Source organism: Rhopilema esculentum, chromosome 15 (assembly GCF_057945365.1).
Source record: "Rhopilema esculentum isolate cy_ngs chromosome 15, ASM5794536v1, whole genome shotgun sequence".
Lineage (NCBI taxonomy): Eukaryota > Metazoa > Cnidaria > Scyphozoa > Rhizostomeae > Rhizostomatidae > Rhopilema > Rhopilema esculentum.
This window is the reverse complement of record NC_142829.1, coordinates 3968666-4090945: the sequence shown is the minus strand read 5'-3', so window position 1 is coordinate 4090945 and position 122280 is coordinate 3968666. Positions and strand designations below refer to the sequence as shown.

General features: G+C 36.9%; 3 protein-coding genes and 1 non-coding gene across 6 annotated transcripts; 3 read left to right on the top strand and 1 right to left on the bottom strand.

The window, feature by feature from the left end:
- Nucleotides 1–10747: 10747 nt before the first annotated feature.
- On the top strand, nucleotides 10748–31703 carry LOC135685748 (AT-rich interactive domain-containing protein 1B). 2 transcript variants are annotated; one of them, XM_065201803.2, is made up of 11 exons: nucleotides 10749–12241; nucleotides 16577–16813; nucleotides 19709–19793; nucleotides 20482–21039; nucleotides 21556–21714; nucleotides 22119–22288; nucleotides 22909–22956; nucleotides 25028–25109; nucleotides 25674–25768; nucleotides 26283–27303; nucleotides 28201–31703. In XM_065201803.2, the coding sequence occupies exons 1-11, from the start codon at nucleotides 11768–11770 to the stop codon at nucleotides 30465–30467; spliced, it is 5196 nt and encodes a 1731-aa protein (XP_065057875.2). In that variant the 5' UTR covers nucleotides 10749–11767; the 3' UTR covers nucleotides 30468–31703. The 2 variants fall into 2 exon arrangements, with proteins under 2 accessions (XP_065057877.2, XP_065057875.2); XM_065201805.2 differs by lacking the exon at nucleotides 16577–16813 and having other exon boundaries at nucleotides 10748–12241.
- A 2904-nt stretch (nucleotides 31704–34607) lies between these two features.
- On the top strand, nucleotides 34608–117099 carry LOC135685746 (dynein axonemal heavy chain 5). 2 transcript variants are annotated; one of them, XM_065201800.2, is made up of 82 exons: nucleotides 34608–34726; nucleotides 35962–36694; nucleotides 37449–37619; nucleotides 37756–37960; nucleotides 38867–39275; nucleotides 39988–40290; nucleotides 40614–40864; nucleotides 41343–41395; nucleotides 41650–41770; nucleotides 45388–45516; nucleotides 46120–46292; nucleotides 46672–46756; nucleotides 47453–47644; nucleotides 48317–48550; nucleotides 49360–49679; nucleotides 50625–50884; nucleotides 51552–51844; nucleotides 53188–53363; nucleotides 53891–53981; nucleotides 54630–54695; nucleotides 55625–55837; nucleotides 56193–56254; nucleotides 56804–56855; nucleotides 57221–57352; nucleotides 57852–57961; nucleotides 58335–58431; nucleotides 59020–59217; nucleotides 59836–59901; nucleotides 60234–60326; nucleotides 60816–60923; nucleotides 61690–61781; nucleotides 62120–62213; nucleotides 63009–63260; nucleotides 64343–64477; nucleotides 64992–65051; nucleotides 67556–67720; nucleotides 68950–69076; nucleotides 69366–69790; nucleotides 70298–70521; nucleotides 78042–78327; nucleotides 78553–78748; nucleotides 78999–79336; nucleotides 79901–80367; nucleotides 81128–81492; nucleotides 81989–82248; nucleotides 83066–83467; nucleotides 84383–84663; nucleotides 85149–85335; nucleotides 85844–85951; nucleotides 86382–86521; nucleotides 86859–86990; nucleotides 87586–87888; nucleotides 88485–88884; nucleotides 89893–90160; nucleotides 91134–91181; nucleotides 91426–91680; nucleotides 97172–97392; nucleotides 97856–98034; nucleotides 98572–98700; nucleotides 99155–99263; nucleotides 99762–99941; nucleotides 100817–100972; nucleotides 101541–101578; nucleotides 102140–102311; nucleotides 102413–102558; nucleotides 102697–102882; nucleotides 103519–103801; nucleotides 103970–104106; nucleotides 104963–105061; nucleotides 105634–105769; nucleotides 106419–106502; nucleotides 107047–107235; nucleotides 107693–107887; nucleotides 108469–108606; nucleotides 109377–109488; nucleotides 110136–110266; nucleotides 110723–111019; nucleotides 112558–112674; nucleotides 113069–113278; nucleotides 113741–113815; nucleotides 114483–114569; nucleotides 116043–117099. In XM_065201800.2, the coding sequence occupies exons 2-82, from the start codon at nucleotides 36003–36005 to the stop codon at nucleotides 116367–116369; spliced, it is 15498 nt and encodes a 5165-aa protein (XP_065057872.2). In that variant the 5' UTR covers nucleotides 34608–34726; nucleotides 35962–36002; the 3' UTR covers nucleotides 116370–117099. The 2 variants fall into 2 exon arrangements, with proteins under 2 accessions (XP_065057872.2, XP_065057873.2); XM_065201801.2 differs by lacking the exon at nucleotides 91134–91181.
- On the top strand, nucleotides 76741–76813 carry Trnak-cuu (transfer RNA lysine (anticodon CUU)). Its single transcript has one exon. It is a non-coding gene; the product is annotated as a tRNA-Lys (tRNA).
- A 151-nt stretch (nucleotides 117100–117250) lies between the features above and the next one.
- On the bottom strand, nucleotides 117251–121724 carry LOC135685747 (uncharacterized). The gene is made up of 3 exons (XM_065201802.2): nucleotides 121422–121724; nucleotides 120488–121180; nucleotides 117251–118734 (listed from the first exon to the last, which is right to left on the bottom strand). Exons 1-3 carry the CDS (start codon nucleotides 121477–121479, stop codon nucleotides 118427–118429), a joined length of 1059 nt encoding a protein of 352 aa, XP_065057874.2. The 5' UTR covers nucleotides 121480–121724; the 3' UTR covers nucleotides 117251–118426.
- Between the last annotated feature and the right edge of the window lie 556 nt (nucleotides 121725–122280).

Sequence of the window (122280 nt, the reverse complement as noted above, 5' to 3'; positions counted from 1 at the left end):
TGTGTGTATAATGTGTGTATGGCTAGCAATAGAGTGCCAACACGTCATGTTTAGAATGATTTTCTCCACAAATTAAAGCTACAGTTTTTGTCAAAAGTACTTGGAACACCCAGCAATTTGCGCTGTGTTTTTATACTTTTCAATTTTTTCCCGGATACTCCTATTTCCGCACCCATTCCCCCAAACAATGTTGATAATTTAGAAAAATAACATAGAAGTCGCAGAAAAAAGCTTATTTCCAAATCCCCTACATTGTTTTGTAGTAAACCAACATTGATCAAAGGGGAGAAGGGGAATGGCTTAATTTGCCCTTGGAAACTGATGTTAGTGTACCAAGACTTTTGGCAAGGATCGTATCTAAATTTCAATGACAACGTTGATGCTAACGAACAGTGTATCACTCTTTACCATAGAGATACTATCTCTATGCTCTTTACAAACAGAGCAAATAGGATTTTCAGAACAATAGGATTTTTAAGGAGTTGTCATGTTTCTTTAAAGTGAGAGGACTTTAGCTAAAGGCGCAAAAGATTATTGTGGAGGATATGCCTTTCAGATGCATACATTGGGGCAAGGAACAAGGGGTTCAAAAGCCGCGAAACTAGGCAGAAATCATCAAAAAGCCGCACTCAGTAATGGGAAAAGTGCAATGACGCGGTCAGGATGGCAATACGTGCCGTGATAACATATGCCAGACTCCACGGTTATAAGGAAAGGAAAACATTGCTAAAAGCATCTCATTCTGTTACATAGAATAACCTGTTGCGTTGGTCCAAATATTATTCAACGTCTATTGATCGTATTTTTCGTGCAAACGCTTCTACATGCTAAAAAACCGTAAACCGTTGCCAATTTACACTGAAAGAGGCAAGACGCTTCTTATGCCGAAGCCGTAATCTGCAGAAAACCTATTGCCAAATCCGTAGGCATATAATCAGCATATAAAAAAGGGTCAAAGCTGTGAAGCCCCCTACATTAATTCGATATTTGTTATTCCCTTATTCTTAAACCTCCACCTGTTTCTTCATAAGATTCCTTAGTATGTCTGAATTCTTAGTAATGGCAAACTACAAATGTATTTTTAACCTTAAAATTATATAACCTTAGATCAGCTAGAACTCTTGATTTTCCTGAGAGCGGTTTCTTAGCAGCATATGGGAACCACTTCCAATCACTGCTGTGACGTTTCCAGTGTCCGTGGGAAATTCTCCTGGAACTCTCGTTCAAATCGGATACTTCCTGGGACGAGTCTACGCTTCGAGCTCAGTATATTTAATAATGCTCTTTAATAAAATTACATTGATATTCTCTAGCCTTTAGATGTTGTAAAGTTCTTAAAGTTTTACTCAAAATTTACCCAGGTTCAAGTTTGCCAAATTAGTCAGAACACTTCCTTAAAGTACAGTAAAATGACTGATAATTGACTGATATTTTCTAACGCAAGTACAGTTGAAGTTGGCGAAATGACCCGACTTTGCGAATGTCCGACTCATCCGTTGTACGACTTTTAACTTTAATAAGGTAGGAAAATCTAATGGGAGTTAAAAATCAGTCCGACTTAGAGAAAGTCTGATCAAACGGGATTTAACTGTAATCAATTTTTACAGTTTTGCTTATATTGAAGTCAGCGAGCATAAATATTCACAAAAACGTAAAAGACGACCAGATACACAAATTACCTGTCATTTTTCTTAGCTTAACATTGCTTAGAAACAATTTGCTATAGCCATTAATATAGAGATCAAACTTTTTTCTATTTCAAAAGTAGCAAGTTATTGATTTTATAGTAAAAAATACATTAAAGCGTACAGTATTTAAAGGAACCTAATATCATTAGCGTTATGACTAACCAAAAGACTATACCAAAGGATATTTATGATTATGATATAATTTGCCTATGCTTTCTAAGGAACCAATGTTTCTATTATCCCTAAGGACTTGTCCTAATTTCTGAATCACTTCGGCCCTCCCGAGTCGCTGCGAGGGGGCAATATTTTCTGTAATTTTGAAACTTGCGACAGGGTAACTTTTCCTGCTACGAATATTTTGTAGCTACGAAAACTTTAACACCCACTTCCGCATTTTCATTTAAAAACATCACTCCGAGTTTTAAAAGTGCATTTTCATATTAGTGAAAACCAATCCTTCATCTGTTGCTTGATACAAGTCACACAAGATATTTTTGTCTCGAATGATAGAAAAGATTTATACAATTCCACAAATTGAGAGATTTTAATCAAGAGTTTGTACACTTCTTAATTTTGGTTTCAAATTAAACTTTTTGGTAAAATGGGTATTTTCAAAGAATTATAAACTTCTAAACTACACACCAACACAGTCAGAGGAATGCAGGCTCAGTTAAGATGAATGTGCAGAACGCATGCTAGGATTAAGCATCTGGGGCTAGTTCAGCGTACAAGTGCCTAGAGGGCGACAGCCCCTCATGTCCCTGTTTTTTCAAGGTGTTTCTTTTAAGAAAATAATGTTCATTTTACTGGTGACAGAGTTGCTGACGATCAATGTTGACAATATACAATACTCCAAGGAAATACAACAAAACACTAAAGTAAGTACCAGGAATTCCCCATTTTTTTCATTGAAAATGGGCCTAAGATGATAAGTTCCTGTGACATCAAACACCTACTGCTACCATGTTCATGGCCTTTTTCTTATAATCTCAAAAGCTCACCGTGAATGCATTTCTAATAAGAAATAAAATTGTTAGTGACAGAATTCAGGACATAATTTCAAATTTTTTAAACACATTGAAAACTTTATTGCTAGACAAGGAACAGGGTCTATAATGATAATGATAATTTATTTATTTAAAGTTGGCAAGATAATTATAGCTATTCCGTCAAGGAATGAGACTCTTTTCTTTCTAGAGGCAACGAATGCCATAGTTTGTGGCAAGTGTACCTGATTGTCTCTATGCCATACGCATTTGTGCGTGGAATTCGTACTGACAGATTGTCTCTACATCTCGGACTATATGAGAATTTCTTCTCCACGAAGATTTCATCCATGAATTTAGGATTGAGTTGTGTTTGGTCCTATGAATTTATCAGATTATGCTTGGCCTACCTTCGTAAAATACGTATACTGGAAGCAAGTCAGAGTTGGAGAGAACTTTTCTAAATACCACTCACACGCGCATATGACTATGTGTACACCCCCCGACTTTCAGAGAACTCGTCGGTAGAATTAAATTTTTAACAAAATATTAATGTAACAAGAATTTCTGTCGGTAGAATATGGTTTGGAAAATTTTACACATATCATCGAGACATTGTAACACTTTGATGCACAGGACAGGACGGCTCTAAATTGCAGCTGGTGACAGACTTGTAATCATTAATTTTCATTAAAAAGTATGACATCAAATACATAGATTTTTCGACATATGTGAATACTTCAGCTGAAAAATCAGGTCAACTTTCACTTTTGCTAGAACTTCTATTATTTTAAGTGGTTCTTGATCAGGGCCGTATTGCATAATTTTTTGCACTCCGCCTTGTCTTTGAACAGCTATAAAGCGAGATACCAGCTGTTTCCTTATAAGTTTTCCAACTCGGTGGGCGTGATAGATAATGGGCGTGATAGAAGCAAAGACTGCCTGGAGATTTTGTGAAGAATGAGAACTTGCACACCCTTGAAAAATCCTGACATTTTCAATATCCAGATACTTCTAAAATATTCTGAGAAAATCCGGATCCAGAAAAATGTCTGACTGCTGCAGAATTGCCAAAGAAAGAGGGCGGTTATCAAGGGTGTAACTAGCAAGTTAGGGGTCTGGAGCACAGACTGGATGTAACGTGCAACCAGGATCACACCCCATTTTGATGCAAATATTGTAAATTATTTCTTCAAAGCCCTTCTCAACAAAGCCCCTTCTCCTATTAGCCCCCCTTTTTGAAGAAAAATATAAAAAGCTCCCTCTCTTTATTTAGCCCTCTCTCTCAGAATTTGAATGTTGCGAAATAGAAGTAAGCTTGATAAAAATCAGAAATTCACTCATTGAACATTTTTAATAATCCTGAAGCCCAACACAGAAGATTTCACCTCGTTTTTTACCGAAAGTTTGAACCCATTTTATTGTTCGTATGCGTGCTTGGGTGAAAAAAATGTTGGTCAGCTCAACCAGACCTGAGGGTTCTGGGTACCACAGCCTCCCAAAAGTTGCCCCAGAGGAATTTTTGTATCGCAAAAGTTACAGGTCTGAAAACGCACCACAATGTCAGTGTTGGAGACGCCAGTGTTGGAGAAAAAACAAAACTTATTAAAAATTGGGGTGGTAACATGAAGTCAGCTCCTTGATAAACCGCCCTCAAGAACATCTTTCAATCCAAAAGTTACATAGGAAAGAATCATTTTGGCTGGGGTGGGGCTGACATGATAGTAGGCAACAACAATTTCATAACTTACTAAGAGTTAGGGTGAGCTCATCAAGCCAAGCACACATATTTGCTCACAAGATGATATGGTCTGCCACAGAGGGAAATCCTCGGGGGGGGGGGGGGTACCTTAACATGTTTGAAGGTAGGGGACGTGTCATTGTTTAGGGGTGCCTTTTTTCTGAAAAGTGTGGAATTATCGGTATCAGCTTTTGAAATTTGTGCGGAACTATGGGTACCATTTGAAGAAACATGCAGAATTATGGGTACCATTTTGGGGAAATATTGCAAAATTATTAGGAGAAAGATTTAGCATTAACAGAACGAATGTCCAGTTAGAAATAAAAGTAAGAAATATGTGTAATATTGAGATTTTGGGGCATAGGACATGCAAAAATTTTTTTGTGCATTAAAAAATTGATTTGCTCTGCAGAATTATGGGTATAGCTTTCATCATGTTTGCGGAACTATGAGTCACATTTTATCAGACATTTGCGGAATTATGGGTCCAAAGTCTTAACCAAAATGGCACGTCCTCGTCCAAAATTAGGCATAGTTTACCCCCCGAGGGGAAAACACAAACTTTAATTATTTTTCTCAACGTGAATGAAATGATTAAATGGAAAACGAACATAAGATAAACACAAATTTAAGAGAAATATTTCTGCTAAGTGTTACTCTTCATTGTCACTTTGATCTTCTTTGCTATTGGTTTAGTCACCCACGCTTTCTTCATTCTCAGAATCACTATTCTGGTCACTTTCTTCCTAATTCTGCACAACCGCAATACTTCTAGAAGCAACATTGCCTTGATAACATGAAAGGTGTCATCACCAGGAGTCAGTCTCTCGTGTTTTCGCAACTCTTGTTCAGTGGAGGTCAACCATCTTCTAGCAATAAAAGCAGTCATGTTGACCAAGTTATGTCTGCAGTTTTGTTGACCTTTTCCACCAACACAGATCGACATGAGGACAAGCACAAACATTCATTCTTTTTACTTCTGTTATGTCTGCATCATCCCGTCATGGCTTGTTCTTATCCAAGAAAATTTGTAGGCATGCCTCATTGATGTTATTTAGTTTGGACTGTCCATATATGGCACAAGCAAATTTTTCTATGGATTGGACCAGTGGTGTCGCCACGGAGTAGGCCGGGGTTTCCGTTGAAAAGCCTTTTACGGGGGGGGGGGAGGGGCGGCTTGTCAGGTGGGCTGATCACATCGATTTTGATTTTCGCACTTGTAAAAAGCCACCATTACGAAAAAAGCTGCTTGAGAAAGTTGCTTGCTCAAAGGTAGAAAAAATATAAACTACGTTACTAAATTGCGAAATAAATAAAAAATGCCAAAAACCTTTCCAAGAGTTAGAAGGGCGTGGCCGAGAAAATTTGTTTTCGTCCACCCCAGTTTTTTGAGCTGGCGACGCAACTGACTGGATTACACTATCTGTTATCCCGTCTGCAGAACTCAACTTGCAGAATGTTTGCCGGGTATTTTTCCTTTTTTTGAAAGCTTAAAAGATCTTATTTTTCCTTTCCTGTGTAAAGCAGCCGTGTAATCACACTCAGTGAATGCATGATATGCAAGTACAGCCGTGGAAAGGGAACGTCTCAGACTGGTATAAAGTTGATCAACAATAACGCATTTCAAGGTGTTGTTGGACAGCTGCCCCAGTTCTAACCAAATGTGTACTGCTTGGTTATGTTCATCTCATACTTTGTCCCGATTGCCATTACCAAGCAGTCTGTGTCTACAGTGCGCGCAACAACATTTGCTGGGCCACGTATCGCACCAATATCAGTGAAAATTCTCTCATCAGCTTCGTCTCTTTTTGTATTAAGGTGTTCAATCTCTGTTCTTTCAGCATTTTCTTCAATGACAGCGTATCGATAGCAATTGTCTCCATAATTGGCATAAAGAACTTTTTGACTAAGTATCGCGGCAAACCTATGATTATCCCAAAACGATGTCAGAAATTGAATCAGTGCCCCCTCAACGATGTCAGAAATTGAATCAATGTTTCTCTCAAATTTCAAATCTTTCTCGCTGTGCAAGGCATTCTTTCAAAAACTTTTTGCGACCTGCTTCTCCGTTCTCTTTGACGAACAGTAGAAAATTTTGCGAGCATTCCCTTGCAGCTTTTCCAGTGCCAATGTTGTACAGATGATGCAGGTTTAGGTTTGGTTCAAAAGGATTCAGTGTCTGTTGTCTTTCTTGATTCTCTATTGTTTCATGCCAAGGATGACGTCTTCAATAGCTTTCATACAAAGAGAATCAAAACCTTTGATATCACTATGTCCTCAAGAAATGAGACTGAGTCCAACGTTGCCATCCTGAATCGAATTTGTCATTGATGCAATTCCTGTTTTCTGACAAGCAGCAACACATTGATCGTTTGCTCAAAGGTTTTCTCAATTTGACTTCTTGAAAAAGGTTTCCCAGTGAGTTTGATGTCAAACATTTCTTTCATGAAGTCCTGATTAGTGGCGGTACCAGCAACTGAGAGTGGGAGGGTAATGGGCGTGGCGTGTGAGATGACGCCCCTTTTCCTTGTTTCAATGATTTGTACCATGCTAACTATCCTAAGGAAATATGATCTACCCCTACCTAGCGCTTTATAATCCGTTTTTCGAAGAAATATGTAGACCATATTTTGACAAAAGAAAGGGGGGTGATTAACCCTCATACCTTCCTTGGCGTTGCCACTGGTCCTGACACACTTCTGGGTGGGTTTCTGGGCGACTGAAGTCGTGGTACGAATGGATTATCTCAACGTATGAACATCAAAATTGTGCACTCCTATGTAACTTTTGGGGTGAAAAATATTCTTAAAGGAAACCACTTCAATTTTTGTTATTTTCTCCAACATTGGTGTTTCCGTTCAGTGTGGTACATTTTCAGACCTGTAGCTTTTAAAATAAAAAAATCTATTTTGGGGCATTTTTTGAGAGGCTGTGGTACCCAGAACCCCTAGGATTGGTTGAGCTGACCAACATTTTTTCACCCAAGCACGGATACAAAGTAATAAAATGGGGTCAAACCTGTAAAAATGGGATGAAATCTGTTGTGGTTGGCTCCAGTACTTTAAGTATTTCTCAAAAATTCAAAAACTCTGGTACCTTGAGTATGTAATCTTCCTCTGTACTGAAAAGTGCTGAAATGTTCTCCTGGCTTAAAGTTAAAACAGCAACATTTTAGTTGTTCTGATGTCAACCACTGCATGCTATGTGGCTGACGTGCTCATGATCGCATGCGAAGCCGAACGGATAGAATCTCTCTGATCAATCTTTTTTTCAAAAAAGCATGGAAATGAAGATCAATATTCGTAATATTTTATTTGGACAATAGAAGATTCTTAGTGCCAGATATATTTTCAGTTGTTGTATAATTTTGCTTGTGATCAAAGTTGAAAACTGCACCAACCAAAAAAATATTTGGCGCGAGTTTAAGATTGCGCAAAATAAAGAATTATTTCAACTTCAAACATACAAGAGATAAGCCTTGATTGAAATTTATACATACTGGAAAAAGGGCTCATCAACCCCCTTCTGTAAGTTTTAGAACTAGGGTGAAGGCCCCTTATCCCCAGTGGCGTACCGGAGGCATCTGGGACCCGAAGAAAAAACACTAAGACTTGGCCCCTATTTTGGGCCTGCAGAAAATCCCATCAAACGCTGAAGAGCATGTCAAACATAAAAGGAAAATATGAAATGAAGAAATGTTTCTAAGATGAAGAAGTATAGAAATTTCTAAAGTAATTTCATTTTCGGCCCCTTGAACGAAGCTTGGATTGGCAGGGTATATTTTAACTGATAGCCAATTTGTGCCGCAATAAATCGTTATTGTGCAATGATAAACTCAGTATTTGAGTTTGTTCAGTATCTATAAGCTATCGAGATTTTTCATAATCCAGTTTGTTCGATGAGTGTGGTCATGAAAATTTTCAAAAGAAGGGAACCAAAATTTTCAACAATTTTGAATACACTCTTTTTTTATAAGAACCAGCAGTAAATTTAAGTTCAGGCTGACTGTTCCTAATTTTTTCGAAAATCTGAGGCTGGATTGTTCTTAACTTGAGCACAATTTTTAGCGATGTGAGGGTGTAAGCAGTGCTATTGCTAGCTTTTTCGCCTTAATTTGCTGACAAATTTGAATATTCACCGAAAAAGCACCCACACATCGCTAAAAATCCTCGATTTTGAGAGAAAACGTTGTTCAAAATTGCATTTTGCAGAAGCTCAGCCTCAGCTTGTTCTTAATCGTCGTTTCTAAAAGACTGAACACTCCAAGAACAGGCTGAACACCCCAAGAACACCCCAAGAACACCCTAAGAACAAGCCATTAAGCCGCTGAACACCCTTTAAAACATATCAAAATCGGCATGTCATTCGAAAAATAATTTGATCAATCAATCAAAATTAATTTTGGGGCGGGAAAGGACCTGATAAGTCTAATGCTGTTGGTGTTGTTACAACCAACTGATGTTTTGCGCGCCAGAAGTGTGAACGGGGGTTTGTACACGCGGAGCAAATTCGAGTTTGACTCCCTTTGTGCATTGGAGTCAAACTTCCATTGGAGGAAAAACTTCATCTTGCAGGTTAGCTACAGTTTCTATATCAGTCCATGTAACTAATAATTTTTACAATATATACTTGCCTAGGAAGGTAAGAGGAACCGCAACACCCACAAAAACAAACAGTTTTCCGATAAAAGCGCTTAAAACTGTGCCTTAACCGACGACTAAGCAAAAGCTTGGGGGCGTTTGCCCCAAAACCAACGCAATTTCTGCCACATACATACCGTAAATCCTCGAGTTAGCCCCCATGGGTGCTTATTCATTTTTGATATTTTTTGTATGGGGGCTTATTCCAGGTGGGTTCTTCGACTTATACGAGGGGAGGGGCTTATAAAATTATTGACGACATTAAGAAGATATTATTAAAAGATTTCGTTTATTTTAGTAGTAATTTTTTATGCGCATTTAATCAATTATTACCAAAAGTATGAATTTTTGCGGTACTTAAGAAAAAGCGCCAAAGGCAACCTTAGATGGCAAAAACCAGCAAACTGAGGGGTCCGATTCGAGCATTAACGGCAGCAGTGGGGGCTTATTAATAATTTGTAGTTCTAGGGTGGGGGCCAATTCGAGGATTTAGTGAGATTATCATGACCCCATTCGAGCACGGGCCCCAAAAATGTGCCCCTCCTAAGCCCTCTTTTAAGTCGCAAACTGTGGTCCTGCTGCTACCCTCTAACAAGTCCAACACTGTGCATTTTCTGTTTCATTTGTCAAAAAATTCCTTATAAAAAACCTCTCCAGCCTGCGAGTGCACCCGCTGGAGACGTCAAGAGAGGAGCTGTGTCTCGTTCTGCTTGCACTGGTAAACTAGTAACTAGCTAGCGTGCACTAGCATAGCGTGACCATTTGGGCAAATTAGCGGACGGGAAGAACAATTGTTTGGAAGACAATAGGTAGTCAAGTGACATGTCGTATTTTTACATTGTCACAGGATGTGAAAGATTTTCAAAACAACGGGAATTTGCTTGAATGCACAAAGGGAGTCAAACTCGAATTTGCTCCGCGTGTACAAACCCCCGTTCACACTTCTGGCGCGCAAAACATCAGTTGGTTGTAACAACACCAACAGCATTAGACTTATCAGGTCCTTTCCCGCCCCAAAATTAATTTTGATTGATTGATCAAATTATTTTTCGAATGACATGCCGATTTTGATATGTTTTAAAGGGTGTTCAGCGGCTTAATGGCTTGTTCTTAGGGTGTTCTTGGGGTGTTCTTGGGGTGTTCAGCCTGTTCTTGGAGTGTTCAGTCTTTTAGAAACGACGGTTCTTAATTTGTTCTTAACTTTTGACCAGTTTTGAGGCTCATGTTCTTATAAAATTGTTCTTATAAAGAAAGAGTGTATATGCAGTGATAAAAATTCCTTGAAATAAACTCTGTGGATTGGTAAATTCGGAAGTTTGTTTGTGTGAGGAAATTTTTTTCTTGCAACTAAAATTATTAAGCAATCAAAACTTTCTGAGAAATGAAATTCTTTTGAAATTTTAGCTTCTTTCCTTTATCGATATTTTATTACGAACCAAAAGGCTTCCTTGATCTCACCCTAGGCTCCTGAATTTGATGACAACACGCAGCATCGCAGCTGTGACCCGCGAAGATATCGGAAATCGCTTATCAAAACTTCATCTCGATTGGCTTATTTCAACCAATCAGGACTCTTCAAGGGTCAGCTGAACACTCAATTGTGTGTTGGCCTCGGAGCACATGTAAACTGTTGTGCATATGCAAATGAGGACGGAAAATACTCCCATTACTCGCCGCAAGTTGCAATAAATCGGGGAATGTCCGTAACAATAAAATTTTATCAGTAGGTCGTTTTTGGTGTAGAATGAATGATAAGTTGGATTTTTTCCTTTGAACCATTTATCATTGTCCGGTAATTCGAATCTAAAGAGAGAGACTCCTGTCTTTTCATCCTTTGCGCATATGCAAATGATTGCAAGATCTTCTAGCTTTATGAATTCACTGCCTTTATTTTGTGGTTTATGAGGGATTATAATCGGCGAAACTGTTCTTACGATAATTGAACAACAGAAAAAGTTCAGATAGGAGTCAGGCGCTGGTGACCCTAAAGGGTCGCAGTGAAATATTGCTGCTTGGACTTAGTTTTATTGAGAGTAAGGTCGCTATTCCACCGTGTTGTCGAATGTAGAGAGCGGAAGTGCAGTTGGCGTGTTTTACGGCCTAAAGACAAGTGTTGAAAATCCGGGGGACCCGTGCATGACACGGAAGAATTGTTATTATTCTTAAACTAAGATATCTTGTTAAAAAAATAGGAAAAAAATAATTCGTAGTTATTTAATGATTGTATAATGCCTTATGAAAAAGACCTTGGGTGACAGGCTGTTTGAAACTGGGCTTCTAGAGCAGTGTTTCGCTGTTAAAGCCAACGTTACGGTTCGTGTCACCCGTATCTTCGAAGTGAATCATTAATAGGCATAGCAGCCGAAGGGCCTGGTTCGAGTCAATTTAGTTTTGCATTACAACGGAGAGCTCCATCTTGGATTTGAAGCCAACCTTCGGAAAATTGATAATAAACACGGATAGCAGTCCTTCGTCAGTACCAAATGTGGCTTTTTAAAGTCTCAAGTCCTTTTAAAACTATTAAACAGTATCCTTGACTGCATCTGTGGTATATTTCACCTGTAAAGAGTTGATTGTTGAGCGGAATTCGTTGTGTGGTGAGGACACGAAGAGTTTGCTTTGTTATGGCGATCTGTATTTAGCTGTTGGAATATGGACAAAAATTGCACGCCAGCGCTGCAAATTATGACCGAATGATGCTTAAATTGAGGAATGGAACCAAACAGTCCTTTCCAAATGCAGTTCTATGATCAAGGGCATGGAAATTCAAACGGCTTTCTTCCAAGTTACTCACAAAGTCCGGGCATGTCATCCCCGAACAACAACCTACCTAGTCAAACACCTCCATTCGGTTATCGGGGAATGGAGAACGGAATGTCACGTTTCATGCCCGAGCCGTTTGAAACACAGAACTTTCCTCAACATGCAAACCAATATTATCAGCAGCAACAGAATTTAAGACGCAATGATGCGAACTTTAATTATAAGAACCAACTCGGTTCTCAAGGCTATCCAAACCAGCAAGGAAACTTCGTTGGCAATCGTGAAAACTTCTCAGGTAGCAATTACAATTCGTTTGCACCGTCAAGTATGAAGGGAAGGATGCCATCTGACAGCGATATGTTTGCAAGTTCTGCTCAAAATTTCTCTCAAGGAAGGCAGAGTTTTACGAACAGTGTGTCGAGGGTAAGTTCATGTGTCTTCACTATCACCGGTAAACCGCGCGAACCATCTAAAGGCGACCACATTGTCGGGCGTTTAACCGAAATATTGGATGGTTTCCATTTTTTACACACATGTGATAGGGAAAAGAGTATTTTTATTTGGTTCGTTGCAAACTAGAAACGAATAGAAACGCTATTAATGATGGTTTCTTCCTATGAACAAAGCGCTCGTTTTCGTCTGATCATTCAAAGTTTTGGCCGTCAATAAGGTTGTTTTTAGCGAGATTCTGTTCTGTTTTGCCATGATATGAGGGACACACAGCATTCAGAGTATTTATATTCAACACAGCCCGTTCAGTGCTGAAAAGTCAGCTGCAAATGTTTTAACGAAGTAACACATTGCTTAGGCCAGGAGTTCTTAGGCCAATAATTTTGCTGTCGAGCACGTTTAGAATTTGCTTTGCACCCGCGCAGCTATTGATTTCCGACGCTTATTGTAGCTAGCCGAGCCGTCTTGTTTTAGCACAGAAGTATTTTTACATGAATGAAAAAAACTTTACAGCTAGCTCTTTTCAAAATAATGTTAGTCAGTTATGGTGGCTTGTTGCTATCATGTGCTTATTTTGGCAGGGCTTCCTCCCAGCTCAACAGTGAATGTGACGCGGTAGGTTAGGCCAATATCGCGTGTTTAATTTTGTTTCCAGTCACTTTCTACTACTTGAGTTTTCTTCTGTTTGTTGATATCATTTCGAATGAAAAATAGAATAAACAGTTATTTTTTTTATTTTCTGTCTTTTTATATTTTTAATAAAATGAAATCATTTGCGTTCAAATCTGAGTTTGACCGTTAGCTCCTCAAACGAAATAACAAATGCAACCGAATCGATTTCAAGTGCAGTTGTGTAAAGAACTTTTGTAATTTTTCTTTTATGATTTAAAAAAATACTATTTATGAAATATGAATATTTTCAGGGAAAGGGAATGAATTATCCGATATTCCACCAGGAAATATCCAGTGTTTCTGTTTGAAATGATACAATAGATACAATTTTCGCTCCTCCACAGATAAGGCTATTGTTAACAGTTTTCCTTGATTAGCTACTTTCCATTTTGTTTTGGTAGTTTTCCTTTAACTTCAAAGCAAACATAAGATCTGGGAAGGAGGATATTTAGACATATCAAATCAGAGTATTGTTTTATACATAAGTCCAACTGATTTTCGTTTTTGTGCTTTTATTTCTCCACTTTTGAATTAGAGCAATTATTTATTTTATGCCCAAAAATGAAGAAATTTCAAAAGGGTTGTTACAGCTTCTACTAGTTTTGTCAGTTTAATTCTCTTTTAATTGTCATAATAAAGTTATGTTTATTGTTGTTTGGTGGTCTTTCCTTTTTGTTCTGAAGTAGAATGTTAATCTTATATAAAACTATGTTAATTCTATTAGCCAGCCACAAATGTGTCACGTTAAAGCTTGTTTTACTCAATTTTCTGTTTTTGGATCAGTTTATCGGAAAATTTTGGAAAGAGTTTAGGTACTTTTTCATTTTACTCGGTTTTTAAGCTTCATAGGCTGCCTTGTCTTTTGAAGATTTTCTTTAATCTCTTGTGACACTTGACCTCTGGTCTCATGTTTCTTGGAATTATAACCTCTTGTTGATTTATTTATCAATGAATACATTGTTTTTTGTGAACAACAGGTGCAAATAGATTAAGTATGCCTAAAGTATTTTCTATTGTCTGTTAACAGGGAAGTAGGTCTAGCCATTGAATTGAGAGGGCAACAATGCATTCTTTTGTGTATTTTATTTACTTCAACCAGACTTGTGAATAAGTAGCTTGTTGAGTCTTTGTAAGCCTCAAAGATGAAAATATGTAAGAACTAAATTTCTATTAACCTTTGTCTATATTATCAGTGGTTATCTGTAACAATGCATTTTTTGCCCTTGAAAGATGAATATTTTCTAACATATATATTCATTTATTAGTTATTTTAACATTAATATATAAGATATTAGTCATTTCATTTTCATTATCCTATTTTTATTTACTATGGGCTTTGAAGGTAATTTAGTGAATTTTTCATTTTCTTAGATGTAACTGTAATGTAATTTTTGTGCCAGCCACAAGAAAGGACAACTAAAAATTCCAATGTCAATTTCAATTTTACAGGGAGATTTGATTTAAAAAGTTAATTGGCTTTTGTTTTACTGATTGAATGTCAGCTAGCGAAGGGTTTTGAAATAAAATATCAGGCAAAGAAGCCAGGTTTTCCTTATCAGGTTTCAAGTAAATATTTCAATGAAGTGAATTTTGAATCAAACTTATTCACTCATCTTGGCCCCGTATTATGTTTTTATTGTTTATGTTCTGTTTTCATGTTTTTTCATTTGCTCAGCCTGTTAGATTTGTATTTTTTGCTAGTAATGTGTAATCCTAGTGCAGTAGAATTTCAAGACAAAGTGGTACTTTCAGTGGTACTTTTGGTGTGAGGATGGCTCATCTTCAGCATTATTCTTTAAGAATGTAAACCCTGGTAGTACCACTTGTCACATAAATATATATGATTTAAAATGTGACTTTTAATTGGCTTTAGTTTTTTATTTGAATTTTATGCAGAGAACTAGCAGTTAAAAATAACTCTAATCAGAAGCAGACTAGATGTTATCAGATGGTCATGTGTTTGTCTGGAATGGGACTCCTTCAAATCAATGTTTGTCTTTCCTCTAAGAAAGACTCTGTGGTGCAGGAAATAAGCTAAAAATGTAACCATTTCTTTATATAGATGGCATTGATACAAAACATGTTCAATGCTAAAATTTTCAAGGAGTAGACTTTTTTATTTCAAATCAATGAGTTGAAATAACACACTTTATTTTTGTTTTTGTCTATTTTGAAATGTATTTTCAGCATGATTTTACAAGTAAATGAAGCAATGTAAAGAATTAATTTATTCTTTAGTAATGTACTTGTTTGCAATTAAGTTTTAAAACCTTTGAGTGACACAAAAAATCAATAGGTTTGAGCCATTGTAGTCATCCAGAGTGTAGGTTTACTGCTGTTTCATGTTTCAAATAGATAAATACATTATTTGTAATCAGTGGATCAAGTTTTAAAGGTCTGGGTTATAGACACAGGAATTGAAAATGTATTCGCTGAAAAATACTGTTTCTAAATATTATGATTTTTGCTAATAGAAACCAAGGTCACACTATTTTGATTAGCATAATCATATGGAAAACTAAAAATTCCTAAAACATGTTTCAGTTTTATGAGTCATCTCATCGATTATGGTTTCCATGTATACATTCTGTTCCCAATAATTTCATACAAATCAACTTGTATTCCAAAAAGGAAATGTAGGTATAGAGTTGTCAAGTGATGACGTCACAAAAATCTATTTTTTGAATTTTTTTCCCATAACCTGAAAAAGTATTGAGAAATACCTCTAAATATTCAAAGTCAGTTAAAGGTATTACAAATTGGCTGATATATGTCCAGATGAGCACAAGTTCTGGCCCCATCAAACTTCTGAAATTTGGTCTCAGTTTATAACTTTATGAACTGAGCCAAAATAATAGTATTCCATTAGTGAATTTTAAATCTTCTATTTACCATAGCTCACCCATTTTTTGACAAATTTAACTGATTTTGCATACATGGAAGTATTTTATTAATAGTGTTCTTTCATGTTATGTGGTCAAAATTCGAAAATTCTAAAAGTAGTTTTTTGTGACGTCACACTTGAGAACTCTATTGTAGCAAATCAGTAACACCACAACGTGACGAGAATGAACAAGAACAAAGACTCATAAATCAGTAATGGCTAATATTTTGCCCCGGCATACTGGGCTTCATCAAAGCAAAAGTGATTCAGATTTTATTCAAAGTCTTTTGCCCTCATGAAGCCCTGTATGCCGGGAAAAAATTAGCCCTTACTGATTTATGAGTCTTTGTTGTTGTTAATTCTTGTCATGATGCAGTGTTACTTATATACTACATTTTATCAATTTTTTGCCGCAAGATGTCCATCAGGGTCCGACTTGTATGTATATTTCATCATCATCATCATAATCAACATAACCATCCTCCTGACAAATCCTTTTTATAAACAAGGAACCCATCCTCTTTATGAATAAGGAACCCATGCGCTTATTAAATACTTTGGGGGCACTAATAAAAGAGGGTGCTAATTTGAGGATTTGCAGTATTTGTTGTAACTCTTTAGTGAAACGTTGAATAGAGAGTGGTTATGTGAATATAAAAAACAAAATATTTGCAGCTAGTCACCATCAAATTGCATTGCTTTATAGCTATTTAAAGCTATTTGCTAAAGAATTGATTCTCGCATTCAAATAGGATCATTTTGGTAATCAAATGCCGATGGGTATGATGGAGGGAGGAATGTCTCAGCAAAGTCCAATCGGCCCACATATGGCCAATCAGACATCAGAATTCCCACCACAGTATCAGCAATTTCAGAATCGACAAGAATTTAGTAATAATCAGTACTTTGGTCCAGATGCTGGATTCAGAAGTAATGGAATGAGACCTGAAGGCTTCAATCATCCCTTATCACAGTCAGCTAGTCCACAGGTAAAAATAAAAGCCGTTTTACAGGATAAAAGTTCTTTGCTTTTTGAGAACTCGGGTCAAAATCACTTTCTCAAATATTGTCAGTGCTTTTTATTGTAGACAGAAGTCGTCTTAATTTATCTGACATTTTGTGATAAACTATCGTTTTAAAAACTGAAAATTTTTCAAAGTCAAAAATTGTATCATTAGAGAAAGATGGCTGTTAATTTTATGTCTGATGTGAAAAACATCCTTCATATTTTTATGACTATAAATAAGGTAATGATTTGTTAAAAAACCAAATGTCACGTAAAGATTATTATAGCTTTTATCCAGAAATTAATTGTAACAAAACATGCAAAATAACACATCTTTTACCTTTCTCGAGAAATTAAATGCACAATTGTTAATTAGCACTTCTAATGGGCTTTGTTTATTGTGGTTTGTATTTTCAATAATACACAAAATGTGAACAATAGTTGTTGGCGAATTTGTTTTGCAAGAGTGATCAAGTTATCACTTTTTTGTTAATTCTGCTTGAAGTTTTGAGAATTAAATTGCAAGGCTTTGGTTATACATCTGTTAGAGTATCCACCCAAAACTGAGGCAGGGTTAGGGTCATAAAGACCAGTTTACCCCTCCCATGCAGACACTTTCATTAAATTTTATTTTTTGGATGTTGTATTGATACCCACTTAAAGATAGTGATGTTGTTTGAAATGTGCTTACATATAAATTAATTGGATTCTCAAAAGTATTCTCAGCACTTTGTTTGCTAATGCCCATTTAACTGGCATTCTTTCTCTTTCCTAGTGTGATATCTCAAGTTCAAATCTGCCAGTTAATACTTTTCTTGCAAACAAGGTGTAACAAGTTAACTAGCAAGTAACAGCTATTCAATTATTGGAAAAATCAATTTTTCAATAAAAACCAAGCCTCATACACCAATTCCATCTACTTTTTGGAAATTACTCCCAACTTCAGTAAAAAACTTTTTTGAGCTCAAGTAAAGATCAACATGCCATTTATCTGGATGTTGTTTTTCCTATTGTGTGTGTTTTTACTATAGTTTTTAAGATGATAGAAAGTTTGATAACAGATTTGAGCGAAAAGGAGCTGATCATGAAATCCCTTGAAGAATTTTCAACCTGACATTTTCAATAAATTTCGCATGTAATTGCATCATGGTGACTTGAATATAGACTGAAAGAACAGTCTGTAATCTGAATCTAAAGTCAAAATTAATTGCAGAAGTGTACAAAAGTATTTCAAAAACGATTTCATAATTGAATAGGTGTGATCTGCCTTCTTCTGTTTTTCTCTGCTTCTTTTCTATATTTATTATACAGTTCTTTGCAATAATGTATTGTGTTGTATAATGATATTATAAGTAGTATGAATTGTGTGGGACTTTTAGGGATTATGTGGGACTTTTAGGGATTGTGTGGGACTTTTATGGATTGTGTGGGACAGATTCAAGATTTTAAATGTTTAGTATTTTAGGTTTAAGGTTAAGTATGTTTTCATAGATTTAAGGGAATTTGTTCCAGGTTTATGCATAAAATAGCCTTTGCAAAAAAATAGCCAATAGCTAAAGAGGGATTGCTTAGAAACATTGTTTATGCTGTACCAAAGCCATTTTTAATCATTTTAAAAACTGAAGAAAACTTTTTTGACGAATTTGACAAACTGCAAGGCATAAGCTAAATATGACCTGTCTCCCACAACACACAATTCTTCTTTTTTTATTCTCTTATACTATTACCAGACTAAGGAATGTACATGTTTATTTTGCTTGTTGATCAAAAATGGTGATTCAGATTTCTATTCAAAGTCTGGTCCTACTTTTACTTTGATTCTGTAACAGAATTTTTTAATTTTTATATTTTAAGTCTGCAAGAGTTGTTTTAGTCATGATTTGGCTACTTATAACTTGTCATTGTTGCATTTTAATGTTTCTTGACATGTATGAAAGTTTCATTGATTGTTCTTATTATTATTATTTTCACTGAAAATCTTTTGTCTCTTGGCTGTAATAGTTGTTTGAAAGCCTTGCACCAGGAAGATTAGCTTCCGTGCAAACAGTCACTCTGCTAAGTTTGTTTTAAATTTGCCAGCATTGCCACCAGCGGTATTAAGTATTTGACTGAGGTTTTGACCCACTTTGTTTATGCTGTTTGCACTGTGCTAACACAATCAAAATGGCAATTTCCCAATCTGCATTAAATTCTGAAGATCCATTTTCTCCAGCATAAATCAACACACAGTTCTGTGTTATTGACAGTCCTTTTAGAAACTCAAACATATGCATTTGTTGTTACAGTGGAATGTCTGTTTAGCTTATCAATGCTGTATTGGTTCATATAGTTCATTGATCATTCAAATTGTCACAATCAATGCAATATTGTATTTTAAATTTCTGGTTATATTGAATATCATAAATTGTATTGAGCTTATTCCAAATCATTGATCAAGTACAAGAAAACTGAGTCAGTTTATTTAACGCAAAGTGGTAATTTTTAAGTTTTGGTACACTTGAACGTATGAATTAAGTTAGATTTGACAGTTAGAAAGAGTGATGAATGTTCTATCGGTTTTAAATTAAAACATAGCTTTTAAGTTCAATGAACTTTCAATCAACCTTTAAAATGCAGTTTTGATTTGCAGTTTCTGAAACATCAAAGACATACTGCATATTTTCCTTTGGGCGACTCAATTCAAGTAATATTTGATCTATTTGTTTGTTGTGATTAAGTTTGAAGTATTTATTAGTATGTAAATGAATGTTTTTATTAATTAACTGGAGTTAGATATTGGTTGAATTTATTTTTATTTGTTAACAAATAACCCTCATAAGCATTTTTTTTATTTAAGTAAGTTATATTTTTTATATCAATCTGTTCATTTTCTATTTAGACACCAACTCAAGGTCCAGTTGATCAACGACAGACAAGTATGTACAGCCCTGTTGGACCAGGTTTTCCTGTCAACCAAGCAAAAAGTGAGTGTCTTTTGAATACTACAACATAAAGTCTGTCACTTTCCAGTAGATTTTGTCTAATGCATAGCACAGAAGAAGCAAATAATAGATTTAATAGATTTATTTATAGATTTATTTAAGTGTTTAGAGTGTAAATAATAGATTTATTTATATTATGTTTTGTCGTATTTTATAAATTCTTACTTTACTTTTACATACTAAGCTATTCCAATTTTCTTTTATGAAATGTAATATAATAGACACAGTAATTAGGTACTGTGATTGCAGAAAGTTAAAGAACTACTTTTGAGTTTGCTATTGAGTTGCTATTTAGTGTTTGGCGTTTGACTGCACTAGTCTTGTAGTTAATGACTGTTTTGTTCTCTAACCCTGTTGAAAAAGCCCAGCCTGTAACATTTTTCAAGAGACAGGCAAAACCATAGGTTGAACTGTGTTTGTGTATGCTTCACACTTTGATTTGTGGAGAAGGACAGTTAAAAGTTGCCACTCAGAGTTTCTCACTTAAAGTTGTGATTGCTTGATAGTTTCATCAAAAATGCAACTTGGTATTGCATCTTAAAACCGTTTTTTACACATGATAGCCTTTAACACCCTGCCTATACAACATTAAACTATACATAACAGATGATTTGGGAATTATTTTCATAAATATGAATTATATTCAAATAGAAGATGTTTTGCATTCCAGGTATGAACAATACAGTACAAATCCCAACAGAAAACCAAAGACAGGCTGCAATTATTGCAGCAGCAGCTGCAGTGCGAGCAGCAGCAGCAAGCAGTCGTCCTGGGCGAGATTTCCCCCCTGGCACTGGCTACCCAAATGCCTACCAGTATGGGCCTAGAGGATTTGTATCACCTGATGTAATGGGATCCCCCTTCAATAACACAGGCAATGGTATTCAATCACCACAGGGCAAAGACTTTCCATCAGCATCACCACTAGGTCCAAATTTGCCGCGACAAACAGCTAATTTTGCAGATTCTCCAATGAGTCAAGGACGAGCCAGTGCTAATTCAAACAGGTTTTCTCCAAGCGTTGAACAGACCGCCTTTGGAAGTCCGGGGTTTGGAAACCAGGCAAAGGTGCAAAATGCATCTCCAGGAGTCATGAAGAAATCTCCTCAAAGTGAAGGTGCAAAGTCAAGTGTATCCCCAGCCAGCTCCGCAAGTAACGGTGGGGAAGTTAGCATTAAACAGGAACCGAGTGCTCTTGAAAATTGTTCTGCAGCACAAAACGAAAAAAGTGAGTTGAATCTCTGTGTGGTATCATGATATGTTATGTAAATGATAGGGGATGCTCTATTCACCAGGATAAAAAAGCCAGAGTATTTCATCTATGTTTGCAGTGGTCTTTTTTCGTTTATGGCTATGGCAAAATGGGTCCTGGCTGACAGCTTAACCTTTTCTAAGAGCATTTTGATAAAATATTCGATGCTTGAGGCTTTCACCTCCAGAAACCAAATTACTATAAATAATCTTTTTCGTCTTCATCAAAACAACTAGCTTGTCAATGCTTGGATTCTTAAGGAAGAGCTTTGAAGTAACAAATAGAGAAAAAACATGAAATGATGTTGGTGAATCAGTTTGCCCATAAGACCTTAATTCTGTTTGAATGTGACAAACCAAGTAATGTTTTGGGATCATCGTAGGTTTGACTACAAATTAAAGATCCAAAGAACTATAGATCGAGTAAGATTGTGATGATAGCATGATACTTTATGTTAACTGTAATTTAACTTTGTTTATATCTCCTACGTAGACAATGGTGAAAACGAAATTGATGAAGATTCAGTAAATGATGCCGAAGAACTAATGGGTGCTGCGAAGGAAAAACCTATCATTGAAGAGAATCCCAGTGTTAAAAAAGAAGCTGACCCAGATGATTCGAAAACTGCTGCGAACGAGCAAGCTGTAGATGGTAAGCAAAGAGTTTTGTGATGTCATTTATGATGTCATTTAAATCTCTCCGTATTACTGTTTTGTGGTAGTCAATACCAGGATTCATTACATGATTGCTACTTATATCTTGCAACTTATACTTAAACGGATTGTTACTAGTACCTAAAAGATATGTACATCAATACATTTTTCCTCACTCGAAATTTAAAATATCTCCCTGTTGCACGTTTTCCAGCACGCATGCCTTTCATTTTTGTGAATACTCATAAAACGTTGTTGACGCTAGTTAAAGACCAGTTAAGTAACAAAATTCGATAATTTTTGCTGTATTGAAACAACCTTTACTGCCCGATAGTCTGAAGCATGTCTTAAAAACGATGAAGAATTCCATTGTTGAAAACAGCCATCCTTTTGCTTTTCTAGAAAAACCGCAGGACGAGCCGGACAAGAACCTTCTCGCTGCCCCGTCTACCAAGTCATCCGCCCCGCCAACCCCCTTGTCTGGGATATCTGGTGTTTCACCAGCCTCGTCTCCGTTTCCTGAAGACCTCGATAGCATCAGTCCTTCGTGGCCAAACACACCCACATCACCGGTACGATCAAATGATTTTTTAAAGTGACTCAGCCATTGGAAAAACAATCTTTGCCTCTAATGACCTCAATATTTCCAGTCAAAAAGCAGTTTATTTGAGCGATATTTTAAAGATAAAGAGGATAATGATGCTCTTTTTTAGCTACAGTTGCGTAATCTGTAGATGAGTAGACTTCAAAGCCAGGCTCTTTATTGTCGTTAAGGACCTACCCAACTGCCCCAAACCTGCTTACAGTCCTTATCTGCCAAAATTGACATCAGACTCTTACTAATCTATGACATCATGGCTTATTGATCCTGCCTTACTATCAGCGCCCAGTAAACGTAGCAATCACCTGGTCAGCTACTGCAGGGAAGCCAGTCAAAGCAAAAAGTACCACACACAAACCCAGCCTTATTTCCCTTGCTTTCTAGAGAGGGTTGTCAAATCTTGAGAAAAATGTCTGGATGAGTAATGAACACATTTTTATGGACTTTGTTTACTTTTTCCTCGTCTGATTTTGTGTTGCTCTTGCAAGTGCCAACCGTAGCTTGCTAAACAACAGATGCAAAAACATTATCGAGAAAGCAGCAGAACCAATTTGATTTCCATCAAGTATGATCTGATTTTTTTTTATTTAGACAACAAAGAGACTGCTGCAATCAAGGTCGCCTGCCAGATTCGATCAGGTATGTATCTCCCACGCATTTCTAATTTTCATTTCTAATTAATGGCCTGCAAGATCCTATCTCCTTAGCACCATTGCCAGTATAAAATCTTTGATACAGCGAAGAAGAGTTTCATTCTCTTTATGTTCCTAAGAACGAATTAATCGTCGATGGCGACCAGGTCACGTCTTTTGACAAAAATTCACGAAATCACTTTTGAATCAGAATCGAAGGTGTCACTTCGAATGTTTTAAACGAATCTTCAAAGGTGCAAGATTTCGGTAGGAAATCCTTATCATTTCCACGCAAGATATTATTACAAAAAAGTTCAGCAGTTTTTTACAATTGCTGTTTGCTTTGTTTATCGTGGCGGCTGTCTTCGGCTTTCCAGCTTTCTACCATAAAATAGCTGATAAAAACATGTCATTGTTCCTTGTCATTGCTGTTGGATTTGATGATGTTTTGAAAATGGGTATCTTGATGCAATTTTCATTAAGCGATAATTTTAGTGCATGTTAAGAATCATCAATGTATAAAATAAAGTCGAGGAATTTTTTTACGATCTAGTGTAATTTAAGTTAAGTTTAAGTTTGAGTTTAATTGACAATCGTAAAAATCGTGAAATATGTAGAATTTAGAGGAATCTTTTGCTAACGGCCGTGAGGGCAAAATCCTGTTTGGAGTTTACTTGTGGGTTTCTTTGCCAAAGTACCTTGACTTAACATTAATTGGTAACATTTCTTCACCCTGTTAAAAGCAGTAGGCCCCCATTGTTTTCAAAATCTCTTTTCATGGCCACGATATTCATGCATCGTTGATTGAATGCACAAATAAACAATCAGAATGAAGAACCACAATAGCGTAATTTGCCTGAGCATCACGAAGGGGACAGACTGCCTTTAATAACGTTAGAATTTTGTTTGAATACCAATTCATCGCGAGAATTACAAAATTTATCTTAGAATCCACCAAGAAGCTATGTTTTGATTTGAATGAAAATAACTGTTTACCAGTCTGTCCGAAAGTGCTGGATGCCGTATAGACAGCGTGGGACATTTTTCTGATGAATAGAACAAGACTGCTCTAAGTTGCTACTCTGAGTTTCACGCTATTAGATTATCAGGTCTTCTGCCGCATGATGTTTAAACGCGATGTCGCCTCGTACCGCGCGGCGGATTGACTGTGGTCATATTGATTTTGTCCAGTGCTAAAAGATTTGGATCTTTCAAATATGCCGCTTCTCTAAGATAGATTTTTATGCCTATGATTGATAGATTCTCTTTATTGTAATCCCTGCTTTAAAGCGGAAAACAATTTGGTAATTAACGGCTAATCAATGTTTACAGCTGCGATTTTCTCCTGGATTTCCTAGAAATCAACCCGTCTTCTCACTGATAAACCAGATGGAATTAAGTATCCCAGGAATTTAACAGGATGTCTTTGTCTCACGCGACAATGCGTTAAATATTTAATATGATATTTTGACAAAGCGTTTCTTTCCTGTTGAAACGTTTCGATTTTCGCTTCAATATTTTATGATATATATAATTGCCCGCGGGTATTTATGATATAGACAATAGCCCCCGGGATTTATGATATAGACAATAGCCCGCGGGTGTTTATGATATAGACAATAGCCCGCTGGTATTTAATTTCGATTAGCTAAAGTGGATCAGTGCTACGGACACCTGTGAAGACATTAAAAAAACATTAAAACATGTTTAAAAAACAGTGTAAAACAAGATAAAAGTTTATATAACTATTAAGGCTTGAATTTGCTTATGAATATTGATAAATCTTAAAATTAAAAAGTATATATTCTTAAAAGTAAATTAAGATTTGTAGCCGGGCTCAAAGTTCGCCAAAAGTATGTTTTTTTCATTTTTTCGCAGGCTTTTCACATTTTTTTAAAGATTACCTATTAAAAACGGGCCTTATTTTCTTATTTAATTAACTGACCTTGTGTGAGTTCTGGGCAAAATTTCAAATTTATGTATAAATATTTTGTTTTCCAATGCGATTGTACTAAATATTAAACCTTTTCTCCGTCCTTACATAAGCTAGCATGACACGCTTTTTTGAATTGCCTTAGCTCTCAAAGCTGTATGATTTGTCAGAAGACGAAGAAAGGCGGAACTTCCTCGACAAGTACCTGGCATTTATGAGTGTCAATGGTGAGTCAGTTTCCCACTTATATCAATTGATGTGTGTGAACGAACGGTTCAGTTGTGTGTCTATTTGAATGTCATTTTTAGTTTCCTGGTTCTATTTATAGACCAACAACCATGATCTCGTCAGGGGGGGGGGGGGGGGAGCTCATCAGCAAAAGGCCACACGTTTCGCGTTTAATTTTAGATGCAGTTTGTGTCCAAACTCAGTTAGTTGTGGCAGGAGCTGAAATTTGGAAAATTGCTAGATAAAACGAAGTTTTTAGTGCTTTTTCCGGTATAATTTGTCATTTGTCAAAGTTTTCGCGGGTGAATTCGCTAACTTCTAGAGATTCGCCCCACTCTTTGTCGTGGGCATTCGAAATCGCAAATCTACTTATCTTTTTCGTAGTTTTTTTATATTTAATTAAATGCCCTTTACAAATATGTATCTATTTTTGCTCCAGACAACAGTCATATTGTTTTCGCGACAATGTTTTCTAAGGTCTATATTAGTCTATTTACTTTGTGCTAGAGCTTATGACAGTAAATCTTTATCTAATATATTTACTAATAATTTTTTCGTCAAAGGAACACCTGTGACGAAAGTCCCCATTGTCTGTAAACAACCGCTTGATCTTTATCGACTGTTTCGAGCTGTTCTCACAAGAGGAGGGCTTCAAGAGGTGAGATGTTTCATCCTATTGTCTAATGCGTACTTCTGACAACGTCCCTGGAATGTTTTCAGTTGGTTGTTGCCTATTGTTTGGTTGATATAATAAATTTTGTCAGCCATCAAAGAAAATGGTTCCATTAACACACGCGTACAATTCAGACAAGGTGATATTCCCTAGGCAGTGTATGCTTTGGTCACAATGACAACCCACCTGCTCATCCCTATAAAAGAGGAAAATTTTTGAGCAGACAAATTTGTTTTATGTACAATGTATGCCTGGTTTAGAGTGTCAGTTGTAATAGCATTAGTGACATAGAAAATTAATCTTTTTTGCGTAAAACCGCCTTCATCTATGTTAAAAAACTGAATTAGCTAACGATTTTCTAAATATATTATGTAGATTCACGGATTACAGATAAAGTTTTATTTAGCTTTCTGCCACTCTTAAATAACTGCTGTAAATACCCAAACGTTAGTGCAAGCTATTGCAAACCAAATGACGTTAATTTGTTGTGTCTAATCAGGTCATGAAAAGGAAGCAGTTCAGAGAAGTCTTGAAATCGATGGATTTGACATCAACAAGTGCTTCACTCGCCTATACTGTGAAGAACCAGTACACAAAATACTTACTGCAGTTCGAAAACAAAACTAGAGACTCTTTTCTGCGGGCATGGCAGAAGGAGGGCGCTAGCAAGCCCCCAGAAAAGCCAGTACCAACCATCGCTTTGGATGATACGCTACCTTCAGCTGCGAAGGAGCTTAGTCATGCATCACAGCAGATGAACAAGATGCAGTCTATGCCGTCATCTGGCATGGCGCAGGATTCTGGTTTGAGAGATTGGCAGATGCCTGTCCCAGATGGTGCCAATCAGAACCCGTATCAAGTAAACAACCAGATGCAAATGGCCATGAGTCAAAACAACCCCATGAGCAGTGCCATGAGCAGTAATCAAACTAGGCCAGTTTATCCTGGCAGAACGTCGTACGGTAATAACCCGGATGTGGGTTCTGGATACCAAATGAACTCCTTTATGCGCTTCCAACGACCAAACTTTCAGCGTGGCCAAGCCCAAGGCTTTGGTGGCCAGTCGTTTCCTGGTGGAATGCCACAGAACCCCATGCAGAACCCTCTATCGCCTTCATGGCCAAGAAATTTCCAGCAAAGGCCAGTGTCAGGACCCCCGGAGCTGTTTCCTGAAGGCCTCCAGAGAGCTCCTTGGAGTCAGCAGCAACAGGGGGCAATGAACAGAGCACAGCATCCACAAGCATTCATAAGCAAAGAACAACGATTAGCAAATAAGATGAAAGGATACCAAAGCAGTCTGAAAGACCAGAATTCTCCTTGGCCCACTAACAAAGGCCCAAACATCCCCCTGAAACCAAAGCGATCTTCTACCCCAGTGACTAGTGACCATGCCAACCAATCCCAGAAGTCATCGCTTCACCCTGCACTGAAACGAGAGCCACTTGTGTTTCCTCCTGATTCAGTAGAAAACACCAAGCCAGTTCTTAATAAACGACACAAGCTCACATCAAAGGAACTTGGTAAGCTCTTTCTTCTGCTTGTTTTTTTTCATTGAATTTGCTTCCGCTTAAAAACCTGTGATTTTCTGTAATATGCTGTACCGGCTCCTATGCTTTTATATAGTGGTTTCTCTATATTTTAAGTGCACAATTGAGTAAAAATCAGTTTAGGGGTCGCTCTTAATCTGCAGTTTCTTTTATGCAGTTTTTTACTTTATGATGTTCTTACTCTTGTCCAAGCATGACATGACAAAATTACCAGGGAATCTTTTGGGAAGGATTTCATTTGCGTTTGCCTATCTATGTAGGGCTACAATGAAAATATAACTATTTCAGATTGCCAAGGTCAAAAGTTCGTGCCCCCCCCCCACACTCCTTATTCCAACCCCCTGTTCCATCGTCGAAGACGTTAAGTTAAAACATAATTTCGCTTCAAAAAAGGTCGATTCGCTCCCCCGTTTTTTAAAACCTGTTTATTTAAATTTGGGTCTTGACTATGAGCCCTCCCCCTCCCTCTTGACCAGTCTATTTTTGACCCCAGAGTATTTTTGTGCATATCGTGTGCACAAATGCTGAAAAAATCTTGTATATATGTATATATGTATTTATACTTAATTATTTCTCATGTTAGATATATTTATATGTATTCTTATTTTTTTGGTTTTTAAACAATTTTACTTTGTAATAGGCTTGAATTAGCTTTTATTTTGTAGCTTTTTTTACGCCTACTTTAAATAAACAGATAATAATAATAATAATAATGATAATGATAATAATTATTATTATTACCACAGAGGCTGTTTAAAACATTCAGCGCCTGTGCTTTCCAAGACATGCGTTCATTTAATATTTATGCAACTAAAACTATTGAATCTCAATAAGAATTTTGTACTTGATGATTTCTATAATCTTGATTAGGTCCTGTTGAGGCTTGGCGGATCATGATGTCGCTTAAATCAGGGCTGCTTGCCGAGTGCACTTGGGCCATCGACACCCTAAACATTCTCCTACATGATGATAAAACGATATCATATTTTCATTTACCACAACTTCCTGGTCTGTTAGACACGTTGATGGACCATTTTCGTCGTTGCTGCATGGACGCGTTCCACGTTTTAAAAGACGTCGAGGCGGCCATGCAATTCGAAAAGGAACTGACAAATTCACTTCCAGAAGAGGACGAAGAAGTCCCGAACAAAAAACGGACTAGAAAGGAAACGCTGAACGAACTATGGGTCGGTGTTGTCAAGCATGCAAAGTCGAGTTACTCTGCCACTGTTGCTTCGTATAGCGTCTGCGAAGGAGAAGAGGACGTGTGTGATCTAACAGAGGCTATTTGGAAATCGGGAGGGGGTGATGACACTTCACATATACAGCTGTCACTACGGCCTAAGTTAAACGACCTAAGAACGTTTCAAAACAAAGTCACGGGATCTCTAGATAGAGAAGATGTTACGGCGAAGGAGATTCCACTACAAGAAGAAGTAAAAACACCAGACTGCGATGTTAACGAGGTTGCATCACAAGAGAACCTCTGTGAAGGCATTTGCGATTCTCCAATGAATGAAAAGGAGAATGTTGAGATCACGGAAGAATTACCAAAAAATAACGTAAACGAAAATCATAGCAAGGAAAAAAGTGACGACAGTGCGTTTGATAAGAAATTTAATCACGTGCAGCCATTTTCTAAGAAAGCAACAATCGTAAATTCAGACGATAAGGTACTTAGCAAGGATCGTGAAGAAATCGTGAACGAGAAAGCGGAAATTAAGGTGAATGACGTCACGAGTGCAGCTACTGACAGCTTACAATCACCTGACACAAAGAAGGCTGTCGACGAAACCTCGAAATCTGCATCGGAATCAACTCAAGCGGCTGAGTCTTCCGAAGATGAGAAACTAAATGGCGGTAAGGTGAAAAATTGCCTGTTGGACGGAGAAAAGCTTTTTGATAACTCAGAGTTGAAGATGTCAGGCAATTTAGCAGCTTTTGAAAGTTTCAAAGCTATGGAGTTCTTAGAGAAAGGTCTTTTGCAGCCTAAGCCGTTATTAGATACTACTGTCGAAGAGCTTTGCGGTGTGCTGGAGTTAGATACAGACTATACAAAGCAATACTTAGACACATCAAAGGAGTTTATAGGGTACTTGAAATGTCGTTTGACTGCAGAGAACCGTGGCAGAGTACCGAGTCAAGAGGCTTTCGCTCCTGAGAACTCTCCGTTTTGTTTACGAGGCGATAGCGATGAATCGATATTTGGTCGTCTTGTAGCCGTATCAAACATTTTCAGGTCACTGTCGTTTGTTTCAGGTAATGATAACGATCTAGCAAATCATCCTGGCTTGTTGCTGCTAATGGGCAAGCTCTTGCTTTTCAAACACGAGCACCCTGTCACTGATCACTCGGAGTTTCGACTCACTCAGGAGGATTCTGACATGGGTACGGCTGAAGCCCAACAGGATAGATATAGCGAGCTCTGTTTGGAAGGCCTAAAAGCTGTTCGTGAAAACATTCTTGTCATCTTAGCAAATGTCGCTGGACAAATGGACCTGTCTCGATACCCAGAACACATCATTCTTCCCCTTCTTGATGGCCTTCTACATTGGGTTGTGTGCCAGTCTTCAGAGGCACGCGATCCAATGCCCACTGCACCTAGCAAATACGCACTGTCACCGAAGCGACTGGCCCTTGAGACCCTGGCAAAGCTGAGTATCACTGATAACAATGTTGATCTGATACTAGCAACACCTCCAGCAAGTCGTCTAAAACTGTTGTTCAAAGAGCTAGTCAAGGCTATTGGTATTAAGTCGTCAGTGCCTGTAAGGGAATTCGCAGTTGTCGTTTTAGACAATTTATCGCACGGGGATAACATCATACCGACCATTGTCGAACAAAAATCGTGCATAGGGAATGTTCTTTTGTTTTTAGAAGAGGCAGAGAAAAATACCTCTTCATATGTGTCGGGCGGTGGCGTCGTGCAACCAGGACTGAGTGCGGAAGACGTTTGTGGTACCAGTGTGAACATGTTACGGAGAGCGGCGGATATTCTTCTCTGCTTGGCTCGCGGCATTATAGACAGATCCCCATTTTTACCATACGTTCACAGAATACTATCCCTAGCCACTTCACAAATGATGGACACCAGTGTGCTGAAGATTTTATCAGAAATTATGTACGAACTAAGGTAGAAGATATCCAGAGAAACTTATCTTTTCTAATGCCATTCTAGGTGACAGAGCGGACTTAGATCCACGTTCCCGCCCTTACGCGGCTTTTAGCTTAACTTGCCTGTGCCCAGTTTTAAACGAGTCCTCGCTTTGAAAACCCCCTCGTTTCGATGTAAGCTTATTGATGTCATGTTTGGTTTGCTGTAATCAGTGGGTTGCTTATAAAAAGAGAGGCAAAAACGTGTATTCTTATTTTGGTAGGCAGGGAGGCTTGCATGTGCTAGTATTAAGATTTTTAATCGCTTCAGGCAGTGAAAACAAAACCAGGAGAGGAAATTACCAATTTGAATGTTTATAGGCCTATGACAAGTGATTCGTGATACATACCCATCGCAAACGATTGTTTGCGATGGGCTACAATATTTTTTGCTTTCTTACAAAGCAGAATGTTTTTGACATTTGTGGTAAACATTTTCTGAGGCTTATTTACGAATTCAGAGGGGTCATCAGCGTTTCCTAAGACAGATAATTTAGTATATCAATCAAACATTAAATTGTGCAACCAATTTGCTATTTTAGTTATTATCAATTACTTTCTAATTAGATATTATTCGCAGTCTTTGTAAAGGAGAAAGAAACGCTTTGTGATAGTTAATTTATTTTCAATAATGCTTCTTATCGATTTGTCCATTTGGTAAAAACCGAAATTTTGATTCTAAGCAATCTTGGTTAGGATAGTGTGTTAGGTGGATTGAAATAAGATGTTCCACCCTTTTCCCGCAAAGCCAGTCAATTTATTTGTGGAACCCCAGGCTGTTTGTAAACATCTTGCATTTTCGTTATTCAATTTTACGAACTAGATTAAATTTTTACTGGTTTTGTTGTTAGGGATTTTGTTTCGGTATTTGGGCTTACTGTTATTTTGGACCAGTTGAGACAATTCCAAGCATTTACCAAGAATTATTATGAAGTTGAATATTATGAGAAAATCTTTGGCTTTGGGTAATAGGTTAAGTGTAACTCGGCACTTTATCGCAGTGGTCCCTTTATCGGTAATAGATCGAGCTCAGCTGTCTTTAGGAACGCTGTTTAAATGGCCTCTTGTGGGAACATGCAACCTCAACCTAAGTCGTGTGGGATATTGTGAGAAAGTACACAGCCTGTAGTTCATGTCACATTCTATATATAAATAAATATATATGTTGTGGTCGTCATGTTGTTAGCCCCATTTTCTATAAATGTAAACGGAATTTATTACATGCTTCACTTTTTTTTCTTAACTCTTTAAGTTTTCTGTCAATAAGTTATCAATGCAGCTTTGCATACCACAATCGGCACTCCAAATTTCGTACTGAAAATGAAGCAGGGAATCAAATTTCCTATAATTATTCGATTAAAATACATACAAAATCGGACTTGATGTTTTCCACCATTTAATTTCCTGGTTGCCTTTTTGATTAAGCTAGCAAAGCTGTGAATGAATTCACACAGAGTTAGGTACCTTTCATCAGTCAGTGTTTTACTACTACGCCATGATAATGTTGTTTGTTCCGTTAAGTAAGATAACTCTGTGAGGTAGGATAAACGTTGAAGTCTCCTTTACATCAACATCATAGCTGTCTGCGGCTTTGCTTGTTACGTAAATTTTAACTAATATTTTGCAATTTTGGCTTCTTTGCATAAGAAATACAAATGGTTTTATAAATATAGCTCAAATGATTGTAAAAATAGAAGTTGTTTTTCAGGAGTTAATCTATCAGTGTTACAATGATTTGCATTTCTGTTAGCTCTGGTAATGTAATGAAACTGGAGAAGTGAACATTTCTAGAAGGAACTGTTGAATTTCTAGAAGGAACTAGAGAGACAAAACGGCAAAAATGAAGAGCAGGGGGGGGGGGGCCGGGAACTGAACACCGGGGAAATCTTTTGGGAATATGCCTCCTTAAAAACTTTCTATTGAGAGCACACAGGTCCAATGAGTTCGTTTCGGAACCAAATTAAGTTCAAATTGGGACCGTTCAACTCAGAAACACGGCAAAAGGTTTTTTTTGATCAATCGAATGTATTTTCAAATTTTTCGTGTGAAGAAAGCGTCTGTTGTAGTAGATATTTTTGGCTTCATATTAATTTTTAATAAAGCAGGCAAGAAAAGGAATAATCAGTTAGGTAGTATCAAAGAACTCTCAGCAGTAATAATCTTTACGGAAAGTAATTGAAGCTGTCAATAGTCTACAGACTAGGTCCCAGTCCTTAGCTTTGAGAAACATCATGGGAAAATAAAAGCTTACCTTGCATGAAGTCTGAAAGGGGGGTGTGGGGCAAGTGGGCAAATTTCCCAAGGGTCTAGGGGGCCGCATAAAGTGATGAATTCCATTTAAAGGATGGAATTAATCAAACGCAGCAAAAGTATGCTGAAAAATAGAAAAAGTTTAAAACGATTGCATGAAACGACTGCAAGAATTATTCTAAAATGCGTTTTGAGCTAATCTGAAAGGCGTGGTCCCGAAAAGTTGCTCGCTTGCAGCGGACCCTTTCTCTTGGTTTTTCCCCAAAGCCTCTAGGAACATTTCGGCGGCCCTAACTAGTTAACTCATTATCAAATGATGGAACTTCACCCCTTTCGCCCCTTTCGCCCCTTTCGCCCCTTTCGCCCCTTTCGCCACCTGTCCTCTTCTAATTGTACAGGAATTCTTGTTCTCTCGTGAACTCTTATTTTTTAGCTACACTACAGCCAATGTATTTTGGAATTGGAAGTGTTACTTCACACTTCTACACTGGCTATAGCAAAGACTGAGATACAGCTTTTTGTTTTCGGGGGGGGGGGGGGGCAGCCCTGATAAATAAGTGTAACAACAGCCATATGTATTTTAAAAAATAAAATTATTTCAGCGTATGCTATTTATGTTTTTTGAGGGCCCCCTGAAAGATATAGTGTTTACTCTTTTTTCAACCTACGTTAATTACTTGTGCCCCCTTGTGGAATTCCTACTCCTTACCAGTGATGTGCCTAGACAGCTTTGTTTGGGGGGGGGAGGGGGAGCGTTAAGAAAAAAAGTGACCAACTTTAATTTTTTGAGCGATTATTTCTCCATAGAAAATTTATTAACAATGAAATAGATGATAATATACACACTTAATGATAACAAGTAAGAGCAAATGATGGCATGAAAGTATAAGGAAATTAAGTTTAGGGAACTTATATTCCTGGAGTTCGCGTTTTTGGGTGACTCCATGAGCATCTTTTTGCAAAAAGCCATTTTTAAGGAAATCTGCAAAAATCAATTGCAGCTTTCTTTTCAGCTCCTCATAACAATAATTTCAGCTTGTAACATGTCAAGGGAAAATATGACTGGAAGGCCGCCGAGAGGTTTCAGAGGATCTGTGGCAAAACGGAACAAAGACGGTGCCCCTGCGAGCAGAGCTTTGCCAACACACCCTTCAGATCATATTAGCTTAAAATGCATCTCAGAAAACTTCTTGCAGTTATTTCTTGCAGTCATTCTTATAACCGTTAGCTTGCTCCTTATAGCAAGTTATTTGCAATACACTTTATTGTACGAACCAGTGAATTCGAGTTCAGGTTGATTGTTTTTTCAAAAATATGAAGGTGGATTGTTCTTAATTTGATCTTAAATTAATAGGTTGTAAGCAGTGCGATTGCTAGCGTTTTCGCTCAAGGGAGGTGTTCAGGCCTTATTTGCTAACGAAGTGAGTGAGACGTTGAATATTCAAAGGAAAAGAACCCACATATGGCTAAAGGTTCTCGTTTTTTAGATAAAACGTTGTTCACAATTGCATTTTACAGTAGCTCAGCCTCAGCTTGTTCTTAATTTGTTTTCAACTTTTGACCAATTGGAGGCTCGTGTTCTTATAAAATTGTTTTTATAAAAAAGTGTATTACAAAAAAGAAAGTTGACTATGACCAACCATGACTAATAAAATGAATGAATTATAGGTTGAAATTTGGTCATTTGGAAATTTGGCTTCCTATTTAATGCTAAGGTTCCCGCTGCGTGACCGACTTTCTTGAAGTCTGCAGAGATTGGGGGCGTGACACCCCCACGCCCCCCAATTGGCACATCCCTGCTCCTTATAATAATTTTCTACATGTACAGTACATATGTATATGTACCTTCATGTACCTAGTAGGTTATTTCGTCTCCACCATTTCATAAACTGCTCTTTTCGTCGCTATGCCAACGGCATGAAACTTGAAAGGTCAACCAATGAATGCAAAGGATGATTTTAAAGATGGCGCAAAATGAGCAACTGAGTGCAAGGTATGATGAAAGCTTTATTAATTCCTTTTGTTGACAAAGAGTTTAGAAATAGAGGTTCCCGGGAATATATGCCTTTTTCGTAAATGAATGCCAACCCGAATGTATCGGGGTGCATATATTTCCTTTATGAAACACCGAGTCCAATAGTTAGGTTGTCCTCTTAGGCCAAAATAATATCTTGGCCAGCTAAAACAGAGTTTGACCCAGCAAGGTAAAATTTAGTCTTAAACTTAATACCGTGTATAAAAGCAAGATTTAATGCAAATAATAGATCGAATATATTATATTATGTCCCTATTCGCCAAGTTTTCTGTCAAAGGACCATCTTTTTTAACGTCCCGCCAAAACCATCGCCTTGTTTTTTGTGACAATGATTGTCACAAATGGTATCGCGAAAGTATGCAGAATAATTTTTAGATTTTCGAAGCTATTAATGAATTTTATAGATATGTTTCAATTTTGTCACGATGTGTGTCTTGGCTAAATGTGTAGCTTAAACTGTATAAATGTTCAACAGAGAGTCAAATCATTAAATAAATTCTTGTTTACATTTTCATATCTTTTGTTTCAAAAGCTACGTGTTCAAACTTCAACTGTAGCTTTAAAGTAACCTTGAAAAATTAGAAGGATTGTGCAATGTCATTAAATCTTTACTTAATAGAAGAAGGAAGACAAAGAAATTTTAAAATCATTTTCTGCCAAAGTTTGTGGAGTTTGTTGTATTGTGATTTTGTTTTTAAACCTTTGAACACATGTCGAGGCTTTGTAAGCTGCCTTGGATTTGCTAAATATGTTTGCATGATGCTAAGTTTTGAATAGTTTTGAATAATGCTAGGTCAAAAGTTTTGAATTAGGCTAGGGATGCAGCTGAAGTTTGTTATCATAATTGTTGGAAAGAAGCATATCAAGGTTTGTTAACTCTTAAAACACAGTATGTCATAAATGCTTCACAATCATTAATCACTGCAGGAAGCATATTTCATGAAATCTTACATTTAGTTGCAAACAATTGGTGTATAATGGTTTTGTAGATGTGCTATCTCCTGTTCATCAACTACTGACTTAACAAATTTGATTTGTGTTTTCAGTTGTAAGTGAATTTGGTATTTTGGTTTTCATGTTTCCAGCAGTTTCTTTAAGTAATTCAGGCACATCTCTTAAATGTATTCAGAATAAATTATTAAGCAGCCACTGTCCATGTCAGGTAATCAGATTAATCTATATTTTTGTTTTAGCCCAACTTTAAAGTCCACAGCTTTATGAAACATTGATTAGAATGGATGAAAGACATTGGTGGATAGCCACTAAGCTACAGCAGACTTTCAAATCAGATCAACTGAACACCTCATATGCAAACTTTGTTGAAGACTTCCTTGCAGATCAGGATATAGTTGAGAACATAAATGAGTTCATCAGCTCCTCTGGCAGCAACAAGCTGATTTTCTATTGTCAGAAACCAAATGAAAATGACCAAGAAGAGAACCACATAGATGCAAAGATTACTGTTGCAACATCAGCCCTAAAGCTTAAAGACTTGGTCTTAGATAATTCAGTTTGTGTTGTCCTAATAAGAACAAATATTGGTCTTGAAATAGAACCAAATGCAGTGGAGAAAGAAATATTTGCTCTAGAGTTGAAGCAAAATACAATTTCTTCATTTTCAAATCTTTTGTCCAGTGCATTTTTGCCCTTCTTTCGTGCTCAGTCAGATTGGGGTGAATGCTATGAACATGATGTTGTTGAATTTCTCATGCAAGTGGACAAGTACTCTTCTACATTACAAGAGTATGCTGCTATTGTTACAGTTCCCCACCATCTCCTCAAGAGACCTAACATGCATACTGTCAACGAGCTTAAACAGAGTAGATTGTTAACTCTTAACCCTGCTCTTATAAATGAATACGAGTCACTGGTTCAAGAATGGATTCATACTATTGAAACACTGTTGTCAGAAACTCTCGATGAAAGGTATGATCATTATAAAGCTGTCCTTCTGAGTCCTTCATTTGTATGGATCGTTTGATGTTGTTGGTCAGCATCAGTTTTTTTAGAAATAGTGGTACGCCCTTTGCCATTCTTGCCCATTTGACATGCATTATTTCGTTTCAATTAGAAGAGGCAAAGCAACAAGGATGTCAGCACTAGGGGGCACTAGGAGCACATGCCCCTTTTCTAAGAAGTGCTTTCTTCATGACATTTGGAAAAGTGCCCTTTTTTCTGAGACAGTGCCTGTGGAGTGCCTTGACAATCAACTTGTACTTTTTGTCGAATTCATTTACTAAACCACTAGGGGCTAAAAAATATGCAACAATTTTTGCAGATTTTAGTGATTAACCATCTGATTGGGTATGTAGTGTATCAAGCATGAAATTCTTGAGTTTTATCGAATCTTTTCAGTAGAAGAATCTCCTGATAGGTTTGCTGTATTGTGTATCATTTTATTGATCGAGGCATCAATTATAGCATGGGCATAGCTACTGGGGGTGGGGCAAATTCTCAGGAATAAAAAGTTTGGGCATTGGAAAAGTTTTTATTTCTGAATATAAAACTTAAGATCACATATGAATAACTTAAATATAGAATAATTATATTTGTTTATATGTATATATTTGTTTATATATAAATTTTTTAACCCCCCTTCCCCCCCACCAATACATGAGGTATCAATATGCTTCTGAATTTTATTTATCTAAGAAAGGTTAAATTTTGATATCATTTACAGACCTGATGTGTTCAGTGGACCCTTGTCTGAACTGGAAATATGGCAAAGAAGACAGAAGATGTTGCTAAGTGTTGCAGACCAGTTAAAGAACAAAGAATGCAAAACTGTCATTGGCATTCTCATAACTGCAAAATCTAGGGTATTGAAGAAATGGAAAATAGTTGATGCAGGGTCAGTTTAGTTTTAATTTTCTTTTTGCAATTTAAGGGCCTATTGATGAAAGTATTTGGTTTTTAATGTGCAAGGGAAAGGGGACGATGACAAAGATTCTAAATCACCTTTTATCTGTTTACTATTTTTATTTCAGGTTAACTGATGCAATAAATGAGACAAAAGACAAAGTGAAATACCTTGAATCCTTGAGACGATATTTTGATCAGCTTTATGAAGACAATTCACCATCACATATAGCCAATAATGTTATACCATCTATCACAGCGGCTATTCGACAAATGGACAACATTTCAAAGTTTTATGCCAGATCTGGCTACCTTGGAATCGTTTTTGCCAAGGTATGCATCACATGAAACTCATACTTTCTAACACTTCTTTTCAACAGTGTCAGCTATTGTTATTCACTTGGTCATAAATTTATTGAAATATGTTGACCTAAAGATTTTTCCTGCTAGATGAAATATCAAACAAACACACAGTTTTTTGAGAGTTTCAAGTAACTTTTCATGTTTTTCCTTTTTTCATTTTGGGCGTCTATAATACTTTAGTGTAGCTTAAACTGGCAGTTTTAGGTCGTTTATACATAGAAGGCTATTGCAAACTTTTGGTTACGTAAAGGCAGTTTTCAAAATCACAGGATTACATCACAAAAATACGTTACCAAAAATATTACCCCTCTCCTAACCAATCCTGCCGAAAAGTGGGGGGGGGGGGCACATCCCCCAACTCACCCCCCATGGCGCCGCTACTGCTTGAGGGATCTCTGTTGTTTGGAGGTCGTTTCTACAAGTGTTTGACCTCGGAAATAAGTGTTTTGCTTAAGATGATTTGCCCATTTAGAATTGTGCGTTAATGAGAGATGACCCAAATTGAGGTCGCACGGCAGGATTCCGAAAAAATTGATGAAATGTCATTTTTCTTCTTTCTTTCAAATTGATTTCAAATTGGTTATTTCTTCGTATTGATTCCACGATCTCATCCGCACTAGTTTGAGATTGCAGCTTCAAAGCTACCCCTGCTGCCGTTTGTTTGGGTATATATTTCCGTTTTTTGTCACTCTTTTTACCAACTAAAAGGTTAAGTGTGAATTGGCAGAAAAGTTTTACGATGATAAGATGTTAGACTGCAATAATAGATATTGGTATTTAAGAAGACCGCCATGACCGCTGAAAATCGTATGACTTGACAGTAGTTTGATGACAAGGCAGCTTGCATTGATGCTTGCTTTTTGACCATATTTTCAGATAACAAACCAATTAGTGATGAGTTGCAGACGTGCAATTAATTCTTATCTCAAGCGGTTTACCCAACAAGATGCTGCCGTTTCTGTTTGGAATGCAGTAGAAAGCGACATAGCAAATCCCAGCCACTCAGCTTTGGAATCCTCCATTAAATCCAAGAAGGGAACAGCCCAAGAAGGTTCAGCTAGCTGGGATTTCATCACAACGTTACGATCTTGTTTGCAACTTCATAAACAATATCGTGACCAGATAAGACACTTGAAGGATTCCCTTGGTGGTTCACATGCTCTACAGCATATCCCTGCATTGTCTTTCGGGAATACAATGAAGAAATATGCATCACCTAGTCTTGGTAACATAAGCACTGCTTCAAGCAAAGTAAATGCATCGAATATCTCGCCACCTTTATTGCGTAAGTTAGAGTTCATTAAATCGATAGATCTTTCCGCTCATCAGATTCATTAAGCTCTGGATGTTAACAGAGCCCAAATTATGGTAGCTGCACTATAAGGGACCGTAAGAAAGACCAAAAATTTAAGTCCCATGCCCAAAACTATATTATAACCCTATTAAACGCCTAATTATAACCAATAGGTAAATTAACCATAAATAAATATAGATAATTGTAAATAAATATTTCATCTTGTAATTGAATAGTAATTTTTATTTTTATTTTAGTAGGTATCAGTTAGCTAGCTACACATATATTAAACGCCTACTTTAAAGAAATTGATAATAATAATAATGATAATAACCAGGTGGAGAACGAGAATGGCTTGAGCTATTTTCTCTCAACATAAACGGTGTGTTAGGATGGCTTTTTGTGTTGACCAATCGAAGTTTTCGCATGCTTGAAGTGTACAAGAGTAAAAAACCCATTATATCCACATAAATCTGGTTTCTTTCTTTTTTAGGCTTTATAGGACGTGTTATGCCATTTTCCGTGCAGCCTTTAAAACGTTTTATGTCTAAATGAGATATTGCGAACTTTTAACTTAGGTTATAAACTCTCAGAAGAAAGGTTCTGTAAGAAATAATGATTTAAATGCGTTTAAGGTGAAAGAGTATGATATTAATATTGTAAACTAAAACTAAACTAAATTAATCTATTATTTTGATTGTAGCTTCTGAGAGAGGTCGAATTGGAACAGCATCAGTTGCATCGGGTATTCTCACTGGTATTGCCTTTACCGACGAAGAGGCAATAATTGGATACTTCGATCTCTTTGCGCATCGTGTACATAATCTTATTGATATTGTTGACACTGTAAAACAGTTTTCACAACTTCAAGTTACCGCCGGTGGGCTGCCGATACTCAGCCCAAAACAACGCCAGATAAAAGGAGAAAATGGCACTACCAGTGCACCAGGCAAACCGGAAAAGTCAGATCTATTTGATGAAGCTCCGATTGTTTTTGATAGCGAAGGTAAGGGGGAGGGAAGGGTCCGGTGAATTTTTTTAATATGCTTATTCTGATTTGAATAGCTCAGCAACGAAGCTTAATGCTGAGGATGGCTTTTCTATTGAAACTTTTGAATTCCCTTTATAGTAATAAAATGATAAACATTTTTTTCAAAATTGGCGTTACATTCCCTGCCAAAATTCTTGGAGCACTAGCGTTAGTTTTCGAAGGCGAATTAAGCCACCCCCACTTCCTCTAGGATCAATGTTGATTTACTATAGGAAAAAGAAATAAGTTATTGAATACTTTTTTTTAATTTTGTTATTAATAGAATTTTTTTTACGAAGATGTTGACGATACCTTATTGAGTGAGGATGAATCGGGAATTCAAGAGTCAAACGACTCCCAGCCTGTGGAAAGTGTTTCAAAGATGCTTGCACAATACGTGGGAGGACTCAAGGAACTTTTAAAGAACAACCTGAAAGCAGACAATTGCCTGACAATTGATGGAAAAGGGAAAAACCAATTTGAAACCCTATATGCAGATTTCATTGTGAAAGTGGAAGTCATCGAGAAATTCATCATTAACTATATTACGGTTTGTATTGTATTGTTTTAAGCTACCTTACGGTAGTAAAGCTAATGTATGATCCAGTGTTCTTTTCAAAATGACCCAGCCTCTTTTTGAAGATCTGGATTTCAGTCAAAAAAGGGGCGTTCACAACCAATACCTCCCCTGTCTACAGCCATGCCTACAACAAGGAAATATTTGATGTCATATTATTTTTTGCCTACAGAGCTTTTAGGTCATAATTATGTGAGAAATTTCGATATTGACATCTTATAATTAAGCCTTCCATATTTTGAAATTTGTAAGGGTTGAAAACGATTGTTAGAGTAAGTTTAATATTTTGGTGTCCTTTGTGAATTTTTGATTAGAATACTAAAGAAATTTCTACAGGAACTAAAAAGCTATACTATCCCAGTTGATGTTTTGCTAACTATCATAATAATTAACCATCGTTATGTTGAAAGTGTTATGCAATAATGTAGATTATTTTGTATTTTCTTTGTAGGATGTCTTTAACATGAAATGGAAAACACAAAAAGCACTTGATATTTTGAAAAGGTATGCTAAGTGCAACTTTTTATAATGATTTGTAAAATTATCTAGGGTAATTAAATTTCTTCATTTCAATTAAATAGAATTGTCTTGATTGCTTAAAGTTGTGTTCGAAAGCAGAATTTACATGTCAATGCTTTTCTACGGAGACTGTAAGTTGTCTTGCTGTTTCAGAACTTTTAGCAAAGCCAAAATGTGGTGCAAAGCCTATTCCATGTAAATTTTAATATGTTATTCCTGATATTGTCTGTCTTTTATAGCTTCAAACCAGTGATATCACGTTTAGGCCTTCGTCCTATCCTCTCTGAGAAGTATATCGAAGCTTTTATTGGATACGAAAAGGACCTTGATGAAGTGAAGGATACATACGAGCAGTTTAAGGTTAGTGGAACAGTTTATGTGTTTATGTTCCAGTACTGACTGTTGGCAATAATACAACGTTGGAGCAGCAATAGCTTTCCTAAGATTAACTGTTAGGGATAATGCAATGTAGCCAATCTACGTCCAGTGAAATTCTGAGCCATTTGGAAACCTGCAGATTGCCAGAATTTCACATAGGGTAGCAGGATCGATATTCTGGTCACACAGCCATTTGACTACTTATGGACGACTTATTGATACAGGTAAGTGAATGTATCTTATTTTGAGCGTGTTGAGCCTTGCTTTTCAGGTTTCCTTTTTCAACACTGGTCATTTTTACCAAGAGTAGAATCAGTGGTGAAGTTAATTGTAGGAGGGGTGCAGATTCCCAGATTCGCTGAAGCTACAAAAATGGCGTTCCTAGGGTGGGACTGTTGCCAGTAATGAAACGTAGCCAAACTACGTTCATTGAAATTTTGAGCCATTTGAGAATGCACAGACCATTTTAGGCACAAATGAAGTGCATTCAATGGATGATTTTCTGTGTCGCTATTTATATATCTTAGAAGCTTCGGAGCAATATATAATTAACTTAGAACATAGGCATTTTATTGGATTTGCCGACAAACCAAATGTAAAGGGGGTTGGGGGAATGCGGACCTACTTTAGCTACGCCCCTGGGTAGGATTATGTACAGACAAGTGTTCAGGGTAACTGAAGGCAGACCAAGATACAGGGTATGGTGAAATTTATTATGTATTCGCCCATTTAATATTTGATTAGCGAATTTGGCAGTTTCCTATGTTCAAAAACTAATGGAGCATCAATTACCTGGTTTCTGATGTACATACTGATGACAGCGAAGATCATCATTGTGATGAGGTAAATCCGGTGAAAAGACCCACTCTGATTAAACGCCCATCTTGAATAGACACCCTTGTAAAGTAGTTTTGAACTGAATAAACGGTATTTTCTGCATACTCTCCTGCCCTTGAAGGAAAGTCCCAAACTGCTGAACCTACAAGCTGCTGAACTCTTTATGGAATTTATGATCCATAAGGTGTTGCCGTTCTCACTCAGCTACGTGTAGGCCTCAGTAAACTAAATTCACAAAAATTCAGTCATAACTTTCGGGACACAGTCAATCCTATGTGCCTAGTTAACGACGGAATTGAGGATACCGAACACTTCTTGCTGTATTGCCATGCATATGATGATCAAAGGTGTGATCTCCTTGGTGCGATAAACATTACAACTAAATAGCATTTCAAACCTGTCAAGTCAAACCCTTGTGCGTATTATGTTGTATGGTGACAAAAGATTTTCACATAATGAGAGTAAAAAATTTTTGGAATCAACGCTAAAATTCATCAATACATCAGAACGTTTCTTGTAGCACCAGAAAATAGCACAATAGTTTAACTTATCTAGCATTTCATTCTTCTCGATCTATCTTTAAGCATTAAATTTATAGTAATGTAGAAACAGCTTTATCTTCTTTTCAAGTTGTAGCCTCTTTGTCTTTTGATCGAACCATCTATTTGTACCATCTTAAAAGATTTTGGTATAGCCTTTGGTGCTACTGTATTGTTTTTTGTTAAGGTCAATGGGTAGCCATGCCTGTCATGGTCCCATTTGCATCGTCTTTGTAATCTTGTTCTTGTAAAATGTACTTTTTTAGACGCCATATAAAAAAACCTTCAAGCTGCCAAACGACCGTCTCTTTTGAATGACCAGTGACTGGAATTTTTACCATTAAGTCTTTGCGATGCTGAAATTCAAAATTATGCTAGAAGGCTGTGTTAACTATGCTTCATGCTCAAAGTATAAAAAATATTACAAATATGCAGTAGTAAACGCATCTTTTATGTAATTGGGAAAGTTATTATTGAAAAGATCTTTGCTCCAAACTTTTTTGATGAATTTTAAGTCTTGGGTCCAGCTGTATATGCAGAGCCTTGGCTCAGGGTTTGATTACCGTGTATGAATCCACATCAAAGGATCCGTTAAAAATTCTCTTTTTATTCGGAACTATAATATGAAACAGAGAGCTATCTCTAACATTGTAGTAGAATTTACTAGCCTCCATCTTGCTTTCGATGTGTAGTGTTTAAAAGAGACTCGTTAAGCATGTCTACACAGGCATTTCAAGACGGTCTTTTTTCAATCTTGTGGAAAGGATGTGGGCAATTTCTAGCAGCCCACAAATGAAACCACCAAGATAATACATAGTCTCCCATTCTTCCCCTTTTCTCTTAGCTTAATTGCCCTTTTTATTATCGTCGCAACCATCCAATGCTTTCGAAAGCCGTCTATAACCTAAATAGGAATTCAAATCTAGACCAGATCTAGTATTTTACCCACTAAGCACAAAAATGAGGAAACGTTAGTGTGGATTAGGCAAAGCCTGCGTCCGACCAGTGTTTGTCTGACTGCCTTGTAGAAGCTTTTCATCCTCGATGAGAACGGTATCTACTTAGCTTAATGCCTCATCTCGACGTTTTAGTGCCAACTAGGTAGTTTAGTGTTTGATGTTTGTCACCAATAACAATAACGGATATTCAATGTAGAAACAATGGTTCTTTAAAGAAATGCTGGAATTGTGAGAACTGTGAGAAGCATTTATCGACCGTTCTAACTCAGGTATTTGTGAATTTGGAGAGTCGGCAGATCGTAGGGAGGGAGGGGTTGGCTTGACTTTCGGGAGACACTAACAGGGCATTCAGTATGCCCTTCTCAGAATTGCTTATACCCTGATACCCTGAATAGAAACTTTCAAATCAACGTGTTCTTCAAAGACGTTAAGCTAAAGCCTGTTCTAACATTGCAATGGAATGTTCTCTATTAAATATAGGTACTCTTTTCGCTTTTACTTGTTTTTATTCAACAGATGATTGCAAAAAGTATTCTCATATACCCCCAATGTTACCATGTTCGTGGCTGCCAGCGCTGCAAGATAGATCTGTTTATAGATTGATATAATGCAAATACGCAAAGCAAATCTCTTGCTCGTTTAAAGGAGGTGTATTTTGCCTACCCAGCGAATACTTGGCGATTTAAAATTTTGCTCAGTTATCCAAGATAATAGAATTGAGATGATAAGACTCCGATATTGTGGAAAGTCTTACAATATTTTTCAACGATTATTCTGCATCAGGATTTTCGTTTATAGACATTGGCGTCAAAATTAAAACTTTTTGCTATAAGCTTGGGTTGAGGAAGATATTATTGCTCCAGGGGCGGAAGTCTGTGTCCATACATCGGGAAATTTCTGGCGCCATCTTCCAACCGTATGCTCTTCCTAAATTTAAGGGCATGTGTCGTGAACATTGGCTAATGCAATGCAATGATCTTTTTTGTTTAGTACAAATTGTTAATGCGATGTATGCCCTTTAAATCATAAAGGGGCTTTTTTGTTTCCTTTTCTTAAAAACGGTGCATATTCCTTTATTTATTGATTCTGTTTAATGGCAAAATTATTGTATTCTTAGTCCTAGATATTAGTGTTCATAAAGGGTCGAAAGCCTCTAACTGAAATTAGAGTCAGGCCTGTTATAAAGATTATTTTGAAGGGGACTTCCTTATTAATTGGAAATATTTTGTAATGAAATTTTCATACGAACTGTTTTGTTTGTTAGGAAAATCCGCAGATTGCCAGAAATTCACCTAGGGTAGCAGGATCGATATTCTGGTCACGCAGCCTTCTTCGAAGAATTGAAGAGCCAATGAAAGTTTTTAAAGACGTCAAATTTGTTTCAGCATTAAAGGTTTCTGATTCTTTTATTTATACCCATTCTACTGTCTTCAGCTTTTCTCCAATGGCTGTCGTAATCGGTTGCATTTGGAATTGTGTTCAGTTGAGGATGGAAGAATGTGGGTCCACCTCCTTTTGAACGCCAAAAAAGCCCTCTTTTAGAAATATTTTCGCCATTGATGAGGGGGGGGGGGGGGCGTCCGCTGGAAACTATTAAAGTAAAGGGGCTAGACAGCTGAAGTCGCCTCTCTCACTGCTGGTCTATTGATTGTGTGGCCCTTTTAAAATAGGCTAAGGTTATTTTCTATAATGTAGATATTTTGGGACTTTATTGTTGATTTATTGTAGCATCAAAATTCCAATTTGATTATAGTTTTGAAAAAACAATGAATTTTGAATAGGTTTTGCTTTATAATTTATAATTCATCATTGAATAGAATTTGAAAAGGTTCAAATTTTTTTAGAACATTAACTTTATCAAATATAAATATGCGTCGATCGCTTAATAGGAAGAAAAAATGCCATCTGACGTAGAGTATTTAGGTTTAGAAAGAAGAGTAAGAGGTAATGTAGCTATAATCGCCACTATTACTTGACATTCTTCTTCATTTGATAGGATTTCACCCGCGTGGTGAAGTATTACAATCGCTTGGCTGCAGTTTTGGTAAAATTCGAAGAACTGCTCTTGATTTCTTGGAAATCGCAAATCGATGCAGTTAAAGTCGGTCTGAAAGCGTCGCTCCTGCGACTCAATGAAGACAAAAAGGTCGAAGTCAACGTCGAGAAAAGGTCTCTCTATACAAAAGAATACTATTTCTTGTAAATAAAGGCAAACTTCGTTTAGAAACCATTGGTTTGAGCACATGCTAGCTGAGATATCTATATGCACATCTATCTATTTTAATCAAAGTTCTCAAAGCAAGCTGCTTTCACGGGCACTACGCTTTTAGAAGAAACAATACCGAAGCTTATTTTCTTACATTTGGTTCATTAATTAATAGACAGTAACCAAAGACTTTGTACCAATTTTACGCTTAATAATGTCCCTAAATCTGGCCTACATTGGCCAGTGGACGCTTTTTTAACTGGTTCTATACATCTTCAGAATTTTTTTTGCCTGATCATTCCAAAGCATGCCAGTTTTTAATCAAATGATTTTCCTTCTTAGCGTACTTGAAGTGATGAACGAAGTGAAGTGGATGAAAAGATTGAACTTATCAATTCCCAATTCTGCAACTGAAATTTCTCTGCAGGTACTAGCACGGAATGAATTTACCTTTAATAAATCTTTTCTTCTAGATTTAGCCTACATTTCGTTATTGTAAGTTAGAGCAGAAAGTACAACACGAATTAATACCTATTTGCAAACCGTAAATCCTTGAATAGGCTCCACCTTTGAATAGGCCCTTCCTCTTTTGATAAGCTCCCACCCTAAAGTAATTTTTGCGAAACATACCCCCTCGAATGAGCACCCATTGTATTGCCTTGACAACAATAGGTTTATCTTTAAACATTTGTATAAGCATACCTAATATATATTCAATTTTAAACATACTGATCCGCCTCAAATAGAAGACAAATATTTACCCTGGTTATACTTTTGGCTGTTGCTAAATGAGCCCCCATCTTCGAATAAGCCCTCCCCCTCGAATATAATAAGCTCACACCCAAAAATATATTTTGCAACGATGTTTTTTTAACATTTTCATATCAACTCTCCTGAATGCTACTATATCTGCTTCCCATCCCCTGGAATATATGGATTACTTAGGCAAATATCACGAGAGTGTCTCAAAAATGCCCTTTTGCCACCTTCATGGACCTTGAAAATTGACTTAAAAAATTTGGTATTAACTGTGTTGGACAGTATGTTCCAGATCTTTTTGCTATTTATTAATGATGCATAATTTTGCAGTTCCAACACATAACTTATCTTTTACCTTTTCCAGGAAGCTCGATTCAAAAATTATTACCACAAGCTTCACTGGATAATGCAGCTTTATAATGAAGTGTGCGAAAATGTCCCAGTTCCCTTACGAAAACTGATGACTCCGCTGACGGAATCCATTTTGTACTATTTACAACCTGGTTTGTCCACTCTCACATGGAGTTCACTCAACATCGATGCATATCTTCACCAGGTTTGCATCAGTTTCCTTTTTACTGTCAGAAAACCTCCTTTTATCAACAGGGAACTTCAGTTTTACCCATTGGAAACGCCCATGACCAAACTTTTGGTTACGCAAAAGCAGTCATAGAATTACACCACAAAGAATACGTTGCCAACTTATAACCCCCTCCTATCTTTCTCATCAAATTTTAACGAAAGGAAAAATTGTTCTTGCCGTGAAGAGGGTAGACGCCCCCCCCCAAGCGTAAAACTTAAACGATGGAAAAAAGTAACATGATCGGAAGAGAAATGGTTGAGATGTAAATAGGAGCTAAGGTGACAAATGGCATATCAAAATAGGTTTTGGTTCCCACTGTTTGAAGTGGCCATTATATGGGCTTTTACATTAATAGACTGAAATATTTGTCCAACCGTTTTTCTGGAAGTTGATTACGATTTGTTGTTGAAAAGGTTATTTATCAAGTTTATCAAGAGAAAGAAAAGGTTATTCATCCCCTTTCAAATGCTACAAATCAAACTTAATTGGAGAACTTTGTATTATTTCTGTCATATTCGTGTCCTTTTCTTTCTCAGTTCTTTGCATGTACTTCACAGTCATTTCACGCTAACTTTTTTATCGACCCACTCTGTGTTTTAAAAGATCATAGCATTTCGATTCTATGCTTTTTGCATCTCCTTACAGTGCCATGTGGTGATACAAAAATTGCAAAAGACAGTTGATAAAGTGCGCAAGTTAGTAAAAGAAGGCCTTGCTGATAACATAGAAAAGATTAAGCAGCTGAGCTTTTTTGACGAGAGCAAAGCAGTATCAAGAACTTGGACTACTAATGAGTTTGTTAATGAGCAAAAAGAATTTTCCGCCATTGTATCAAAGAGATTGTCAAAAACGATCTCGGGAATGGAGACAGCACTACAGGTAAACTGTTGGAATTGTTATTCAAATATTTTATAAAAATAATGATTATCACTGTTTTTAAATCAAGATATTGCGTACTAATTATCTACACCATTTGCTCATTGTAAATGGTTAAGTGGCTTAGAAATGGTATTATCGAGTTGTTGATTTCATGCTATGACGTCATACAAATATTTGACGTCATGCTGTGACGTCATCGAAATTATCATTGTGTGCAGATGTAGCTATTCCTAACCTTTCTAACTCGTACTACTAACTACTAACTCACAGAACCTAACCAATTTTACCCCGTCACTCTTAGTCGATGAAAACCGATCATTAAACATATCTAAACAAGAAGAGTTGATAGAAAAGAAGATTTTATATTAGTATTTTAATGTAAGGTCTTTGGTTATTGATGTATTAATTTCCTGCAGAAAAATCTGCTACAAATCATAATCACTATTTGACTTTCCAATAAACAAAAAATGTCTTTTATCTCGCAAAGCTTTGCCGAAATGAATGCTTGTGGACCCCATTAGTTGAGAAACAAAATTTATTCGTTGAACAAGTGCAGGATACAGTCAGTCATCAGGAAAGATGACTGTGGAAATCGGTAAATTTATCTCTTGCAAGGTTTTCAAGACTCCGATAAAGACTTACATGACACCAATTGTATGCAAACAAACCCATGCCATTTAATATACAACACCTACACCACTTTTTTGTAATATTTACATTTGCTTTCAATTGCCGCTGTTTAGCCTGGCTCAAAGCTTGAAGATGTGCTCAAAGATTTACTATTTTGAAATATTACCATTCCACCCTAGCAAATTACATCTGTAATAGTGCAGCAAATGCTTTCTTCATCAACGCAAACCCCTCCTGCAACACCAGGGCTTCTCTACTCGACGTCAACCCCAACCAGGCTCTTGCAATCTGAATCCAGAACATCTTCTTCAGATCCCTATGGCCTGCATAGAGGTAGCAGAAATCCAGTCTCGCCACCGTCAGGAATCCTTGATGACGCAAAAGTAGCCGAAGTTAAGGTGCATTATTGCAGCCAAGTCTACGAAGCAGTTGTAATTGCAATCAATGAATCACTGATGGCACTCAACCGAAACCTTGATTGGATGAATATAGGAAAGAGGTAGGCAGTAATCTTCAGTAGCCATTTCCACCAAACATACAGTGTTAGATTGAATGGCTGGTCAAGATGGCCAAACTCCTGGGTGATCATGTGACAAGATAAAGTTGTTTTGATGTCGCTTTTTGTTTATACTCTGTGCTTTTTGTGAAAAGTAGATCTTGTTAAATTTAGTTTTAATCTTTAATCATCGATGAGGTTACTGTTGATGAACTGAATTAGGTAAGGTGCAATAGCCCCAGTTTTATTACCCTCTGATGCAGTTATGCTGTCTTCACTGTTGTATGAAAATCATCCTGCGAAATGTCACATCTATTTCTAGCTGGGTACAGACTACCTAGAATCTGTTGCATTGTTTTTTTGACTATCAATTTTGACAGCTTGCCAAAAATATAACTGTGAATCTTGATTGCCTTCGAGATTTTAAGTCCAAACTCTAATTCACCAAAAACTAAGAAATTGCCACCAATTCATAATTGTGTTTGTTTAGGTAAGAATTCAGTCAACATATGAGCTTACTTATAGAATAATCAAACGTTGCAAATCTGATGTCAAAAAGAACCTTTTTTCCATGAGTCACTCTAGGTCGCTTAAATTTGTTGCCAACATCTAAAGTTGAAAATAATGACTTATCCAAGGTTTGCTTGTGCAATACTTTATGAAAAGGTGTTAACATGGAGGTGTTAACCAGCAACCCCTTACTTTTTTTTTCCCTTGTATTTCAACTCATCCAAGTTTTGTCAAACGGCTATACATGCAGTGGCCAATCGTATTTCATCTGCGGAGCCCTGAATAGTGAGGTTGCTGATTAACCTATGTAAATGTTAATGTGAAGTAGAACTTATAGCTTTCACATTATTGAATACAACAACAAATAGAGTTGTTCCCTAGTAGACATAGACACAGGAGATAATCTGTCTTAATTCGTACACCGTTTAATTTTGTTAGCAACTTTCATGGAAAAAGGGAACCAGCAAAGACTGAAATAAACTTTGATGTCCAGATCGAGTTTTTGCTACCAGACATGTGCGTCAAGCCATCTCTTTCGGACGTCCAAGGAGCTATCAAGATGGTAGCTGACGATATTGTAGATATCGGCAAAAACGTGCATTGGTGGGCAAAAGATACCAGCAAGACTTTCTATTCATCAATATTAGCAGAGAAGAGCATTAAAATGTCATTAGAAAAAGTATCCGGCATCATAATGGGTAAGTTGGTTGGCAGCCTCTTTCTGTCAGGACTGATTATTGGTTCTGTACTATCTGTAGGTGTCTGAATAGAAGAGTTTAAGTGATAAACCGGAACCATATTTGTCACGTAGTATCACCATGTGATGTAAACAAATTTTTAAATGGGTTGATGCTTCAATTTGTAAAACAAATGACCTGGATAGTTTTCTTTACCAACTGACGTTTTCGGTTTTGAGTTTTTTGTTATAAAGCTTAGGGATTTTTAGGCCGCTAATTTAGTCTCAGAAACAAGTCATTTTGAATTTATAAGGACACTATTTTATATTGGTAAACGGGCATAATGCATTGAAATCAATGCTTTTTGCAATTGCCTGTGCTCCAGCCCCCAAACTTCAAGTATTTAAGTATAAGCTAGTGTTCTCGGGAATTTTCGTTTTCTGCTCTACTAACCTCTCCCCTTAAGAATATCAAAAAGATACTGAATGCTTTGAACACGGCTTTTATGTGAATCTTCTTTATGTGAAGTTTTCTTGATCGTCAAAAATCATCCATTTTATAACCCGTGAAAGTAAAAATCAACTTTGAAGAGTATGTCAATACTTAGCATTTCTAAAAGCAGCTACAGGTGCATGCTAGCTTGCATTCGTCAACAGAATGTTTTATGTATTTATCAATCTATTCCTAGGCTTGCAAAATACATTAGACGGTGTTCTTATGAGCTTCAAGCGATTTGATTTCCTTTGGCAAGATGATCTACAAGTCCTTTTCAAAGCGTTCTCGGATGCAAGTCCAGGACTACCGGCGTTTCACAGGGAAGTGGAGCGCCTGCAAAAAATCGAAAGAGATCTAGTGTCCACACCAGATAACCTAGAGCTAGGGCCTCTCGTTCTGAGTACTATCCCTATTAAAGATTGCTTGTACGGATTTGCTATTGCGTGGAAAATCTGCTATGCTCAACCTATACATGAGAGTGCCAAGGTATGATAATTTGCTATTTAACCGTATAGTTTAGCCGCTAGTTTTGGTACCTAAATCACTATCTAGACATATTTCAAGCTATGACAAGAAGAGGCTATACCAAGCATGATAGAAAGTGTCAAATGAGACTGTCCTGATGAAACGCAAAGACAATAGTTATCGACTAATGTTTTGACATTCACAAAATTCTCTTTTTGCCTTTCTCGGCCTTCGCTGCTAATTGCGCTTAGTGTCTTAAAAGCTTTAATAAATATAGGTGCGAATGTTTTTAATTTGAGCATTACATTAAGTACCAAAAGATTCGGTGCCAAAAATGAAATACTTTCTGCAAGCTATTTCTATCTTCAACATAAAATTATCTGGAACGCAATCATGAAAGTTAAAACAATCGAATATTTTGATGCTAGACAAATAAATGAAACTTAAGTGTAGGCAAGAATGTCTTAAACTCTTATTCGGAGGACTTCCTTTTCATTTAATTTTATAACCCATGGCGGAAAATTTATTGGAAGCTTTTACGGTTCGCCAATCGTAACGAGGGGATTAGAAATTCTGATCGATTCTGAGTTTAAAATTGAGGTTATAACTAAAAGCACTGAAAAACTGAAAGAAATAATTGAGTGAAATTATGAATTACCAATATAAGCATCATTTCAACCCATAGAGAACCCAAATTTCTTGAATGTAGAGAGCGAAAGAGAAGAAAGTGAAGATGAGCTGGATATCTTTTTTGTTGATGAAAAAGGAGAGTTAGAAACTGAAAATTGATATGTCCTGGATGTATAGCAATGCTAAAAAATATCAAGGAAAAATTGTTTTATTTATTTTGAAAATCGATTGGTGGATAACGAGATTTTTCTAGCGTTTGAACATTTCTTTAAGAAAAAATTTCGGTAAGAAAAAATTCGGTGGGATTAATTTTCAGTTGCCCTGACTCACCGAAAATAAATCCCACCGAAATATTTGGTACTTAATGTATCATAGAAATTACCTTTGTACGACTTGATCTCTTCTCCGAGTATAACAGCTCTACTGGGGTTTAGCAAATCGATGTACTTAGATACAGAAGCCGAAACAAGTTCTTTTGAATAAAGAAGAGACCAACTAGCTCCAATTATGCACAGATTGAACTGATCAAACATTCTCTTTCCTCGAAGTTCATCTCAGTTTTACATTTGGGTATAAAATTGGGTCCACTTTTTGCAGCATTTGAGATTTCATTCTCTCAGGAAAATTTTCATTCGATATGTTCTTAAATTTTAACTTATGTTTAAAATTCCCAGTTGCCATCTTTCTCATCTACATCTAGTAGTTTGTTTAACATTTTTCCCTCAAAATTTCAGATCGAATTAAAGAAGATAGTGGACAAAAGAGAGTCATTTCGCAGTCAGTTGACATCAGAAATCTCTTCTCTTGATCAACTGAACAAAGTTCTGAATCTTCTTCAAGAGCTGTATGATTTGGAAAACACTATCGATGATTTGTACTTGCCTGTTGAAACAACATACAAAAAGCTATTGTAAGTTAGTTTATATTTGTTACTTTTGTTTCATAGACTACTCCCAAAAGTGGCAGCCTAGTTTTTATGTAGTGGGTTTCATTTATCTTTTGAAGCGTATTGCTACTTCTAAGTAATGACGGAATTTGCCCCTCGTCCATTCATTGTCTAGCTAGCTATCCCCATTCATTCATTGTGTGGCTAAATATATATCGTAAACTCATGAAGCTTGAAAAATATGCGATAAAAAAATATGGTTTGTTGTGTAGAGCATGAAACATCAGCAAACCTACCAATACCGTTCTGCATTTAGGGCATTGAGCACTTTATGACAAAATGGTATAACAGTTATTTTTGTAATAAGAAATATACACTTATTATCCATCTAGATTTAATATTGCTCAGAATTAATATTTCAAAGGGATTTTTCTAACATTATATTTAGAGTCTCGGTGGTATTACTAAAGCATGTTGTAGTATTATGTGAACTTTTTTAGTAGAAGTTTCATTACATGATTTTTCTAAATGGCATTATGTTGCTTTTTCAGAGAGTATGACGTAAAAATTGCAAGAGATGAAGTGCAGGAAGTGAACGGCCTTCGGGAAAAGTGGTCAGAGCTTTTGTCATTTGCATCCGAGGTAAAGTGACTTAGCTTTTTTTTCTTAAGGTAGTTTTTTCTTAAGACTGTCGCAGTTATTTGAATAAATAAGCAGATTTACAAGATGCATCTATTTTTTATACATTCCATTAAAAATTACAATATATGCTACAAGCTAGACTGCTAACAATAGCTGCCATACACAATACGGGGAACTATACCCCGGGGAGCAAAAGAACTATCCAGGGGCCGTTACATAAGTTAAAACTACAATTGACTGTGCCAAACCACATACCACGAGAATTTTTGCGATCGAAAATTTTTTTTGCATCTATTTTATGTGTATCCCAACTATACTGATAGGTATTTCAGCAATGGTGCAATCCTCATTACATTTAGGTGTACTTGATTGATTTAAATAAGTCTGTCGAAGCATCGCCTGTTACATCCCAAAATCATGATGAATTGAAACATTATGAAACATCTCAAGAAACAGTTGGTGCAAACATGTGACCACTTTTCTCTCTTCTGTTGTTTTTTAAAAGGCAGTTGTTCAATGTAATCTTGGTGATGACATACATTTTGCATGACTTGGGTCACGGAAAGATAATAATGAGTTTTATTTATATTTTTACAGCTTCTAATCTGAATATTTATTTACTCCTGCACATGTCATTTGCATATTTAGATAAGATGGCAGCTGCTCCAGAAGAAAAGGACGGTTTTTGAGCAAGAACTTGATAAACAAGTAAAAGTAAGCATGATTAAATCGTATTTTTATCAATTGCTTGCTCTAATTTTCGTCGAAGAAAGTATTTATTCTGTTAACTGCAAACAATAATTATTTAGCTATTAATAAACTTTCAACCCATCTTCTTTGTACATTTATTTCAGAAAAGAAGGTTTATGTTAACTGCAGTTAAAATATTGCCACAGCAGTTACGAAAATGTGAACATATTCTTCATTTCGAGCTGTATCAGTTCATGCTTCAATTCAGTCTTTCAATTCAGTCATACGGTCTTGCTAACCAGGAGACAGCCACGATAAAGAGATATATTCCAATCTGTTGCTCTACTAACGACCAACAAGCAATTATTCGACTTTTAGAGAAATTCGAATGACTCGGTTGATGAGTTATCGAAGATAATTGACGCAGATTAAGTGCATAAAAATGACAGATTTTCCCTCTCTCTGAATTAGCATAAAGTTGCTTCTCTGTGTATACGAATGCATAGATTTATAAATAGAGATTTCATTAAAGCGTCGAGCATAAAATGTTGAAACATGTAAATCTAGTCAGATCAAAACAAAGTTCTGCTTGTCTTCAAATATCATTGCTTGTACGTATTAAGACTTTCAAAGTCCAATCAAACATGTGCTTATTTAAGTATCCTACATTCTGTGCCGAATTTTTTTCTGCAATTATCTCTGCCTTTTTTCCTTCGATATTCCTTATATGACTCTCTTTTTTATCTTTCTTAATATCTTGTTTTTAAATGCACTTATTTTTAAATCTTAATGTCAGACAATATGGTTTTCATGCCGACATTTACCTTTAATTTAGGCTGGTTATAATTCGAATTTTATTCTTAAGTTATATATTTGTTCATATTTTGTAGCCAAATGTTTTTATCAATCACAGGTCTCCAGCTGTCTTATAACGATTATAAATTCCCTTGTAGACATTTGTCGTTGAGGTGATTCAGTTCAGAAACAGCTTTGACTCGCAAGGCCCTGGCGTTCCTGGTGTTATTCCATCAGAAGCAGTTAGACGTTTAAAGCTATTCCATGACAAATTCCGTCAACTGGACTACAGGAGGAAAGTTTTGGATGCCGTTCAGATTATATTTGGAATAGCACCTACCCCGTTTCCAGAGCTCAACAGAACTGGGGAGGTAAGATCGTCACTTTGGGAATCAAGCTAAACTTGAAAACGCTTGCAATCTTGTTCAAGCCGTCAAGTTAGTTGTATCGACAATAAGAGTTTCTTTGCTATATTGGTTTATGTACTGAAGACTTAAATAAAAGATTTATAATATTGGGTTTAGAAAAGTTCATATTACAGTATTTATTTAAAGTGAAGGCTAAGGAGTTATTGCCACGGCTTTGCCCTTTTTCATGCGTTAATCATAGACGTATATGCGTAACATATACTAAAATGGAAGTTTCTTACACCAACACATTTCAAAATTGTATCCTCAATTACTGCAATAAAACATGTCTTTAAAGATTAAATATTGTGCTTTTCAGGAACTTGAAATGCTTGAAATGTTGTACGGGCTTTACCAGAAATTTATAAACTTTGATCAAAGGTAAGGAGAAAATCTTTTTCATGAAACTTGCCTTTAGATCATTATGACCTAAAATTGGTTACTAGTCTATTTCTTGTAAGTTTTCATCTCATGTCAGAGTTTTAAAATTGATATGATTGGAAACCAGTCATAGTTTTAGTAAATTCTACATTCTTTCAGATTTTTTAAGAAGAGAGTTAGCAAGTTTTTGATATCTTAATAACGAAGCTAAAAGTTTTGTTAAACCTTTCACAAGGGTCGGTTATCAAAATGAGCTACATGAAGGAGTTTTCATAACTACCAATTTTCTGGGAAGAGCCTGGAGAAAATAGAATAATTAGAAATCTGTTAACTCTAAGTTTTATCTCAGATTTTGGGATAGTTAGAGGGTCATGGTAGCCAACCTTCTGATAGAAGATGGTACCTGATGATGATGTTAATTCTAAACCCTATGTAAAGTGTGATAAGAAAGCGTATTAATTTGTGTGTATTACATCGGATTGCCTGAATTCTATAACATAATGATTTATTTTTCTGTGAATCTAAAGCGACTTTCACTTTATTGTTTAGTTTTCGCGAGCAGCTATGGGCTGAAGCAGACCTTCTCAAAGCAAATCAAGAGGTACTTTACATACATGATATTTTTGGTCATAAATCTAATAACTTAGTTTACATTAGCTCTTCTTAATATCGAACCATATTTTGAATATCATGGCAAAATAATATTTGAATAGATTTGTATTGTCAGTATAGTGGTGTATCTAACATGTAGCTTACGCTTTGGATGATAGAACGGTTCTAAGTTGCAACTCCAAGTTTCACGCTAATTATGGTTACGAGACATATGTTCAATACATCAAAGTTTGTACAGCTCTGCCTATACGGCATCGTACCTATCTGACCAAAGGGTAAAAAGTATAACACATCCACTGTATGTATAAAGCGCTATTTATCTTCAAATGCATTCTATGATCGCAATTTATCTAGGTCAACACATATTGGAAAGACTGCACGAATCTGCCATCAGCGATTAGAAGCTGGACTGCTTACAAGGAAATGAGAGATGCAATAAGAAGTTACATTGATGTCTTTCCTCTTTTAAATAAGCTCGCTTCAAGGGTATGATTGCTAGTGTTTTCTGTTCTTTTTAATATAATGTATGCACAGAGGTATGTTAAGCCTGGAATGTTATAGAAGAAAATCAAAAAGAAAATCAAATTATCCCACCACAACAAAAGAACATTTTTGGTCTGGATAGAATATTGAAAAAATACGAAAGAAGATAATCACATGTATAACGATTAACCTCTTAAACTGTTAATACAGCACTTTGAGCATGCTCTGATAGTTGCGTTGTTTTTAGCATTAAGGCAGATAGAACCAATATCCCATCTTAGCCACCCATTGAAAAATAAAAATTCTATTTCATATGTAGAATTAACACCAGCGCTTCTCCTTGGCCGTATAATACACATTTCTTCTAAAGCCTATGTATTAGGATTTATTTCTTTGCAAACATTGACGTGAATTTAATCTTTAGAAAATGATCATCGGTTTCAAATCATTTTTGAGATATTTCCTGCACACTTAGATTCGTATCATACCTAACCTTTTACAGGAGATCAGAAACAGGCACTGGCTTGAAGTGATGGCGGTTACGGGAACATCATTTCAGCTGGAAGCAAATGTTTTCAAGTTGATGCATTTGCTGGATTCACAGCTTGCTAAGTACGTCTATTGGGGAATGTAGTTGACATTATCATTCATACAGGAATTCTAAATTGGTTAATATTTTAGAGTAAACATATATTTTGTCTCCTTTCATGGTATGTTAAAGTTGGCAAAGACTAGAAAAAAGCCGGGTCCTTCTGATTAATTGTAACAACATAATTACGTAATTCAACTATTTGCAATTCATTAAGAGTCTGTGTGGCCAATTTTATTGATTGGCCAATTTTTAATTGACAGGTAGAAACATTGAAACAACTATACAAATAATTAACCGAGGCTAGGCCCGTTCTGAACCATAGCCTGTCCATCAAACTTCCTTGGGGGCATATTGTCGCTATATATACATTGCTTAAAATTCTCTTTTGACTAGACATAAAGAGGAGATTGAAGAAATTGTGCAGAATGCAGGCAAAGAGCTTGATCTGGAAATCAGAATTAGAGCTATTGAGGAAGAATGGACAGAGCAGGTTTGCTGCCATAGATAATTTCAATCTTGCTTATTTTACTACTTCAATGATTTGGTTATTTTGTATAATTTCAAAATCTTTCCAAAGAAGGATGCTTTGCCTTTTCCAGTGTCACCTTTTCTATTGCTTGTACCTGTTCTTGCTACTGCCTAGAGAAAAGTCTAGCCAAGAGCCGTCGAGAGCTTGTTTTCCGTGATAAAATTTGGTATCGATGCTAGATACTTCCTACACTATGCATGTATTAATTTTCAAGTGCCCTTTTTGGGTACCCCACCCTGGAATTTTCACTCCAAGCAACCCCCTTTCTATGTCACTGGTGTAGCAAAAAGGACCACTTTCCAAAGGGAGTTTTTTGCCTTGCTTGCTTCTGTCTAATTCAGGGCCGTCAAAAATTGTATCATGTGGTACAATTTGGTTTAGAAACTAGATACTACCCGATGCAAGTAAGAAATATTCACGGGCCTTTTTGGGGACCTAAAACTGGGGTTTTCTCCATAACAACCTCCTTTTTAATGCCACTGGATTAGCCAACAGTATCACATAATTCGATAGACTAAATTCAAGACTTGTAATCATCTATTCTTACAGGTTTTGAATTTTGAGAGATTCAAAAATCGTGGCTTGGTTTGCATCGACAAAGAAAATACTGAGAAACTGTTAGAGATAGCAGAAGACGCCAAGTCTTCTTTAGCAATCATGCTGACGTCAAAACACGTAGCTCCTTTGCGAGATGAAGCTGCCAGTTGGGCAGTTAAACTGAAAGAGGTTGGAGAAGTTCTTGATCAGGTGAGATTTTCCATTTGATTTTTAAGCATTTTGTTATACTACCTGGCTCTTTGTATCGCTTAACTACAGCCAAAGTCACAGTGCACGTTTGAGTCAAAGTCAGCCAAAGTCACACCAAATTTGCCTCAAAACCTATGACAGTAAGCAAAGTGTGACAGTAATCGGAGCTTCATTGACTTGTAAATAAGGCAGTGGAGTCTTTTCATAGTAGACTTCTCATTCCTTAACATTCCATTATTGAGTTTTTCACGACACCCTTCTCAACCCAGGGCCGTTCCGTTGTCGAAAACTTGTAAATTAATCTAAATGTACATTTGGAAGACAGAGCAGCATTTTTTCTTGGCCCGAGATTTCATTATACAATTCCCAACATGAGTTTTGGTGTTTAGAACAGAATGGTCCTGAGTTGCCAATTCAAATTTTTTCCAACATGATTACTATTCTAAAACAAAAGCTGTTGATACATGTTTTGTATAATTTACTTTTCAATCTCTTCTGTCCAAAGTTGTCATTTTATGGGATAAATCTCGTTGAAAATTGTCTTCTTTTAGAAATGTGTCTTAAATAGCTTGTCATCAGACACTATTCTAAGATTGTTGCCTTCTAATTTACTTCTAGTGGCTTTCAGTGCAAGAGCTGTGGCAATGCCTAGAGGAGGTATTCAGCAACTCTGCAACGGCAAAGGTAGTCTTTTTATCATCTGAATGAATTAGATATAGTTTGTCAACTGTAATTTAGTATCTGAAAACAAATCAGTGACTCAATTCCATACTTCAATTTCATACAGAACAGTGACAAATACATAGCTGATGTAATAATTGAAAAAAGTACAGTGGAAGCCCGATCACACGAACTCTGAAGGAAACCTGAAAATATTTCATTATATCGGGAGTTCGTTGTTTTCGTTATATCGGGATTTCACCAAACATTAAAAGGGAAGTGTTAATAGTTTGCTGATAATTGCCATTAAACATGCTGATCGATACTCAGAAATTCTACACTTCTATTTTTCATAGGAGCTGCCCCAAGAGTCTTCAAGATTTGCACGCGTTGATCGGGGCTATATGAAGACGATGAAGAAGGCTGTAGAAATCAGAAATGTGATGCAGGTAAGGCGGAACCGATTTTTCTACCAATTGCGTATGCTGTTAGAGAATATTATGACTGAATTGTTTAAACAATGAATTGGTTATATGAAAATTATCAAAGAGAAATTCAAATCTGAGTGTCTTTATTACTACGCTGAAAATTTTGGAACTTTAAGTAGCATTCCAACTTTTACACCAGACGAAGTTTTTCAGAGCTTTGATGTTGTTCAGTCTCAATCTATCACTTTCTAAGGGCATAAGCTATCAAAAAATATAGAGTTTCTTTCGGGTTAACGCTATCGGGGACTATGCGAGAAAGGCAAAAACCTTTATGATTTATTTTCTGAATGCTTTTACAATCTTTTCAGTGACGTTGTGAAATGGTTGTTCTTTATTCAGACGTTTTAACACGATAAGAACAAGGATGCAAAATGTATTCTTTTGAATTTATCCTGAGTGTCGATTCTCTTTTGACTCATAAATCATGCTCGTATTCAATTCGATTTGCAGTGCTGTGTCGGTGGTGATGTACCAAAAAATCAGATGCTTAAGGGGCTTTATGAGGAGCTGGAAATCTGCTTTAAATCGCTGGCTGGATATTTAAACAAAAAGCGAAAGGTTTGCTAGCACTTTGAACATAGATAACTGTACTTACAGTTGCTACACTTCTTATATGTTTATATATATTTATATTGCCTGGTGATTACACAATAGACATAAAGCTCATAGCAGCAATTTTGCAAGGAAAATCCAAAGAATTAGGAACATGCAACTGTAAATAGGATGTATATAAATGTTAGTGTCATTTTCATATATTCTTAGATCTATTTTCGTGTATTCATTTTACCTTTTATTTCTTTGGTTTTGTAGTAGGCCTTAGTAAGCTGTATATAAGCTCTGTTTCAACAGCCTACTGTAAATGAATTCATAATAATGAAAATAATAATAATGATAATGATAATAACGATCAAAATAAAGTCACCACCCTACTGTGCTCCTAAAGTATTTCGACTCTATAGGCCTCTCATGTCTTCATGGAGGAAACACTAGTTTGATCCTTTGAAAGATGGGATTTGAGTATTCAACAATCTTAACTTTATGGTGGTAGAGTGTGTTTTATTTGCATAGGGACTGAAATTTAGTTGGACTTTTATAAGTTATTTTATATTAACATAAAACGTATTCGAACGTTACTTTAATAGTTTCTTCGCCTTTTCCCACTTCACGTTTGATTCTAGAAAGCTTTAATACATGATATTACACGCAACATAACACAATGAATATTTTAGCACGCATTAAATTTTCCTGTAATTTCAAATAACAATTTTATGCATCATTCTTAACAATGATTAGACGATTCTAATGTCCATTTCATTTTGTATAGGAATTTCCAAGATTTTATTTTGTAAACGATGCCTCACTTCTCAACATTCTAAGCAAGCCCTACAATTTGGATTCTGTGAGGCGTTATTTACCGTAAGTTATCTCTATCTCAAACGTTTCTTTTTTGTGCAGTTTTTTATATCTTTAAGGAAATGTCTCAAATTTCTCAATTTAACACTATTCTGCTTCATTTGTTATCTTTAAAAACCTATATGTATGTATTCTTTATAGAATTGGCAAATTGAAACAAATTTTTTCTAAACTTTTGCCCATTGGCTATCAGTGTACCAGAATTTAAGAAATTGCTGAAGGGTATTTGATAAATCTATACAGGATCATGTAAACTTTATAGTAATGGTTAGTATTTTGTCACTCTAGTGATATCAAGGCAGCACTATTTTTTTCAAATCAAGGAGACTTTGTCATTTTAGGGCAATTTTCAGTGGGATTCATTCAATAGATGTTTTCGCAAAGCACGAAAAAAATGGAAAATCTAAACTTCTATCAACGAAAAATTTATCAACGGTAAATCATTGCGATATTTCAGCGTTGCGTTTAAGGCATTGCTTGCTTAAAGTTGCTATCCCGATGGGAAAGTCAGCTGTTTTGCGGATATGGAGTTAACAGGATCAGAAAGCGCAAGTTGCTAGATCGCTTGATGGCAGCGCAAAAGGTTGTCGATTCAAAAGGTCCACTTTTTGAGGTCTCGATCCTGTGGCAACACTAGGGAGGCTAATAGTATCGATGAAGGGACTGGCCACCCTACTTCGTCATGCTGCTTGCCTCTTTAACTTGCACTTTTCTACCAACCAATGTATACGGACAGTCCTTTACGCTTTTAAAAACTCACTTCCCTTCGCGGAATCATTCACTCTTAGATAATCATTAAATACCTATTTTTTCGTCGTTGTGGAAAATCTTTTCAATTTTTGCTCATTACTTTATAATCCTTCTTTTACATTTCTTTTCTGTTCTTCGTTTTTAATTTCCCTGTTATGTTTGATTTTTTTGTTCTTAAAGAGTAATTTTCATTATGATGTAATAAAAAGTTTTGTCAAAATTGGTGTACTGAGGATGAAATTTCCAAAGAAAAATGTTTGACGTCTAAACAAAGAACAGAACAACAATAAATGCTTTGATTATTAGCAACATTTGTATCGTTTATCGGGTTTTCACTATCTCTAAAAGTACACTTGACTTGATGGTATACTTGACTCTTAGGCAAATATGAGGATGGCCAAAATAAATGCAAAGTTTTTCACTTTATCGGCTGCATGAAACACCTACTGTCAAAATCACATTTTTTTACCTGAATTCTAGGATGTAGTAGAAAGACTCGTGTACACCCCTGACCGGAAGAGAAGTGGCAGTATGGATCGAATGTTATCTCCAATTATTGATGGGCAAGAGGAGAAACCTTTATCAAAGCAAGGCCGGACCTTTACTGACAAGGCTTCTTCGATTAACCTTGAGCAAACGACAAATTTGGAGGAGTGGAAAAATGATCTGCCTCATTTGAAAATGGTCGCCGTTTCAGATGCTGTCGGTGAGAAGATAAACTTAGATGTACAGGTATGGTATTTCTGATCGTCGCTTATAATGTATTGCACAAATACTGTTCAGCACTATCTTTCTTGTTCTTGCAATGGTTGAGAGGTTTGAGAGCTACAATGCCTGCCAAAAGTACTTGGAACACCCACCAATTTACGCTGCTTTTGATATCTTTCAATCCTTTCATGAAAAAAATTTGCTACTTCCGCCCCCTTCCCCCTCAAACAATGTTGATGATTTAGAGAAATATCATAAAAGAAGCGCAAAAGAAAGTGCTTCCTAAAATCCTAATCCGTTTGATAGTAAACCAACATTGTTCCGTGGGGGAGAGGGGGATGATTGGTTTTGACCTTGGAAATTGATGTCAGTGTTCCAAGACTTTTGGCAGGCATTGTACCTGTATGGTAGGGAATTTACAATTGAAAGTGACAACAAACCCTTAGAAGCCATTATGAAAAAAGTGTGTTAAGCGCACCAAAACGTCTACAAAGGATAATTCTTCGTTTATAGAGATTTGCCTTTGCCATTGTCTATAAGAAGGGTTCTAAAATATTCTTGTGTTAAGCAGATGTGTTAAGTAGATCTAATGTTTTTACACCCATGTTCTCTCAGACACATTTGAGATAAATATCATTTTTAATTCATATCTTCTGATTTAAAGTTTCCTTGACATCTGCCGTTTTGTACGACAATTGGATCATTGAGGCCCTCGTTAAACTGAGACATTGAACTTTTTCATCTCCATTGAAAATATCTTACACAGAAAAGGCATACAACTTAAAGTTCCTAATAATCATTTTGGGAGGAGGCCGTCGTAAATCCAGGGGAGGTTATTCTAAAGTTTTCAGCATCGGAAGAAAAAAAACTTTTTGCCCATTTGAAATTTTTGCCCAGCTGATATTTTGTTGGCGAGCTAAGATCTGTCTGAATATCATGTTGGCATTACGATAACATTTTTGAAAACGGTTCACCAGGTATTGTGAAACTAAGTCATTGAGGGACTTGAGGGCCAAAGTTTTTAACCCTTTTTTGCTTTATTCTCTTTGTTGTGAAAATATTCAATTGATTGGCAATAAATCATTATTGTATTCCTTGAACGACAGGTTCGTCTTGAAAATGGTGTCGAATGCTGGCTAAAATCGTTGCTCAGTCAAACTAAGTCTACACTGAAAAATTTGATGCAGCAATGCCGTGTTGACATCGAAAATGGGATGTCCATTGAAGACTGGACATTTAAGGTATTTAATCTTTTCACAGTCTCACTTTTTAGAATCAGATTTTATTCGAGATTCGAAATTCATAAAGACATCTGGCGATTCTTTTAGATCTTTAAAATATCGATTTGATTTCGTTCTCAAGATTTCTTGTTTTTTGATGAGGGAACAGTGAAACGAAATTTGTTAGCGCGATCAGATTCATTTTTGCAAGCTCCAAAGCGGGAGATAAATCGCATTGAAGGAAATTTGAGAGAAACCTCAACTTTCTGAAGTAAATTATCACACCGAAATGGGTAGATCACTTATTTTCCTAGAATGAAAACATATATAATGTGTTGTTATCGTTTTACTGTCTCGTTTATTAGTCCTTGCGTTTATCAAATAGGGTTGGAAGTTTTATCAAATTGTTAACTAATAGACTTAAATGTTCTTGACGCTATCCTGTTTATCGGTATCAAATAAATCAGTTATTCTCATTATTTTCAAAAGCCTCTTAAAAGATGGAGATAACAATAGATATCTTTTCTTCTTACAGTATCCATCACAAGTCGTACTCATCAATCTTTTTCATATTTGGACATTGGAATGTGAATCGGTTGGTATTTTTTTGTATCCTTGGACTTCGTCATGAATAAATTGTGGTTTTTTAAATATATGCGCAAACAACATTCCTGTTTATCATGAAAATCCTCTTTGATTTATCTTGATATCCAAGTTGATCATTTTGCTTCTTTATTAATCTTATTGATTAATCATCATATTGGATTGATTAACAGTGATTTCCTTATTGATCTACTGCCAATTTGATCGACCCCTTTTCACTTATTTTTATTGCTAAATTTTACCCAAATTTCAATTATTGCAATATTTTCCAAAGGTATGCTCTTTATGGACATTTTTTTACAAAACACTGCTTTTTCGTGGTCTGAGGATTGTTTCCCATGTAGTTCGGTACTCTCGATTTCCAAATGGGCCCCCCCACCCCAAACGCCAATAAAACTTTGAATTTTCACTCCCCCAGGCGTTTTCAACTGCACTTTTTATTGTCATTCAAGCATTATTAAAATCTATTCAGAAAATCTTTCTAACATAAGTACATATGACGGTGAAATACTATACAGACTAGAAGAAAATTTAATAAGAAATATCCTTTTCTTGTCATTATCATCCTGTTAAAGATATATACATTTTTCGCTAAAAAGTAGTCGGAACACTGCAAAAGTCATATTCAAAGTTAACAGCCCTAGGATTTAGCTAGCTACCTAAGCAGTGGCGTAGCGTGACTTTTTCAACTGGGTATTCTCTATTTAACAAAAGGGTGGGGCAAGGTGTGGCTTGATGGGGCTTGATGGAAATAGGAGGGATAATAGGAAGATTGAAAGGACTAGCTATTGACAATTTATCTAATTTTCTTTCTGGTTCGGTTGGCAAGTACTGCACTGTCAGGGCATTACTATGATGAAACCGATACTTTGCTAAAGAACCCAACGCAAATATACTCTTCGAATTTATTTATCGCATCAAAATACCACTAACCATTTCATCAAAAGTAATTCAAATCAAAACGTATCATTGAAAGTCAGTAAAATTTTGTTGTGGTTAAATCCTCTAAAATTTGCACTGATGTAAAGAGGAAGTAACTGTAAACACCTTCTCTTGATACCTTAATACAAAAGGGCTTTCGAAAGTTATTCACATAGGGCATTACACGAGTTATAAATAGTTTGTGTTATGCAGTGGATGCAGTCTAGACTTCTTCATGGCTTAATCGTGATATTTTCAATACAAGTTAATGATTGAAAGAATCGAAGGTAATGAGACGAGAGACTGCACAATAAAGCAAAATAAATGGGCTCGAATAATGCAAACAAAATAGGCCAACAATATAAGTGAATGCACCAGGCAACTATAAGGATATTATTCAGGCCTATCTGCATTTACTTAAATTCTATCACATAATACAAACAGAAGCATCCCTGATTGACAAGCAATAACAATTTAATTGACATTTCAAGAGGCACAGATCTGAGTCAGTGTAGCATTAAATAGATGCCTACCTTTATTTTCCACTTTGCTGTTGGTAGGTTAAGATTAGGGGTCAAATGAGAGAATGATTATTTAACAGTAATACGGACACTGCAATAGCTTTGAATGAAGTCATGTTTACTGTTTTCGATGAAGATCCACCACTCCAACAGCTCCGACGTCCATTAACTGTTTATATCGATCTCAAAACGAGACTTTTTTGAACCAACTTTGAGGCTGTACGCTGCATATTTCTCAGCGTACAAGACCATTGTTTTAGCTGATTAACGGCAAATATTATTCATGGAAAGGAGCATTTTGATTGGTTGAAGAACCGTCTAGGGTATTCACTGCGTATTCATGACCGATCTCCATTCAACATGAAGTAACTCAATCTTCAAAATTAGCTTTAAAGATCTCCCAGCTTCTCTATGCGTCGCAGCGTTATTGTTTCAAACTAATTTCGTGATATTTTGTACTTGTACAAAATGTAGAATATCGAAGGTAACGAATTCAACCAGAATCAATAGGCCATAAACATCTTTTAGTTATTACAAGTATACGTCGTATTAATATATTTTCTGAGAAATCTCAGGGTATTCACTGAATACCTTGAATACCCGGACGCTACGCCACTGTACCTAAGCCATCAGCGATGTCGCTAAGTTCTTCCCTCTCCTTCAAGCAATGTCGACTCCATCATTAGAAGTGTCTATGCGTCCAACCAAAGCTGTGAAGATTTTATGTAGGTCTGCCAACAATTTTGCCAAGGAGTGTAGTGTTCTTTCAGGATTTAATGAGAACGCGAAACTATATGACTCTTTCCGCTCTTTCTTGCAATTATAATGCTGAATGTTTTTAAGTGCAAGAAATAATTTGTCTTTAGGTGCAGCTATTCTCACCTTGCTCTTTACTTTAATATCTCGTGTTTTCAATTACAGTTCTTGGTCATCTCTACTGAGTCATATGTTATGCATTTCAAATAAATGAAATGTTATCAATATCAATATAATCTTATGAACCATCTGGCGAATCATATAATATATTGAATTATTCGACATGATATTATTTCAGGGAATATCCGAAATCCGCGTCGAAAGGAAAGCTTTGGCCATTGCCCTCAGGAGGTACACAACATTGTTTAATAAAATCCCACAGATCATAGCACGTGGTGCCTGGAGGAATTCCGATGTAGCACTAAGCGCTGTGCATCAGTCTCGCCTCGAATCACTGATAAGTGTGAGTTTCAGAAGTTTCTCTCAACTTCAAATTATTCATTCATGCCTGTTGTCTTGTGAGGGGGGGGCAGTGGCAAGGGAGAACAAGGGCCTCCTTTCCTGCTCATCTCAGTGCCATCAGAACGAAATTCATGTTGGGGGGTGTCTATTGTATTGCTTCCCATTTAGTACGCTATTATGGTGGAAATATAGTACAGCATGACAATTATTTGGGAGGGGGGAGAGTGAGCTCCCCGCTTCTGACGGCCCTGCAGCTAAAGCATAGCGAAACAGCGGGGGGGGGGGGGGCTGAGTAGTAAATGAAAACCTAAATGCACTAATTCAGTGTCCGGGAACCATTGGCACTCGTGGAAGAGGGGGGGGGGCAGTTATTGGGTGAACCATTTATCTGCAAGTCGATGCTTTCTACAGGCTTCACGATCGGGGGCTTTCTATGGTGCGGTGAAACCATTTGAAATGTAGCCTCCAGTGACAAACCGATAAGAACTTTACTCATTGAGATTTTATTGTAAAATTTGAGCGATTCGCTGACCCGCTTGTTGTATTCTTGTTTAATGAACCCGATGCATATAACTAAATAATTCACATCACGTGCACTATAACAAGAAGGTCTGAATCCGAGTTTGCTTAGCATGCGTGCAGACTCGGAAATTTAAAAGAGGAGAGAAAATAGAGTCTGCGTAACAGAGTCGCTTTTCTTGTTCGCTGACATCAACATTTTATTCTAAGCACTATAACAACAACTCATTAGCGTGCAGTGTTTTTCTGTAATTTTAGTTGTTCAAAAGAACAAAAAGAACTATTCTATAAGCCTGATGTCAAACATTTATACTTCAGTTCGAAGGCGCCACTTTGAAAACTGAAAAAAGCAATTGAAATTCCCCCAACCAATCAATTTCGGTTCCTTGATTCTGAGGAACCTGTGAACAAGAAAATTGTCTCTACCTTTTCTCCTGTTTTCAATTTTGTCAACAGAGTCTGCACGCAGGCTAATTTTGCTTTGCTTAATGTGCGATTTCCTTTTTCTGTATAAGAAATTGTGCGTGTTGTAGCCATTAGTTGTTGTGAAATCCCTATCTGTATTAAAATTATTTATTGCGCAGAAATCCAAAGTTCAGGAAATTGCACTTGTTTTATCAGACAATATGCAGAAGCTTTAACAACCCTTCTCCACAAACAAATAGTTATATATTGTCTCCTTTTTCTGTTAGATTTGTCTATTATTTCTAGGTTGGCCTTTATTTACGTGATATTCTTGAAGATCTGGGACGACGAAAGCTGAGAGAGGCTTCTGATTTCGAATGGCAGCGAAATCTTCGTTTCTACTTTGAAAACAGTGAAAATGAGTCAGATGAACGTGAGGAATTCCATGTTGTTGAACATTAATTTCCGCCATTCAGCGTTTTCTAAGAAATAGGTTTTTAAAAGAGAAGATGCTGGATAAGTTTACTCAGTTTGGCGGTCTCATAAACTCCTTCCTGAATACCATAAATTGAGTTTCATGAAAATGATCATTAGTCGAGATCTGTGAAACTTGTTAAAGCTAGGTTGACTTTGTGTTTAATGCTATGGACGTACCAACCATTGCGACCGGAGACATGTTTAAAGTTGGTTGCGAATCTTTACTCTGTCTTTTTTATTTCTAGTCTTGCTTGCCCTTCACGTCCTAAACACGAAATTCGACTATGGTTACGAATTCACCAATTGCAAGTTTCCAATCATCATGACCTCTTTGACAGAGCGGTGCTTTGTATCGCTCACCCAGGCAGTCAGCAGCAACTTTGGTGGCTGCTTGCAAGGCCCAGCCTCCACAGGAAAGACTCAGACAATCAAAGGCTTTGCTCACTTGCTTGGAAGGTTTCTCATATCAATCAGCTGTTTAAAAGACTTTGAAGTTAATTCAATAGGAAGAATTTTTACTGGTGTAGCTCAGGAAGCAGCATGGTGCCTTTTTGACGAGTTTCAGCAAGCATCGTCTATTACTGTTTCTGTGATAACCTACTATGCACAACATATTCTGAACGCCATTCGAAGCAAGCAGAATATCTGTTATTTGCTGGATTCGCAACAGGTGCATAGAATATGACTTTTATTGATGCTTAATATCGCAACATAATATATAAAATCTGTGTTGCAAATTCCAATGCAAGCCAGTTTCTCTCGGATTACATCATGATGTTGATTATACACAAGCATGTTTGCCTATTCCTTTTTCAGTTGACTTCAATTGCTTTACCCGTAATTTCTGGAGACAATAACGCTTGTTTGCTACCTTATGAAAAAGAGCCTTGCACCCTCCCATTATCGACGCTTCTCCTAATAGGCCCTCTCCCTCCACTGACTCCTCCTCTATCATTGCCCGCCCTTCATCAGTCTATCCCCTCTCGGCCATTACCTCTCTTAAACCCCTATCAGCACCCTTCCTCCATCGAACTCTTTTATCTGTGAACCCCTTTCCTCCATGGACTCCCCCTCTATCCAGTCCCTACCCTCAGATGACGCACTGCCCCTATCTATTCCTGAAAATCTGCCATTTATCATATGAAGCACCTAAATGTAACATTCCCTCTACCCCCAGATTTCCGTGATGCCGTCTCTGGCCATTTTCACAACAGCTACCAGCACTGCTGAAGCAAGACTCTCTATTCCGCAGTCCACGCTTAATCTGTTTAGGGAAATCTGCCTGGTGAAGCCTGATTATTCTGTAATACTGCGAACACATCTGGCTGCTCAAGGCTTCAAGTCATACAAAATGCTGGCAGATAAAATACGAATGGTCGAAGAAGTCTGCTTGAACCAGCTGTGAGTAGTTTGTTTTATTTATTTTATCAGATTTTTACATAAGATCTGTGTTTTTCCATTCAGTTTAATTTCAGTTTTTTACGAAAAGTGGTCCATCCTTCAACAGAAGCTGCTTTTAAATTGACTTAATTTCTATTAAACCTTCAACGCTATATAGATTTAGATTCAGTAGGCAAGTACCTTGATAGACACGACTGGGAGTCATCACACAGCCTCGTTACTCGAAATAGAGCAATTTTACCCGCATTTCCTTTACAAAAATCCATATCTTAAGACACGTTTATCATCAATCAATTTCAGGTGAAAATGTTTCTTTTTGCGAAAAAGTTATCAAATTTTTGAAAAAATGGAAGAAAGGTGAACAAGTTACAGTGAGTGGGAATTCAGATTTTTTGTTTGAATCGCAAATTTATGCATGGTACTGCAACAAAGAGAAACACACTTTAAGGTCACTTGAAAATAATCTCATCAAAAGGGATCACGCACATATCTATCTCAAGCTTGTCCTCTCCATGTCAAATTCTATTTTTTTTAATATTACAACAGTGAATCCCACTCAAAAATCACCTTTACAGATTAAAAAGAGCGTGATCATTTAAGAATCACAAGGAAGTGGGCGAGATGATGTAAAACCTTTGATATTAAAAATAACAAATGAACATTTATAACTTCTAACGAATTATCACTGTAATGTTATTGTAGGCTCGTGTAGGTGTCCTCGATATCAGCTGATCCCCACCATGCTTGTTATTCTGCTTCTTTCCTTGACGGTGATTGATTAGCGCCAGATACCCAATCGAGACTACGTCTTACTCTGTTCAAAATTCAGCAAAGCAGGCGCTCTTCGATGTCATATGCAAAATAACTACTGTGTCAAGATAAATTAAAACGCTAGAGGTATAATACGCCTCCACGCCTCCGTAAGGGAAATCTTAGGAATTTACAAAAAAACATCCTGATGTCAGGCACGAACCGGTTTAAAGAATAATATTTCGCAGTTTTTCAATATTTGAAATTAGATTCAAATGCTACCTAGCAAATGCTTACGCATGTTCGTTAACAGACGTGGCCGTTATTATAGTCTTTTTGGTTCGATGACTTTTGTTGTGGACCAAAGTTAAAGAAAGAAAAAGCTGTAATTATTATATTATTATGTAGCTCTTCTAAATCAATCACCCCTTTCCCATTTCAAGGCTTTTCTTCAATCATGCTTACCTCTTTGTCACATACCCAGTGTTGTCCAGGGCATCCCAGGAATCTGACCCCCAATCAAGTATCGATGATAACGAGCACATGCTCGAAATTTCGTGCTTTTAAGTATCAAAGCTAAATTTATTTCATTCGGGTACTCAAAGTTATTAACTCACAATATTACCAATCAAATTTATTTGAATACAGTAGGTCCCCGCGTAAAAGCAAGGGATTTTTAAGAAACTTTAGAAAAAAAGCATGTAAACGTCAGACAGCTTCATTTATTTTGCATGCCGTGGAACCTCTAAAAGCTGCAACTTTCGGGGAACAAGCTTAGTGGCCGTTATTCGAGAGGTGACCGCTATGCGTTTATGGGGAGGTTTTTTCATATCTCCTTTTGTCAAAAAAGTTTGTCGGAACAAGGGGGGAGGGATAATTAAAGCAATTTATACACTTATTGGATTGAATTAGGACTTGAAATACCTGCGATGTATCAAGCAAGATGAAGTGAAAAGGTTATAGTGTACAGTGGTCAGGGGGCGCCTACCCTGGAGGGGCTGCAGGGGCAGCAACCCCTCTTTCCCTCTTCCAGGAGGAGCAGAAGGGGCAAGCAGTGTCCTTGAATATTAACTTTTAAGATAAGATTATAGATTCTTGTAGATTATTTATGGCTAGCTTAGCCACTCTAATTATGTTAATTTCAATAAGAAATTAAGCAACTATAGAAAAAATATCCTTATTGCTGTGGGTTCAAAAAGCGATAATAAACTTAAAAAACCAACGGCGTCTTAAAGGTACTGACTTTTTTGCCCATGTGTCAGAACGCCTATTTTATGCCTTGATATATACATAGAAACATGCTGAAGTAAACAATTATTTGATTTACCTTTGTTTCTTGTGATTATCATTTAAAATTCTACTATTTGCCCTCAGCACCACACTGCCCCTCCTGTCTTAGTCTTGTGCAGGCGTCATTGACAGTTGCTGAAAAAACTATCAATTCCACACACATTACATAGTTGTATTAAAGTTTGACCATAAGTTCGGCAGGGACTTTCTTCACTGGCCGCAGATCTCGAGGTGACCGTTATTATTGGTTTCGCTGTATAAGAAAATAGACATATGTTATGAGAACCTGAGTTTCTTTTAACCGGGGACTAACTGTATAACTGTGACTGAATATTTGAGTTTACGAGCGCTAACAAGAGTATCCTAATAAGATGGTATGCCACGAACGTAAAGAAGAAAGACTTCAGCACCGGAATGTTCGTTTTGCCATTAAAAGAAGGAGAGAAAGAAAAGAAGAAAATAATGGCGAAAGGAATGTAAGGTAGATAAAGATATGAGAATAGAAATAGTGATTGAACAAGAAGGAGGCGAGTTAGTGAAAGAAATTAGAAAGCGAAAAAGAAGAGTGAAAAAAACCAAAAATCCTACGCCTTTTTTAACAATGAACATTATTCACCTTACGAAGATTTGCTTTGCAGATCACAAAAATGGATGTAATTCGGCTAGGGTTTCCTCGTTTTGAAATTTTCAAAACCTCTGACCGGCCTTAACGTTGTTCACATGACCTGCAGTGTTTTAGGCCCAACCAAACAATTTGAGGGCAAACAGTCTCCTAGATAAAAAATTTGGCAACGCTCGCTAGCTTACCAAAGGAAATGGAACTGCGGAAAACCTGATCCAGTGCAAAGATTGTTGAAACTGCAAAATATTCAACATCGTTACTTGTATTTTTGTAAATAATCAAATTACAAAGCTACTTTATTGTAGCGTAAAATTATTTTTGATTAAAGTAACAGAGACGGCGCCACAAAACTGAACTTCGAAGGGCTAAGAATCAATTTAGTTAAATTAGTGAGATCGTGGAGCGTTCAATTCTAGGTCAACCGGTAACAAAATGGTAGAAAAGCGAATTTTTTACCATCCAGTGCAAAATTTTTTCCTCTATAACATACTAAAAATCGCCCAAAATCGACCGTGGGGAAAAGTTTTTACTGAGGTTTATATGATATACGAGGCCACATTCTAAAATAAAGTACTTGTAGCACAACTAAGGGCATCTGTTCAGAAAAGCAAGAAATCTGTTTTTTTTAAATTGTAGATTTACGTAAGGAACAATTCTCGTATTCAAGGCCTGAAAGATAAATAAGAGGGCTAATAAAGGAAGTAGTCATTTTTTCTGATTTCTCTAAAAGCATGTGCGGGATTTTTATAACCGACAGGCAGTTTTTGAATGCCAAAACAAAAAATTCGTTAACGCACCTTAAGCGTGGGACATTTATCATTATTTTAGGATACATAAAGTTATTCAATGCCTTAGCAATTTACTTGGGGGAGGGGCTATTTTGGGTATTGGGGACATGCCAGCCAAATATGTAATGTCCTTTTGTGATTTCGATGTAAACACAGGTCATTATATCCTGATAACTGGTACAAATGAACGGCTCACTTTCTGGTAGAAAAGTGTCGCAGACTTATAGGTTAATTTACTTCAAGGACTTCCTAAAAGTATACACAAATTTTTGTGAAATCTTCAAGAAAGGATAAAGAGCCTTCTAGCAGAATATATGGTTTGAAATTGTTTTACACTGCGTACACTCGTCACCAACTTCTGCAAATTTTTCAGCGTCCCTACTACCACCATCTCCTCCTTCAAATTTGCTCTGCAATTTGGTGGATTAAAACTCTGTGATACGCAAGCTAGTTTTTTAAAATGGAAAGGCAGTACACGTTATGAAAAAGGTGCCTCAAACATCATAAAGCACAGTGACAGACGCGCAAGACTTGATTTAAACAATTATTATACAGAGAAAGTTAAAAAACTCCAATTGGTAACGTTTTAGTTCATCAAAACTGTCGTCGGGACTTTCTTTACCCAAGAAAGGCACCTCGAAAAAGTTAAGATGTTAGCGCAACACCTTGTTGCAAAAGACTGCAATCACGTTTTACTGAGTTTAGTTGGAAAAAATATTGCTTCCTTTGTGATAATGCTGCTACAAATGACTATATAACAATGATGCATCATTCCAGGTAAGGATTTCTCCCGTAAAGGCCCCATGATGTCATAAGTTGACTCACTTTTATTTGCCGCGTAACACTACATTCATACCTTGTTTGTATAAACGGAACCCCAGGCCATAGATTCGCGGGAAGCTTTTAGAGAGGATGGACATTTTAACCACGCTGCAAAACAACATATAAAGCTCATGCTAGCCTTCAATTTCAGAGCAAGGGTGTTGGACCTTCGCTGCTAATTGGGGAGTCGTGATGACTTTAGCTCCAAGGCCCGTCACGCCTAGCAGCGGCACTAGAAAACTGTGTCACAACGATACCAGTACAATAAAGGTTTTGGAAGGATGCGGCATTCATGGACAGGGCCGCCGAGAGGCGACCTGGGCCCTGGGGCAAAGTCCTGGTTGGGGCCCTAGAGTCGGAAAGAAAATTTTTTCGAGACCACGCCCTTTTGAAATGGGAAACGCCCATTATTTCCAAACGTTTGCGCACGTTATAGAATATGGTTAAAATATCTTTAAAAAGGAATAAAAAGCATTAATTCTAAGGGTAACCGATTTAAATACGCTCTTTGACCACACCCTTTTAGCTGATTAAAGAGGACTTCAAAATGTCTTCCTTCAATTCTGACTGTTTTTTTTCTGATGAGCCACGCAATATTAAAATTTAAAATGAAAGGAAACTCTTATTCTACGCACTTTTATTTAAAAAATCCCATGGAACTACGCTTTTCAGTTCTATTCTCCTTCAAAAGTTAATTTTTCTTGCTTTTCAGTTGCAAACTGATCAATAATATTGTCGTAATCAATTTGTCTTGCTAGTTCGTGCTCGATCGAAAGAGTCATGAGGCTTGAGTCATTGTTAAACGTAAGCGGTTCGTTATTGATGCTAGTTTGCCGAAAGGGGCCCCAAAAGTAAAATATAGCTTTATGCAACGAGTCTAAATGCAAACATAACTCACTTGAACGGGCTATAGATTAAAACAAGATTATATGGGTTACCTAATTTTTTATCAGGGCTCCCTTCCAATAAGTACGATTTTGCGAAACTCAGGGAAATTCAGCTTAAAAGACGAATCCGTAAAATATGTGATCTAAGGTTTATTCAGCTTTTTTCGGGGCCCTAGACTCAATAAATAAAGCTGATAGGCTTAAATTCAAACAAGACTCAGTGTACGGACCCAATGAAATTACTGCCATCATTTTCGACATTAACAAATATATCTTTGAATGCATTTTCAGTTTCTCAAAAAAAGACATTTCAAAAAAATTTTCAGAATAATTTTGGGGCCCCTTTCAGGCCGAGGCCCTGGGGCAAACTGCCCCCCCCCCTGCCCCCCCTGTCCCCCCTCTCTGCACCACTGCTCATGGACTGCAAATGTATAACCTTGTCTTCACGGCAGCATTGATCTTGTAGCAGCAGATGCAACATATAATCATATATCATGACAACTGCTTTTCACGTTTCATGCTTGGCAAATAATTCCAAATGGGGTCTTCAGACCTGCCTGAGTAAAGTCACAGACATACAAAAACACAGGGACAAAACAAAGAACAGTATATGTTACCGGGTCGTGCCATTTCGAAAATGTTCGATAGTTTCCTGCATCCTCTCTATTGCAAAATCTAACAATTTTCTAAATTCTACCAAATAAATAGGACTTGGAAAGAAAGGAAACTTAGTGGTACTTTACTTTACTTTTGGCTAATGCCTTCAAAAATTTCCCCAGCTGTGTGACCCTTTTCATCCTAAGTTGGACAATACTTTGGTTCTACAAGTTTAATATTGCAGGGCTAACGCAAGGCGCAAAAAAACAATTGTCACCGACATTTTGGATCTTACTTATTGTTTTACTTTTTTAAAATTTCTAGAAATTGTATTTTATGATAGTTTATTGTAATTAATGATTTCTTTTGCTGAGAAAGATTTTGGGTTTCAGTTGCCATTTTGAAATGAGTGAAACGGAAGTGAAATATGGATGTATTGAATAAATCGACACAATTGAGACGTGCCCGGCTAGCTCAGTCGGTAGAGCATGAGACTCTTAATCTCAGGGTCGTGGGTTCGAGCCCCACGTTGGGCGAATATTTTTCCCTTCAAGGAATTTTGTTTTTGGTGATGTTACAGTAGCCTCTTTAACCTAAAGATATGAAATCAAATTTTCTATAATATCAATTTTAACTTGAATTATATTTGTAAATTATAGCAAATGCTGTTGTTTAGGACACGTAAAAAGAACAACATAAATATTTTCCTCTTTTTTAAGTATCTCTTATGTTATATTTTCTTCTTCTTTTAGTATTTCTTTTGTTTTACATACGAACAGAGCATATTTAGAAAAAGTTAAGGCTTATAAAATTGACATTAGAATTTTAGGCAAAATTCCGGGAATATGGCATATTTTAGTATTTTGTTTGATTTTTCTCTTCTTGCTTTCAAGAGTCGTACAATCTTTTTTTTTCTGAGCTAAAATTTCTAAACTTGATCAAACCCAAAGAGTTCTTTATGGGTTTACGTGCCAGTGGTATTATGCCTTTGGCATTATTTACTAGAAAAACCCATGTTGTTCCAAAAACTTTATAAGTGACATCTTTCAGGAAATTGGCCGACTCCGATCATCGCGCCATCTATCAGTTTTATTTAGAACGATTTCTTTTAAAAATAAAAAAAATGATATTCTGTAGACCGATAGGGTTCGTTTGCACCTTTGGACTCCAAAACATTTTTTTTGTTTTTTGAACAATTTTATAAGAACACTAGCCTCAAAATTTGTCAAAAGTTATGAACAAATTAAGAAAAAGCTGAGACTGAGCTTCTGCAAAATGCAATTTTGAACAACGTTTTTTCTCAAAATCGAGGATTTTTATCGATGTGTGGGTGCTTTTTCGGTGAATATTCAAATTTGTCAGCAAATTAAGGCTGTCTCATTCATTTTGTTGGCAAATGAGGCCTGAACACTACCCTAGAGCTAAAAAGCTAGTACTCGCACTGCTTACACCCTATTAGATTAAGAACAAATTAAGAATAATCCAGCCTCAGATTTCCAAAAAAATTAAGAACAGTCAGCCTGAACTTAAATTTACTGGTTCTTATAAAAAAGAGTGTAAGCAAACGGCACTGATCGGACCATCTAAACATGCCCCCACGTTTCTGACTGGTCTATTTCTATCCAGAACATGGTATAGATATTTTTTTAGACCAAACTTTTTGGGTCATTTTTCTATCGGTTTATTCATTGCTTCTCATTGGTTTTGTATCTCAAACATTATCTTGAAATTCGGTACAGTAAACCCAATTAACTTATTTTCTAGGAAAGCGAAAAGACACGTCCTTTTCAACATGGCAAGCTTGATTTCAATAACCAAAAGAGCAGGACAGAAGAGGAAGCTCGCCCAGACTAAAGTCAACGATACGGACGTAGAAACTACACGTGTTGGCAGCGCTGTCTCATCTGTAAACACATTCTCTACATCTGGACCAAGGGGAAAAGACCGGAAATTGGCGACTCCGGTAACAATGTCAGGGCCGGCTAAAACAGAACATTCGTTTGTACTGAAAGCTTTGATTGAATGCATCGGATCAAGGATGTCACAAGAGGTACGCCTTTCTATTCTGTTTCTAAGTCCCTGACAGCTATCTCAAGCTGGTTTGCAATAAAGAATTAACCATACATAACGTACGTGGAGGTAGATTGATATGTCCATATCACGATTCGCTGGATATCCTATACTTGACATTTGTAGCTGTATTCTGCATAGTTTCTTTAGACAATTCCCCTTGCTTAGCAGTTGAAAAGCACCTTGGCTTCATTTTCCTTTCTAGGAACAAGTAATTTTCATGTCGACTATCAGGGATGTGTTTGCACATGCCTTGGAAGGCATCACTGCTCCCAGAAGTAAAGACGAGAAGGAAATAGAAGAAATTTTTACAAAGCTTGTAACGGAGAAGGGACTTGTTGCACACCCTCCATGGATGCTTAAAGCTATAGAGCTGTATCAGCTGTCTACTGTTCACCATGGTAAGGAATTACAATTGTTTGTACTTAGAGAGGGTTGAGCTTCAATCATGCATCTCTTTGGTGCCTTTTAGCCTAGGGGTAAGGTTCTCCATAATTGAAGGTTACGATTGTTAAGTTGCTGGCAAAATATGTTTTTGGATAAGTTGTGTATCAGAATTGGAATTCTCAAAGTTCTTTCTGTAAATTTTTCATTCTGTTAATATTTGTTATGAAAATGCAAGACCTTCTATAAACTGTTTTTTCTTTTAAGGCATCATTGTATGTGGCAATGGTGGGAGCGGAAAAACAGCTTGCATTGAAAACCTAATCGAGGCTTTGAATGAGCATGCCTCAAGTAAAGTTTTGGTTGGTAGCAGCAAAACGAGGCTGCATAAATTAGAACGTATCAACGTGTTAGCTACCTCGGATATCAATTTAATGTTTGGCTTTATAAAGCCGTCAGGAGACTGGGCCGACGGTGTTTTTACGTCAATCTGGAAACGATCGAATAAACATACGGGCACTGCAACAACAACATGGCTTTGCTTCGATGCTCCTGTGCAAGATATCTGGTGCAGAAATTTGAAAAGTGTGTTGGATCGTGGAAAGGTGAGCATTCTAATGGCATTTGCATCTTCTAAAATGCACTTTTTTATTGCGAACTGTCTTTTTACTTTAACAAAACTACTGCTATCTGTTGATAATGTCCTTATTGTGGAGGTAGAAGCAAGATTGTAAATACTGAACTGCCATTTTCTGCTATATACAAAAACAGGTACAAAACATAAGCTCGCTGCTCAATAGCACGAGTGTCTAGATGAAGTGGTTACAGTTAACCCTGTTCAAGATTTCTCTTGTAAGAGCTGAACAATATGGTCGAAAGAGGTAGTACCAATCGTTGTCTCTACACAGGTTCTAATTGATAAAAAGCAAATTTTGAATGTTTTTATCTCAATATTTCAAATTTTAAGTACGTTTTGGCATGTTGGAAGAGAAGCCCTCTTACAGATTGTCAACGAAGGACTCAAGATTGCTGACTATTGTGAATGAAATTCCAAGATTTGAAACAGTAATCTAGAAACCTTCATGTTGCAATATATTTTCACTGGGTTTTGTGCAACCTTAGATTAGGGAGTGAAAGCCAAATGTCTGTTACCAAATTTTCCCTTCTAGTACCTCACTTTACCAAACATGGAAAGAATGCAAGTAACTGGAAATTTGAAAGTTTTATTTGAAAGCTGTTCTCTTGAAGAGGCTGATCCATCTATTGTTTCACGCATGGGCCTCGTCTTCATGGACGACCGAGTGCTTGGATGGAGACCTCTGGCTGATGCATGGTTGGCGGGGAGGCCAACACAACATGTCCACATCTTGCAAAGAGCTTTCAGTAAAGTGCTTGATCCTATCCTTGCTTTCATGGAGCAAGAAGCCAAGCCATGTTTGAAGCTGTCAGAGAATGTATTGTTTTCCTCTTGTTTGAGTATGCTAACGGCTCTTTTGCAAGAGCACACAGATCTAGGCGGTGATTTGCACGTGGAAAGGCTCTTTGTCTTTTCTTTGATCTGGACCTTCGGAGGCCTCTTGACACGAGAGCAAGATCAAAGGAGCTTCAGTCAGATCCTTCTTGCTGTAAGCACGGCGTAAGTACCCTCAATATCCCCTAATACTCTTACCTTTAGTTTGAGCAAACTCATTTGTTTAATCCAATTGCTATGGCTGATGATTGGTGCTTATGTAACATGCATCGAAAATCCGAGAAAAGAGATGTGTACTCTTGCGTTCTTGGTCTATCAGTAGCCTAACAGTAGAAGTACTTTGGCAAGTGATATAGAAAATCGACGTAACAGGTAGTGAGTTGTGATTCAAACGAATTGAAAATCGAAGTACCAGAAATCAGAATTACTGTCAGAGTTCTGGAAGAGGATTACAATTAGATCATGTGTTTAAAAGAACAAGGCTTTAAAGCATGGTGACAACATTAGTCAGTTTTTGCCATTTTTGACAAAAGGTAACTTGACAACTGCCTTCTCTTTAACTCAACTGCATAATACAGCAGGACTATGGAACTGAAGCTTTTTGCCAAATTTTGCCAAATTTTGCCAAATTTTGATCTCGGTTTATCAAGCTCAAGGTGTGCATTCATTAGCAACGGCATTGTCAAGAAATTTTCAAAACTCTGATCCTTTTTCAAAACATGGTCATTTTCCTGTTGAAAAATACTGGAATAATGCCCCCTCCTGCAAGAAAATGCCAGGTCAGTGAACTAGCTCTAAGCCTTTAAGCTGATCAGCATTGTTTCAAAGAGAAGAAAAAGGTATCACTGTTTGCTAAAAAAATTTGGAAAGCATTATATGTTTAATACTTGCTATAAACGATGCCAACCGTTCTTTATCGTTTTAGATTGCCTGATTATGACCACTATGTCTCTGTTTTCGACTACTATGTCGACGAATCTGGTGAATGGGACAACTGGGAAGTACGTCTTCCTGAAGTAACATACAATAGCTCGCTGGACCTTCTTGAAGATAACTTTGTCGAGACCGTGGATACAATGAGAGCGCGCTTTTTGATGGAGCTGGTCTCCTCTGTCGAGAGGAATGTTCTTCTTATAGGACCGAAGGGTTGTGGCAAAACCTGTGTGATAAATGATTTTTATAGCAGTAGAGATGACAGGAATACCATCGTTAAACGCGTTGTTTATTCAGCTGGTACCACGGCCTCGACGCTGCAAAAGTTCATGGAAAGCGTTTTGTATCACAGACAAGGTTAGCTAGATTGTTTTCTAAATATTTGTGTTACTTTTGGGTAAGATATTTGGTTGTATTAAAAATAGGCACAAAACTTCGCCTGTATGTTTGGAGAAATATTAACAGATCGATTTTGATGGTTTCTTAAAGAATAAAGATCAATTTTACAGTGTATTTATGGACATTTTGAAGAAAATGTGACACTAAAAAACGATCTTAAATAGATAAACCAGAACATGTAAAGGAACCTTAATTTGCCTTTTAATATCTCTCGTAATGATTTTCGAACGAATGAAATGTGTCATGCCTTAACTTAGGTTTGACAATTAAAATGTGTAATCTCGCTGTGTAAAGCTGGCAGTCTATTCCGTCGACCTACGGTGATGTTTACTGCTCCGGTTGTCTTTTAGACACGTCTCTTCACAATGCTTCTCATTAGGAAAATTGTATGTTTGCAAAATTAGGTAGCCATATGAAACTGCCGCCTTGTTAAAACTTTGGCCTTGCTTTGTAGGGTTTGTTTATGGGGCTGAAGAAAACAAGAAAATGATTTTGTTTTGTGATGATCTGCACGTGGCTACAACCAAGCCTGATGACCATGACTTCATATCTGCCAATGAGTTTCTTAGGCAGCTCTTGGATAACAAGATGATATTCAACTTGAAGAAACCATTTGATCGTAGATTCATCGAAGGCTTAGCTATAACTGCTTCGTTGTCACTGCCACTGAATCACAGCTCGTCTGACACTCCCAAAATATCAGATCGGCTTTTGGTAAGGTTTTTTTCGTTGTATCCCTCAATGTGATGCATCTTCTATCAAACGCTCAAAAATAGACTATCGCTGTGAACGCAGTTAAGAATCTCTTGTAAAGTTTGACATTTTCAAGGTAACATTCTCTAATAATCCAAGATACAGGAACCCATCGAAATGTCAATCAAAACATGGATGTATTGATATCAACAGTGCTAGTCACTGATTTCTTGAGAGCAAAGATGGCGTAACTGTTTATTTTGCTATCAAATATGTAGCAGTTGGCTTTCCTAGTTGTGGAATCCCTGCCAAATGTCCTTGCAATACTATCCTGCTAAAGTTTTTTTAAAGATAGCATAAGACACCATTTCAACAAAATAATATTGGTGATAGAATACTACCATAAGTATCAATTAGGAATCAACTGGATGGCGCTGATGTTTTTAAAATTGTATGAAATGATGTTTCTTGGCAGGAGCGAGAGGGATGTAAGCAGTTCGTCTTGAAAAACATTCAATAGACTTTGTTACTGTAGAATTCAGTCCTTTGTTGTCAATGATTGTATAGAGAAAGTAGCTTCTAATTATTATCAATTCAAGCTCACGTTAATGTACTTTTTATTAACAGTTCTGTAATAGTGTACTTCGCAATTCGCAATTACATTTGTAATTAAGAGGTTCAGGCTAAATCTTCCAGTAATATTTTTCTTACTGGGGACTGGAGTCTCACCCAAAGTCAGGTAATATCTTCCTTCAGTATGATTTTGTTTATACAATAAAGGCGTGTTAATGATAGTGTATAAGATAGTCAAATATTGATATTCCCTGCTATATTTCAGCGCCACTTCAACATCATACAGTTACCGGAGCCCACCCAGAACATAAGACAAACCATCGTAACAGCAATGCTTGAAGCGAACATGTGCGCAAATCAGTCTAATGGTCTTTCACAAGAAATACAGGAGCAGATTGTTGCTGCCTCGTGCAGCCTTCTTGAATCAGTCTGTGACGTGCTCAGGCCTAGCCCAATACCAGGTAGAAGAAGCTACCAGTTTAGTCTGAAAGACCTGCAAAGAATCTTTCAGTCATTGAAGAATTGTCCAGAAGAAATACGAGCAGACGATGAGAACTTCCTGATATCGTTCTGGCAGTATGAGGCAAGAAGGGTCTTCCAAGATCGCATCGCACAAGCTGCTGATTTAAACTGGTTTGAGGAAACGATAAAGGCAGTCACCAAACAGGTTTGCTCCTGTTACAAAATTTAAAACCAGAATACATTAAGTACTTAGTTATACGCTTGTTTTGTAATGTTTCATAAAATAGTGTGTACACGTCTTACTCCGCTGCTACTCTGCTCATGCAGAAAATCATTTTACTGATTCTTTGGTTTTATGCTCATAATCGTAGCTCACTTTTACAGCGAACATCTTTTCCTGTATTTTTTGACGATGAAGGATTTTTCTCATCATATAAAATTTTCAGTTGAAGATGTCCTCATATATTTTTTTACCAAGTCACCCTCCATAATTTGTCAAGCTTATTTATTGGCCACCTTTCTGGTATTTTCCTCGACCACCAGTAAAAGTATTCTATATGGATTTCTCTCAGTTTTGCATACTTTCTAGTGCTGAAGTTTAGATTTTTTATTTTGTATTGGTTTTTTACTGTGCACTACGACAAAATCCGTGCTGATTGTTAATGCAAAAACAGATCAGTTTTTTCAGAACCACTTTAGTGTTATCTTTTTGTCCGTGGGATAGGCTGGAAAACCTTTTCCACTAAAAGTAATCTTTTGCATATTCTCATTTTCGCAATCCTGAATGATGTCTATCTTGATTCCAAGCCAAAAATTTACAGGCCTTTAGTGATTGCTTTATTGTCTGTAAATGCTTATGGTAACATGTATTTTATTTGACGTTGATGCCAAAATTTCTCATGGCCTTCAAGATATCTACCTGCTTAATGCCAATCGACAGATACTTGAGGGGCTTCAGTCATCCTTTAATAACAAATTGACCAATCAGTGAATGTGATTCCACTAACACGCTTATTGATTGGCTAATATTGATTGACAGGTGGCTTACACAACTTTTATATCTGTCGATTGCCTTAAAGCAGGCTTTATTAGTATTAATTCTTTGAATTGATTTTTGCAGCACTTTCCATCCATCCCCGCAAACTCTCAGAATACTTTCTTCGCAACATTCGCCAGTGATTTCCATCTCCAAGCTCAAAGATCAGCAACACAAATCAGCAAAGGCTCTGGACGCAAAGTGGCACTTCAGTCATTTTCAAATATAACTGAGGTATCGAGTTGTCTTAAGGTCTTCCTGACAAGATACAACGAGCAATACAATAAAACACTGCCTATTGTTCTCTCCGACCATGCCATGAGACATTTAGTAAGGGTTCACAGAATCGTCAGTTTCAAAGCGAGGTACGTGGTGTTGACCTAATCTCGAGTTTCTCTCTATCTTGATGTTGAAAGTGGTAATACCAGAGAAGTATCCGGCATAGGTTTGGGAAAGAGCAACTTCTAAGAGCCCCAAAGCCTTTGAAGGCCTGGATAGTTATTATAAGAGATAAGTAAATTACAGACTGCTGCCTTTTCAAGGATGCATAAGGGGTGACGATTTCACAAAGTGAAACTCGTGAGGCAGATTAACATTTTGAAGGAAAACTAAAAAAGAAGCATAACATACCACAGTTAAAGTGCTCTGCCCTCTAGAAGTGGTTGGGGTTTTGATGTATCATAAATACCATCCCTCACTTCTTTTTCAAAGGCTTTGAACATCGCAGTATGTTTCTTAGAGCTTTAATGTGCAAAATTTTTCAAGAATTGAGTCCATCCTGCGTTTAGCCTAAATCTTGAATTATTATCGTGGTATTTTAGTACAACTAAGCTCTTTGTCTTCTTTTCAGTGGTAACGCCCTATTGATTGGGTCTATCGGAACACATTTATCCTCTCTAATCAAGCTTGTACTGTACATGCTCAATATTCCCATCCATCCTATTGATTACTCTAACAAGAGCTCATTTTTCGATGGCCTGAGATCTGCAGTTAGAACAGCCGGTTGCGAGGGAAAGCAGACAGCCGTCTTACTCGAGGTATGCGCTACGTTATTGTAATCTTTAGTATAATAACATTAGTATAAAGAAAGTATATATAAAACTTAAGGAAACATAAACTGCATTATGATTCAGGTACAAAATCGATATACTTTGAATTTTTGTGCGATAAATTTCAACAACACATAGATCCTCGGAATACTTTCTAGCCAGGGCAAGTTTCTGGATAATTGACCCGTGTACGTGGAAATAGTTTCTCCTAATACCGAACTAGTGTTCCCTTTCATCCAGAACAAGTTAGAGTCATTTTAGAGACTACTAAGTTGCAAAACTTTATAATAAGGGGGATAAGGGAATGCCTGTATGATTAGCTTACCAAGAATATGGGCAGACTTATCTGTCAATTTGCTTCTGAATGTCATAAGAAAGATGTTTGTTTTTCTAGACGGATAAAGATGTAAAGTGCAGTGTTAGGTTTTTAATTATTTATCGAAACAAACCATTGGTCGTGCTAAGTTTCACTCATGGTGATCATATTCCTTTGCAGGAAACCGACCTTCGTGATAAATCATATTTGGACGCAGTTAATAATATTCTCAGCACTGGTAGCTGCCCACTTCTTTTTACTGAAGAGGAGCTGCGGAGCCTAATCGCTGTAAGTGTGCAAGTCTTACAAGCAATTAGACGTGGTTTTAATTGAATGATTGAACTAAACGCTCCTGCAAATAAGTCCCATAGGTTTGGTCATCAACAATTTACGAATTTCGTTCATACTGTCTGATGAAGACGATGCCTTTATTTTATCCTTTACGAAAAGGCCGTTGCGCAAACCGGCATGCTTAGCGGCAGTTGTCTTGAAAAATTGACTGTGTTTTGTATTTTCATGCAGATATTAGGCCGGTCTTTTGAATGACAGTTGCAAAGCGTGCCGGTTGCGCCATAGCATTTACACGAATTTTATCAGACTTCAATCATTTTTGTGCAGAATATCTAATCGATGAATGATATTGAGTGTATATAACTTTTACCATCAATTTTTTATCCATATTTTTGCCAAAAATTGGATACAAATATCCTGCTTTTAGGCCTTGCTTCCGTCGATCAAGAAAGAGTATTCCGGCTTTCTATCAGATCCTGTTAGATTCTTCGAAATTCGTGTCAAGCTCAACCTTCATATCATCATTTGCCTTCAACCTGGAAGTTCGATTTTCAGAAATATGTCAAGGTATATCTTTGAAAAGTCTCTTTTCAACATTATGTCTCCTTCATTGTATGTTAAATCAACTATAGTTTGATATTTCAAATTAATAAAACCTTTCCTCTACTCGAAATTCTCAAGTTGGTTTCCGCATTATTTGTTATATTGTTTAAGTTAGTTCATTAACACCGAGAAATCCTTTATAAGAATAAGAATTAGTACAGTAACTATAGCACAATAGTGTTTCTCTCGGTATAATACAATGCTCCGCATCTTAGTTCCCCATTCTCGCAAGAATTTGCTTGACTTCGCCAAGCCATGTTGATACATTGGAAATTTTAACACCATCATGGCCTTTTTGCAGGGATTATCCGGGAATACTATCAGGTTGTCAAATCAACTGGGTTATGGACTGGCCATTGGATGCTTTATCCGGTGAACTGTCGCAATATTTCGAAAAGTATAATCTTCTCAGTGATATCAATGCCAACATAAGGTTTGTAATTTGCACTATCTTTTCCGTTTGATTTGTTGCTATAAAAATGAGTTTGCAATCTCATGAAAACTGTGATGCATAAGTCAATATCGTTTTTGTAATCAGCATTCTTCAATAGCCTACATTTTTTCCTGTTACTTCAGCGACAATCCTACCAACAATCTGTGGGTAAGTATCATCAAAGTATTTCGGGAACAGGCGCTAGGGTACGCATTTCCCAAAAGCCATCACCCAAGTGCCACAAGCAACAACGAAGGCGATGCTGCCGATATAGACAACAGCATCTTTAATACTTGGTGACTTATGCACGAATTGCATGCATTTTTGTTGCATCGAAAATTGGTTCAACATGACGTGAAGATACACAAGGCACCGTTCAACATGAAGATACACAAATTGCCTGGCGGCCTAATTGCCGGCACAGCTTCTGCAATATCTTGTAATGGTAGTTCGCCGGAATCAGACGCAACGTTTGTTCTGCAATCACGACGCAAAGAATCCTATACCGTATCTTCTATCAAACTGCTCCTGTGTAAAATGTTTAACCACTTTTTAAAAAAGATATTGTAAGATTATAATCTTCGCTTTTTCTCAGAGAGAAGGTCATCCAGTCAATTTCAAGCATTCATTCTCGGATCCTTAAAGAAAGCAATCAAATTCCTTGGGCTGAAGACGCTTGTAGCGGGGATCATAAAGAGGCTGACCCAAATGCCGAAAACCTGCCTCGTTCAAAGCAAATCCTGTTACACCGAATCCTACACAAGGACGTTTCGTGGTCACGTGAGCCTGCAATGGGGGTATTTGTTGGACCGACAACCTTTCACAGATTCATGCATTGCTTTCGATATGTCTTCACCACCAAAGCAGCGGAGACAAGTGAGAAGGTTAACAAAAGAAGGTAAGTTGTCAGAAACCAAAGATGGATGATATTTTGTAAAAATGTAAAAATTCAAAAATTTCACTAAGTGATGCTTAGCATTGTTCAATTCATATAGGGCGATAAAATGATAACTTCATAAAAATATATTTTTGGAATTTTCAACTTTGACTATAAGATCTCTAATAACACTTTAGAAAACCTCTAAAAATGTGAAATAAGTGTTGTAATGAAAATTTACTTGGATATGAACTATGAAAATTAGAAAGTTTTCTTATGAATTACCAGTATTTTGGCTCGGTCTATGAAATTGCAGATTTTCTACTAAGCTTCAAATTTTTGAAATTGATAGCGAAGGTGCTTGATCTCAGTTGACTATATCTCAGCCAGTTTTGGTTAGATTCGTAAGGCGTTGTAACGTTTGTGAGTGTAACGATATCCTTTTAGATAGGCTGGTCAAAATTTAAAAAATCTATAGAATTATTACTTAGACTTCAAAACTTTTCCATTATATTTGATGATGCTGAACGTCGTCATGAATACAAGTCTATTTAATTGATAAACCAAACTCTGTTTTGCATTTTGTTCTTTGACATCATCGACCTGTTTCTTCTCAGAAAAGCGCTTTCTGCATTGCAACAAGCAAGAGCAAACGTCACCAGACTTAAAGAGATGATTTCTAAGCTCAAGGCGGAGCTAGGTGGCTCAGTTAAGAAAACCGAGCAACTTTTAGCTGCCTTGATATCCAAAGCAACATTACGAGAACGGTTAAAGGCAAAGCTTGACAAAGGGAGCAGCAGTCTAAAGGCTTTTATGGCCTTGATTGATAGTGAGATGGAGGATGGTTTGACTGAGTCAATGCTGCTTGATGATTATGATGAACTTGATGAGGAGTACGAAAGGTTGAAAATATCTCAACAGCTGATGCGAAAGTCAAGGACGTTGGAAGAGTTACTAAGTGATGCTGAAAAGGAAGTCGAGGAGACAAAAGCCGAATTGGAGAAATCGTCCGAGAAGGTATGTTAAATTCGCTAGATTTAGGATATCAACAGCTTCAATGCAATCATACGTTTTGTGGTCACAATGTCAACAGTATAATGTTATGAGTTGCTAATTGAAGTGGAAAAATCTTTGCCAAAAAGAGTTGGGAGGCCTTTCCCTGACAGAATTTCGACAGCTAAAGCAAGTCTAAAACTACCCTATCAATTTATAACTGTTGCTTCAAAAATTTTGACCCCTTCTCCCCGTACAATGCCGATTTATTTTCTCACTAGCGACGTACAGCTTTAAGTGAAAAATGTTTCCCTTCAGCATCAATCCGGCGAAATTGAACAGCATTATAATGGGAAGGGGGAGTAGGGGAAAGTAGGAGGGAGTAGGGGGAAATTTTCAAAAAAGCATTAGCTTTCCGTAAGTGTTCCAACAATTTTTGCAATGATTGTAGTGTTATAAAAATGATGAAATTTTGTAGTTGAAAGTACTTCCATTGGGTTGTAAGCGAAGGGCACATCCCTTCATAAAAATCTCGTACACCTTTGGCAATATCCTTTTGTTTTCGAGAAAAATCCCTAAAGATCCTATTGGTTTGAAAAGTCTGTTTGGAAAGAGTGATACCCCCTTAGTCGTACTGTAAATGGAACAGGGCTCATGAGCTACAGCTTGAAGCTCGCTTTGTGTTTATGTCCCCTCAGAAGACCATGCCTTAATATTACATTTATTTTCGTAAGTATGCATCTGTAATGTAATATGAATCTGTATTGGCGTTGGAAATGACCTGTAAAGTCACTAAAAAGAAAGGGTTGCTGAATTTGAAGTCAGTCTGAAAACGGCTCAAAAATCGTTGTTACGTTTGTGAGGTAGGATGCCCTAATGATTTCTCTGTGTGGAAACTTTCAAAATTTTCTTAAATTTCTAAGCCCCAAAAAGTACTTTTTTATGAACTTTTTTATTTCTGTTATCATTCCAAAACAACAATCTGCAATATCACGCATTTAATTTTACATATACTCTTGTTTCATTTCAAAGGTTGGCTTTCTTCAAAAGAAGATCGATCGCGGAACCATCGAGCGACTTCGAGCCTTCCAGAATCCGCCTCCTATGGTTGGAATGACAATGGTAATGCTAATGATACTTATAGGAAGGCCGGAATTCGCTTCGTATGTAGTATCCTCTCCTACCAAAGGAGAGAAAAAGCATGACGGCGTTTCACATTCCGATGAAGCATCAAGAATAAGCTCTGCAACTTCTAGGCGAAAACGCGATCAAACACACAAGCCTTCATACCAAAGTATGGGTAAGTATGTCATGCTTGAGTTTTCTTGTATTGCTTATAACCAGTATCTACTCAAGTTGCTTTGCATGTTCTAATTAAATGTACCTTAATAGTAATTGTGGTACCGAGAGTGATAAACGCATTTCTGACCCTATGAAATGATAGCAATATTTTGAAGTAAAGTGTAGTAGCACAAGGTAACATAAGGTCACACACGGTAACTTCGCAAGTAACATTTTAGCAGTGTCATGGCTTATACATATATCATTAGCGTTGAGGTTATTTCACGAATGACTTAGAGGTTTATGGTAATAATAAAAAAAATAATAATAATAATAATAATAATTGAAGCTAATTCTCCGTTTGGGAGCAGTTACCTAACTACTGGGTATCACAAGCTGGTGCTATAATTTTAGCCAGTCTTTTTATTTCTATTTCATCCATTGGTAAGAAATTTTTGAAGGGTGTTGTTGATACTTTTCAGAATTTTTGAATTATTTGTAACTAAACAGGTCTTTTCCATCTTGGGTTTTTGATAAAAACTTGGGCAATCCCATAAGTGTTCAATATAGTCCTCATGGGCCCCACATCTTCTGCAAAGAGAATCAGAGTACTTTCCTTTGTAGTTCGCTCTTAAGTCAACCATGTTTAGTTTTAATTTCAGCAGGGATGACGCGTCTTCACACCCCAGATACTCTTTCATTTCAAATTTACTACCCTTGATAAATCTAAGTTTTGTCTTACTATTATTTCTAATGTTATTCTCTATGATTATGATCATTTTTTCTCTAACAACTTTTTTCCACTGTTCTTTGATTAAATTTTTGATCTGATTTTCTTTGAGGTTAATATCAATCATTTTTATGTCACTTATCACTTCTTTATACCAACAATTTGGGAAATTTAAATTTTATCTTGGTCAATCTACTTTCGTTTATGTTTAATACCTTATGGAAGTATATTAATATTTTCTCTTTTATTCTAAATTCCATAGGCATCAGGCCACATTCAAGGACTATTCCATTATATGACACTGATTGGGGTAGAGAGTTAATTATTGTTACTGCATCTTTTTGCAATTTTTCTAAGTCTTTAAATTGTTTATTAGTTACGTTAGTCCATGTTTCACATGCGTGTAGCCCATTTGTGGATTACGTGTGAATTACATTGTTGTTATCTAGAATACACAGCGTTGCTTAAGCTTTGCAAATGGCTGCCTCTGCCCGTCATGTTCTTGGCTTTATAATTACCTTTTATCATTTCATTTCCATATTAAATTCTTTTAGGATTAACTGCTGACGGTCGCAGTGTAGACAAAAATACATGGAAGACTATCCAAGTAATAATGAACGACACACAGAAATTTTCCGAAAACATAAACAATCTTGAATGGAATGATGGGATAGCAGATGACGTATTGAAGACGGTCTTGTCGTATTTTTCACCGGCAGAAGATAGTGTTAGGGGCCTGGTGCCTAGGGTGTCACATTCGTCAACACCGAGCATGAAGGCGTCAACAGCACCGCGGACATCTAGCCCAGGTAAAAAATCTTACTTTGCAGGTAAAAAATCTACCATTGCATAGTTGTAGCCAATGCAGCCAGCGTACAACTGACTGACTTCTTCTCAAGTACTACGCACGTACTTTAGATACTTGCATAGTCAAATGGTGTACATACTTTGGATTACTTTAGATATAATCGAATGGTGATTCAGTTTATACTTAACATCTATTGTTATCTCCTGTGGACAATAGTATTAAACTATGTGCATAAATCATATCTAGCCTCTATTCCAGTTAGCACGTGTTGTAAGTCAGTTTTTTGTATGTACGATTATGATGAAGATAAATATATTTTGAAGTCATTTTACGTCTCAATATTTGGTTTATTACACTGGTGACAGGAGCGTTTTGACCCACATCATTTTACAATGTCATCCTTTAACATAATTTTTTCAAAACTTGAGAAGTTCACCGGCGACGGGGACATAAATTTGCACCAATGGCTTCGTAACTTCGACAGATGTTGTGTTATTGCCGAGAAATCTGATGACCTCGTGGTTGGCCAAATTCTAATGCTTTGTGTTGATGGCCGTGCTAAAGCCATCTTGGATCAATTTGAAGATGAGAAAGGCAGTCCCCAGAAATACAGCGAGCTTAAGGAACAACTCGCCGCGGTTTTCGATTCAGAAACCGATCGCGAAGCTCACATGACTGCATTCGAACGCTGCATTCAAAAGATCGATGAAAGTGAAGAAGAATTCATGACCCACCTTTTACAGTTATTCAGAGCCGCCAATCCAAAAGCCAAAACTGACATTATAAACCATGCGATGAAACGCAAGTTTTTACAAGGGATTTCTGATACACTTCGCAGAAATATATTCATCTTTTGCACCAACCCGTATGATGACAAAATTACCCATCAAGATTTGCTCAAGGCTTGCCGCGATGCATCAGTTCATCTTTCCTTACCATCTGCGACAATCAACGGTGCTATTGTCACTGGGCCTTCTGATGCTGTTTTAACTGCTGCAAATCCATCTGATACAACACTGGACACCATTCTTGCCTTGTCCACCAAATTTGAGCAACAAAGTCAACTCACAATGCGGAAGCTTGATGAACAACAAGACCAAATCAATGCACTCAACCGTCAACTTCCGTTTAGGCCCTCACAGCAACTTCAACATCAGCATGGTGCCCCTGTTTTTTCTGCCCCGCAGAGCAACCGTAGGCAATCACGCAATGGTTTTCAACGCAATTTTGGCAGGGATTTTCAGCCTCGAAACGCAAGGCCAGACGGACGCCAACCTATTCAGTGCTATTTTTGCCACGGCTTAAATCATATCCAACGTGATTGCCTAGCTTACAAGCAGCAAGCTAATCTTCCTCAACAGTCGGGAAACTTTTGGGGCCCCCAGTAAAGGGTCATACTGGGAAAGCCGACAATGCTTCATTGACCCCCCCAAAAAAGGAAACACAATCTTTTCTACAGAGAGAACCTAATTTGCTTTGGCTAACAGGAACATTACATGGACAGCAAATTCCAATGATGCTTGATTCTGGTGCCACCGTATGCTGTCTTGCCAAAAGATGTTTCACTGGCAGTCCTTACTTGCAAAACCTACCATTACAGGGTTATACTGGCCCAGGTTTGCTTGATGCAAATGGACAAATAATGAAACCCTTTGGTGTGATTAAAGCCCCTCTTGTAGTAGGGCATCCTGCTGTATCTCACATTGTTGAATTTATGATTATTGATGCATTGCCTTATTCTTGCATTCTCGGTTTGAGTTTTCTAAATAAATTTACCAAATGGGGCATTGACAACTCCAAGAAACTCCTTCATCTAGATCAATCCATGGTATTGGTATCTTCTCAGCCTTCTCTTCAAGATAACATTGCTTTCATAACACCGAACAAGTACACAATACCACCCGGACAATCATTGACTATTAAGACAGTTGCTAATGGGCCCTCCCTTCATGCATTCCGCCCAGTTTCAGAACCGACTGCACTGATTGATGGACATGCACCCTTTGAAGAACGTCTGCATGTAAAGGTTGTTCCGTACTTACACAAGGTTTCTCATCAACACTCATGTGTTCCCACCGTCCTTGTTAATACTTCTGCCGTCGCAAAGACCATCAAAAAGGGCACCAAGGTTGCTCTAGGGACGTATGACTTTGAAGAATTCTCTGTTCTTCCTAAAGACACAATTAATCTTCTCTCTACTCAGGACACAGATAATTCTACTCAAACCTCCGATCCTATTACGATTCTCACTTCACAGTTGACCCACTTGTCTCCCTCGCAATTTCAACAAGCCAAGAATTTACTGATGGAATTTTCTGATGTCTTCTCTTTATCAAACACCAAAATTGGCAAAACCAACGTGACAGAATTCGACTTTGATTTGGCTCATTCGACACCCATTTCAATGCCTTTACGCAGAGTGCCACTTCATCAACAATCCATTGTCAAGGAACTTTTACAACACTATAAAGCTCATGGCCTAATTGAACATATTGATTCACCTTATCGTGCTGCTACAGTCCTTGTTGCCAAGAAGAATGTTTCAAATAGCTGTGATGTTACCGATCGTTTTCGACTTGTAGTTGACTATCGTTTTCTCAACCCTGCCATCAAAGATTCAGGTTGGCCTTCTCCATCCCTTCAACAATGTCTTGACTCTGTTCGCGGCTCTCAATATGTCAGCTCAATCGACTTCAACAGTGGCTACCACCAAATTCCGTGTGCTGATAGAATCAAACCGATCATTGCCTTTTCTCCTGGTTACGGTTTTGGTCAATGGACCTGGAACGTTATGCCTCAAGGTATCAAACCGGCCTCTTCTTTGTTCCAACGAACCATGGAACAAACATTTTCTGATTTAAGCGACTGTATTCTACCACCCTTCTACGATGATGTGGTTATTAAAGGATTAGATTTCACAGATCATCTCTCCAATGTTCGCAGAGTTTTAGCAAGAATTCGACAGTCTGGTCTCACTTTGAACGCCTTGAAATGCAAATTTTTCCAGACAAGTTTGCCGTATTTAGGCCATTTCATTGACAAGGGACACATTCGCCTTGACCCAGCTCGCATTCAGTCCATCACCGATTTTCCAGTGCCATCCAATGTCAAATCCTTGAAGGAATTTTTAGGCACGGCACAATTTTGTGATCGATTTGTTCCCCACTTCTCTGTTGTTGCTGCTCCTCTACACGAACTTGCAAAACCGACTTCAACGTTTGTCTGGACACCTGAAGCTCAAGCAGCTTTTGAAGCACTAAAGCAGCTTCTCTCTTCCGCACCAGTTTTACGAGCTCCTACAAGTACAGACTCTTTCATCCTAGAAGTCGATGCATCAGACAGAGGTGAAGGTGCATGTCTTAAAGCCCATAACACAAGTGATGGCAAAACATACATCGTCGCCTACGCCAGCAGAAAGTTCAATGAAACTGAATCAAGGTGGAACATTGTAGAGAAAGAGGCGCATGCTATAATTTTTGCTACCGAAAAATTTCGTCACTACCTTCTTGGTAAACCCTTTCTCTTGCGTACTGATAATCGCGTAACTTCATTCCTGCAATCCAAACGCAACCCTAAGAGTAGAAAATTGCTGAATTGGGCTTTGCAACTTTCAGAGTTCAATTATAAAATAGAACACATTCCATCCAAGAACAACGCCATAAGCGACTGTCTCAGTCGCATGCACAGTGTCAACTCACTGGAAGAATTACAACCTAATATTACAGTGGCTGCAATCAGAGATTTCCAAACAAAAGATCAACACATCCAAGCAGCAATCGAGTACATGTCTTCTGATAAACGAAACTTTGATGTCTGCCGTCTAGGTTCCTTAAAACCATATCGCATTAAACTTTCTGTATCTGAGGATGGCATTTTGCAGTGGCACAACTGCACTGTAGTACCTGACGATTTACGTGGAACCGTCCTGAAACTTTGCCATGACCACCCATACTCTGGTCATTTTGCTGTTGACAGAACTTGGTCTCGCCTTTGTGAACACTATTTCTGGCCCAATGCCAAACAGGATGTGATCAACTGGGTGAAAAGTTGCAAGATTTGTGCTTCTTTTAATCCACCCCCTCAAGGATACCACAAAGATCAGTTACAGCCAATACAGTCTACTGAACGATTCGAACTTGTTTGCTACGATCTAGCCGGACCTTTTCTGCCTGCATCTCAAGATGGTTTCAAGTATGCTCTTATCCTGGTCGACCACTTTACAAAATGGCCTGAAGTTGTTCCCCTCAAAGAGATATCGGCACCTACTATTGCTAGAGCGATTCACGACCAATGGATCTGTCGGTATGGGATTATGCAACGTTTGCACAGTGATGGTGCCTCAAATGTTCATGGCAATGTTATGCGGGAAGTCGCCAAAATCTTGGGTATAGGTAAATCCAAGTCTTCGCGTCTCCACCCACAAGGTGATGGCCTTTCTGAGGCAATGGTAAAACTAGTTAAGTCCTGTGTGCAGAAACAAATTGATCAACATGGCCGTAACTGGGACACGTTCTTGCAATCAGCTGTCTACGCCATTCGTTCAAGTGTTAATAATAGCACTAAAGTTACACCTGCTGAACTTATTCTTGGTGCTAAACTTTCTTTACCAACTGCGTTGCTGTTTAATAAATCACCACAGCAACAGATTCAACAGTCTGCTCCACACCATGTGAAACAAGCTCAAGCTTTTGCCAATGACATCGGTACGTGCCTTAAAAACTCCTTTACAAATGTTCGCAGTATCCTCAACCAGAGCAGAGAAAGAATGAAACAACAGTACGATAAGAAAACTACCCAACATCATTATAAGATCAATGATACTGTCATGTTATGGAACCCACCTCAGAAAAGGAGTATTTCACGTTGTTTTCAACCAAAGTGGTCGGGGCCTTGGACAATCACCCACTTGATAGGAGATCTGAATTGTAAGCTTGTTGACGCCAGTGGCAAAGCCAGTCCTACTATTCATGTCAATCAACTGAAGTATATACCTCCAAGATCAATCCACTTACTCAAAAAAGCAACTGACCCCCTACCTGCAAAGGAACCTCCTAAGAAAAAAGTCTGTGATATTTTTCTGACCTAACCAATACCAAGACAACAAATCTCATTGATGATAGAGTACACGTCGAGGGTGCAAGAGGAGGAGGGAATACAGGGGACTTGAACCATGGAGAACAACCAGAAGATAATAACAACATGATCAACAGAAATTGGTGCAGAATAGACATTGCAAACATACTACCAAACAGAACTCGTTCACATTCACTAACATAGGAAGAGAGATGGGGAGGGGGATAGTGTTATCTCCTGTGGACAATAGTATTAAAATATGTGCATAAATCATATCTAGCCTCTATTCCAGTTAGCACGTGTTGTAAGTCAGTTTTTTGTATGTACGATTATGATGAAGATAAATATATTTTGAAGTCATTTTACGTCTCAATATTTGGTTTATTACACTATGTACGAGGATATTGTTTTACTCATAGAAAAAAAGCAAACTGGAGTGACATTGGCGGCTGCGCGCTACTCTTCTGAGGACGCTGCGCAGGTTGTTGAATACATCCAGGCAGTGATTGACTACACTGTAAAAAGCAAGCCGTACAGAAAAGCAGTGCAGACTTTGAAGGAGCTTAAAAATGAAATGGAAATTATCGAGAGTAGAGAAGCAGAAAGAAAAATGACAAAAACAGATGAAGTAGAAGAAGAGGTATACAGATTCAAAGAACTTGAACGCTACTGCCTGTCTTGAATTTTCTCTCTTGTTGTATGTCATGGTTTCTGGTATCACGATTTGCAAAAAATGATAATGTTCTTTACCTCCTTTAGGAAACGAAATGATTCGATTACGCCCTGGATAATTTAGTCGCATACAACTCTGCCCTAAAATATACGACTCTCGAGCCAATTCCAATATGGGGATTAAGTGTCATAAGTGTGATGGGGATTAAGGGTAGGGTCTTGGGTTTCGTGTAGAAGTACTTTTACGCCATATAAGTATCGAATAAAAATATCTTGATGATATCCCAAGAAGGATAGTTATTCCTCATTAAAAAAAGTATCATTTACAACACATTTACGACAGGAAAAATTATTCAAAGCAATGGCTACATGTGTATATCCTTTGTAGAAACAATGTTTGAACGGATTCTAACAGCGTAAAACTTTTTTAGCAACCTGTGCACGTGGATCCGACAGAGGGTTTGTCTGAGGAAGATCTACCTCGTCTTGATGCAGAGATTGAAGAACTGCAGAAGCAATTTGATGAAATCGCTATACATAAATACAACTTGAGTCAGAAAATCAGCGAGTATTCGGAGAAACTCAAGAGCCTCACGGAGCTTCTTGACAGGTAGGCAGAATGTAATGGTGGTAAAATATTTCATGCTGGTTCCTTGATTGAAAGAATGAAATTTGTAATGAAAGAGAGTTTTTTATAGGTTATGCTTGCTTTGTTTCCTGCCATGAAAAGTTGTTAATCGACGGAAAAATAACATTAATTCTCAGAAAGAAACCATTTACCCCAAAGTAACTTCCCTTACACCCCTCCCCTCCTTGTCAGTTTCATTGCTCACGCCACAGTTTGATTTATTTTGTACTGAGTCGACCAGTATCCGGACAGAACTTTTCTGAATTTCGTAAAAATTTCAACTTATCATTGTGAAACATACCACTGTTAAGTTCAGATTAATTTTTGAAGTTCTACTTTAAGAAAATGTAAGCAAGGAACAATAACGAATAATCTTTCGCTTCAACACTAATATTTATCTCCTTAGTTGCTCTCTAAGCTATCCTGAACACGTCCTTGTGTATTACTCTTTTTCTATCCATTGAACGTACTTTAAAGTTATTTGGCAATCATAAGTTTGTCATCGGATACTTTTTTCAGCCTGAAACCAGTGGAGGCCAACTGGAATTACTTCATGGAGGATCACACTGCCATGGATGTTCTGCTGACCAATTCAATCTGTGCAGCTGCTTTTCTCACTTACTGTGGCCCAATGGGAATTGACCAAAGGTGCGAAAGTTAGGTCGTCTGAAAATAAGACAAGAGTCAGGCCCTAAGCTCTATCTAGATGACAGGCCCTAAAGCGTTCCTGGATGACAATATTCACCCCCACATTTCTCTCTCTATGGTTTTTTAACGAACGATTGCTGAAGCAACTCTCAACGATAAGAAGCAATCCAGTGTAAATTGAATAGAAAATTAAGAATAAAGTACAAATTATCAAATGTTTCACCCCAGAATACATGGCTTCTTCATAGTGGATTTTCGACGGTGTCAAGATACCCCCTCTAACTTTTGGCCTCTCCCATCTGGGAGTTTTGCCGATTCAGTTGTGATTAGCGTCTATTCTCTCTACAAACCTAAGGAAATAATAGCAGATTGAGAGATATCAGAGAATTTTTTCGTGTATAGTTGTTAAACACTCAAATTAGTTGGTCATAAGGTTGTCATAATTTTATCTTAGAAAGCGACTGTCACAGTTTTTCCTGAGCAACTGCAGAGAACATGGCGTTCCCACGGAGAAGAAGAAGATTTTTAAAGATATATCTCTTGCAAAGTTCCTGGTTGGAAAGGTATATGCTCTATGAATAATTGCAAACAAAAAATCAAGCTTTTTGAACCAATCAACGCAAACGATTTGTTGCTTCAAAATTAATGTTTATATTGGAATCTCGATCAATGTGCGCATTTCCCGGCCTTGTTCTCATCTTTTGTAAATAAAATACAAGAAACTTTCACGTGTCTTAAAAAGTACAATTGAAAGATGGGAAATGTTTTTTTCGCTGTTTGGCTAGTTTCTAAAGCTTTTCGCGTTAAAAGTCGCTTCATAATTGTCTTCAAATTTTGTTAAATTTGTTCATTGTAGTAACTATCTCTGACATTGCAATTTTTATTTTTCAATGCATTGGTTTAGTTAATTGTTGCAACAGAATTTACTTGTCAGCAGGAAATATTTTTTCAAAAAGTTCAGGATTTACAGCAAAATTAATCTGTAGACTTAATGAGTGCCCTGATAAATTAGTGGGTAATTAGTTTACTATTAAAGTTCTGTCAATTTTTCATTCCAAAAGCAAATGCTGAGAATTTGGAAAGCAATGAGTTTCCCTATGGATAATATTTCAATGGACAACATCTGTATCACAACACAACGTGACTGCTCTAGCGCATGGGCTTTGCTTTGTGATCCGCAGAGGGTTGCCGTTCATTGGATCGAAAAGCTGTTACAAGATACTACGATTGTGAAACATAAGGTAATAAACATTTTGATAAAGAAACAATCATTATCATTGGTTTGTTTGTAAGTTGTAGAAAAGGGGCAGAACTTTTCTTGTTTCTATTATCCCTCAAACTATTAGTATTAAAAAACTAACATGAAAACTTTTGTTTCGAAGCGGAGTGCTTCCATACCAGAGCTCTGTTTTTCAACAAAAACAATATATAAAGATTTTATCCTTTTTTGTTAAAAAAGTATTCAAAATAACGAGCAAAGGCGCGGGTAAAAGTATATTTTTTAAATGATGTTAAGCGTGGAGGTTTTGTCAAAGGGCATCTTTAACGAACAAAGCAACAACAACAGTGACCAAACCTGTGATTTTTAAAAACGCTGCCCAAGAAGTGCCATAACAAAACTTTCGGCAAAATGACGGAAAATAATTAAAACTTACGCCATGCGGTTTTGTAAAATGGCAGCCAGGCAAATCTGAAGGCCAAGTCTGTGTTGTGTTAATTGGATAAGGTCGGGTTTTCTTTATAATATTGCCGAAGGAAAACAAAGATGAAAAGACCGTAAAAACTAGCGTAGTGAAAGCGTCGATCTTTTTAGGTCTTTTAATCTCATTCCTATCTGCACTCAACAATGTGGCAGTTAGAAAAGTTGTGACTCATGAAGACCAAAATTTACCGTCTTCATTTTTTTCGATTTCGTCTTCCCCTAAAAACTTGCCTTTGCTTATAACATTATTCAGCCTTTTGTCAAAACATGATCTACCTCCCCAAGTTTACGGTGTTGTCCTCAAAATTTATTTTTGCTATAGCAGCAGTTATTTTTAACTCTTCTTAATATAACTCTTGTTCGAAACCCGTATCGTCATTTTTATGAATCATTGACTGAATTTTCCTCACACAGGAGCTCAGAGGAGAGCTTGAAATGTGCCTCACAGAAGGACGAACGTTGCTGATTTCTGATGTTGACCTAAAGGCCTTGGCCACTGATGACAAGTTTAATTCATTGCTTCGGAACAGACCGGCATTTATAATAGCAAATGCACCATTTAAGCTCATGGTACGTAATAGGTTACAGAAAATCGTGTCACAAAATGCTTGTATTACATGAAATTACGAATTCGTGGCTTTTTTAGAGCACGTGGACACTTAAAGTGACAGCGTCCGGACATGGGTGATGGGCTGTTTTAGTCACAAAAATCCACATCTTGTGGTCAAATACGATGAGGGTTCTTTTGTTGATTACTGCCAATACGTAAAAAATCTACCCTGACTTCTACGATGCAAAGGATGTATGCTACAACAAACATACCACATGTACTATACCATTGGTACTAACATATTTACTGTCTTATAGGGAAAGCCTGTATACGTACATTATTTGAATTTTTCAATGGTTTCCCATGAAAAGCTTATGCTAAATGCATTACCCGAAAGCCTTACTTCGTTCTAATAGCCGATGGTATTTTCTGTTACGTTTATTCGATATAGAAGTAGCCATTATGGTTTTTGGGGTAGGAAATAATGTTGGTTCTTTTCATTAAAATTCGTTAACAAGTCCTGAACTTAAGCGAAGGCCAAGAAGCTTTTTTTTGTTTAACCATTTCCCACATTACGTCCATTTTTAGATTGGTGATGAGGAGATAGAGTGCTCACCATCATTCAGGTTTGTCCAGACTTTTCTAGCAAATCTTTCTGCAATATCAAAAGCATAAAGTTTCGTTCCGTATTTGAAACTTTTCTTCAATGTAATCTCTTTAGAGACAACTCTTCAGAGATTCCCAGATAATTCGCCTTAAAGTAACAATTGACTTGATAATAAGGCATGTTTCGAAATTCATTGACTTTTTCTTTGTTTACTGTTTTCTGTGTGTTGGCAGTTGAGGAATACTCTACTTCTGAAGCTTCAAATTCTTAATATGCAAAATTCATCCTTTATTTCTTTATAGCGATGATTCCTGTTTTTTTAAGACGATGGAGATTAAAGAAATTGAGATCTTTTCCGTAGCTTTAAGTAATCCCTATGCAAATTTTTGAATTCTCCATTCATCAAAATGCACGATTATTTCTTCAAACAACATATTACAATCTTCTGCTTTGTTCGCCTTTTGCTTTAACCAGAACAATTTCTTATTTTACAAACTTAATTTTTTAAAAAGAGGAGACAGTTTCATTCTTTACCCAATTATGTCAGGCAATCCTAAAGATAACTTTTTGTACTCCACAGGTTGTTCCTAATCACAACCAACCCTGCGAATTTGATACCCGCAAGCATCGCTGCTTACGCCAATGTTATTGAATTCAGTCAGTCACGTGATGGACTTGCCGAGCAGTTTTTATACCGATTCATTAAACTCGAGAAGCCTAGAATTCATGATACTTTGTACCAAGTTGCACAGGTATTTTCAACTTTCAGCACTGATTTGCTGGTACTCGTATAATGTAAGCTTTTATCAGCTACTTGCTTGAAATTTATACAATTTATTTCTTTTTTCAATAGGAAATTGTAACTCATTTGACAACAAAAGACAGAGCTGAAGAGCAATTGCTTCAGAATTTAAGCAGCGTCGATAACCCACTATCAGACTTTTCTTCAATTAAACGAGCATATTCTATCAAAAGATTCTATGATGAGTCTCAAGAAAGGTTTGTAGTCAGCTCTTTGCTTGCCTTTTTATTCAAGTGGACGTTTTAAACTCTTAGGATAGGCGAATTCTCACTCGCTCATTTTCCTTGGCTTTATTGTGGAACCTTTTCTTAATTGCTCTTTAATTTTACCTACAGCTTGTCCAAAGCCACGAGTGCGGAGAGGTCTATTATGAATTCAAGAGAGACATATCGCTCGATAGCCGTTTGTGCTGCTGTATTGTTTGATGCGTCACTGTCAATGTCGGTTGTAAATCCGTTGTATCAGGTGTCATTCAGCCAGTTTGTTTCTGTCTTCGATGCATCAATCAAGCACTCTGACAGGTAATTCCACGGATAGACACCCAAGTTCAATCTAGAGGGGCTCAGGATGATTCTCTATTTAAACATCGTGATTTTGTTATTGAGGGCGTTGACTGAAAACGACCATCCTTTAGGCCCAAACATTTCTTGATGTAACGATAAGGTGTGACGATGGTTTAACTAATAGTTATGTCCATAGACTACAAATCCAGTTGAGTCTGAGGTTCGAGTCCCGAGCATGACGAAACTTTCACTTAGGGTGAAGTGAGTCACAGCCCTGTTTAATTAAAGGCGTAGGAATCCAAGTATGGTGACATTGAGAGGAATGCCTGGCTTCTGCTCGATAAGCATAGCTTCTCAGTGTCCTAAAAAGTACCTTGGAAAGCTAGGTAGAAGCATTTTCATAAAACTATAGCGATAAAATGGCATCGAAACAGTCTATAGAAGCTAAGCAAACAGATGTTCGTTTTGCTGAGCCCTCTAAACACTCCATTATTACAGTATCAAATAGATCTAATGAACTGTTTCATGGCTTTGACTGTTTTATCATTATGGGGGGGGGGGGGGTATCTAGTAGATCTTACCACTAATCTACCTCATATAAGACTTGCGAGCGCTCACTATGCAATAGACAATTTTTCGATAATGTCTTTACAGAAATGCCGTCAGTGCAGTCGTCGAAAAAGTGCAGTACAACGCATTTGTGTCTAGATCAATAGGCCTTTTTGAGGAAGATAGACCGCTGTTTGCCCTTCTAGTGGCATTGGAAATAGAAGATTCGAACGGGAAGATCGCTGTTGGTGAGAGAGAGTTCCTAATAAGCCCACCTTTTGGAGCAGCGGTCAGACAACTTGCTTACCCTAACTGGGAAGTACCACCTAAAACTCTCACGAAAAAGCCATTTGATTGGCTATTGGATGAGCAATTTCATAATATGCAGGTGTGTTTTAAGATGTATATTTATGGGGAATATTTCAATGGCTAGTTATATTCAGTACAAAAACAAAAGTTATGGCTCACGCTATCCACTCTGGGACACAATTGCATTAATATATTTTTTAATTGCAGTTTTTTTGTCTTTTTTACCTGACGTAATTTGTTATCGTAGCTTCTTGCGCAATATTTTGATTGGTTTTTGGAGACATTTGAGAAAATGCCCAAAGATGGCAGAGAAACGCAATGGAGGCAAATCGCTGAGCATGAGAGACCAGAGATGGTAACATTGCCCGACAATCTAGATGACAGGTTTGTCACATTCAAGCATATTTTATTTTTCGGCTGAGACCAACAGGCGTCCCCCATGTAGCAGTGTGATGACGGAAGCAGCGGGCCTAGCTGTAACCATCGAATATATGTTTCTTCATGGCACAGGTCGTTTTCCCTTACACTACAGCCTTCAGGAACTTGCATTGGCAACAACCCATACAGAATCGCTCACCACTACACCTTATCATATATCAACCACATAAAACCTTCCCACTGTAAGAATGGGAGTTATTTGTGTACGTTGTAGAGGAATTCTACAAAGTATTTTTCATTTATCTGAATCAATCACCTCTTTCTAAACTTCCATTCAACTTTTTGTGAAACTTGTTTTGCTGCTATGAAAACTCGGCTTCCTTTCAGTATGAACATTTTATAGACGAGTAAGGATGATATTTATGTATTGACGACTGCAAATTATGCTGTATTCTATAAGCTTATGATTTCTCCTAGTTTTTCCTCTAGAAGGTTCTGATTCCTCCCCTAAGGAAATTTATTCACCCCTATGTAGCAGTTGATCAGTTTCAGTAAAAATCTTAAAAGAATAATTAAATAGATGGTCCATGTTATCAATAAGTGACAGAATGTACCGCTTTAGTTAGTAAAAAGCTATTTCAATTTCCCGAGATGAAAAAATTACACAGATTTTTACTAAATCTAGAAAATTGCCTACATTGTGTAGGGGTACCAAGTAAAGTCTTAGAACCCAGCTTCTTGTGTGAATCATTTCGAATTTTCAGATTATCGATTCTTTTTGTCAAAGCGTCAAATAGCATAACATTTCAGCGTACCCTATTGTAACATGGATTAATCTTATACTGCGATTACCTCATCCTAGGTTTTTGCCTATTCATCGGCTTCTCATTATTCGGTCTCTGAGGGGAGATCGCCTCTTGCAAGCAGCATCTGTATTTGTAACTATGTCATTGGGTAAAAGGTATGTATATTTTGCATGTATGTACATCTATGTATATGTATATTTTCCATAAAGGTATAATGTTTGTTATGGAAGGTTTAGATACATTTTGCTTCGAATGGTTGCATGTTTTCGCCCTATTTAACGTAAAGTGATGGCCTAGCTTGACCTGGCCCATTGACCTTCCATCCCCACGTTTGACCTTCAGGATCAACGGTTACAGATTCATGTCATTTCTCAAAATTCTTCGTCATTCTACTTCCTCCCCAGCAGCGTTTAGGTTGGTATCTAATTTAGACTCAGGAAGCAAAGACAGCGAAATGGTCCATCGTCCCTCGTTTGTTCCGATCCTTGTGGCTTGACGCAAATCACCCTCAGCCTACTTGTCCGTCTACAGCTTGCCATTTTGTATGCTTCTCCTTAGACTGACACGAATCACTGTAGCCATTGCGCAACTGTTCCATTGACCCTAGGGCTCTCGTGCTCGCTCACAAAAAGTTTCGTATTTAACATTAAATTTATGCTTCTTACATTTTAGACTTTTCATTTATATAGAGCAACTGCATTTTAAACCGCTTTATTTTCTTTCCCAGGTATTCTGGTCATATCGAAGTAGACCTTGCTAGTCTTGTCAAACAAAGTACACCCAAATCACCAATCCTGCTGTTCTATCGAAAGGAAGCCGAAATCACTGAGAAACTACTTACTGATTACGCCGAGGCAAAACAGGTAACTTTGAAGCCCCTATTCAGTGCACGGGTATGGTGGCTTGCATTTCTTAGAGGGAACAGACCAGACTAAAATTCGAAGCAGAGAGCGTGCCTCATTGAGTTATGGCTTTTTAAGATAGCAAAAATGCAATGGTTGCCTAGGCAATGCCATGAAATGTTTATATCTGATAGTTTTCTGGAAAGTTTTGTCCGACGTGTGATTTTTCTTGAATTAAATACAGACTTTAAAGCTATTCTCCAACCTCTTGCAAAATCTTATGAAAAGCAAAAATATTGTTTTGTGGCTTAAACTTAAAAACTCAATCATTTTCGTCAGGTTGCTGCTAGGTGGACACTTGCAACACCCTCAGCCCCCTCCCCCCCCTAAATCGACGCTCCTGCTTCATCAGAAGAGGAGGATTGGGGGCTTTAAGCTCCTTTCCTGTGCGAGCATTACGTTGCCCTGATTTTTCCAAGCGAGCTGTTATGAACAAGATCCTGTAAAGTCCACCCTGGGTGATAATAATGTTGCCTGAATAAATCTTTCAACGATTACTATTTAGACTTTCTCCTTTTCTTGGGCCGCAGAAAATACATTTTTGGTTTTTCTCAGGAACTTCTGCTTTGCAAAATGATAAAATATTTGAATTTGGCTTATTACATTCTAGGCTAGATTGGAAATCATTCATTTATGTGGTATGAATGGAGAGGAAAAACATGCAAAGAAAGTCATTCGCACATGCATGAAATCGGTAATTTCTTTGGAAATATTTTATGGTCTTTTGCGTTTTAGTAGTTTGAATAAAATGTGTGTCTAACTCGGTTCTTGATACATTGAATACAACATCGGCATTGTGAGTACGTTATTTTACTTAAATTAAAAGTCTACTTCCTGCATTCCTTCCTTAATTCTTATGTTGTTTACGTCGCAGACTGCAGGCAGAAAATCTGTCAACCCTCGATTACTTCTAATGTAGTTATTTTGGATTTCGTTGGATCAGCTAAAAGCTACTTAAATCATCAATAAAGAGATTCTTTGATGATTTTCTATACGTTTTTCTTGCTTGTTGAGATCCCTCGTTGTAAATTGAAGTAAGGGTTGGAAGCAAAAAGTTTTCACGTGTTTGGCTTTATCTTAAGTCAATGCATTACTGGAGGCTGGTCGAAATTGTGAAACAGTTGAGTAACAACTCTCTCCCGGCTATTAGAAGGGCAAAACCGCTATTTTTTATTTCATTTCGAAGAATAAGAATCAACAGTGTTATTACTACTTATGATATTTTCATTTTGTTTCAGGGTGACTGGGTCCTTATTCTAAATGGACACAACTGTATCCAGCTGCTTGAGGGTCTCGATTCTTTATTAAATGAGACGGCAAATATTGATACCAATTTCAGGCTGTGGATCTCCTCCATTGAGGAACCTTCTTTGCCATCTTCTCTGCTTCAGAGCTCCGTTACTGCGATCATAGAAAGCCCAAGATTGGTAAGTCTTGTCGACTTTTTTTTCAAATGATCCACCCCGTGTCATTCATTTTTACTTGAACTATCCTCAGCTCTTTAATCAATTCCACATCGATTTTATTTGATAGGACTTTTTAGTCAAGTGCTTTATGTATGATTTATCAACCTTAATTTCTTTCTCATTATTGGAAAAGAGATATACCAAAGTAAAGGAAATTATGTTAAATGAGCTATGGTTTTTGAAATATGCATATTGGTGCAAATTCCACATAAACCTGCCACAGACATGCGATTTAATTAGTCCACTAAACATAGTCCGCACCTGATTTGAAAGTATCGTGAGAAAGTATCTTAAAAAGCCATTACATTTGATAGAAATTACATCCGCTTCTAAACGGCATTCTAGTTTGATCTGAGCTTGAAAGATAATACGTATCACTAGCGTTACTTTCACTGAGGTAAATTTTGTTTTTCATCAGAACTTGAAAGCTGCTCTAAGCCACAACTTGCAGCTGATTGACAACGATGTTTGGAAGCAGTTCAATAGAAACGAGTGGTTGCCGCTGCTTCATAACGTCTGCATGCTGCACAGCACATTGCAGATGAGGAGGAAATTCTCTTTTGTTGGACTCAATCTGCCATATGAGTTTGACTTTGGTATTAAGTTCCTTTGGGTAAGTTTTTTGTGGTCTGTTGTTTCTTAAGACTGTCCTGTCAGGGCATTTCTAATGTGACTTCAACAACCTTTCAATAAGAAGTTTTAAATCTTTGAATAAGAATTGACTCTATTTCACGTACTAGAAGCACCATAATAACTGAGACTTTTGACCATTGACACAAGACCTTTTACCAACAACTCTTAATTCATTCGAAGCGACCCCTGACCCATATGGAATCTACTGGACGTGTACCGCACGCTAGTATTGCCACAAGGGGCAACTTAAATTTTTTTGGATCTGTTTTTGCTTTTCCAAAACAGTTTGTAAATTGAGAGAGGTTGAAGCTCAGATCGATAGAAAGGCCAAAATTCCAACCTTAGTCTAACTTTTTTTTCTCTAGTGTGGTTTTCTAAATTAATTCTGTTTGACACAAATTCTCATGTTGCTGATTTGTTTATACTGCTCATAGCAGAAGACGTAAATCTCATTTCTTCTTAGAGAAAAGAAAAGTCGAAAGATGTCATGCGATGTATATCAAAACTTTCTGGCATTATGTCTTCCTTAGATTTCAAAATTTTCTAATTTATTCTGTGCAGGGGTCTCTGGCTTGTTTGGTCAACGAGTTTTTCGATGCACAGATTCATTTTTCCGAGGGAAGTGCCGCTTCTACGCCAGTTTCTGGACTAAGCCAGCGAAATATTCAATGGCATGGTTTACGACATCTTCTGACAGAGGTAAGATCGATCGCTTGACGCCTGAGTCCTGTAACAGCTTATTTGATCTGCAAAACACATTTAGAGTTGCATGGAATCCTTTTTTTATGGGTGATATCTTAGTCATACATATCATTAACCTAGCCAACTGCCTCCAATTGTGCGATAAGACGTTGATCCTTTGTAAGGACTAGATAGTTCAGTCATTGCATTCTTCTCCTAAAGATTATAGATCATATCATTTATTTTAAGCTTTTGAAAAACCTCCGTAAAGAGCTTGACGATTTCATGCTATTATTTTCAATTTCCTGATGTTCATGTCCAAGACACTTGCTTAAGTAATCATGTTAGGAATTGTCAACAGACTAGAAAGACAAATATTATGTGTTACATTCTCTGAATATAGTTTTTTTAAAAGGACGCTCTTTTTAATCTAGCTTGTCAGATATAATCTACATCAGTTCGTAGAAGAACTTATTTTTCGTGGAGATACTGTTTAATGTCTACATCCTATGGCCGGCTGTTGCTTAAGGGCAAAATATTATTTGTTTAATGTTGTCTTATAAAAAGCTAAGTATTTTTCGTCTAAATTCTGAAACATTGTTCCATATTTGAGCAACTGGAGTTACTGTTTCTACATTTAAAGATTTTTTGACAAAACTTGCACACTGTTGCTGCATAAGTTTCGTCTCACTGTACAATGGCACTACGAAAATTCAGTTTCCTCTCTCTCTCTATGTGTCACTCTTTATAACAGATCCTAATACATTTTTGCTGTATTTTTGTTTCAGATAATTTATGGAAACAGTATAACAAATGAAGTTGATTATTGCGTGCTTGGTGCTATGGTTGATTTATGGGTCAATTCATCTGCAACAAGAAAGGATTTCGAAATATCAAGAGGTATGTGTATAAACTGAACCAATATTTTTTAAATTATACTTCAAACGGTAGCACAATGAACCATCTTATCTAACTTGTCTTTATGTGGGTATCTTTTCTGTTTTGTGAAAAGGATATATGTGTTTCATGGTGGTAGAGTTTCTACTGAGCACTGTTTAAAAATATTTTCTAACTTCACAATCGCTTCACTGTAAATTTTTTGCCTTTTTTGGACATTTAGTCATCTCCGTCCTTTTTTGATAGTTCTCCAAAGATTAATGGCCTATTCGCTAGCAACCATCATTAGATACTGCTCGAAAAATTATCTTTGCACTTTAATTTACAAGTAAAACTTCAATTATAAGCAAGAAAATGCTCTGCAGATCTCTTTCGGTGCAAAAAGCCCTACATTTGATACAAAAAGCTCGCACCTATTCATTGCCCATCGCTCAACATATAAACACAAAAATGCTCGTAAAATAATTTCTCGGACAACCTTTATGTCCTTAATAGAAAGATATGACACTTTTTGTATTCAACGTGGTTGAGTCAGTTCTGTCTTCGCTCCCAAATGACTATTTGCAGGCAGTTGCTCTTTGAGAGGTTTGCTGCAAGTCTAGGACACACTACTAAACAGGTCTATACATGATTTTTACTTTTGATTGTAGTGAAATACAAACTGCCGTCGTCTTGTTTCATCACTGGAGCGAAGCAGTCTTTTGTTATTCAAGCATTAGAGAGTATTTCTGACAATCTGTTTGACTCTCCTGAAATGTGTGGCCTGTACACAACAGATGAGGTAAGAGGGTTCTGAAAAGTTTCACAGCATTTTTTAAAGGTTAACAATATATAGAATGTAAGGTCCGCCCTGTTTACGGGACCGCATCTCTAAGTGGAAGGTGCGAACACGCGATGTTTCAATTCACAGTCTTATAATCATTCCGTTTTATATTATTCTTACTGAAACGAATCATGTTATTAAGAAAAGGTGCAGTGTAATTTCTATCTAAGAGCTTCTTACAGCGAACGTAATGAATCCAGATAGCAAGAACGATTAGTTGGATGTTGAATTCTCAAAATAACGTACCCTGATCCTAGGCGAACGATGATTCGCTACTTCCAGTTTAAAAGCTCCTTGACATGTATGCCAACTAATAAATTATATTAACTATCCGGATTCGCTATATGGATCTTTGTGGTTGCATACCAAGCTTAATTCCTTATAGCTTTTCTATTTCTGATCTCCCTCTTGTAGACCCCCTTGCCTGACAGTCAATATGTATTCACAAGACTGAATGCCATTTTGGACAGAATGCCGTCAAACCCGACACTTACTCATGTACCACCATCGGCAACCGTCCTCGCTGGATCATCTGTTCCACTTGTTGTGTCCAGCGGAACGTTCCACGCTTCAGGAGCAGGCCTCCTCGCGTTATCCAAGGCCAGTGTTTTTGGCAGTGCATCACTGACTGCACTGAGGACATCCGCAGAAGTCGACCTCTTTGAGATATGCAGCAATGCCCTCGCAAAGCTGCCACGCCTTTGGAGTAGGGTATGATTCTTTATGGAATTTATTTGCTACCTACAACCTTAGAAGATGTTAGAAAAATAGAAAGTATCTTGTCAAAATCAGATGTTGCTTCGACTGAATTCCTTTTATGTTATACTAGTAAGAGTAGAATACTATTATTGTTTAGAAGCATGGTGAAACTGCTATAAAGTTTTGGCATTAGCAAAAGCTTTTTAATGCGATCAGTTTTATCTAAGATTAAAAGTTAGTTTCTTGCCAAAGAGAAAAAGCACTTTAAAGCTCTCTCTGGGAGGAATTTTCTAACAGTAATGGAAATTGGGTAATATAGGATAAACCTATAAAGAATCACTTCCAAATTGGTCGAATGATGTCATCTATAAGTATCATGCATTGAGGGAAATCATTGCACAAGTATCTTGGCCTGAACCAATCAACGCACAGCTGAATTCATGAGCATTTCATCAGCACTTTTGACGTTAATGCACGCAGCTGAAAACCATATGGATAGCCTTTCTTTTATTGAAGGCTCTATCTTCTTTGTGTTGACGATCTCTTTTGGAGATAATACTGGCACTCAGACTCTCTAGAGGAGGATTTGTACATTGATTTTCTATAGCACAGTTAATTTGCTGAGGATTTACGCAATCGCCGCTTAATTTTCCTCTAACACCAGATCAGCTGCAAGGATTTCCAGTTTGCGAGTTTGATAGCACCGGAATTAATCATATGGACAGCTTAATGTGGCGCTCTTGAAATTGAATATCAAATGACTTTCATAGCGCACATCTGCTTTTCCAATCAAAAGACTAGGAGATGAATGTGTTTAGATTAATGCTAATCCTCGGCTAAGTCTGCGAGAACCTATTTCCTTATAGCTGCTACCAAATACTCTTTAGACACAATAAGAAAGACTGATAGAAAAATGATGTCGCGAGGATATTATGAAGAATATTTAAAAAAGGATTCTGCTATAATGTTCAGATTATTTCAGGAACCGTGCACTTTTAGAACCTTGTTTTGTATAAAACCTTTTAGCTTTTCTAGACAACCTTCGAACCACCTGAAGCAAAAGGGCCTTAAAGATATATTGTAGTGTGTTAGGTTTTTAGGGGTACTTTTTATGACAAAATAATGAATCATTGCTATGCATTTTCACCAGAGGTTTTCTGCCTAGAATTATTCTTATCGATTATAAAGGTTTAAAAACCTTTTTCTTATCGATTATGAAGGTAAAGTGTCAGCTAAGTGTCACAATGTTGGAAAAAGAGACAACCGGATACCAATAATACTTTGAAAATCATAGTTAACGATATTTTGTTTTGTTTGATATTATCACAATCTTATGCACTCCACCAATACTAATTGTTCAAGCATTGTAGCTATTTGTTCGAATTACTATAGTTCTCACTAATCTCTTTATACTTCTTATTGACCATTTACCTTTCTTTTCATTGAAAATCTGAAAAATTAAAAGTATTGTTAACTTTAGCAGGCACGGTAGCTGCAAATGAATTGATACTTTTGACATTTTTTATTCTATATTTTTTCCTTTTATTTAGGAATTTGTCCACGAAAGGATCCGTAAGCTCGGTGGGGCGACTCCATTCAACTTGTTTCTGTTATCAGAGATTGACTGTTTTCATCAGCTGCATCAGGAATTAAAAGCAAGCTTACAGGTTTTTATTATTTCTTTTTTCTAGTACTTTATATCAATACCTCATAAGACACATAATTGAGTTATAGTATCTCCAATTAGCTCGCTAGGGCTGCGTTTTGTTTCCTTGTGAGGCGTCAACCCAATATTTCCTCTTTCTGTTTGGTTCATGGTTCTGTCTAGCTTGAGTGTATTAGGTGTAAAGAAAGCTTAGTTACCCATAGAGTCTTCATCAAGATTCATTCAGATTCTGGTACTCCCCTAAAGAATTGCTTTTGAGTGTGCATACAAAATATTTACTTTCTTGTACTTGCTGTAAACACAGAGATGTTTTAAAATTGATCACAATTTTGAAAATCGAGCAGTAAAACTTACAGTGCTTCATGATGTGTCTGACTTTTGATACCATCTTTCAGACCATCAAGCTAGCAACAAGCGAAGATTCTTTTGGAGACAAGCTATCGGACCAGTATCTTAAGGATGCTGAAGAGCTGTACCACTTGAAGGTTCCAGAACACTATCGATCGTTGGCAGGCATTAGTTCACCCCCAAACTCATGGTCTCTTGCAACTTGGCTGTCGGACCTGCAAGCACGTTTTAACCACATGGAAAAAATCCTGTACCAAGTATGTTGTTAGGTGCTCATGTTGTTAACAGTAAGGTTAGGACCTCAAGCATTCAGGTAGACAGCATGGTTTTAGCTTATGATTTTTACATAGACTTGATGGCATCTGTCGATTTTCTGGATGGTATCTTCAGAATCTCTGATCTCCTGCTGAATATATGAATTGCAACAGCCGCGCAATATAACCAATCTTTCATCTCAAAAGTTCCTTACCACATATTTTTTCGAAGAAATTTTCCTAAAACGAAATGGAATTTCCCCGAGTGCAGATTTTTTGCTTATCTATTAAAATAGTTTTTCATTCGACCATTCCCTTGTCATAAAACTACAAATTAAAACACTTTCATGTATGAAAACTGCTGTTAAACTATTTAAGGAAAAACTAGAGAAGCTTTTTCTACTGACTGGTTGCCGATAGTCCTCTCTGTTTCCACTCATTAACCATACGTCATTTTCGACGCAGGGTAAAGAGAAGATTCCGGCATATTGGTTGGCCGCATTTTTCAACCCCAAAAGAATGCTCGCGGTTGTAATGCAGGTATGTTTCAACACCACAAGTTTTATTTTGTTCTATCAGAATTATTTAAAGATTTAACATATTTGGCACGTCATAATGATGTTCAAATTTTTTCTTAAGAATCAAATAGGTAAATTTTTTGTACCTCTGCTTGAAAAAATGTGAACAGTTTTTTAGCGGTACAGAAATTGACATTTGCTTTGAAAAAAGTAAACATTTTACAACAAATTGGCTAAAAGCTTTTGGCCAATTTTTTATGAAATGTTTGCTTTTTCCAAAGCCATTTTCAGGTTGGTTTTCCTGAAGTACAATTATTACAAGTCAAATTAACCGAAAAAGACGATTTGAAATACAATTTGATATATGATATTGCAAATAAATAGAGATAAAAGATATGAATTAGAATAAAATAAAATTAATTAAACAAAAAATGAATCAAGTTGCAATATAATACAATACCATGAAAACAACTCAACATACATCATAACAAAAAGCAACACAAAACAACACAAAACAACACAAAACAACACAAAACAACACAAAACAACACAACATTGAAAGTTCAAATCTGGTGGTTGTCATGGACTTTGATGTGATAAAATACAAATTTATTAGATAACAGTATTATTTTGCAAGATACCTTGTCATTTTGTAAAGTTGTGTCTCTAACTTATCTTTTTGTTGATAGGAAGCAATACGCCAATATCAGATGCATAGCGTTGTGTCAGAGCAGTTTGTTTTTAAAACTGAGATAACAGGCAGGGATAAAGACCATGTAAGTAGACTACATGTCAGACTTTGTACACTATCCTTCTTCAGACAACGATGATTAGACTCGAATTACCTTTTTGAGTTGTATAGCCGCAGGCTAGAGATTGAAAGCAGCTCCTACTGTTGAATTGCAGCATCAGAATCGTCTAGGCATTGTTTCTTACAGTATAAAGTAAATTGAGACATTCTCAGTGAAGACTTCATGTTTGTCTCAGACGCACTTCAACTCTATAACTGACTGCGTTGCTCAGAAGTACATTCACAAATTCATGAGGTTAAAAACTAAATATATTTCAAAACTGTAAAGGCTATTTTTATCAAATATAAATATTCTGGATAGCTATTAAATAGTTTTGATCCAATTTCGTTGCTGCTTGTTTCATTTCTTTGGTTTTAATATTTCTGCATGTTTCTACATTCTCCTCTCTTGAATTTTTTCAAAACATGCGTGAGATGCCTAATAGTGGCAGCCTGTTAATTGAAGAACAAATATCGGCTAGGCTTCTAAAAAATTAGTCCTCCATTGTGCATATTTTAAAGTGATTTGGACAAACAGAGACCATGTGTCTTTGTTTGTTCAAATTAAAGATATGATATCTTTTGACGATAGTGGTTGATTACCACTAAATCACCGAACTGCAAATGTTTATCGCAGCTCCTTAACAGCATACTAAATTTTAAGCTCTAGCTTATCAAACTATATGAACAATTATATGTTAATCCTTGCAGAATCAGCATCGTCTGTTTCGCTAACTTTTTTACCGTGGAAGCGGACTGCTATTCCCTCGCAACTAGCGATGTTTTCAAGTTAACTGCTGACCAGGATTATGTAGTAGGCTGCTATGCAATGATCGTTATTCAGATGCAAACAGAGGATTTTTTCTTCTGTTATTGCTTAGACCAAAATGCATAGACCAAAAATGTTTGAGTTAGACATTTGACCGAAATGGCAGTCCGTGTGGACTTTATACCACAATGAACAGACGCAATTACATCAGTTTTTCGTTTACAACCTCTTTGAAAATTCTCCGTTAAAACTAGTTTATCTTATCTGTTGATCAAGTGTAAGAAACTGTACTTATCCTCAGTTTCTATATCACGATTCATTTTGAGTCAGTTCTGTGAAACCTGCAGCATGAAAGTGCCAAATTTCAAGGTCGTGCAACCAAAATTGTAAATGGCAGAATAGTGTTTTTCAAAGTCCAAGAACACATCGTTGATTGCGAGCATTTAATTATCCTCCTGACCTGAATTTTTTTCGAAGTTGTGCGGTTTGTATTTTTCAATCCTACACACTTTTTGAGAGTGGAACGTCTGGCAATGCACAAAGTTGAAAAAAGAGAATTTAACTGATATCGTTCAAACAATTCTAACTCTGGTGAGTTTGGGAAGAATATCGCTTTCATTGCACAATTTAATTGTTCCAAACATTTAAATATCGACAGTATATTTTACAATTGTGCAACTTATATTTTAGCTCCGTGAACCTGCAGCTGATGGGGTGTTCATTCATGGTATCTATGTATGGGGGTGCAGCTGGGAAAAAACCACTGGGGAATTGCAAGACGCTCCACCGAAGGCTGGACCCAGTCTACTTCCTGTTATCCATGTGACTGCGATACCTTTTTCTGAGAAGACGTCACTAGCTGATCCGCAGAAATCACAGTTTTTATACGAGTGTCCATGCTATGCATCCCGCGTTTCCACCCGCGAGCCAGTGTTGCTTGTTGATATTGAACACAAAGACTTCCCGGCAACAAGATGGCCCCTAAGAGGAATCTCTTGCACCTTACGTCCGTTCTAAATCCGTTAAGTTGTACATATAGCATTCACAGTTTGGAAATATTTCTACTATTTTAAGATAGAATCATTGTAAATATTTTGAGGCAAAACTTGATGGTAATTCTGCAGATACTGGATATTAGCAATTGATAAAGTGTTTCTTGTAATTGAGATCTTTTGGCACTGCCCGTTTTACTTGCAAATTGTTCCAAATTAGCTTCTGTGTTAATTTTAATAAACTTTATGAAATAGAAGGTTCTTTACAGATATTTAAACCCAATGCCGTACATATTCTTGGCAGCTTTGGAAATAATGCTCTTATGAAATTATTCTTCTTTGATAGTCCATCAGTGCTCCCTTCTGAAAACAAAAGGTTTTACATTCAGCTCACCCCTGGGCTTGCTTTAAAGTAATTTGACTGAACCATTTTGCAGCTATCCTATCATTGATCAAGCTACAATACTATTTAAACTTTTAGGGGAAAGGTTAATATTGAGCCATTTCAACAAGCGAAGTTCCCTCAAAAACCCTTAAATCCTTCTTATTTTTAAGTGGCCTGAAGTCTCAATATTTTTTAAAAGAACCATATCCATCCGCCTTTTACCATGCCTGCTGCTTTACCATCGATGTTTACCAGTTGTATACAATAACATGGTTAACATTTAATCCTTGACGTTGTATTTTTGTAATGTTAACCCATGCTTTGATGTTTCTTGAAATAGTATCGTCATTAGTAATTCTCAGATACATGATAGCTTGTATATTTATGACCTTTTTTCTTTTGGTATTTTAAGGACTACATCAAAACAAGTTATATTTCAAAGCATATATATAATCTGTTTTTAAACGATTCACAGTAGTTACATTGTGTAATTTTGATCAAACAATTTAAACCGTGGTACCTTAATCCATGGCAGTTTCATTATTTCATTATGTTGGAGACATGACTTCCTTAAAAAAAAATTGTCAGAACAACAAATGTCATAAGCTTTGAAAACATTGGATAGATATTTAGATGACAAGAAAACCAAGCAATTGCAGGTGCTTTCGCTGGTGCTCTTTGCAAATGCGAGATGCAAGCTCACTCATATCGTTTCAATTTTGCCTGATGTAAGCCAGAACTTAGGCTCTCTTTATGCAGCCCTGTAGCCACAATTTTCTTTATTTGATTCTAACTCTCAGCGTGAAAGTCACTAGTTATCAGGAAGCCAATTCCATATTAACAATAGGTCAATGGACACTGTGTCCAAGGTCTTTAGCGTTAGAGGGCACCAATTTTTTACATGTTCTATTTTTCGGAAAAGATTTAAAGCACATAAATAAAAACCAAATTCTTGGACAAATACATTTTACTTCAGGTCCATCTGCAGCCTACAGCAATTATCACATTATTAGGTACTTACATTCGCATTGATGTAGCTCACATATCAAAGACTATCATACTATGAACACAATTTCAATATGGCACAAATATCACTTTCGCTTCGACTTCGTCTTCACTCTTAAAAAACAATTGCGCTCAATGAATGCATCGTGTTTGATTATCATTTATATGGAAAAAAGATTTGATTATTTGATCATTTATGCAACAAAATTAAACAAAGAATCAGCACGTTGAAGAGGGTCTTCCTTGAGCCTATAACTTCTGTTGTGAACTGGAAATGGAAGATTTTAAATTGTAGATACTGGATAATAATATACATAATTTTATTAACTGTCCTTAAAAACGTTGCGTGTATACAGAAAGGGCATTCTTCTGCGAGAAAAGGGATATAATTTTGAGAAGAAGCTTTACACTTTCTAATGTAAGTTTAAACAAGAACCCACTATAAACTCTGGTTTTTCTGAGCATGCAAAGAATTAAAGGTAGCCTGTCAAAGGCTCATTACATGCACAAAATATTGATGCGATGTGATGGGAAAAGTAGCACAAAATATGTCAGAAAGACAACCAGACAAAACTCTGCTACCCTATCTTTGGCAGATTATTAACACTCTTTGACGGGCATTGGGCACATGTACTCTCTTAAATGTTCGCCTCGACCCATTCTCTACTGGCAATTCTGCACTCTAGTCACTGTCACACGTTTTCGTTGCCCCAATAGACATCGTAGTAGTAATAGTCCTCTCGGTCTATCAGGTGAATGCCATGGGCCTTCTCTCTCTGGCTGTTCAACTCACAAACCAAATGTGAATGCACTTGACCAATATTAAACGACTTGCACAACTTATTCTTCTTGCATCTCTCAATGCATTCGGACAGACTCGTTATGGTAACCCTTCTTTCCATTACAAATCCCATCAACGCTTTGTTGGCGAATCTTATTGAGGTATAAATCTGCGTTGGATACTCGTATCTTTCTTCTCGATGTTCACTGGCGATGGTAGCTGAAAAGCAGATACATATATGAGTTGATCAACAAATAGCTTGAACTTACCTACTACAAATATTTGACTTTATTTGTTTTATATGAACCATAATTCTTGCCGAAAATGTTGGAACACTTACACAAAGCTAAATCTTATTTTAAAAACCCCCCTTCCCACACCAATTGCAATTTTGCTCAATTTGCCGAAAGATAAACATTTTGTTACTGGAAGTTGTAAGAAGGTATTAAGAAAATAAATCAACACTCTTGATTGGGTCAAAATTATTGAAGCTTTAGTGATATATCGATAAGGTAATCTTAAATATGCTTATTCTGCTTGCATCCCGTCAGTGCACGGTGTTCAATTTTTTTTAGCAAGGTTTGTACCACCTCAAGACGCTAATGTTTTTGCGGGGAAATATATCATTATTTCACGAGATTGTTAGAGGCTGTTGAACGAAACGAATGTTCCGTCCTACCGTACCTAAAGTGTTTGCAGTATAGGTATAACAGTACATGGAAACGTGTCAGGAGGTGGAGATAAAAAGTGATAAAAACTAAAGCTAGAGTTTAAATTCAATCTAGAGGTTATCCATTGATTTTATCACACACAGCCCTGCATTAAGCCTTTTTGCCACTTATTCTTCCCTTGATGATTATGCAAATCCTTACTAGTTCTTGTCTGGAGAAACTCCCACTGTTTATTGCAACCCCCTTCAAGTATTAGAGATTTTAGAAAAAGCAAATCTGGTGTTTTGTTATCTTAATAGCAAAAACTTTGTTTTAATTTCATATCATTAGCTACCAAGAGTGTTTGTTGTCTTTGCTCAATTAAATTCATTCTGTTTTCTACCCATAAAAGCAATTTTGTCTTCAAAAAAGGCTGTTTTCATGTTTACCAGCACAGTACAGGGCATTGCAACCCATATTTTTTCATTAATCAATGCAAGCCACCTAGAACATGTGTCCTGGTAAATAGAATCTTGAATAACGATAAACGTGAGGCCTTTTAAAGTCACACCACAAAACATGCACTCAGCAAGAATGAAAGAATCAACACATGACTATCCAAATTGCCAAACTTCAGAAGAGAAATGCATTCTACATCATTAGGGCAAAATATTCAACGATTTGCCAAAAGACGTACGAATGGTGGAAAACTGAAACGATTTTCAGAAAAAACAGGACGTATTTTTAAAAAAGGAAATAGTTTAGCAAAAAGAATCAGGTTTTCAAAATTCATATGGATCTGTCATACGATATCAATAGTCGTGTATTGTTAATTAGGATTTTAACATTTTCTTTTCTTTTTTAAGCAGAGCAAGCATTGGTAACATCAATGCTTTTATTCTGTTAAAAATTTAAAATTATCGTTATAACATTTTGGAAAATTTACGAAAGTATTTACGATAATTTGCGAACATTGTTTGGGCTTGAATCAAAGCAAAATATGCTATCTCTTGCATGACTCTGATCGTCTTTGTCATTGTATCAAACAACTTAAAATTATGAATGCTCCCTGAACAGCAATTCTTTAATTCAATCCTGATTTTACTACCGCACATCAAAGAGGAGAATGAAAAGTTTTGTTACTGGTTGCAGATTTGCTTGATAGCACCTCTCCACTTTAGGTTAAAAATAATACTTTCCCAAAACATTTTTGAACCATAGCTTAAAAGTTCGGGCCATATTTTCTTATATCGGTTAAGCCTACAAACCTGTTAACTATGATAAGATATGATAATTAATGTAACAATTCAAGTGTTACTCACCCCGTATGCAAGCCTTTTTTGATTCATTTCTTCGTATTGCAATGTTCCAAATTTTAAGATCGTCAAAAAATATCTTTAGACAATTTACTGCTGACTTCGTGCTGGTTCCTATCAGTATTTGCCTCGGAAGAGCTTCGTGTGCCATAGAATAGTTCGTTCTCTTACTTCCGAATTTTGAAAGGTGGAATTTTGTCATATTAGATGATACGAACGCTGCTAAACTCCGATTTGAAAGTAACTGCAGCGTGAAACGATCCCAGGAAGCGACAAAACATGTCCAGCCATATTTTGTCGTGTTCCTCTTATAAACAACATGCCACTCGTGAGATCCATTCCAAAGACTTGTGATCAGTTTGCCATCGAATGTGCTGTAAATGCTGAAATTTGCAGAGGAAATGACATGACCGACTCCTGTTTCGTTTAGATATCGAGGCCATTTTATGTGAAAACTAATTGAAAATCCAGATCGACAAGATTCTGGATTAAGAATACAACTGTTTGTCACATTTGAAATCAAGACTCCTGAATAGTTTCCACTGAAGTTTGCAGCATACCATTTTTCGATACTACTAATCTTTGTTCCATTGAAGAGATACCCAAGGTTGTTAGTCAATGATGACACATTTTCTTCTCTTGTAAAGCCTTTAGACGTTGCCTTGTCAAACTTCCAATGTAAATCTGGATTTTGAAATCCTACGAGATATCATATTTTATACCAAATGTGTTAGGAAGAAGGCAACATAAGAGAGGTTACAAAAGATGATTAAAGTTTCAAACTGATACAATCTCTTAAACGAATTCGAATTCTTCATCAAGATGTTGAAGAAGTTTTAAAAATGCTTGAAAATATCTAGCACTTGCACAATCGCATTATATTATACACTAGTACGCACGGAAAAATAGAAGACGTTATAACTAAGATTTTTGAACGTACCTGCAACACATACAGTTTGAATCAAAATCACGAGGCTGAATACAAATATGGCATGCATTTCTGTCGACTAAGATAGCAACAGTTTGCGACGAGACTTTAATCGCCAAACATCGTCTGCTGTTCTATAAACCCCTATCTCAAGGTGCAGGTTGTTTGAACTTCATTTGTCACGCGTGCAAAATTTAATTGGATGAAAGCTTGCTCTTTCCAGTTCCCTAAGATAAACACTATTCAGTGTGTTATTACAACATATTATGTTGGTTTGAAAAAAAATTCATCAGTAACAATGATTCTGTTGTGTTAGATCTAGTTTCAATAGTACTCTGGCAGAGTGAAATCATTAAGTTGAAGTGATTAAAGCCAGTCAAGTAGATTAATACAGTAATTATAACCATATCGGGTTTTTATCCGGAGAACTGCGTTAATTAAAGATGTGAAAGGCAACACTCTTATTGCCAGGAAACGATTCCGCACAACAACTCGCAAATCAATTACAAATTTCAAAAAATGCCATTTTCACCGTTGGTTGTCAAGGTACAGATATGAGTATATACTTAGTTTATAGTGTATTGGGATTAGATATAAAAACGGTCCAACCCGGATAAAAATAAAATAAAGCTGTAATTTGGCACAGATGTTCTATATAATTTGGAAATGACCAGAAAAAAGCCCCATCAATTGGACATTGGGAATTCCTTATTTGGGCAAATACCATAATGGCGCACTGACCAGTAGTGGTTCAAAATTTTAATGTTGCTAAAACCACATAGTATGTACATCTTTTGAAAGATAATTTCATGCTGAATAACTTTTATTTAACATACGTACCCTTAGAATATACACATTTAGTGGTGACTGG

Coding starts and splice junctions, on each gene's coding strand:
- LOC135685746 (XM_065201800.2), top strand. CDS start 36,003: ATGGATGAAAGACATTGGTGGATAGCCACTAAGCTACAGCAGACTTTC. Junction 40,865..41,342: donor TCATCATTAACTATATTACG/GTTTGTATTGTA, acceptor TTTTCTTTGTAG/GATGTCTTTAACATGAAATG. Junction 108,607..109,376: donor TACGACATCTTCTGACAGAG/GTAAGATCGATC, acceptor TTTTTGTTTCAG/ATAATTTATGGAAACAGTAT.
- LOC135685747 (XM_065201802.2), bottom strand. CDS start 121,479: ATGCATGCCATATTTGTATTCAGCCTCGTGATTTTGATTCAAACTGTA. Junction 121,181..121,421: donor TCAAACTGTATGTGTTGCAG/GTACGTTCAAAA, acceptor GATATCTCGTAG/GATTTCAAAATCCAGATTTA. Junction 118,735..120,487: donor AAAAAAGGCTTGCATACGGG/GTGAGTAACACT, acceptor TCTGCTTTTCAG/CTACCATCGCCAGTGAACAT.
- LOC135685748 (XM_065201803.2), top strand. CDS start 11,768: ATGGAACCAAACAGTCCTTTCCAAATGCAGTTCTATGATCAAGGGCAT. Junction 19,794..20,481: donor TCCTGTCAACCAAGCAAAAA/GTGAGTGTCTTT, acceptor TTTGCATTCCAG/GTATGAACAATACAGTACAA. Junction 27,304..28,200: donor GCTCACATCAAAGGAACTTG/GTAAGCTCTTTC, acceptor AATCTTGATTAG/GTCCTGTTGAGGCTTGGCGG.